General features: G+C 43.7%; 2 protein-coding genes and 1 long non-coding RNA gene across 6 annotated transcripts; all 3 read left to right on the forward strand.

The window, feature by feature from the left end:
• The first annotated feature begins 4,720 nt into the window (after window positions 1-4,720).
• Window positions 4,721-11,512, forward strand: LOC112230307 (CCN family member 1). Of its 2 annotated transcripts, XM_024396543.2 has the most exons (5): window positions 4,721-5,078; window positions 6,115-6,328; window positions 7,334-7,705; window positions 7,985-8,163; window positions 9,183-11,512. In XM_024396543.2, exons 1-5 carry the CDS (start codon window positions 5,028-5,030, stop codon window positions 9,486-9,488), a joined length of 1,122 nt encoding a protein of 373 aa, XP_024252311.1. In that variant the 5' UTR covers window positions 4,721-5,027; the 3' UTR covers window positions 9,489-11,512. The 2 variants fall into 2 exon arrangements, with proteins under 2 accessions (XP_024252311.1, XP_024252312.1); XM_024396544.2 differs by lacking the exons at window positions 4,721-5,078; window positions 6,115-6,328 and adding an exon at window positions 6,372-6,899.
• rab11fip4a (RAB11 family interacting protein 4 (class II) a) lies at window positions 11,223-98,565 on the forward strand. 3 transcript variants are annotated; one of them, XM_024396540.2, is made up of 16 exons: window positions 11,223-12,598; window positions 16,525-16,612; window positions 18,718-18,803; window positions 82,241-82,482; window positions 82,775-82,960; window positions 84,549-84,683; window positions 86,680-86,715; window positions 88,836-88,935; window positions 89,260-89,363; window positions 89,603-89,743; window positions 90,208-90,289; window positions 91,600-91,737; window positions 92,040-92,198; window positions 93,431-93,517; window positions 94,039-94,182; window positions 94,393-98,565. In XM_024396540.2, exons 1-16 carry the CDS (start codon window positions 12,389-12,391, stop codon window positions 94,510-94,512), a joined length of 2,058 nt encoding a protein of 685 aa, XP_024252308.1. In that variant the 5' UTR covers window positions 11,223-12,388; the 3' UTR covers window positions 94,513-98,565. The 3 variants fall into 3 exon arrangements, with proteins under 3 accessions (XP_024252308.1, XP_024252309.1, XP_024252310.1); XM_024396541.2 differs by lacking the exon at window positions 93,431-93,517 and having other exon boundaries at window positions 11,234-12,598; XM_024396542.2 differs by lacking the exons at window positions 11,223-12,598; window positions 16,525-16,612; window positions 18,718-18,803 and adding an exon at window positions 61,471-61,890.
• Window positions 98,566-100,500: 1,935 nt separating this feature from the next.
• LOC112230305 lies at window positions 100,501-103,991 on the forward strand. The gene is made up of 3 exons (XR_006080606.1): window positions 100,501-101,463; window positions 101,924-102,071; window positions 103,163-103,991. It is a non-coding gene; the product is annotated as an uncharacterized LOC112230305 (long non-coding RNA).
• The last annotated feature ends 40,188 nt before the right edge of the window (window positions 103,992-144,179 follow it).

The raw sequence follows: 144,179 nt of genomic DNA on the forward strand, positions 1-144,179 counted from the left end.
GATGCTCTGGATCGACGTGTACAACAGACCGTTCCAGTTCCTACCAATATACAGCAACTTTACACAGCCATTGAGAAGTAGGACAAGATTCCACAATCAACAGCCTGATAAGCTCTATGCGAAGGAGATGTGTTGCACCACACGAGGCAAATGTTGGTCACATCAGATACTGACTGGTTTTCTGATCCACGCCATTCCCTTCTTTTTACCTTATCTGTGACCAGCAGACGCATATCTGTATTCCCAGTCATGTGAAATCCATAGATTAGGGCCTAATGAATTTATTTCAATTAACTGATCCCCTTTTATGAACTGTAACTCAGTAAAATCTTTGAAATTGTTGCACGTTGGATTTATATTTTTGGTCAGTGTATAATAACTAGGAGGAACTCCAAATTCCTCTTTCTCTATTTTCTCCTCTTTCTCTGCCCCTTCTCTCTTCCTTCTCCCCCCTCCCTTCTCTTCACATTCATACAAACTTATTTTATTTTCTGTTTCAGAATACAACTACTAAATTTTCTCTCCTCAGTCTACCTATTTCCGACTGTTATTTAGATAATTAGTGGAATTAAGTTATGTAACATATATTTAGCCCTCTACATTTAAATCTTAATATCTAAAGGTTATAATATATGCTGGGTACGGCCAGGCCAAGTTGCCTATAGATGCTGATCTTGGGTCAGTTTTGCACTTTCCCCGTAATGGTTAGGATTTGGGGGGTTGAAGCTGATTCTAGGTCTGTCCCTAGGGGAAACTTCACCCCAGAGTTTGTTTTTGTGTGAAATACTGTACCTTACGCCATGCTGTCAGTAGCACCACATATAGGGGTGGAGCAGGATATGTGGAGTATGCTACCTCCTCCCCTTGAAAAAACAAACTTACTTACCACAGAACACCTGTCCTCCCTTTCTCCTCTTCTCCCTCTCTATCCCTGTACTCCTCCTTTCTCTCCATTTCTTCTCCCTCTCAGGCAAGTCTTCTCCCACAGTCTTCTTCTCAGCCCAGTTCTTTGTCCATTGCTTCTTTTGGTCTCCTTGTTCTCCCTGTTCTGCTCTCAGCCACTCACTCATTCTCTCCTGCACTGTCTTATCTGTATCCAGTTCCATGCTTTGTGTTCACCCTGTGTAACTGGCCTTAGAAACACAATATCAGCTGTTTCTTTCTTCCGTTGTGTCATAAGCACACTCTATTCCCTACACAGTGGACTACTTTTGACCAAAGCCCATAGAGCTCTGGTCAAAACTACTGCACTACATAGGGAATAGGGAGACATTTTGGATGCAACCATAGTATGGTGATCCTCAATCTCTAATGTACTGTCTATCTGTATTGTGTTCAACCTGTGTGACTAGCCTTAGAAACACAATATCAGCTATTTCTTTCTTCCGTTGTGTCATAAGATGAATCCCAAATGGGGATACATAGGGCATAGGGTGCCATTTGGGACAGCCATAGTATTGTGCTCCGGTGGTCTATTTATCATAGGGCTTCTGACAGTCACCTCAACAATTGTCAGACCAGGAATAACCTCCAACTTGACTTGTTCTCAAATGGGCTGGTGCCTTAGTCTTTGAAAAAGCATGTTTAAAAAAAAACATGTCCCAGTCTGTCTCGTCCAGCTCAGTGATGTGGCGAAAACCTGTGGTCGTTGGTTAAATAGGTCTCTCAAATCCTGTACCCCTGGATTAAAATAGAAGGGCCATGACTTCCGTCTCCAGTGGTCAGATCATTACCACTGGTGACAGACAGATCGTCTACATCCCAAATGGTACCCTATTCCCTTTACAGTGTAATACTTTTTATCTGGGCCTACAGGGCTCTGATCAAAAGTAGTGCACTATATAGGGAATAGCGTTGCATTTGGGATGCAGAGAGCTTCTACGCCCTACAGCAGTGTTTCCCGAATGGTGTGTCAGGACTAGCTGGTAAGTTGTGACTAGTCTCTTCCGGATCGCTGATAATGTAATCAATCAAATTCAAACATCAGCAGTTGTCACAAAGTGCCTTACAGATACCCAGCCTAAAACCCCAAAGAGCAAAAGCCCAGTGGCTAGGAAAACTCCCTAGAAGGAAGGAACTTAGGAAGAAAACTCTAGAGGAACCAGGTTCATTCAAAAGGCTTTCGGTGGATCACAACTCAAATAAGGAACCACTGCCCCTCAAAGAGTAAAAATGAAACACCTGCCAGTTCAAAGAGGCCATTCTATTTACATATGAGCTCTGTGGACTACAACGCTCTATTGAGTAGTAACTGTTGCAAAACATCTTTGCTATCAATAGCAATGCTGCTATAGGCAGTCTATAGGACACCAATATGACTGCTAACCATTCAAATTGTTCTCACCTGCACATTCTCCCTATCATATTTCATACATTCTTTCATCAAATAAGGGTTGTGTGTTTGAGGTGTGTCAGGAATGGAAAGAGCACACTGGAGGAGCTAACCACAAAGAAAGAGAACTTGATGGGAGAAATGGGAATGTAGTATTGAGTGGGAGTCTGGGAGAAGACGCACAATGGCCTCAAATGGGCTTTTAGTAATAAACAGGGTTAACCGTTAACTTTACAATACACACCAACGTCTATCCTCATGGCTGTGTCAGCACAGACCACCCCAATTCAAGACTGAAAGCTAGGCAGACATGGGGGTCGTTTTAAACAATCAAGACCCAGACAGTACCCGTTCTTTCGTGGACATAGACACTTCATAGGAATTAAAGAAACACATCTGTGCAGTCCATAAAATGGACAAGGTTTTATTAAGCCACAAGTAGGCAGACAAGGTCTCACTTCCCTGAAATTGTGTAATACCTATACTATTAATATAACTTTAATGTTTTGCATTTCACCTTGACCTCTTAAATTTGTTGGTACTGTTACACTAGTATCCGTTTTGAGAATGACACAAATATTCATTTCCACAAAGTTTGCTGCTTCATTGTCTTTAGATGTTTTTGTCAGATGTTACTATGGAATACTGACGTATAATTACAAGCATTTCATAAGTGCCAAAGGCTTTTATTGACAATTACATGATGTTGATGCAAAGAGTCAATATTTGCAGTGTTGACCCTTCTTTTTCAAGACCTCTGCAATCTGCCCTGGCATGCTGTCAATTAACTTCTGGGCCACATCCTGACTGATGGCAGCCCATTCTTGCATAATCAATGCTTGGAGTTTGTCAGAATTTGTGTGTTTTTGTTTGTCCACCCGCCTCTTGAGGATTGACCACAAGTTCTCAATGGGATTAAGGTCTGGGGAGTTTCCTGGCCATGGACCAAAAATATCAATGTTTTGTTCCCCGAGCCACTTAGTTATGACTTTTGCCTTATGGCAAGGTGCTCCATCATACTGGAAAAGGCATTGTTCGTCACCAAACTGTTCCTGGATGGTTGGGAGAAGTTGTTCTCGTAGGATGTGTTGGTACCATTCTTTATTCATGGCTGTGTTCTTAGGCAAAATTGTGAGTGAGCCCACGCATTTGGCTGAGAAGCAACACCACACATGAATGGTCTCAGGATGCTTTACTGTTGGCATGACACAGGACTGATGGTAGCGCTCACCTTGTCTTCTCCGGACAAGCTTTTTTCCGGATGCCCCAAACAATCGTAAAGGGGACACATCAGAGAAAATGATCCTCAGCAGTCCAATCCCTGGACCTTTTGCAGAATATCAGTCTGTCCCTGATGTTTTTCCTGGAAAGAAGTGGCTTCTTTGCTGCCCTTCTTGACACCAGTCCATCCTCCAAAAGTCTTTGCCTCACTGTGCGTGCAGATGCACTCACATCTGCCTGCTGCCATTCCTGAGCAAGCTCTGTACTGGTGGTGCTCCGATCCCGCAGCTGAATCAACTTTAGGAGACGGTCCTGGTGCTTGCTGGACTTTCTTGGGCGCCCTGAAGCCTTCTTCACAACAATTGAACCGCTCTCCTTGAAGTTCTTGATGATCCGATAAATGGTTGATTTAAGTGCAATCTTACTGGCAGCAATATCCTTGCCTGTGAAGCCCTTTTTGTGCAAAGCAATGATGATGGCACGTGTTTCCTTGCAGGTAACCATGACTGACAGAGGAAGAACAATGATTCTAAGCACCCCCCTCCTTTTGAAGCTTCCAGTCTGTTATTTGAACTCAACCAGCATGACAGAGTGATCTCCAGCCTTGTCCTCGTCAACACTCACACCTGTGTTAACGAGAGAATCACTGACATGATGTCAGCTGGTCCTTTTGTGGTAGGGCTGAGATGCAGTGGAAAGGTTTTTTGGGGATTCAGTTCATTTGCATGGCAAAGAGGGACTTTGCAATTAATTGCAATTCATCTGATTACTCTTCATAACATTCTGGAGTATATGGAAATTGCCGTCATACAAGCTGAGGCAGCAGACTTTGTGAAAATTAATATTTGTGTAATTCTCAAAACTTTTGGCCACGACTGTAAGTATTATTATGTACGGGGAGTGTCTGCAGCGCTCACCAGCAAGCCGGGTGTATTTATCTTGGTTTTAGCAGAGCGGTGGCTACAAAGGTGGAATGTCAGTAAAACTAAATGTGACTTAAAAGCACCGGTTACATTTTCGTCCAGCCAATAAAATAAACACGGACTACCTCTACAGATTTTATGAATGATGGTATTCATCCCCAAGCACGCCCCCTAATTAATTTGTAGCCCTCTCCTTAACTCCACCCATTTGGAATGTCTGGCCCGCTGCCCGAATGATAATTGGCTGGACATATGGCGACGCATGGGCAGAGTTTCTGCGGAGCTCACGAGTTGGTATATAGTAGATCAGGATACTCTCTCTGTTGAATTATTTTTTTTAGAGTGCTGTGACGATCTCGAGGAAGGGATAAAAAGAACTGTTCTCTACACTTCAACTACTTCTTTTCATCTAACGCAACTGTGCGATTGTAGTCTATTCTTGAAAGAGGTTTTAAAAGTTCAGAACTCTCTTAAAGCGGACTAATAACAAGATCAGAGCTTGTTTTTTTTGTTGACAACTGTCTAACGTTTCATTGGAATTTTCAATAATTATGGCAAAACGTATCATCTTTGTTTTCTTGACAATGGCAGTCACCAGTCGGGTAAGTTGTATCACCTTGGCAGCTGTCAAATTGGTATGATTTCGATCATGTGCAAATCATGCAACAAAATAGCAACGGATGAGTGGAGCACTTAGGCTGTTTGCAATGACCAGTTGGAGGTGGTTTGACATACACAAGTAATTGTATTTTAGAGAGACACAAGTGAGAACTTTGTCTACCGTGTTTTTTCTGTTGCCTGAAGATATATATTTTCAAACTGCTGTAGCCTACAGACTATTTGGTAACACTTTTACAAGACAGTCCTACTGTGTAACTGCTCGTGTAATTACAGTGTAACAGTTTTGTAATTACTCATTGTTACAATTAGTTACAATGTACTTATCAGTAGTAATCCTTACCCCTAACCCAGTGTACTAATGAGTAATTACAATACTTGTTACACTGTGATTACAGGAATAATCACAGTTATAAGTGCACTGTAATGTAAAATGTAACCGACTAATTTTGTAGCCTACCAGTTCTACCTTGAATTGTTTCTTTTTTATATATAGGCATGTTTGTGCTTGTCAAATAACTTTGCCTGACTGTCTGAGGGTGGGACTTTTTACATACTGTAGATTTTTTTCTAGAAGAAGTTGGCAAGGAAGAGTGATGTACTGTGACTCGAATCATGAGTTGGCAGGGGATTGGGTACAACACTTAAACAGCTGCCTAGACAAACAAAACATCCACAAGGGTGAAGGGGTAGAAATAATATGGGCAAATTAAATTGGTACTTCATATTGAAGTTAAAGTATATAAATTCACTGTAAACAGTGTTCAAAACCACTCTAAATGGGACACAATAATCATGTTAAATAATCAGTTGACATCTCACAATGAACATAAAATGATCGAAATAGACTCCTAGAGCATATTTATCACTAGTAGTGTTTTACCCATGAAGGCAGACCACAGCAAGAAATGACATTACAAAAATGATCTCTTTGCTTTCCTATGCTTCTCTCTGTTTATGCCTATGAACCTAAACCTCTCCTCTACCCCCCCCCTTTCCTCTCTCCTCCTCCTCCTCCAGGTGGGTGCCAGCTGCCCGGCGGTGTGTGAGTGTCCAGCCATGCCCTTCTCGTGCCTCCCCGGGGTGAGTGCGGTGGCCGACGGCTGCGGGTGCTGCAAGGTGTGTGCCTCCCAGCTGAACCAGGACTGCAGTCCCACGATGCCCTGCGACCACCACAAGGGACTGGAGTGCAACTACGGCAATGACGTGACCCTGGCCCAGGGCATCTGCAGGGGTAAGGCTGTGATAGGGGGAGGAAGTGGGGGCGTTTGGAAGTGTGTGTTGTAGAAGTGTTAGGATTCAAAGTGTGTAATGTAGGTTGTAGGTGTTCAGTGTTGGAACTATGGTGAGGTATAAATGGTGTATGTGTATCTTGTCAAGTGTGATGTGTCGTAGTTAGTTGATGCTGAGTTTTTATTTTATAGCATCTTAGGGTGCATGTATGAGAAACATTACCGTAGGACTCAACCATGTGTTGAACGTCACCACAGCCCCAGGACTTAACACGTTGTATCCCAGTGGGGGAGGACATTTGGATGTTAAGTAGATTCCTTATGGAGCTCAATCTCACAGACTAAAATGGAACTAGTTCTATCTACATCAAACCAAGATTCCAATCCTTCATAGACTAAGAATGGAGGCTCCGCCGTGTCCGTGATATGGAGACAGAGACTCTTCTGGATTCTTACTCACAAGTCTTCCTTTCTCTGACCCTCTGACCTCCCTCTAGGTCTGAATGTTCTCTCTGGGTTACAGTCTGTGTGCCATGTCAGTGTCGGTTATTGCCCCTCTCGTGCCTCCCCGGGGTGAGTGCAGTGGCCGACGGCTGGTTGTTAAGGGGAGGATTGCGTAAAGGGGGTTTCAGCTAGTGTAACCGGAGTATATGGCAAATTCCTCCCGGTCATACCTGGGATTGTCAGTGGAGGTTCTTGTACTTTGACTTTAAAACACATCCTCATATTTAGACTCTCCAGAGACATGGAAATAGGGTTCCCAAAATACCCCCTCGTTACATGATAGCACATTGCATACTGTACATCGTAAACATATATGTGTATACTGTATGTATGTGTATATATATGTTACTACCTCAAAGTGGTCTTAGTATCCATCTAAATTGCCCCTAAAGGAATTATGAAGTTGAATTGAGTTGTACTGAACTGTACCTAACTGTACTGTACTGTGCTGAGCTAAATTCAATGGAATTCAATGCATTCTCCTCATTTCCCTCTCTTAACAGCGAGAAAGGAGGGTCGTACGTGTGAGTACAACGGGAGGATCTACCAGAATGGCGAGAATTTCCGTGCCGGCTGTAAACACCAATGTACCTGCATCGACGGCGTCGTAGGCTGTTCCCTGCTCTGTGCCAACCGTCTGCCCCCCGCCACCCCCTCCTGCCCCTACCCCCGGCTGGTCAGGGTGCCAGGGCAGTGCTGCTTCACCGTGGACTGCCACAAGGGTACCTGGCGCCTTCCCCCCACCAAGCAACATCGCCAACCAACACAACCCAAACCTCAGCCAGACCAGTACCAGCCGGATAACACACTGGGCAATGAGCTGGTGGAGAGAGGCAAGGGCTGGGAAAATGAACAAGGCTACAAGCACCTGCCTGGTGAGGAACTGTTGCACTCTTGACATTGACCAAATGCATTGTTATTGATCATGATTGATACTTGGCTGTAGCTTATCATGTACACTGAGCGATTATCGCTAGCACTATTAGCATTTTTGGTATAATAGTTGATGCCTATTGGTCGATAGTTACTCATGTTTGTCTGTACATCAGCCAGTCCTATATCCTGATTTCTTCCCTCTGTGGTATATTCTCCCTATAACCCCCTTCCTTCCTCCCCTTTGTCTCCCGCGCTCCTCTTCCTCCCACCCTTCCCAGTATGGAAGCATTCGTTGGAGAAGTGTGTTGTCCAGACAACGGACTGGTCCCAGTGCTCACGAAGCTGTGGGATGGGAGTGTCCTCACGCATCACCAACGACAACGCCCAGTGTAAGCTGGATAGAGAGACGCGCCTCTGCACCATCCGGCCCTGCGGTGACGTAGCCATCCCGCCCAAGGTAAATTCTATATTTAGACAACGCAATAGGCAACTGTGTAGTGTGTGTATATGTGTGTGTGTGTGTGTGTGTGTGCGTGTGCGTGTGCATGTGTCTCTGCCCATCAGTATGAGCACAAGCATGCAGTACAAGAGAAGAGAGTGTGACTGCACATATCTTCATCATCATCATCATCATCATCATCCCAGGCAATAAAAATATCTCCCTTATCATCTACTGATCTGGTATCACTTTGATAACAAACCCACAACCCCCTAGACTGTTTCCTCTGCGGAGCACGTCCCGGTGGGAACAGACTAGCGTTGATTTACTCACACTGGCGGTGGTGCCCTTTTAAATATAGTCCCCTCCACCCCACCCACGGCATTCCTGCCAAGCAACTGTCCATAGCTAGGCGCCTGGGCCCTGTGCACTCAGCCAGGGAGATGGTGTGTCTATATTAATCCTCTGTTTCTCTGGCTCAGTGCTTACGTCCCAAATGCCACCCTATTCCCTATTTAGTGCACCACTTTTGACCAGGGACGATAGGGCTCTGGACAGTGCCCATAAGGCTCTGGTCGAAAGTAGTGTACTATGTAGGGAACCGGGTACAATTTGGGACGAACGACTGTGGGCTGGGAGATTATAGCTGATTTACCACAGACTAATAAGGTCTCTGTCTGTCTGAGTGCAAGATTAATGCGTTTCAATGAGTTTGATTTAAAACGTTGTTTTGTCACTGTGTGTGTTCAGTTAATTTCATAACTTTACCATAATTGAATTAACTTTTTGTTTTGTTTTCAGTACTGACACTTTGTTAGTGATAAGTGATAAATTCATGATGATTTGGTTGCATAGGCCTTCTGGACATTTATTCAAAGTTATTTTAAAGATGTCTGTAAAAGTTTGTCATTTTATTGAAACAATACAGGTGCCCCGACAGTACAGCATGAAACTTTTACTTTCTTCTGCTCTCTCTGATTATCTCCCTCTTTCTCTCTCATCCTCTCATCCCCCTCCTCCTTCTCTTCCCTTTACAGAAGGGCAAGAAGTGCTCCCCGACTCCAAAAGCCCCAGAACCCAAGGGTCTGTCGTATGGCGAGTGTCAGAGTGTCCGCCTCTACCGGCCCAATTACTGCGGCGCTTGTACGGATGGCCGCTGCTGCTCGCCGCATCGTACGCGCACCGTTCCTGTGACTTTTGTGTGCCCGGATGGCGAGCGTTTCCAGAGAGACTCTATGTTCATCCAGTCGTGTAAGTGTAGCAAGGAATGCGGCCATCTCAACGAAGTGGCCTTGCCACCACAGCACTGGATGTATGGAGACACACATACGTTCATTGACTAGCTTGATCGTGTTGGAACAGAATCCTCAAACTTGACTGAGAACATTGACAAGGGAAGGGTGACATTTTTTAAATAAATACCATGGGCCTTGAGGGTGTTTTTCTCTGCAGGCCTCAAATAACAGAACTGAGCTTCACAATGGGCTCTCAGTGAAAACCTGGCACTATAATAGCAAACCCCCAAATAGTAAAGTACTTACTGTATGTTTGAATGGAGTGGTTTTGATTGACAGGTGATCCATCCACTCCTGAATGTTCCTCCGACATGGGTCTGAACTGAGGCCTACAGTCCCACCTGCCATTTTTGTTTAGTTACGGTATGACATAATGAACAGGACCCAGCCATGAGTTGCTAAGGCCTCCACAGCAGCGACAGAGAGAAACAGACGACAACACAGCATTGTGTTGTAGAATAGAAACACATGAACTTGAAGGAACTGTACAGATATTTGCTGTATGAAGTGATATGATGCTTTGCCCACACTAACCAGGGTCATATTCACTAGGCACCAAATGGAAGAAAGAAGTCTGACACAGGGAGGGACAAGCTGAAGTTGTTCAATAGGATATACTTGTTTTGGTTATCCGTTGCAAAACATTTTGCTAGGGTGTGCACTAAGTCTACAACCCAGCTCTATGAGGGTTGGAGTGATACCGAGGCATCCCACAATGCACTGAGAACCGTGACTTTAGAAGATAAGTGACATCAAGCCTGGATGGGCTGAAACGTCTTGACGAAGAGACTGATAAAATGGAGCATTTAGCTCAACGCAGGGTACTCGCGATATTAACATTATTTATTTGTATTCTTATCCAAAGAACTTGACACTAACTCTTCCGCAATAGAGAGTGACGTTCAGTTTAGTTGGGATGATGAGCCATCTAAAAACAGAGGTTTATGTGAGAGGTGGTAATGAAAGAAATGTGTGTCTCAAATGGCACACTATTCCCTATAGAGTGCACAAAGTAGTTCTCTATGCAGGGAATGGTAATCATAGATAGCCTGTCTCCACTGACTGCAGTACTAAAAGGAGCACTGTCTGTAAATGAGACGTGTTCAGAAATGACTGGACCAATACCAATTGACTTCAAATGACCTCTAATCTCTTACCATATTCAGTTACGTTTTATTAGCATGAACGACAAAGCCACTGTTGCTAAAGCGAAGTGAGATAATGTGATCAACAACAGTAAAAAAAAATAATGAATACATAATAATGATAATAATAATAATAGAGAATAATCGATAATGAATAACATTGGCGAATAATCTTCAATATTATGTACGTTTGGGATTCATTCATGTATTGTATGCTGTTCGTGAAATCCGAAAAACTATTGCTTATACATCTTTAATGATGATTCGTTACTCCAAAACTGTAATATGAAATGTTTTACTATAAAACTGTAAAATACAGTACAACGTCTACTTCAAATGTATGTTTGTCATAACTGAGAATATGTAGCCAAGCTATTAATGGCACTAGTGATTGTTGTTGGTGACATGATACAAAGCTGACCTGCCTGCTATAGAGTTTCAGTTACTTGTGATGTTTTATTTTAACTTGGCTTGTATCGTTTCAAATTCTTTCATTTGGCAGTCATTTTATTAGCCCCTAGCAAGAGGTTGATAAACTTAAAGGGATAGTTTGCAAAACACACCAACTTGGCTGCTGACATTTTTGGGAATGTGTTAAAGGGATATTTCACCCAAATTACAAAATTACATATTGGTTTCCTTACCCTGTTAGCAATCTATGGGCAAGGTAAGACAGTAATCACTGCTTTGGTTTTGTTTACGTGGTCACTGTTTCCACTATTGGCACAAATCCAATGCAAGTCAATGGTACCGATATAAGCATTTTTCACGCTTCATGTCCAGATCATCTATAATAACTTCCCTGAGCTACACAATCAATTTGAGATACTTTAGGGTGATTTGGTCAGTAAGCACAAAAAAATGCTAATATCAGTACCTTTGTGCCACACATGAAAAAAAAAAAAAGGATTTGGAGACAGTGACTAGGTAAACAAAAAACCAAGCATGGATTGCTGTCATACCTTGTCTGTAGACTTGTACGCCATTTTGTAATTTGGGTGAGCTATCACTAACAGTGGACTAATGAACAAAATACTAAACTATTCCTTTACGTCTATACCTTTAAGGCTGAGTCAGGGTGAAAAGGATGTTAAAAAGCCACTCTGTTATTTTTATCACTGAACAGGAACTCCAGTATTGATGCCATCAACACAAACAGACAGGGTACGGATGGATGCTGGGGGGTGCACGGACTCGACCAGTCAGTATGGGCAGAATGTATGGAGAGACCCATTGGGGACCATAGCCATTGAGGTTTAGGTGGTTTAGACCTACTATTAAATGTATTGAATAGCATCTGGTTTATAGTGTACTGTACACAGAGATATCACAGGTCAACACTGACATTCTCACAGAATCATATGCAGACATTTACAATAAAAAGCATGTTACGTGGACATGAAAAACCCAAACTGAAACGTGCTCATTCAGGACAAAAAAAAATGTCCTGAACGACTTTGCCCTCTGGTGGTGATTTTTTAACAGTAGCCAACGTGTCATCAGTGCCAGGTTTATCAAAAAATTATCTGTCTGGATTTCGCATATAGGGATAGGATTAAACGCATGAAAATATAATGACTAGGACGGGTGTCCTCATTCAAGTCAGTGATTCTACCGTTCTATTCATTATATGTTTATCCATTTAATCCTGGCTGCTGTTTATAGGTTTTTCCCGCTTGTGTATCTATGTCAACCTCTTCCAACTCGCAGCATCCAGTGGTCCTCGCGCTCTACTGATTGTGTGAAGTCACGCACGCACTGCTCTCGAGCGCGCTCAGCGCAGCGGCGGTTCCCGCCTCGGGGATGGCGCCCTCTGCTTCAGTGTTCAAGTCGGGTTTTCAACCTCAGGACAACAAACCTCCGATGGAAAGTGTACTTCCCGACCCGGAGCAGCTATTGTTGTTCCTCAGAAAACTCAAAGAGGTGTTCGACGTGTGCGACGAGGATTCGGATGGTTTCATTCGCGTGGAGCATTTCGTAGACCTCGGTTCACAGTTCGGCCAAGGAGACGAGGTAATATACGTTCCAAGCAAGCGTCACCTGGTGTTTCATGGAGTACGCCACAGTAGCGTTTGTTTATACGTTTTGAAGGCTTTGTTTCTATGTTTCTTGTTGTGTTTTGTGTCGTGTAAACTGTTATTACACATGCATAGACATTTACTTACAAATTCATTTTTGTTTGGCTATCATAAAGTGGAACAGGCTCTTGCTAAATCATTTTGGTAGATATGTGCTTTATTTTATTGTTCTTACAGCGTTGACTGCAATTAAACGTAGTTCAATGTGTACCAAAAGCTGAACAAAGTGTCTTACACCTGTAAAGGTATATTTACTTGGATGCTAAAAAACAAGAGACGTGAGATTTTATTTTCAAGTAACGTTAGAACTAGTTTTCAGTGTGTCTGTGGAGGAGAGTTCAGTAACCCTTTCCAGTGAGATAATCTGATTCAGCCTTTCACTCTCATTCCGTGTATTCGGGCTCTAATTTTGGCCCAAAAAGTGAAACTCATTTTCGTCCAAATGTGTTATTTTGTGGTAGAGAAATTAGGTCAACTACTGAGAGAGACTGGAAAATAGGCTAATTGTGTTCTTCTGACAGTATTAATGAACTATAGCCAATAGCTCTCAATTGCATCAGCCTTTTGATATTTAATATAACGTGTCAGTCTCAACACAGTAATTAACATAGACAGACAGGTTTGTTTTAGTAAAGGAGGTTTCTCTGTTATAAATTAGGCCTTAACACAAGCCTTCTGCCATTTGTCGTGGCATGGCTGTGCTCTGCTGAACTTGGCTGAGGGATTGTGTGAGCAGACCTGCCTGTGTAGATTCAGAAACAGATATATATAGCCTAGAATAGAAACAGCGCAAAGCACACAAGAGACGTTATCTTATCCTAACCCCTCTCTGACCTGCTCTGTCTGAATAATAATTGTGTGCAATGAATTGGCACTCCCTGTATGTGAACAATTAACCATTTTAATTGGTGCTCTGTATCTTTGTAAATATAATTAGGTTGGTAATAGACCACTTTGCCTGTCTCCACACAGGCTTTTTCCAGTAAGAATGAGTCATAGGCTGTGTCTGAAATGACACCCTATTCCCTATATAGTGCACTACTTTTGACCAGAGCCCTATGGGTCCTGGTCCCCCTGGTCAAAATAGGGTGCCATAGTATGCATACACAGGCAGATCTGCATAGCTCTACAGGAGTCCACTGTCCTGCAGTGTGTCCTACTGTTCTGAGTGTGAGTTGGGGATGGATGCACTCGACTTCCCACAGGTTGATAAGCATAAACTGACCTCTGACCAGTTTTAACGGGACAACCCATATACTCCCGATGTTGATGTTTTTAACTGTTGTTGATAATAAACAATGATACTGAAGTAAGGCCCATCCAAAAATAGGTTGTTGTTCATCTGAACATAAGTCCCTTGTGTTCCACTGTATGTCACAGGGCAGGAACATTAGTGTTGACTGGCTCCCCCGTGTTCTGTTGCTTATCACTTCTCTGGAACATTAGCTCTGATTGGTTCCTTTGGGATGCTTTGCATGGACTGTGGGCACATGGATTGAATCAAATCAAATCAAATTTTATTTGTCACATGCGCCAAATACAACAGGTGTAGTAGACATTACCGTGAAATACTTACTTACAAGCCCTTAACAGTTCAAGAAATAGTTAAGAAAATATTTACTAAATAAAATAAAGTAAAAATAAAAAGTAACAGTAGAATTACATAACAATAACGAGGCTATATACAGGGGGTCCAGTACTGAGTAAATGTGCAGGGGTACAGGTTAGTCGAGGTAATTTGTACATGTAGGTACTGGTGACTATGCACAGATGATAAACAGCGAGTAGTAGCAGTGTAAAAACAAAGTCTGGGTGTTCATTTGATTAATTGTTCAGCAGTCTTATGGCTTGGGGGAGCCTTTTGGACCTAGATTTGGTGCTCTGGTACCGCTTGATGATGTGGATAGGTGTTAAAAAGGGGTGAAATTAATAGTAGGTAGTGTGGGTGTTCAACTATGCATGTAGCATCAACACTCCCCTCAGCAGATGTAGTGAATAGGTCAATATGGACCCTGAATTCTAATGTTTGAACTACCTTAGTTCAAAATTAAATGAGTATTTGAGAAAGAGGCAGCTCGATGAAGCTAAATCTTTTCATCTTAACAATTTCCCCAAAGCTTCCCTCAATAGTTTTATTAGACCACATATGGGCCACTATATTATTTGACACTGATGGTCATCTATGAACGTTTGAAGCATCTTGAAGAACAATTTGGCCTTAATGGCCATGTACTCTTATAATCTCCATCCGGCACAGCCAGAAGAGAACTGGCCACCCCTCAGAGCCTGGTTCCTCTCTAGGTTTCTTCCTAGGTTCCTGCCTTTCTAGGGAGTTTTTCCTAGCCACTGTGCTTCTACATCTGTATTGCTTGATGTTTGGGGTTTTTGGCTGGGTTTCTGTATAAACACTTTGTGACAACTGCTGATGTAAAAAAGGCTTTATGAATACATTTGATTTGAGTTACGCACACAGAACATGATGCAGATGAGATTAAACCTGTCTGGACCTCTCAGTGTCCCACTGGCCTCACATAACCTCAACATCATCCTTTCACTGCTCCCATATTCTGACCTATCCTGTTCACTCCCTCTATCCACGCACTCACAGTCACACTGACCCCCTCCTCCTCCTAATCCAGCAGAACTGAGTTTAATCTACTAAAAACTCAGACTCACTGGTCCAAATTATCCAACGCAATGACCTTAATTTCACTGAGTATTTTCCTGTTGACCCAGTTGCCGTGCCGACAGTATCTAGGGTGTTGGAGCCGTGACCGTCCAGTGTGTGTTTTGACTGACAGCTGGCTTACACGGTGAGGGATGGTGATGCACAGCTGTATAGCAGAGGTTGGACAGATGGGAGAGAGGACCCATCGTATGTGTGTGGTCTGTCGAAGAACTGTCTTCCACCACATTCTCAGACACACTCACACAAATGTATAGACACACGCGTACACACATACACACACACACACACACACACACACACACACACACACACACACACACACACACACACACACACACACACACACACACACACACACACACACACACACACACACACACACACACACACACACACACACACACACACACAATCTCTCTGGTATTCACACGGTCATTCTCAGTCACTAGCAGGTCTCTATCTCCAGCATTTACAATTTCATGACACCGTTGTACCAGCCCCAGTCTAAAAGTAGGAGTTGAAAGAGCTGCAGGCAGCATCTAAAGTGCATTAAATGCATAATTCAGGAGCACAGTACAGTACCTCTGGGTATCTGCCCCAGCCCACATGAAAGATGTGGATGTGGGTTGATGGTGGGAGCGACATGTATTGGTTGGTTGCAGCGGTGTTGTACAACATGCATATGCCTGTATATACTATATATATATATACACACACACACACACACACAGTCTTATGCATTCTATAATGTGGGCTCTATATGAGTGAGATCCTCTGTCTAAAGAGCCATACTTTTGCTCTAGGTCATAACAACATGAGGTGTGGTGTAGTGACTCAGTAGTGATTCAGAGAGGGACTGTTAGAACAGGTGGTGGTGGGAGGCTCACAGCTACAGGTCACACACACACACACACACACACACACACACACACACACACACACACACACACACACACACACACACACACACACACACACACACACACATACACACTCACTGACAGACAGATAGAGCTGTCAGCAACTTAACATGGAGAATCTGAGTCAGACATTAAAAGATTGTTGACAATTTCATCTGTAGGTTTGCATAGATTCTCTTTGTATTGTATGAAGCCGAACCCATGACTCATTATTTTGTTCAACCCTTTTGTTGCCTGTCCCATGGTCTCCAGGTGAAGAAGTTGGCCAAATGCTTGGACCCCAATGCTCAGGGCAGGATCAACTTCAAGGAATTCTGCCATGGAGTGCTGGCTATCAAAGGTAGGACTGAGAGGCATGCACAGGGAGCCAACCATCGGCAACTGCATAATTCAGTTTTACTGGTGTGTGTATGTGCGTGTGTCTGCTTGCGTGTGTCGTGCATACATGCATGTGGTGTCTTCCCACTGAGGCAGAAGAGCATCATTCAGCAACACTATTCTGCCGTTACCCTCCTACTCAGGTTATAGATGCTGGGACTGAAGAGGCTGGGTAACTCCTACTGCCTAGTTACCATATAGTTACCATGGAGGAGAGTCGAGTCACATGTTCATACATACGCAGCCTACCTACAAAATGGTCAAACAATATTGTACTCTTTTTCATAAGAAAGTAGTCTAGCTCAACCCCCCAGAATATTATTTTTTTCTGAGAGAGCCAATCAAAGCTCGGCTTGAATATTGCATTTACAACAGCCTCCTGTCCAGTCAGTGTGTCAGCTCTCCCTCACTGACTACGTGAGTCTCGTCAGCCAGGCTAAAGAAAGAGTGCATCAGCATCAGAAAGTGAAGGTGGAGAGACATAAAGGATGCTGGAGAGTTAGTGTCAATCAAAAGTGAAGCCCTACAATTTAGAGAATAAAAAGTCTGCTTTGGGCTATGTGAGTCATTCATTGACATTATGATAATCCTGCCCATGATTGAATCTTAACATCTTCACTATGGTCAGTTTGTTTTTCCCTGCTACACACTCAAGGCTGGTTTCTGCCAACTCATCATAACTGCTCTAACTGACCGGCCGGCCTCCTCTTTGGCCTGTCTAGAGAGAGAGAGTCCCTGTAAACCAGGTCAGTTTGTTTTTCCCTGCTACACACTCAAGACTTGTTTCTGCCAACCAGTACACATGAGTGGACACCAGCCAACCAGGACACATGAATGGACACCAACCAACCAGTACACATGAGTGGGCACCAGCCAACCAGGACACATGAGTGGACACCAGCCAACCAGTACACATGTGTGGGGAACTAGCCAACCAGGACACACGAGTGGACACCTTCAACCAGGACACATGAGTGGGGAACTAGCCAACCAGGACACATGAGTGGGGAACTAGCCAACCAGGACACATGAGTGGACACCAGCCAACCAGGACACATGAGTGGGGAACCAACCAACCAGGACACATGAGGACCAGCCATGAGTGGGGAACCAACCAACCAGGACACATGAGTGGGGCACCAGCCAACCAGGACACATGAGTGGGGAACCAACCCCGCCAGGACACATGAGTGGGGAACCAACCAACCAGGACACATGAGTGGGGCACCAGCCAACCAGGACACATGAGTGGGGAACCAACCAACCAGGACACATGAGTGGGGCACCAGCCAACCAGGACATTGTTGTGTATTGCTGGGGCCAGACACGTTAACGGCTAACATCTAACACTCATAGAGCTCCATTGTAATTGATTGACAGCAGGTGTGCATGCTTAGCAGTGACCTGCCTCTACTCTGGTCCCAGCCCAGCAGCCAGGGGCTAAATCCACAACCTACAGATGGTGCAGTGATGCTAAGGCAGGGTATGGGCACAGGGAGTTTGCCTTGTTAATACGGTGCATGCGTGGTGTCATGTCAGGTGCAGATTAACCACAGATGATGGACTGAAGGCTCTGTTTTAGTCAGATTAAGCTGCTACTAGTCTACTCCCACTCTAAGTTAAAGCTGAGCCCTCATGTCTCACTCTTACAAAGCCGAAGACTGCATTTCTAACCTACTCCCAACCAATTATTAATTCATACCAACGCACTCCTTCATCCCCCCGTGTCACTATTGGCTCGCTGTCTGTGTGAATATGTGTGTGTTGAATTATAGGTAGGAGAAAAGTAAATACACGTGCAGAAGTGCACGTTTCCTAAATACTTACAGGGAATGGATTGTGAGCTCAACTAGTCTACCTCATGTAACTGTGGCAGTTGTTTTCTGTCTTGATGTCTCATTACTTTATGTTAATATAATGGCTAACAAGAACAACAAGGTCTCACATCAAGGATTTCATTTGATGGAAAGAAAAGCGACCCAGGGATGGAGAGACAGTGGGAGTTAAAGAATGCCATGTTATTCTGTACAGTATGTAAAGAACACCTTCTCCCCCTCTCTCTTTCAGGCTGTGAGGGGGTCCTGAAGACCACACTGGGAGCTCGCAGTATCACACGGCGTCCCTATGAGACTGACAACGGTTACTACTACCAGGTACATAATGTGTGTGTGTGTGCCCTTCGCCAGGCCAGCCTCTATAGTTGTACACCCCTCTTTTCATTACCAAGTCGAAAGTCATGTGAAACCCTCAAACTATATTGTTTTCTTGTAACATGGGAGCGTTGACTTTCTAAGCCCTTCATCCCAAATCAGACCCATAATGTGGTTACATTTTTACAGTCTTTTCTCTCTGCGCGGTGGATAAACCTAGATTAATGTCAGCACGTGAATCCGGACATAAACTCAAGGCTCAACTAAAGTCAAGGCTAACTCTCACACAATGGATTAACAGGGGATGTCTGCTTCACAAATGCCATCCTATTCCTTAGTGCAGTACTTTTGAGCAGAGCTCTATGGGCCTTGGTCAAAACTAGTGCTCTATAAAGGGAGTAGGGTATCATTTGGGACACTGTCAAGGTTTATACACTGAGTATACAAAACAATCCAGGTGAAAGCTCTGATCCCTTATTGATGCCACTTGTTAAATCCCCTTCAATCAGTGTAGAAGGATTTTTAAGCCTTGAGACATTTGAGATGTGGATTGTGTATGTGTGCCATTCAGAAGGCAAGACAAAAAATTTAAGTGCCTTTGAATTGGGTATGGTAGTGGGTGCCAGGCACACTGGTTTAAGTGTGTCAAGAACTGCAACGCTGCTGGGTTTTTCACACTCAACAGTTTCCCCTGTGTATCAAGAATGGATCCACCACCCAAAGGACATCCAACCAACTTGTCAGCTTGAGTGTCTTCTCTTTTTCATCCACAAGGAGGCAGTGGTCAACAGCAAAAGCTAATACAAAAGAACTGGAATTTTCACACAGTGAAAATACAGTCAGTGCTTCTTAGGCATCACATCAAATATAGTTGCACCATACCTTTACAAATGTATGTCTTTGCCAACATTACTTATTTCGATTTTATTGTAGGCCTAGTAGTTTACTTCAAAGTTAAATTTCAGTACAGTTTTTCAGCGTAAGTACCTCATGTGACCAGAGGGTGGCGTACTTTATCCATTCCATTGCCAAAGAGTAGTCACAGTAGCTGGCCCAGATTCTCCCCAGCCCAGCCCCATTCTGTAGACATGGCCTTTGTTTCACAGCTTCTCTCTCATTTAAGGTCAGTAAACTAAGATAATTGGCTTATTATGTCATGAGTGGTGTACAGTCTATAACATTGTTTCCAAGAGATGCCCCCAAAGGTTTCACCACACTGGAGCAGACCTGGGTTCAAATATTATTTAAAATAATTTCCATCTGGCACTCTAGGCAGGCTAGAGCAAATGCTCAATGTATTTGAACCCAGGTCTCCACTGGAGAGGTGTTACAGTATGTGTCATTGTAATGTCCCACTCTCCCGGTCATCTCTGGGGAAACAAGATATAGTGTGGTAACGCTTTCTACCACAACACTAGGCCAGGGGTCTCTCTTTTTATGAAAGCAATGTTAATGCCCATGGTTTAATGTCAGTAGGTATTAACTAATGAATGTTTTGCTTTTCTGTTTTCTCACATCTTGATATGGCATCAGTGTGACACAGTTACAGAGTAGTACTTTCACTCCATTTCTGAGAGTTACAGGATAAAGGATAGGATAAAGACATACATCTTTTGTATTTTATGTCTGTGTATCCTTTTATGTCAGCCCTCTCTGTGAGTACCCAGATTGAGAGCGTTTTTCTTCCAAGGCTTCCTTTGCAAATGCCATGTCATTATCCACATGGAGAAATATACAGTATATATATATATGCTCTTGAAATATATACAAAGCGGGTAATTTAATACATTTCCGTCTCCTGCCATCAATAGCTTTTGTAAAGTGACTCTGACATTACAAAATGCCTCTCTCTCCTTCACTGGAAATGTCATTGAACAAAGGTAGTCTCATTCACAAGGCAATGGAACTGTATGACCCTGGTGGTATATGTAGTAGTTCAACTGAAGTTGACTGAATTCTCCCAAACAGTTGAAGCTATAAATCCATCACACACAAACAAACACACGCTCACACAGAGGCTATAGTGTCTGGTTGATTTACAGCTGACCTGATACATGTGAATAGTTTGTTGTTCGTACCATGTTCCAAAGAGAAAATGTCATCACCATGGTCATGGGTGGAATGGTTACGGGGCCCAACTTATAGAGTTCCCTTACTACCCTACACTCAATGTAGGTGTGTATGTGTGTGTAAATGTGTGTATGTGTGAGTTGGCCTGGTCCTAGATAAAGATGGTTCCAGTTCCAGGGGCTGACTTGCGTCCAACTGTCAGATGGTCATGTATAATTTGATCACGTTCACGTCTCCCTCCTCTAGTGTCTACTCAATCTGTTACACTAGATGCTGGGAGATGTTTGGTGTCTCATACCTGGTATAGGCACAGGTAGTTGTGGTGAACAGGGACTCTACCTGTAGCTGAACGTATATACATTCGCAGGACAAGTTTGGAACTATTTGTAAGTACATTGTGAATAGCTTTTCTCTTGACGAGCAAGATAGTGTACATTGTTTTTGTATTGATGTTTTGGGGGTTAGTTTGGGTGGGAGAGAGTAGTTTCCTGGGACAGTGGGGTTGTTATCCAGTGTTCCAGCTGAGCTCTGGACTAAAGAGGTTTGTGGAGGGAAAACTTGGTTGCCATTGTGAGGAGACAGAATCCCAGAATCCCTGTGCTCCAGTGCCGCCTCTAGAGAGAAACTAAGAGAGAGAGAGATAGGAGGAGGAGGAGAAGTGTGTCATCCACCTCATTAGTGTAAGAGGAGGTACACAGGATTTATTAGCCTGTTCACTCAAACGGATACTGTGCTGAGCAAGTGCACACTGTGCTGAGCGAATGCACACACACACACACACACACACACACACACACACACACACACACACACACACACACACACACACACACACACACAGAGGGGAAGGCTGGGGGAATTTGTTTTGGCAGGTAACAGAGACAGATGAAGCTGGTGCGCTGAGCATTGCAGGGGAGGAGAGAGTGATAAAGACTGTGTGTGTGTGTGTGTGTGTGTAAAGACTGTGTGTGTGTGTGTGTGTGTGTGTGTGTGTGTGTGATGAGAGCTTGGTCTAGATGTGCAGCAGGGAGGTAGGGGTAGAGAGATAGCAGATCAGGGGGAAAGCAGGCTCCTGTAATTGACAAGCCTGGTTTACACAATCAGGTCAGAGCAAAAAGAGTGGGACCCCCTACACAGTGGCACTAGCAGGGTAACAACAACAGAGTCATATCTACCACCACTCCTGTTGAAGTTTAAAACTGCCACTGGTATATAGGAGCAATGTTGTAGTACATTGTAGTACAATGTTGCGTATCATACCCACATAGCATCGCATATCAGACATTTCTACACTATTAGACGTCAGAGTTTATGATGTAGCTCTATATGTCTGGTCGTTCCGGGTCATCCGTGTCAGTATGGATTGCACATGTCATTGTCTCTTTGCAATAGCTCAAAATAAGCCAATCTAATTGCCGAAAATGGCTAATAAAGTGAACAGAGTTCAAGGAACCGTAAACTTTTCTGACGCATAGGGAGTAGGGACTGAGCTTGTTGGTGTTTTAAAGAGTCAACTGTGTTCTGAGGGCATGATTGGTTCTTAAAACATGGACAAACTGGAAACTTAGACCCCCCCAGAGACCCACTTCAGCCCCCCAAAAGAATCCCCTCCACACCCCTCTTACTGGTACTGATTCTGAGCCACACTGAGCTGAGATATCCCTCTCTGCCTTAAGACGCTTGTCCTCATTAGGACTGCATGGATTACACAGATATTCCTCCAGTGCAATTAGCATGCCAAAAGATTAGCAATGAATTCCACTTTGGAATTATCATGCTAGCAGATTAGCATGCAACTCAATGGATTGAGTATTTTTACTTGAATAGGTATGCAAGGATATGTGGTGGTTGCAGGGTTGGTTAGACTACTTTCTAAATGTAATCCTTTACAGTTGCTAGTTACTTGTCCAACATTATAATCAGTAATGTGAATTGGATTACCCTAACTCAGTAATGTAATCTGATTATTTTCGGTTACTTTTAGATTACTTTCCCATTACAGTTTTCAATTGCTAAAACACAATTTCTGAAACCTTGCTCCATTTCCTGAAAACATTAAACACAAAACCTCATCTCTTCAAGCACTATTTACATAACCTCTGACTCCTCTCGCAAAATGAAACATTCGCCTCAATAGTTTTACCTGTGTTCAAAATCAAACACTGCTCTCAAATCATAAACAAAGTGATCAAAATGATATACACTCTCAAGCAGTCAGTAAACAATACACCGAAAAATAGATAACACATTGTTCAAAACATACAATTCTCAGGAAGAAGTAAATTTTTTATCTAAAATAAATATTCATATTTTTCCGGCATAGTTTTTGATGAACGAAAACTCCTCAATTGGATTCAGAGTATGGAGGGAGGTACAAGTTCATAAACTGCCCATTGATGCTAAACCATTCCCTTACCTGAGCAGCTCGGTGGAAACTGACATTGTCCCACACTATCACATAGGTGGGAATGGGATTCTCATTTGGCTCTTGACCCTGCTGCTCTTGAACCTGCTGCTCAAATAAAATATCTCTTAGATTGGCAATAAATCTTAGAAGGTGATGGGTGTTATATGGCCCGAGTGTAACATGGTGATGTAGAACACCATGGTTGCTGATAGCAGCACAGATTGTGACATTGCCACCTCGTTGACCAGGGACTTCAACAATGGCCCGCTGTCCAATCATGTTTCGGTCTCTCCTTCTCCTCTTTGTTAGATTGAAGCCTGCTTCATCGACAAAGATGAACTCATGGGGTCTGTCCAAGAATTCCAAGTCAAATATTGTCTGTGTAGAAATACATTATACTGTATGTAGGATTTTGTAAGTCGTACAGAGACAGTGCTATACTGTAGAGTACAATTAGGCTTCTGATTCACATACATTGTATGTACTGAAGAGTAATGTCATTCACATAGTATGTGTTAGTGCTGTAGACAATCTGGATTACAGTAAATGTTTCTGAATGTACACTTAATTGCACATACTGAGCTCGCAGTTCTTTCACCCTTGGTGAGTTGCGCTCAAAAGGTACTCTGTATACTTGTTTCATTCGCATCCTGTTACGATGGAGGACACGGTCAATGGTGGAAATGCTCACACTGTCGATTCCCTGGAAGTGTGTGTTGTCTTGTATCACTCGTTCCTGGATTTCTCTGAGTCGTATTGCATTATCTTGAAGGACCATGCCAACTATAACGGCCTCTTGCTCCCGAGTGAATATAGCTGTCCTTCCACCTGCATGTGGCAGCCTTGCAATTCTACAAAAAGTAGTTGTGCAGTTAAAAAACATATTCATGCAGTACAATACATACAGTGATTAACTTTACAAATGTCTATTGAAACAGCTGCATATAGTGTAGTACAGTACATTTGCAATTACAAAAATACAGTAGTATACTGTACCTGTTCTCTTCTCTGAATGTCCTTACTATGGTGGACACAGAAAATCGGCTCAAATTGGGTTGCACTCTAAGTCCTGCTTCCCTCATTGTCAGTCTATGGACAAGAACATGGTCTTTAACTGTTGCTCGAATTTCATCAGATATTTCCACTCTTTGTCTTCCTCTTCGTCCTCCTCTTTCTTGCCCTCCTCCTCCTCTTCCGCCTCGTCGCCCAGCTCGCATACGCACTCGTCCTCATCCTCTCACATTGTTTCTTCTATCCATTCTCAGACTTTCTCCTCCCCACCTTCAACAACCTGTTTGATCTCTGAACTGGCTTATAATGGTTGTGTCGCATCATTTGAAACAGGTTAAATCAATTTTGAGTGGTTCTGTTCAATCAATGACATGTGTTCTCTATTTGTATTTGATTGTTGCCACTTGTGTTTACCAGTATGGATGACATGTGCATTAGAGTGCAGAATGTGTTTTGAGAATGTGTTTAGAGTTTTGCTGAAAAGTCTTAAGTGAGATCTGCAAATTGTGTTTTACCATGTGAAATGGTTTAAGGTATTGACAACAGACTGCATAATTAGCTAAATGAGTCCAGGCAACTGAGAACATTGTTCAGCCAATGGGTTTTTAGTGTTTTAGCAATTGAGAAAAACTGTAAGAGGTGAAGGTTAGTACCTGGCACAGCCACAAAGTAATACAACCCTAACCTTAAACACACTGCTAACCCTAATGCCTAGCTCTAACCTTAAATAAGACCAAAAAGCTCATTTATGTTTTCATACATTTTTATCATATAGACAATTTTGACTTTGCATCTGGCCCATCTAGCAGAAATCGCACAGTTCTACCTCAAGGACAAAACTAATCCCAATAGATGTCTACCTGCTTAAGAGGCATTAGAACAATGTATATTACCATTTGAAAGACATATATTGCAGGATAAATCTATGTTAGAGTTGACATACTTTTATATATATAGTGTATGTGGACACCCCTTAAAATTAGTGGATTTGGCTATTTCAGCCACACTCGTTGCTGACAGGTGCATAAAATCGAGCACACAGCCATGTAATCTCCATAGACAAACATTGGCAGTAGTATGGCCTTACTGAAGAGCTCAGTGACTTTCAATGTTTGTCGGGAGCTTCATGAAATGGGTTTCCATGGCCGAGCAGCTGCACACAAGCCTACAATCACCTTCCGCAATGCCAAGCATCGGCTGGAGTGGTGTAAAGCTCGTTGCCATTGGACTCTGAAGCAATAGAAACGCATTCTTTGGAGTATTGAATCACGCCTCACCATCTGGCAGTCCGATGGACAAATCTGGGTTTGGTGGATGCCCGGAACATTTTGGTGGAGGAGGAATAATGGTCTGGGGCTGTTTTTCATGGTTCAGGCTAGGACCCTTAGTTCCAGACAATAGCCCCTTGCACTAAAGGAGGTCCATATAGACATGGTTAGTTGAGATCAGTGTGGAAGAACAATAATCTATCTTTTCAATTAAAACAACAATGGAGTCTGTCAGATTTCCAGTCATTCCAATTAATGTAATACCCCTTGATCTTCAGGAATAGGGCTTGGAAATAGTGAAATATAGATAAGCCAAATTGTTTTACCTGAGCACAACCCAGAAACCAAGGACTAATTAGCCTAATTGGTTTTTGATATTTTTTGTCAAAAAGGAGTTAAAAAATAAATGTTGCTCTCGGAATGGCATGCTTTGAGCACTACCGAATAATTGTCCATGAAGAAAATAAAAACCCCACTCGTGGTCTTCTTAAATCAAACTCCTTTTTCACAGTATTGAGCACAACCTTTTATTCCATAGGCTGGGATCCGCACCATGCAGCTGTTGCAAAAGCGCACTTTTCACTGGCTGTCCACTGGGTCTTATTCATTACTCTTAAACAGAAGGAAACAGAATGAAATAGGGAGGACCTACCAGAATTTGTTCAATAGAAACTCTCTTTTTGCTTCCAGTTGGTTCTCAATCGCTAAACAGTTTCCGTAACGAATACACCCCTGGCTGCAAAAACAATGATTGATAGGCAGCTTAAACTGCTGTTGTCATTACCTCCAAGAGTTTATTCAAATTTGCTGATCTTTGGATGCCGACAGCAGTCGCACCATTGGTAGACATATCTTGGACTGTAGCCTTCAAAAGCCTATTTCTGCTATTTTCCCGGGATCCTTCAAATGCGTTTGGTGTGTCATCATAGGGGTCTCTGATTTGTGATCGAACTCGCTCAGGCGGAACAAACTAAAACTTTTTTCAATGCTGATTTGAATGCCATTGAGAAAGCAGAAAGGTGTCAAAAAAGGTTTCGCAAGCATCCTAGAAATAATCATCTAGTTTTTCAAAAGTATCTGTAATCGGGTTACAATATTTTTGCTGGTAACGTAATGGATTACAGTCACAGTTTGTTTGTAATCCGTTACTCCCCAACCCTGGGTGGCTGTAGGCTCACTAAAACAGTGACTATTGACTCAATTGGCGGCTCGTAAATCTTCAATGTAGCTTGTACTGCAAGACTCTGCCACATACAATATGAGTTACCACAGACTTATATTGTAGGCTACATTCATTGTGTTGGTTCACAGAGAAGTTTAAGAGACATGTTAGTTAACTTTTCTTGTTCTGGTGCCGACAGGCCAGGCAATTCACCAGGGTTTACTCATCTTAATCTCCTGTCCCTGTCAAACTCATCTAGTCTCTCTATTCTCTTAATTTAGTTCAAATCTTTTTCATAACTTTACGTATTATCTCTCCATTCCCGGAGCACCAGGCAAGCTTCGTGATTCAATATCAGAGCAGAACAGTGTGTGAGGGAGCTCCCAAAACCAGCTCTGAAATTCACTGTGTAATCTCGCCCCCCTCCTCGCTCTTTCCTCTCTCCCGCTCTCTGTTCTTTCATTCTCTTGCACCATCTCTCTCGTGTGCTTTTACATCCACTCTCAGTTGGTTGGTTGGTCGGTCTGCCTCTCTCTCTCTCTCTCTTTCTCTTTCTCTTTCTCTCTCGCTCTCCTTGCTTCGTGCTTTCTCTCTCACCCTTTTCCTCTCTCTTTCTATCTCTCTCTCTCTAGCTCTCTCATGCTCTCGCCTCTCTCTCTTTTTCTCATCCCTCTATCCACATTAGCATTTCAAATTAGAATCGAGGGAGGACTGTGCCCCATCAGCCACTGCATTCATTTCATGCTCGGATTTAAGAAGACAGAGAGAGAGACAGAGAGAGAGGATAAATAAAGCGTTATGGAGAGAAAGAGCAGTAGAAATAGAGAGAGAGAGACATACAGAGAGAGAGAAAAAGACAGAGAAAAGGGAGAGAGAGAGAGAAGGGATATTTACTGTGTGGGCACTGCTGGAGCATACTGTGAAGGAGGCGTGGGGAGGTGGAACCGCATTGAGAATACTGTGCTGCAGACTTATGGCTTGTCATAATAGCCGTAGAGATCCTATTAGTCATCTCAATGATAATAGCTTTTATGGGTCCATAGTTCTTCAGAATTGTGCAGTCCATGGAATAACTCAAGCAATGGTCTTCTTCTGTCTGTATATAGATGGTTAGAGGTAACCTTTAACAAGGTTGATGTTAAGTCACTGTAACCATATGCAGTACCAGTTATTGCCTAAGCTAGTTTGGACTGGACTGACTAGCAGCACACATCACTCACCCTGCTATCACAGCCCACACATACCATGTCACTCACCCTGCTATCACAGCCCACACATACCATGTCACTCACCCTGCTATCACAGCCCACACATACCACATCACTCACCCTGCTATCACAGCCCACACATACCACATCACTCACCCTGCTATCACAGCACACACATACCACATCACTCACCCTGCTATCACAGCCCACACATACCATATCACTCATACTGCTATCACAGCCCACACATACCACATCACTCATACTGCTATCACAGCCCACACATTCCACATCACTCACCCTGCTATCACAGCCCACACATACCACATCACTGACACTGCTATCATAGCCCACACATACCACATCACTCACCCTGCTATCACAGCCCACACATACCCCATCACTCACACTGTTATCACAGCCCATACATACTGATGATCAGCAAAGGTAGTGCACTTTATAGAGAATAGGATGCAATTTGGGACTGAACCATAGTGCATTATTATAGGAATAGGATGCCATTTGGGACTGAACCATAGTGCATTATATAGGAGTAGGGTGGCATTTGGGACTTACCCTGAAATCGTTCTCTGATGGATGGAGAGGTAATTGCTAGTCAAAGGTATTGATCCACGATGTCTGGCTGGCATGCAGCCTAATGGAAGGTGAAGGGACATGGCATGGCTTGTAGTGTTGTGATTTATCTAATGAGGGGTGTGTAGCATTAGGCTAGCTGAAGGAAATGGGCTGGTATCTGTTGACACTTTTATTTTATTACATGCTACATTAAAGCCTTCTTTTAAGAGAGGAATTCTATTATATTCAAGGCAGCCATATAATATTGAAATATTCTCCCACATATTGTCTTTGAGTTTGTCTTTTACTGTGAGAGATGGATTCAATTCAGCGATACATTTCTTCACAGCACTTCACTATACTTGCTCCCAGTAGTTTTAACCTTGTGTGTGTTAATCCAAAACAGATGTTACCACACCATACCTTAATTCTCTACTTGGGAGGGATACTGTAAGAGGATCTCATTGGGGTTTTGGTGGGGTTAGGGTTAGTGTATTACAATTTATAAGCAGAGTGCAATACACTGTCCCAACAAAATACCACACACCGCTGTCACTATGGGTTTTTAAATGGTGGCTTGCATCTTTTGAGCTGTAACTCATTACACTTGAAAACCATAAGTTCCTAGATGACAGACATCCTCCACTATTCTAATGTGATGTGATAAAACATTATGACAAGCTGTGGTTTAAAGTGAAGATTCACTGTTTGTGACAACCAAGACTGTGTCGTTCCTGTGACATGGTAATTACACGGTGCGCTCTGTCATGATAGATGTCTGAATGAAATACTGTATATTCCAAAGGGAGAACTGTAGTGAGTTTTCGATGATTCACAAACGCTAACACAATGCAATGGAATTGGACTGCCAACAGAAGACAAAGGAGTCAATCAACAATGTCCAATACCATATACACTCTTAGAAAAAAGCGATTCCAAGAGGGTTCCCATAGGATAACCCTTTTTGGTTCTAGGTAGGTTCTACATGGAACCCAAAAGTATTCTACCTGAAACAAAAAGGACCGAAACCTGGACCAAAAGGGTTCTACCTAGATCCAAAAAAGGGTTCTTCAAAGGCTTCTCCTATAGTAACAGCTGAAGAACCCTTTTTTTGTGTACTATAACTAGGGCCAAGAGTTTTCCTTGAAAAGATTACTTGGTCAGGAATAACTCCTGGCCCATACAGTATAACCCTTCTTTATCTGACTATACAATCACTGTACTGTATTGTACTTGGTCATATGATAACACCACCCTATATGTTAACTAATTGATCCATAAGTGCCTTTACTTTATTTCCTCAACGGGGATTTCAAGATGACTCTCCTTTGATAAATCGCCGGCCACATGCCCTTGGTGTGATGTATGGAGCATTGTTAAACATTTAAATCCTCTACCAGTACCACAGCCTGCAGTATGTACATATCATTCATACTGAAGGGGACTAGCTATTTGTGTTCTGTGCATTCTGTGAGGGAGATTGAGAGATAGGCAGAGGCAGAGGGAGAGAGAGATAAGCAGTAGCTCTCTGTAACTAATATATTAATGGGAGCAGCGTCTTGCCTCTGGCCCTCATAGGAACCCATTAATATACACTAAGTGATGGTATGAGAAAACACCTTTCTATCAGTCTGTCACTGTTTCTGTACAGAATACAAGAGGCTGTATGTATTAAGTGTTGAAGTGCTAATTTAGGATCCATTTAGCCTTTTAAATCACAATGAGTAAGGTTACATGAACAGGGGGGACCTGATCCTAGATCAGCACTGACCAGGATCAAAGATAAGCGCTCAAAACCATTGTGGAGGCATTTTAGACAGCTTAAAGTTTGAAAGTTGAAAATCAAAATGAGGATGGAGAGAATATGGGGGTGAGACAGAGAGAGAGAGCGAGAGAGAGAGATGAAGTGATGACCAGCTTGAAAAGCAGATGGATGGATGGAATAACAATTCTCAGTTGAAGAGATTGAAGAGGAGGTAGACTGCTTATCCTCCACTGGCTTTGGCATGATGATGTTGTGACTGGTTATGGTCCATAGACATCCAGCTGAGAGCAGCAGTCACCAGTCTGGATGGTGGTACTGTAGACAGCCCAGCTCAGCCAATTATTTATAAATACACTAGAGGACTGATAAGGGGGCGCTGTGTTGAAGCCACTGTGCCTCCGTTTTGGCACACGCTTCCACAGCGCCCTCACCATTGTAAACAATATTTTGGAAGCTATAGAAATGCCACGTTTATTCTATTACACACAGCTTCAGGCAAACTTTTAAAATAAATGTTTTATTTTTTAAATCCTTCAAGTATAGTTTTTTAGCGATGACTAATGTTACTGACCCCACTTCAACAACAAAAATACTTAAATACATGTAATTTTGTCATTGTCCTTAAGTGTTGGACTCCCAAGAGGCGCAGCGGTCGAAGGAACTGCTAGCTGTATTACTACAGATCCTGGTTCGATACCGGTGCTGTGTCGCAGCCGGCCATGACCGGGAGACCCATGAGGTGATGCATAATTGGCCCAGCATCGTCCGGGTTAGGGGAGGGCTTGTCTGGCCGGGATGTCCTTGCCCCATCGCGCTCTAGTGACTCCTGTTTCGGGCCGGGCGCATGCACGCTGACACGGTCACCAGGTGTACAGTTTCCTCCGACACATTGTTGGCTTCCGGGTTAAGCGTGCATTGTTTTAAGAAGCAGTGCTGCTTGGCGGGTTTGTTGTTTCGGAGGACGCACGGCTCTCGACCTTCGCCTTTCCCGAGTCCGTACGGGAGTTGTAGTGATGTGACAAGACTGTAACTACCAATTGGAAATGACGAAATTGGGGAGAAAAAGGGGAGAACATTTTGAAAGAAATAAAATACATTTAAGAGAAATACTTTAGAATTCCATTCATGCCTATTGAGGACTGCTCCTACTGGGAGTCCCAATATTGCCGACCGGTGGCTTCAAAGACTCTCAATGGCCAATACATAACATCAGCAATCCAGGGTTTATATACATCATTGGCCTCAGCAGTCCCCTCAATAACACCCAAGGACAGAGCAGGCGTCATTAAACAGTACAGTCAGTGGTTAACAAGGAGGACTGCAAATGACCATCGACAGCTCCCTCCTCTTCCTGTCTTTGTTTCTCTCACTAATTCTCTTACGCATTATTCTTACACAATATTATATTTTCTCAATTTCTCTTTCTATCTCTTTCTCCATTTTTCACATGCAATACTGTTTCTCCATTTCTCTCCCGGACTCTTTCTCTCTCTCCTCTATCTCATACACACAGATTAAAGAGTATATACAGATTGCATCTTTGATCTCATTATGTGTGATGATGGTACTGTAATAAGGTTTTACATTCTGCTGTGTTGCCTGATATACAGGGCTCAACATTGGCTTAAAATTACTTCCCCACCTCAGCTAATGTCATTGTGTGTGTGCGTGTGTGTGCAGGTGTGTATGTGTGTGTGTGCGTGTGTGTGCGATATATGTGTTTGATTTATATGTCCTGGGGTAAAGTTTCAATATCTATTCAGAACAGAACAACTGCACTTTAAAAGTATTGTTTTTATGCAGCATAACTGAGGAGATGCATTGAGTTCTTCAGGCAACACTTACAGTACTATCATCATATAGTAAGTATTACAGTGTTACCATGTTACAGCCTTGAGAATGGAGATGCTGAGTTATACAGGTTGAAATATACATTGGATTTAAAATAAGCAATGGAATGATTCAGGGGAAAATGTGGACACCTCTTCAAATTCAGCTATTCAGCCACACCCGTTGCTGATTGATGTATAACACTGAGCACACAGTCATGCAATCTCCTTAGAGAAACACTGGCAATAGAATGGCCTGTACTGAAGAGCTCAATGACTTTCAACGTGGCACCGTCATGGAATGCCACCTTTCCAACAAGTCAGTTCCTAAAATTCCTGCCATGCTAGAGCTGCCCCGGTCAACTGTAAGTGCTGTTATTATGAAGTGGAAACATCTAGGAGCAACAATGGCTCAGCCGCGAAGCCACACAAGCTCACAGAACGAGACCGCTGAGTGCTGAAGCGCATACAAATTCTCTGTCCTCGGTTGCAACACTCACTACCGAGTTCCAAACTGCCTCTGGAAGCAATGTCAGCATAAGAATTGTTCGTCAGGAGCTTCATGAAATGGGTTTCCATGGCCAAGCAGCCGCACACAAGCCTAAGATCACCATGCAAAATGCCAAGCGTCGGCTGGAATGGTGGACTCTGGAGTGATGAATCATGCTTCACCATCTGGCAGTCCGACAGACAAATCTGGGTTTGGCGGATGCCTGGAGAACAGTACCTGCCCGATTGCATAGTGCCAAATGTAAAGTTTGGTGAAGGAGGAATAATGGTCTGGGGCTGTTTTTCATGGTTCGGGCCCCTTAGTTCCAGTGAAAGGAAATTAACGCTGCAACATACAATGACTTTCTAGACGATTCTGTGCTTCCAACATTGTGACAACAGTTTGGGGAAGGCCATTTCCTGTTTCAGCATGACAATCTCTTGTACATACTCTTGTGTAGCTCCTCTTTCACTAGCTGTTTGGGAAGTTTAAATGCCCTCTAGTCAGTATATGATTTTGGCATGCTGGTGCATGTGTGTTTTGGAAGTTTGTGTGCCCTTCACTGGCGTGTGTGTGTGTTTGTGTGTTTTTGCCACAGGGCCAGACTGTCTGACTGGCAGAGCTGAGGTCACCCCTTGCCACGAGCATCTGGACAGATACTCTGAAGCATGGACTCTCTCTGACACACACTGGGCCACACATATGTACTGTACACACACACAAACTGGCGTGCACCGCACATACACACACACACACTGCCACATGCCAAAGCATCGTCACCGTTCCAAACTCTCCTTTTAATTTATTTACAAATGCAACCTCCCTCACCCAACTACTACCTGTGGCAAATATAGTAAACAACACACACACACAGACACACACACACACACACACCCTTCTATGCTGTTCTTGTTTGGTGATGTTCTATAGGAACTGTATCTCTATTCTTTCTGCTGTTTGGCTAGAGGGAGAGAATGTGGCCGCTTATTGGGACTGCTGCCAACCTTTTCTCTCTCTCTGTCTCTTTCTTTCTCTCTCTCTCTCTCTCTCTCTTTCACTCACTCACACACACACACACACACACACACACACACACACACACACACACACACACACACACACACACACACACACACACACACACACACACACACACACACACACACGAGGGAAGGATGGAATGTAAGTGTGTGTGTTTCCTTGTGTCTACGTGCATTGATTTGTGTGTGGGTGTTTCTACCCCCCAACCCTTTGCTTTGCCATCACTTTCTACTGTTTGTTTCCTGGCAGACTTTCACTGTGTTCTCTCTCAGTTCCCTATGGATCCTAGTACTGTACACTTGAACTCAGCTAAAGGCACATCACAGACTGTCCTGGAATTAATATAAGACTGTGAGATAGGTGGTCAGCAAAAGGACAAAATGCTTAGACACATGCACGCACACATACACACACAAACACACGCACATGCGCACACACACACATTGCTGAACTGAAATATTACAGTTTTTTCCAATTGCTAACACACTAAAATGACATGCACAGCACAATTATTTAAACTGACACACAGAGAGCAAAAACTCTTCTCAAGTCTCCAAAAGTCTAAACACATTTTCTGCTTTACACACATTTTGCAATTCAAAATGGCACTTTTTAAATGCACTTCACACAACAATCTGACATAAAGTCACATGTTTGCCATTTCAAAACACAGCCATTCAAAATGACACCACATGAGCTAATTGGCCAATACATGTGCCACCTGGCCAAACACCTCAATGGTTAAATGTTACCACTTCAATCAGGAAGTAAGCACTATGAAAAGACCACAGGTGAGCACCTTTTGTTTTACAACAAAAATGGAAGCCGTTACAGAGAGAGGAAGAGGAAGAGGGAGGTTGAGAATGAGAGGGGGAGGAAGAGTGAGAGGTAGGGGTAGAGTTGGTAAAGGAATTCATGGCCAAAGAAGACAACAACTTTCAAATGAAATCAGAGCAACCTTAGTTGATCATGTCATCAACCATGGGCTGACAATGCGAGAGGCTGGACAGAGAGTGCAGCCCAACTTGAGCCGTTTTACTGTTGCCTGTGTCAACCGGACATTTAGACTGGAGTACAGGTATGTAACCTAAATTTCTCACACTATGTATGTAGTACACCCCATGTCATAGTGTATCAGTTGGGTGACACCTGTTTACTTCATGAATGGCTGATGTCATACACTAACTGCACAAATGTCCTGTAGAATTTACTCTACTGTGGGTGAAATATCTTTAGGCTGCATTGCCCAAGCCCTATATTTTTGTTTTTTTGTTTTTCTAAAGGACTGAGAGATGTAACCATGGTGAAGGAAGGGGCCAAATGTTCACCGGGGTACAGGAAGCTGCCATTGTAAACCTGGTTTGGGAAAATAATGAAATCAGATTACGAGAAATTCAAAGCCACATCATCCAAGACAACACCATATTCAACAACATTCAACGAGTCAGTCTGTCCACATTGGCTCGCATTCTCAAGTGAAACCAAATCCGAATGAAACAACTTTATAAGGTGCCGTTTGAGAGAAACTCTCAAAGAAACAAAGAGGTCAGACGAGCATATGTGGATGTAAGTACAATATTGACTGCAGTACACTACACGCAACATTGTTTCCCAGTGTACTGGATAACACCATATTGACTGCTTTTGTTCTTTGTTTTCAGGGAGTACTGGAAATGGATGCTCATGCAATCCCACATGAGCTCATCTTTATAGATGAGGCTGGGTTCAACCTAGCAAAGAGCAGAAGAAGGGGGAGAAACGTCATTGGCCACAGAGCCATTATAGATGTTCCTGGCCAACGTGGTGGGAACATCACAATGTGCGCTGCCATCTCCAATACGCATTGTGTCCTCCACCGTCATGCCAACCTTGGACCATGCAACACAGCCCATATTCTCACATTTCTGGACAGACTCCACAACATTCTCATACCACCAGAGCGTATGAATGATGCAGACCATCAAAGAACCCGGTACGTTGTAGTATGGGACAACGTGAGCTTTCATCGTGCAGCCCCAGTCCAAAACTGGTTTGCTGACCTCCCACCATTTCTCGTGCAATACCTCCCACCATACTCACCATTTCTGAACCCCATAGAAGAGTTATTTTCGGCATGGCGGTGGAAGGTATACGACCAGCAGCCCTTTGTGCGCAGGCCTCTTGTGCAGGCTATGGAAGAGGCATGTGATGAGATTGATGTGGGCGTGATTCAGGGATGGATAAGGCACTCAAGGTGCTTCTTCCCTCGATGTCTGGCAAGGGAAGATATTGCCTGTGATGTGGATGAGGCATTGTGGCCAGAACTAGCTGTGCGGCAAGTTGCTGCCTAATTATTTTTCTTGCCTTTTCTTTTTTAGTTTACTGATTTTTTGTGATCATATTTTGGTTCAGTCCAATGTAAATATATCTGCTGTGCATATGTTGCACTGACTTGTTTGGTGAAAAATAAAAAATAAAATGTTTCAACAGCATGTGTGTGTATCTGCAAATATTTCTGTGCATCTGAAGAATTTTCTATAATTTGAACTATTTTAGTATTATGGCAAAGCATACTAAAGAGGAGATTGCTTTTCATTATGCCCAACAGTGTGTAGTTGGTTAGACAAAAATCTGGTTATATGAATGAAGTGTGTGCCATTTCGTGCGAACGTTTGATTTTGATAATGCTGTATGTAGTTTTGGTTGCAGTGCTTCATTTTGCAGGATATATGAGGTATTTTGCAGTTTGGGTGTGTGGTTTTGTGAATTGTGTTAAGTATTTTGATAAAACCAGCCTAGTTTTCAAAATGGTGTTTTTTGCAATTGGGAGAAACTGTAACCACTAGTTTGGCTGATTCTGTCCACCTTAGCTTAAAGGGTGTTAAGTCTATAAATGTAATTTGCTTAGCTCTACCACTCAATGGTCGAGACTAGACCCTGGCTATGAAGAGTTGATCCTAAAGAGAAGTGTGACTGATAGGATTCATTCTGTCATTGACCCTCACTGTAGCAGCATGCTGAGTCCACTCATCTAGAACTCATCTATGAGTCCACTCATCTAGAATGGCTTTACTTGTCATGCCTATAGCTTGAGTGAATAGTTATCCAGACTTCTCTCTCTCTATCACTCTCTGACTTTCTCCTGCTGTCGATTTCTCCCTCACCTGACTCTCTCCCATTCTCTCTCTCTCTCTCTCTCTTTGTCTTCCTCCATCTCCCCCTTTCTCTATCTCTTTTATCTCCTTAGTACAGCAGTGTAGGTCTGTGAATGCCTATGCCCTGCTATGTTATAAGTCTATAAGGGGTACATTCTAAGGGATAAAGTGCTTGCGGCAGCATTCTTGCCTCTCTCCAACTCTCCCCAAATCTGAGCCAGCATATCTGATATAGCCCAAGGCCAAGGTTTTAACTCCCTCCCTCCCTCTAACCCTACCCATTTTCCCAATAGCCTCCCTCCTTCCCTCTGTTCTAATCTATCGTTCTCTTTCACACTGTAGCTTCTTTAGCTACACTTGCATGTTGTTCTTTTTGCCATCTGCTCATTGATTTTCTCGCTCCTTTCTGTTACTGCCCTTTTTTCTGTTGTCTTCCAACCCCTTTCTATCTCCATTACACGAACAACAGGTGTACGCCAATCAAAAAGGTTCTTTATTATAAACCAAACTATTAACTTTAAACACAAAAAAAGAACGAGGTGTGAAAGTATCATAATGTAAGGTGTATGTAAAGTGCAGGGATGCGTGAATCTTTGTGTGTGAATGACTGAGTGAAAACTATGCAAAAATACAAAGGAACAAACAAAACAGGATCATACCTGGAGGAGCAGAGAGAGAGAGAGACAAGAGTGATTAGTGAAGCCGTTCAAATACCCTGAGCCCAGGTCACTCCAATCACTAACGACCCTCCTCTGCCTGCAGGAGGAACCGCCCCTGCACTGCAGAGGGGCCGTGACAATGGGAATATATGGGAATTAACGGAAATAATTGCAAATTAATATTAATACCATTTAAATGTTGTAACAATCTTCTTCATCTGATTAGGAGTAGGAAAGATCGGACCAAAACGCAGCGTGGTAATTGTCCATTTTAATGAAAGATAACTGAACACTGAATACAAAATAACCAAAGTGAAACAACGAAAATCGAAGTGGGAACAAACTACCTAAGTATGGTTCTCTATCAGAGAAAAAGAATGACAGCTGCCTCTGATTGGGAACCATACCAGGCCAAACACAGAAATACAGAACATAGAACAAAACAGAATGCCCACCTCAACTCACGCCCTGACCAAACCAAAATAGAGACATAAAAAAGGAACTAAGGTCAGGATGTGACAAATGTAGGTGTTTTTTTGCATTGGATATATTTACCATATCATATGTAGACAGAAACATAAACCTTTTACCGTATCATAAGTAGAGATAATTGCAAATGATTAAATCCTTCCAATAGAAAAAAAAATATATATATATACGAATTGAACTTTAATTGAGTTGACTCTTCACATGGGATGATTTCAATGAACAACAAAAGAAAGGGAATATTGAATGATCCCCAATGATCCATCGCATCTCCCAAAAACGTTTTCAACATACATCTGTAAAATGATAGTCTAGAAACTAAAGCTTTGTTTGTCTTCCTCTCAGGCTTCCATGCCTTCTCCTTGGACCTCTTCAATGTCCACCTCTTGAACTTCATACTCTGAGGCCTCATCTTAACTGTCAATTTCCAACCTTGTTGAGGCTCAAAAAGCCACAAATTTGCCCGGATGGTCACCAATTTTTCAACCCTTTTATTGGTCAGCCTGCTGCGTGCTTTGGTGTGTGTGTTCCCAAACAAGGACCAGTCACACTCTGAGGCAGCTGATGTTGGTGGAGGCAACAGGGGAAAGAGCCTCAGATCCACAAAGTCCCTTCCACCAAGTCGCTGATGAGATATGTTGGCACGACTGCCATATTGCATCTCCATTCCAAAGCCCTTGCTTAGAAGTGTACTTCGCCAGACTGCCAAGAACCTTGCCCTCATCCAGGCCAAGGTGGCAAGACATGGTAGTGATGACACCATAGGCCTTGTTGACCTCTGCACCAGACAGGATGCTCTTGCCAGCATACTTGGTGTCCAATATGTATGCTGCGGCGTGTATGGGCTTCAGGCAGAAGTCTTCATGCTTTTTGATGTATTTCAAAACTGCAGTTTCCTTTGCTTGGAGCAACAGTGAAGTGCAGTACAGGGCAGTACAGATTTATTCTCTTACATCTGCAAGCAGAGTCTGAACATCAGACAGAATGGCATTGTCTCCCTCAATCCATGCAATGGCTACTGCTATAGGTTTCAGGAGTTTCAGGCTGCTTACCACTTTCATGACGTGGGCCTGGGGGTAGGTTTATGATAGTCATAAATACCTCTTCCCCCCTTTTTTCTCTCTCTACCCTACTGATGTGACATTTGAAAATCCCTTGGTTAACATAGACATTCTGGGAACATCAGAAGGTGGGGGGAAATTAACTATCTTCTGGTAATCCGACCAATTGAACATATGCGGTGGTACTTAATGAATATGATGCCATCTGAGACATTCTCATCAATGATAGGATGACATAAACTCTACAGTGGAATGTCTGCACATTGTAGTTATCGGATTCACATGGAATTGTTGTTCAATTTAAATGTTTGAATATACAATTATTGGTGAAGAGATTAAATGTAATTTTAGCTTCCAAATGAGAGATTTGGGTTTTCATACGGTTAGGGCTCTGCTCAATCAGTGGCTCGCCCCTGTGAAGAGACATGGGTTATAAAACTTTTCAAACACACCCTTCTCGCTCCACTATATAAAGCCTTGACGAAAATGTAACCTCCTGTTCCGAGGATGTGAGGACGATGGTCCATACGTTAAAAGGACTAACATGTCAACTACAGAACTAAGCCAACCTCCGTGTAAGCTTAGGTTGCGAATGGTATGAACTTTGAACTCTTATTCACTACAGAAGTGATACCTCCTAGCCGTTGAGTTAGCAACAGCAGCTGCAAACGTGGGCTAGGAAAGGACAGATAGAGTATTCTGTCTACCACACAACAACGTTACTACAACGTATCCAATTTACTACCAGAGACATTCTTCAAAGGACAAAGGACTCGGTTGAGCAACACTGCCTTCCATCTACCACCAACCTACTAAAGCGCAGCTCAGAGTAAATATTTATTGCATTTTCCTTTTCCAAATGGACGGTAATTTAGAATGCATAAGAGACTGTATTTACGATAGAGACATCGCTTCTCCCTTTGTTCCTCAGTCTTCTCGCTCTTTCACTCAAACCCAGGCCCTTTTCTTTGTGTAACTAACTGTCATATTTGTTCCGCCCGCTAGGGACGTTTTCTTTTATGACGTAATTTGTAATCAAGGTTTGATTTTTTAAATTTGATTTATTTTACTAGGCAAGTCAGTTAAGAACAAATTCTTATTTTCAATGACGGCCTAGGAACAGTGGGTTAACTGCCTGTTCAGGGGCAGAACGACAGATTTGTACCTTGTCAGCTCGGGGGTTTGAACTTGCAACCTTCCGGTTACTAGTCCAACGCTCTAACCACTAGGCTACCCTGCCGCCTCCGTGTATATGTAATTCTGTGTGATTAGTTAGGTATTTAGTAAATAAATAATTAAACCCAATTTTGTATTGCTGATTCAACTTGTTAGCCAGGGTTCGTGAAGATAACCAAGAATTTTCAACTTTCAGATGAGACTGAAATAAGGTGATGATTAATATTGACTGCTATTGATGTAAAATATTACTTGGTCTTTAAGAGTTTATTTGGAAGATAAAAGCTCTATAAATATTATTTTGTGGTTCCCCGACTTTCTAGTTGATTACATTTACATGATTAGCTCAATCAGGTAATATTAATTGCAGAGAAAGGGTTTTATAGAATAGCACATCATATCACTTAATCCGGCATAGCCAAAGACACGACACCACTCTCTCCCAAAATACATCATCCAGGAGGATCCTCTTGATGGGACTGTCCATATCGGCAGACTGTGATATGGCCATTTCTTGGAGAGACTCCCTCCCCTCCAGGAGACTGTCAAACATGATGACAACCCCACCCCAACGGGTATTGCTGGGCAGCTTCAATGTGGTGCTCTTATTCTCCTCGCTTTGCTTGGTGAGGTAGATTGCTGATATAACTTAATGACCCTTTACATACCTAACCATTTCCTTGCCTCTCTTGTAGAGTGTATCCATTGTTTTCAGTGCCATGATGTCCTTGAGGAGCAGATTCGATGCATGAGGTGCACAGCCAATGTGTGTGATGTGAGGGTAGGACTCCTCCACTTTAGACCAAGCAGCCTTCATGTTTGCAGCATTGTCTGTCACCAGTGCAAATACCTTCTGTGGTCCAAGGTCATTGACTGGCTTCAGCTCATTTGCAATGTAGAGACCGGTGTGTCTGTTGTCCCTTGTGTCTGTGCTCTTGTAGAATGCTGGTTGAGGGGTGGAGATGATGTAGTTAATTATTCCTTGCCCACGAACATTCGACCACCATCAGAGATGATTGCAATACAGTCTGCTTTCTCTATGATTTGCTTGACCTTTACTTGAACTCTGTTGAACTCTGCATCCAGCAAATGAGTAGATAAAGCATGTCTGGTTGGAGGGGTGTATGCTGGGTGAAGAACATTCAGAAATCTCTTCCAATACACATTGCCTGTGAGCATCAGAGGTGAACAAGTTGCATACACAGCTCGAGCAAGACATTTGTCAGCATTTCTCTGACTACGTTCCTCCATTGAGTCAAAAAAACTTCAGATTCCAGGAGGACCATGAGCTGTTGCTATCGATAAGGTGTCTGATTCATCATTTTCACCTCGACTAGAAGTAGAGGAACTTTTATCAGAGGTTGCTTGTTGTGAGCACTGAGGGAACTTTATGCACTTGGCCAGATGATTCTGTATCTTTGTTGCATTCTTCACATATGATTTGGCACAGTATTTGCAAATGTACACAGCTTTTCCTTCTACATTAGCTGCAGTGAAATGTCTCCACACATCAGATAGTGCCCATGGCATTTTCATGTAAAGATGGTAAAGATGAGAATTTTTTAGATTAAACAACTCCTTTGTAAGATAAATGTTTTAAAATGAAACATATGGAAACAGGTGAATTAACACTCCTCAGTTAACAGGCTCAAGCAAGCTAAAACCCACATGGTAGAAAAAACTAACTAGCAGAAATTGTTAACAAGTTAGAAATGATTAAAACACACTTTGCTGTAAGCTACTATTTACTAGTTAACAGAAAATCATGTATGTCATATAAAATATATTCACCCCACCCAGTATTGTAATCAAAACTTGTATGTAGCATGTAGTCCTTGGCTCAGACAGAGTAGTAGTGTGGGCTCAATAACATCTCATTAGTGTGCAAGATCTTGAGAATCAGCTGTACATGTGATGGAAGAATGCACTGTGCATGCAGAGGGTTGCAGTTCAATTGAATTGGGGAAAGTTTAACCAAAATATGCCACAAGACCTAGAATTACCTTATGTGTATCCCACAAAAAAGTCTCACTGTTATACGCTAACTTTTTTGATGAATATAGAGCAAAACTTACATTTCCAGAAATTTACCAGAAGGTTTCCGACCCTTTGCAACCCTACTCTCCATCTATCCATACCCTGTCTGTTCCATCCTTTCTCACTGTCTCTCCCTCCCTCTCTCTTTAATTAGGTCGCTGATTTTCCTGTGATGTGGGGGCTGAATAGAGGAGCTGTCACAGGAGCTCAGTTCTGGCCGGCTGCCTTCCTCCGCTCACGTTCACACACACACACACACACACACACACACACACACACACACACACACACACACACACACTGTAAACCTTTCCGACATACTGCAAACTTCACATTCTCCCACTGTGCAATGGTCAGACCAACAAACACACGTCCTGTCTCACAGACTCACTCTAAACCTCACACAGTGTTTCTCTTTCTCACACCCACACTGTGTTCCTCCTTTGAGACACAATTTAGGAATAACAGAAGAGATGTTAGAGGGTTGGAAAACATAGCCTTTACCAGCACAATGTTGTATGGAATACACAATCCATTTGGTATCATCATTCCCTGCAGCAATAGAGGACGTTTATTCTGTAGAGGAAATTCCAATATATCTGGCAGACTATTTCAGCACAGAGTTTTCTCCTCAACACGGTACCCCAGCCAGAACTGTAGTCACAATATGCAGTGGTCTTAACATAACACACTTGAAATTGAGGAAGGTCAGACGGTGTTATAACAGACATATTGCTCCTATGGTCTGTGTGCTTTCTGCTTCCAGTTTAGTGACTTCCTCAAATATTTGTGTCAACATACAGTGACCCAACTGGAGCCTCATTTGCCCCTTCCAGCTACTGGGTTGTATTCACTAAGAGGAAGTAGAGAAAACGCTGTGTGTGTGTGTGCGTGTGTGCGTGGTCCTGTGTGCACATACGCGTGTGTGTGTGCGTGTGAAGGGTTATATAGGTTAGCTGTGCGTTTGCGCATGTGCATATACAGTTGAAGTCGGAAGTTTACATACACTTAGGTTGGAGTCATTAAAACTTGTTTTTCAACCACTCCACAAATGTCTTGTTAACGAACTATAGTTTTGGCAAGTCGGTTAGAACATCTACTTTGTGCATGACACAAGTCATTTTTCCAACAATTGTTTACAGACAGATTATTTCACTTATAATTCATTGTATCACAATTCCAGTGGGTCAGAAGTTTACATACACTAAGTTGACTGTGCCTTTAAACAGCTTGGAAAATTCCAGAAAATGGTGTCATGGCTTTAGAAGCTTCTGATAGGCTAATTGACATCATTTGAGTCAATTGGAGGTGTACCTGTGGATGAATGTCAAGGCCTACCTTCGAACTCAGTGCCTCTTTGCTTGACATCATGGGAAAATCTAAAGAAATCAGCCAAGACCTCAGAAAAATAATGGTAGACCTCCACAGGTCTGGTTCACCCTTGGGAGCAATTTCCAAATGCCTGAAGGTACCACGTTCATCTGTACAAACAATAGTACGCAAATATAAACACCAAGGGACCACGCAGCCATCATACCGCGCAGGAAGGAGATGCATTCTGTCTCCTAGAGATAAACATACTTTGGTACGAAAAGTGCAAATCAATCCCAGAACAACAGCAAAGGACCTTGTGAAGATGCTAGAGGAAACAGGTACAAAAGTATCTATATCCACAGTAAAACGATTCCTATATCAACATAACCTGAAAGGCCGCTCAGCAAGGAAGAAGCCACTGCTCCCAAACCGCCATAAAAAAGCCAGACTACGGTTTGCAACTGCACACTCTGGTCTGATGAAACAAAAATAGAACTGTTTGGCCATAATGACCATCGTTATGTTTGGAGGAAAAAGGGGGAGGCTTGCAAGCCGAAGAACACCATCCCAACCATGAAGCATGGGAGTGGCAGCGTCATGTTGTGGGGGGTACTTTGCTGCAGGAGGGACTGGTGCACTTCATAAAATAGATGGCATCATGAGGGAGGACAATTATGTGGATATATTGAAGCAACGTCTCAAGACATCAGTCAGGAAGTTAAAGCTTGGTTGCAAATTAGTCTTCCAAATGGACAATGAACCAAAGCATACTTCCAAAGTTGTGGCAAAATGGCTTAAGGACAACAAAGTCAAGGTGTTGGAGTGGCCATCACAAAGCCCTGACCTCAATCCCATAGAACATTTGTGTCACGCCCTGGTCTTAGTATTTTGTGTTTTCTATATTTATTTGGTCAGGCCAGGGTGTGACATGGGTTTATTTTGTTGTGTGTTTTTGTATTGGGGTTTTAGTAGGTATTGGGATTGTGGCTGAGTAGGGTTGTCTAGGAAAGTCTATGGCTGCCTGAGGCGGTTCTCAATCAGAGTCAGGTGATTATCGTTGTCTCTGATTGGGAACCATATTTAGGTAGCCCGGGTTTCACTGTGTGTTTGTGGGTGATTGTTCCTGTCTCTGTGTTTGTTGTCACAAGATAGGCTGTATAGGTTTTCACGTTCCGTTTGTTGTTTTGTATATTTAAGTTATTTCATGTTTGTTCATTTTCATTAAATCATTCCGGCGCCGACAGAGATGGCCGCCTCGCTTCGCGTTCCTAGGAAACTATGCAGTTTTTTGTTTTTTTACGTGTTATTTCTTACACTAGTACCCCAGGTCATCTTAGGTTTCTTTACATACAGCCGAGAAGAACTACTGAATATAAGATCAGCGTCAACTCACCATCAGTACGACCAAGAATATGTTTTTCGCAATGCGGATCCTGTGTTCTGCCTTACAACCAGTGTAACGGAGTGGATCACATGCAGCGACCAAAAAAAAAAACGACTCAGAAAAAGAGGGAAACGAAGCGGTCTTCTGGTCAGACTCCGGAGACGGGCACATCGTGCACCACTCCCTAGCATTCTTCTTGCCAATGTCCAGTCTCTTGACAACAAGGTTGATGAAATCCGAGCAAGGGTAGCATTCCAGAGGGACATCAGAGACTGTAACGTTCTCTGCTTCACGGAAACATGGCTAACTGGAGAGACGCAATCCGAAGCGGTGCAGCCAGCGGGTTTCTCCACGCATCGCGCCGACAGAAACAAACATCTTTCTGGTAAGAAGAGGGGCGGGGGCGTATGCCTTATGGCCAACGTGACATGGTGTGATGAAAGAAACATACAGGAACTCAAATCCTTCTGTTCACCTGATTTAGAATTCCTCACAATCAAATGTAGACCGCATTATCTACCAAGAGAATTCTCTTCGATTATAATCACAGCCGTATATATCCCCCAAGCAGACACATCGATGGCTCTGAACGAACTTTATCTAACTCTCTGCAAACTGGAAACGATTTATCCGGAGGCTGCATTCATTGTAGCTGGGGATTTTAACAAGGCTAATCTGAAAACAAGACTCCCTAAATTTTATCAGCATATCGATTGCGCAACCAGGGGTGGAAAGACCCTGGATCATTGTTACTCTAACTTCCGCGACGCATATAAGGCCCTGCCCCGCCCCCTTTCGGAAAAGCTGACCACGACTCCATTTTGTTGATCCCTGCCTACAGACAGAAACTAAAACAAGAAGCTCCCACGCTGAGGTCTGTCCAACGCTGGTCCGACCAAGCTGACTCCACACTCCAAGACTGCTTCCATCACGTGGACTGGGAGATGTTTCGTATTGCATCAGACAACAACATTGACGAATACGCTGATACGGTGTGCGAGTTCATTAGAACGTGCGTTGAAGATGTCGTTCCCATAGCAACGATTAAAACATTCCCTAACCAGAAACCGTGGATTGATGGCAGCATTCGTGTGAAACTGAAGGCACGAACCACTGCTTTTAATCAGGGCAAGGTGTCTGGTAACATGACTGAATACAAACAGTGCAGCTATTCCCTCCGCAAGGCTATCAAACAAGCTAAGCGCCAGTACAGAGACAAAGTAGAATCTCAATTCAACAGCTCAGACACAAGAGGTATGTGGCAGGGTCTACAGTCAATCACGGACTACAGGAAGAAACCCAGCCCAGTCACGGACCAGGATGTCTTGCTCCCAGGCAGACTAAATAACTTTTTTGCCCGCTTTGAGGACAATACAGTGCCACTGACACGGCCTGCAACGGAAACATGCGGTCTCTCCTTCACTGCAGCCGAAGTGAGTAAGACATTTAAACGTGTTAACCCTCGCAAGGCTGCAGGCCCAGACGGCATCCCCAGCCGCGCCCTCAGAGCATGCGCAGACCAGCTGGCCGGTGTGTTTACGGACATATTCAATCAATCCCTATACCAGTCTGCTGTTCCCACATGCTTCAAGAGGGCCACCATTGTTCCTGTTCCCAAGAAAGCTAAGGTAACTGAGCTAAACGACTACCGCCCGTAGCACTCACATCCGTCATCATGAAGTGCTTTGAGAGACTAGTCAAGGACCATATCACCTCCACCCTACCTGACACCCTTGACCCACTCCAATTTGCTTACCGCCCAAATAGGTCCACAGACGATGCAATCTCAACCACACTGCACACTGCCCTAACCCATCTGGACAAGAGGAATACCTATGTGAGAATGCTGTTCATCGACTACAGCTCGGCATTCAACACCATAGTACCCTCCAAGCTCGTCATCAAGCTCGAGACCCTGGGTCTCGACCCCGCCCTGTGCAACTGGGTACTGGACTTCCTGACGGGCCGCCCCCAGGTGGTGAGGGTAGGCAACAACATCTCCTCCCCGCTGATCCTCAACACTGGGGCCCCACAAGGGTGCGTTCTGAGCCCTCTCCTGTACTCCCTGTTCACCCACGACTGCGTGGCCATGCACGCCTCCAACTCAATCATCAAGTTTGCGGACGACACAACAGTGGTAGGCTTGATTACCAACAACGACGAGACGGCCTACAGGGAGGAGGTGAGGGCCCTCGGAGTGTGGTGTCAGGAAAATAACCTCACACTCAACGTCAACAAAACTAAGGAGATGATTGTGGACTTCAAGGAAACAGCAGAGGGAACACCCCCCATCCACATCGATGGAACAGTAGTGGAGAGGGTAGCAAGTTTTAAGTTCCTCGGCATACACATCACAGACAAACTGAATTGGTCCACTCACACAGACAGCATCGTGAGGAAGGCGCAGCAGCGCCTCTTCAACCTCAGGAGGCTGAAGAAATTCGGCTTGTCACCAAAAGCACTCACAAACTTCTACAGATGCACAATCGAGAGCATCCTGGCGGGCTGTATCACCGCCTGGTATGGCAACTGCACCGCCCTCAACCGTAAGGCTCTCCAGAGAGTAGTGAGGTCTGCACAACGCATCACCGGGGGCAAACTACCTGCCCTCCAGGACACCTACACCACCCGATGCTACAGGAAGGCCATAAAGATCATCAAGGACATCAACCACCCGAGCCACTGCCTGTTCACCCCGCTGTCATCCAGAAGGCGAGGTCAGTACAGGTGCATCAAAGCTGGGACCGAGAGACTGAAAAACAGCTTCTATCTCAAGGCCATCAGACTGTTAAACAGCCACCACTAACATTGAGTGGCTACTGCCAACACACTGTCAATGACACTGACTCTACTCCAGCCACTTTAATCATGGGAATTGATGGGAAATTATGTAAATATATCACTAGCCACTTTAAACAATGCTACCTTATATAATGTTACTTACCCTACATTGTTCATCTCATATGCATACGTTGATACTGTACTCTATATCATCGACTGCATCCTTATGTAATACATGTATCACTAGCCACTTTAACTATGCCACTTGGTTTACATACTTATCTCATATGTATATACTGTACTCGATATCATCTACTGTATCTTGCCTATGCTGCTCTGTACCATCACTCATTCATATATCCTTATGTACATATTCTTTATCCCCTTACACTGTGTATAAGACAGTAGTTTTTTTTGGAATTGTTAGTTAGATTACTTGCTTTTTATTACTGCATTGTCGGAACTAGAAGCACAAGCATTTCGCTACACTCGCATTAACATCTGCTAACCATGTGTATGTGACAAATAAAATTTGATTTGATTTAACCACCACGCTGCATTTTGGTCCGACTCTCCTTCGACGGAAGAAAGCCGCTACAATTTGTGGGCAGAACTGAACAAGCATGTGTGAGCAAGGAGGCCTACAAACCTGACTCAGTTAGACCAGCTCTGTCAGGAGGAATGGGCCAAAATTCACCCAACTTATTGTGGGAAGCTTGTGGAAGGCTACCCAAAACGTTTGACCCAAGTTAAACAATTAAAGGCAATGCTACCAAATACTAATTGAGTAAACTTCTGACTCACTGGGAATGTGATGAAAGAAATAAAAGCTGAAATAAATCATTCTCTCTACTATTATTCTGACATTTCACATTCTTAAAATAAAGTGGTGATCCTAACTGACCTAAGACAGGGATTTTTTACTAAGATTAAATGTCAGGAAATGTGTAAAACTGAGTTTAAATGTATTTGACTAAGGTGTATGTAAACTTCCGACTTCAACTGTATGTGTGTATGTGCTCATATACTTTGTGGTTGCTGTCTGTCTGTCTGTCTGTCTGTCTGTCTGTCTGTCTGTCTGTCTGTCTGTCTGTCTGTCTGTCTGTCTGTCTGTCTGTCTGTCTAATTGACCGCCATGGTGTGATGCGTATCATGTGTTTGGTTCTGCTGGTCTCAGTTCAGTTCACACTGGTCTTACTCAGGGCTACTGACTGCTGTCTGAAATGGAGACCCTAAGCCCTATCAAGTGCACTATAAGTAGTGTATTATATAGGGTATAGGGTGCTATTTTGGACATAGAAAGTGCCTGCTGTCCACAACAACCCCCAGTAATAGGGGAAGTGATCTATCTAGTCTTCAACATCCTTTCTAACACTTCCCCTTCAGCAGTGATGTGCAACCTGTCCTCATATGTCTAGTAGTTTGACAAGCAGTACTCTCTCCATTCTATCTTTTCATTTGGATTTCTCTCTCTCATACATTTTACATTTTAGTCATTTAGCAGATGCTCTTATCCAGAGCGACTTACAGTAGTGAGTGCATACATTTTCATACTTTTTTCATACTGGTCCCCCGTGGGAAGCAAACCCACAACCCTGGCAAACACCATGCTCTACCAACTGAACCACACGGGACCCGGACTCATACTTACTCCGAGCGATCACACATACACACACACACACACACACACAATTTTTCCATTTCCATTGAAGCCCGAGAGTCAGCCCCAAAAATGTATTGGGGTTGGCACATGGGGAGTGTGGCGAAGCCAGGTAGGAGACCTGCGCCAACTCCCCGTGCTTACCGGAGAGCGAGAGGGACCGGGCAGGCACCGTGTTATGCTGTGGAGCGCACGGTGTCCCCGGTGCGGGTGCATAGCCCGGTGCGGTACATTCCAGCTCCTCGTATCGGCCGGGCTAGAGTGGGCATCGAGCCAGGTGCCATGAAGCCGGCTCTACGCATCTGGTCTCCAGTGCGTCTCCTTGGGCCGGCGTACATGGCACCAGCCTTACGCATGGTGTCCCCGATTCGCCAGCACAGCCCAGTGCGGGCTATTCCACCTCACCGCACTGGCTTGGCTACCGGGAGCATGCTACCAGGTAAGGTTGGGCAGGCTCGGTGCTCAAGAGCTCCAGTGCGCCTGCACGGTCCGGTCTATCCAGTGCCACCTCCACGCACCAGCCCTCCGGTGGCAGCCCCCCGCACCAGGCTGTCTCTCAGTCTTCTGCCTACAGGTCTCCTCTCCAGAGTCTCCCGTCTGTCCTGAGCCGCCAGAGTCTCCCGTCTGTCCTGAGCCGCCAGAGTCTCCCGTCTGTCCTGAGCCGCCAGAGTCTCCCGTCTGTCCTGAGCCGCCAGAGTCTCCCGTCTGTCCTGAGCCGCCAGTGTCTCCCGTCTGTCCAGAGCCGCTAGAGTCTCCCGTCTGTCCTGAGCCGCCAGAGTCTTCCGTCTGTCCTGAGCCGCCAGAGTCTCCCGTCTGTCCTGAGCCGCCAGAGTCTCCCGTCTGTCCTGAGCCGCCAGAGTCTCCCGTCTGTCCAGAGCTACTAGAGTCTTCCGTCTGTCCTGAGCTGCCAGAGCCGCCAGTCTGTCCTGAGCCGCCAGAGCCGCCAGTCTGTCCTGAGCCGCCAGTCTGATCTGAGCCGCCAGACAAGCCAGTCTGTCCTGAGCCGCCAGAGCCGCCAGTCTGTCCTGAGCCGCCAGAGCCGCCAGTCTGTCCTGAGCCGCCAGAGCCGCAGAGCCGCCAGAGCCGCCAGTCTGTCCTGAGCCGCCAGAGCCGCCAGTCTGTCCTGAGCCGCCAGAGCCGCCAGTCTGTCCTGGCCGCCAGAGCCGCCAGTCAGCCAGGAGCCGCCAGTCAGCCAGGAGCCGCCAGCCAGCCAGAAGCCGCCAGAGCCGTCAGCCAGCCAGGAGCCACCAGAGCCGTCAACCAGCCAGGAGCTGCCAGAGCCGTCAACCAGCTAGGAGCTGCCAGAGCTGCCAGCCAGCCAGGAGCTACCATAGCCGTCAGTCAGGTCGGAGCTGCCCTTCAATCTGGAGTTGCCTTTCAGTCCGGAGCTGCCCTTCAGTCCGGAGCTGCCCTTCAGTCCGGAGCTACCCCTCAGTCCGGAGCTGCCCCTCAGTCCGGAGCTGCCCCTCAGTCCGGAGCTGCCCCTCAGTCCGGAGCTGCCCCTCACGCCTGAGCTGCCCCTCAGTCCAGTGGGGTCCTTTAGCAGGGTTGCCAGTCCTAGGTCGGCGGTGAGCGTCGCTGTTCAAAGGACGCTACTAAAGTGGACTAAGACTATGGTGGAGTGGGGTCCAGCGCCAGGGCCGCCACCGCGGACAGATGCCCACCCAGACCCTCCCCTATAGGTTCAGGGGTATTGTCACGCCCTGACCATAGTTTGCTTTGTATGTTTCTATGTTTTGTTTGGTCAGGGTGTGATCTGAGTGGGCATTCTATGTTGGATGTCTAGTTTGTCTGTTTCTGTGTTTGGCCTGATATGGTTCTCAATCAGAAGCAGGTGTTAGTCGTTGTCTCTGATTGGGAACCATATTTAGGTAGCCTGTTTTGTCATTGTGGGTGATTGTCTATGTTATGTTGCTTGTTAGCACAGTGTTTGATTAGCGTCACGGTTGTCACTTTGTTGTTTTGTAGTGTTCAGTTTTTTCTATTAAAATGACGAACACTTACCACGCCGCAATTTGGTCCTCCTCTCTATCTCCAGACGACATCTGTGACAAAAACAAAGTGTTGGAGAAGAAAGTAATATGTGCCATGTAAAATATGTGCCATGTAAAAAAGCTAACGTTTAAGTTCCTTGCTCAGAACATGAGAACATATGAAAGTTGGTGGTTCCTTTTAACATGAGACTTCAATATTCCAAGGTAAGAGGTTTTAGGTTGTAGTTAATATAGTATTTATAGGACTATTTCTCTCTATACCATTTGTATTTAATATACCTTTGACTATTGGATGTTCTTATAGGCACTATAGTATTGCCAGTGTAACAGTATAGCTTCCATCCCCCTCCTCGCCCCTACATGGGCTCGAACCAGGAACACATCGACAACAGCCACACTCGAAGCATCGTTACCCATCGCTCCACAAAAGCCACGGCCCTTGCAGCGCAAGGGGAATAACTACTCCAAATCTAAAAGCGAGTGACGTTTGAAACAGTATTGGCGCACACCCAGCTTAACTAGCTAGCCATTTTACATTGGTTACACCAGCCATTAGGCTGATAGGCTTGAAGTCATAAACAGCGCTATGCTTGCGAAGAGCTGCTGGCAAAATGCACGAATGTGCTGTTTGAATGAATGATTACGGGCCTGCTGCTGCTCAGTCAGACTGCTCTATCAAATCTGACTTAATATGAAAACAAAACATTTATTATTTCAGTGAAATACGGAACCGTTCGGTATTTTATCTAACGGGTGGCATCCCTAAGTCTAAATATTCTTGTTACATTGCACAACCTTCAATGTATGTCATAATTACGTAAAATTCTGGCAAATTAGTTCGCAATGAGCCAGGCAAACTGTTGCATATACCCTGACTCTGTGTGCAATGAACGCAAGAGAAATGACACAATTTCACCTGGTTAATATTGCCTGCTAAACTGGAATAGTAGTTATAACTAGTGATTATGATTGATTGTTTTTTATAAGATAAGTTTAATGCTAGCTAGCAATTTACCTTGGCTTCTACTGCATTCGCGTAACAGGCAGGCTACTCGTGGAGTGCAATGGTTAGAGCGTTGGACTTGGTAACTGTGCGGTTGCAAGATTGGAACCCCTGAGCTGACAAGGTGAAAATCTGTCGTTCTACCCCTGAACAAGGCAGTTAACCCACAGTTCCTAGGCAGTCATTGAAAATAATAATGTGTTCTTAACTGACTTGCCTAGTTAAATAAAAAGGTATAAAAAAAAATTATTACAAAAATAATAATAATCGGAAATCGGCGCCCAAAAATACCGATTTCCGATTGTTATGAAAACTTGAAATCGGCCCTAATTAATCGGCCATTCCGATTAATCGGTCGACCTCTACTTCATACCAACAGCTATGGTGTCCCACGACTAGATCATAGCAAGTCAAGGGAAAGTGAATGTTTGTCCCCTTGGCCTTGCACTATTATGGCCAATATCGTACACCCCATTGGAACATATTGTGGACTGGAGTACAGGGTCAGACAGTATACAGTTTTTTGTGTTATTTTTTATTGCTTGTGTCTGTTCCCATTCTACATGATATACTGTAATAAAGAGATCCTAACCTTTCCAACAAAGGCAGAAGAACATGTAGTGGTTATCAATACCTCCACATAACTCTTTTAATTGTGCCCTGAGGGCGCCACTAACCCAGTGGCCTGGTTTCACCATAACATAGCTGTGTACTGGGGCACTCTGGAAGTGCTGGTATCAGTCACACAGACAGAATGGGACTGGGTAACTTATCCTGTTAGCGCTAGAGAGGGGCACTGTTTTCTAGCCTAGGACTATATATCACCTATAACATCTTGCGCTGTACAGTCACAGTGGCATGGCAGTTAATAGTGATTTTACCATAGCTTTGATTTTGGGCCAAGATCCTGGTTTTTGCAGCCAACCATGTCTTCAAGCTCCGCTTGTATAGACGCTGCAGCTATTGCAGTTGTATGTTATAAGGAGGGCTGTGTGTGTGTGCTGTCGTTCTGTTGTGGGTAGAGAACAGCTGAATATTTCATGGCGAGCGGCAGCAACGGGATCTGATCGCTAATGTGTGTGTACGACTGTGCGTGCGTCTCTCCGTTTCATTCCTCCGTAGTGTCTGCAGATAATTCCCTGAGAGAGAGATAGGCAGGGCAAATAGGACTGTGTGGAGGCTTGATTCTGCCTGCCCTGAAAACGAGAGGCACTTAACTGCTCTGAAATGCCACTTACCTTGGGCGAGGGAGGAGGTATGCAGTCTGGCCATGCAATATACATTCTAGACCATACTATAGCAATTTGGAGAGAGAGTGCAAATGTATAGGTAAATATCAAGTCAGTCGGTCACACACAATAGAGGAATATCAACTCTGTCTCTGTCTTTCTGTCCTTCTCTCCCTTTCTCCTTATTCTCTCTTCTATCTCTCTCTGTCTCTTTCTTTCTATCCCTCTCTCCCTTTCTCCTTATTCTCTCTCTTCTATCTCTCTCCCTGTCTCTCTTTATCCTATTTCTCCCCCTCCCCCTCTCTCTCTTCTCTCCCTGTCTCTCTCTGCCTCTTTCTCTCTGTCTCTACCTGCCTACGTTGTCATTTTGTCACTGTGTAAAGTGGTGCAGTAGGTGTTTGCTAATTCTCTCCATGTACTGTAGCAGATGGTGGCTTCAAAATGCTGAAAATGTTCCAGATAAGCAAATTATATACCCTGCTTTAACATTTATAGCAGCCTATTTCTCTGCTTCCATCCCAAATGGCACCCTATTCTATATGTAGCGCACTAGTTGTAAAACCCTTGTAAAACCCTTGTAAAACTGACCATCCTACCAATCCTCGACTTTGGCGATGTAATTTACAAAATAGCCTCCAATACCCTACTCAACAAATTGGATGCAGTCTATCACAGTGCAATCCGTTTTGTCACCAAAGCCCCATATACTACCCACCATTGCGACCTGTACGCTCTCGTTGGCTGGCCCTTGCTTCATACTCGTCGCCAAACCCACTGGCTCCATGTCATCTACAAGACCCTGCTAGGTAAAGTCCCCCCTTATCTCAGCTCGCTGGTCACCATAGCATCTCCCACCTGTAGCACACGCTCCAGCAGGTATATCTCTCTAGTCACCCCCAAAACCAATTCTTTCTTTGGCCGCCTCTCCTTCCAGTTCTCTGCTGCCAATGACTGGAACGAACTACAAAAATCTCTGAAACTGGAAACACTTATCTCCCTCACTAGCTTTAAGCACCAACCATGCATCCCACTGCTGGCTTGCCGGGTTGGTCCTGTTCAGTCCCTGGATGGGAGACCATATGCTGCTGGTGTTGTAGGGCCAGTAAGAGGCACTTTCCTCTGGTCTAAAAAAACATCCCAATGCCCCAGGGCAGTGATTGGGGACATTGCCCTGTGTACGGTGCCGTCTTTCTGATGGGACGTTAAACGGGTGTTCTGACCATCTGTGGTCACTAAAGATCCCATAGCACTTATTGTAAGATTAGGGGTGTTAACCCCGGTGTCCTGGCTAAATTCCCAAGCTGGCCCTCATACAGTGCCTTGCAAAACTATTCATCTCCCTTGGCGTTTTTCATATTTTGTTGCATTACAGCCTGTCATTTAAATGGATTTTTATTTGGATTTCATGTAATGGACATACACAAAATAGTCCAAATTGGCAAAGTGAATTGAAAAAAATTACTGAAATGAAAAAAAAAAAAACGGAAAAGGGTTGCATGCATATGTATTCACCCCCTTTACTAATTACCTTTAGAAGTCACATAATTAGTTAAATGAAGTCCACCTGTGTGCAATCTTAGTGTCACATGATCTGTCACATGATCTCAGTATGTATACACCTGTTCTGAAAAGCCCCAGAGTCTGCAACACCACTAAGCAAGGGGCACCACCAAGCAAGCGTCACCATGAAGACCAAGGAGTTCTCCAAGTACAGATCAGGGTTGGGTTATAAAAAAATATCAGAAACTTTGAACATCCCACGTATCACCATTAAATCCATTATTAAAAAATGGAAAGAACAGGCCCGGTAATCTGGAATTTAATTATTTTTGGGGGAGGGGGGTGTATCATTTGATTCCTATCACTTTGAAGATGCAAAATATTTTTTATTGTGAAACAAACAAGAAATAAGACAAAAAAACTGAAAACTTGAGCATGCAACTATTCACCCCCAAATACTGCACACCAGCAGAACCCCCAAATGCAAAACTTTGTAGAGCCACCTTTTGCAGCAATTACAGCTGCAAGTCTCTTGGGGTATGTCTCTATAAGCTTGGCACATCTAGCCACTGGGATTTTTGCCCATTGTTCAAGGAAAAACTCCAGCTCCTACAAGTTGGATGGGTTCTGATTGTGTGAAGTAATCTTTAAGTCATACACACAGATTCTCAATTGGATTGAGGTCTAGGCTTTGACTAGGCCATTCCAAGACATTTACAGTGGGGCAAAAAAGTATTTAGTCAGCCACCAATTGTGCAAGTTCTCCCACTTAAAAAGATGAGAGAGGCCTGTAATTTTCACCATATGTACACTTCAACTATGACAGACAAAATGAGAAAAAGAAATCCAGAGAATCACATTGTAGGATTTTTTATTAATTTATTTGCAAATTATGGTGGAAAATAAGTATTTGGTCAATAACAAAAGTTTATCTCAATACTTTGTTATATACCCTTTGTTGGCAATGACAGAGGTGAAACGTTTTCTGTAAATCTTCACAAGGTTTTCACACACTGTTGCTGGTATTTTGGCCCATTCCTCCATGCAGATCTCCTCTAGAACAGTGATGTTTTGGGGCTGTTGCTGGGCAACACGGACTTTCAACTCCCTCCAAAGATTTTCTATGGGGTTGAGATCTGGAGACTGGCTAGGCCTCTCCAGGACCTTGAAATGCTTCTTATGAAGCCACTCCTTCATTGCCCGGGCGGTGTGTTTGTCATGCTGAAAGACCCAGCCACGTTTCATCTTCAATGCCCTTGCTGATGGAAGGAGATTTTCACTCAAAATCTCACGATACATGGCCCCATTCATTCTTTCCTTTACATGGATCAGTCGTCCTGGTCCCTTTGCAGAAAAACAGCCCCAAAGCATGATGTTTCCACCCCCATGCTTCACAGTAGGTATGGTGTTCTTTGGATGCAACTCAGCATTCTTTGTCCTCCAAACACGACGAGTTGAGTTTTTACCAAAAAGTTATATTTTGGTTTCATCTGACCATATGATATTCTCCCAATCTTCTTCGGATCATCCAAATGCTCTCTAGCAAACTTCAGACGGGCCTGGACATGTCTGAAGCAGGGGGACACGTCTGGCACTGCAGGATTTGAGTCCCTGGCGACGTAGTGTGTTACTGATGGTAGGCTTTGTTACTTTGGTCCCAGCTCTCTGCAGGTCATTCACTAGGTCCCCCTGTGTGGTTCTGGGATTTTTGCTCACCGTTCTTGTGATCATTTTGACCCCACGGGGTGAGATCTTGCGTGGAGCCCCAGATCGAGGGAGATTATCAGTTGTCTTGTATGTCTTCCATTTCCTAATAATTGCTCCCACAGTTGATTTCTTCAAACCAAGCTGCTTACCTATTGCAGATTCAGTCTTCCCAGCCTGGTGCAGGTCTACAATTTTGTTTCTGGTGTCCTTTGACAGCTCTTTGGTCTTGGCCATAGTGGAGTTTGGAGTGTGACTGTTTGAGGTTGTGGACAGGTGTCTTTTACACTGATAACAAGTTCAAACAGGTGCCATTAATACAGGTAACGAGTGGAGGACAGAGGAGCCTCTTAAAGAAGAAGTTACAGGTCTGTGAGAGCCAGAAATCTTGCTTGTTTGTAGGTGACCAAATACTTATTTTCCACCATAATTTGCAAATAAATTCATGAAAAATCCTACAATGTGATTTTCTGGATTTGTTCCTTCTAATTTTGTCTGTCATAGTTGAAGTGTACCTATGATGAAAATTACAGGCCTCTCTCATCTTTTTAAGCGGGAGAACTTGCACAATTGGTGGCTGACTAAGTACTTTTTTGCCCCACTGTACACAGATCGCATGAGAGAGGAAAGTACACAACACAATGAAGAGTGAGATGGATAGAGACAGTTCATGAAAGTATGCCTTATCTACTTTGAAGAACTAGTCAAATGATTTAGTCAGACAGCTCTGCAGCATACGTTAGGCAGGCTAGTTTAGCTAAATAGGATGACAGTACAGTATGGGGAGCACAGATAATGTTGTTTGGCTGCTACTACCTGAGCAGAGATGAGAAATATGATTTTTAAAGAATGAAAAATTACGAAGTCATCAAATCAAAACAAAGGAAGATACACAACTGAAATATTCTATCATTTCATAGTAATTTCCTATGTTCTATTTGATGTCTACCCAATGTGGACCTGACGGAGACAATGGAATATTTTTTATATTTTGCCAATTGAATGTCCACTGTTTTAGGTTTTGGAATTTCAATTAAAAAGATCTAATATCATATTAATCTCATTCTTTCGTAATGCATGTGATGTTGATTTTTTTTTGTTAACTGTGATTATTTTTAAATAATTGTACCGAAACCGAACTGACTTCATAAACCACTAATCGCTCATCACTAACGGATACAGGTTTTTATAAACTTATAATTTAAAATGGATAATGTACCTGTAACCACCCCAACAAAAAAATAACAAAACAAATGCACATTTGGTCACCATTTTGTTTAAAGTCCACTTGGGTAAATGTGTTGGTTTTGTGTTCAATTCTGCATGCCCCTGCATATGAAGTAGAATAGGTCTACAGGAAAATGGTTTGCCCACTTTGGTAGAGCAGAAACATCGGACTGTGTGTGTGTGCATGTGTGTGGCCGTGGTTGTGTTTGAATTCCCCCAGTCCTGCGTCTTGGCAGTAGGAGAGTAGCACTGTTGTTGGCATTCACGTCAGCCACTCCACAACAGCTACCACAACAGCTACTCCGTGCCTGGTACCCCTCACTGTATCCCTGTCTTTTCTTCCACTTAAGACCCCTCTCACTCTCTCTCTATTCCTCTCTCTCTCGCTCTTGCTCTCACACCCACTCTCTCTCTCTCTCTCTCTCTTCCCCCCTCTCTCTCTCTCTCCCCCTCCCTCTCTCTCTCTCTCTTTCTCTCACCCCCCCTCTCTCTCTTTCTCTCTCACACACACACACACACACACACACACACACACACACACACTCTCACTCTCTCCCCCCCCTCTCCCTCCTCTGTCTTGATGCTGCATAGTGAATGCTGGCAGCCTCTCAAGTCCCCACAGAACTCTGCAACATACACTATTTGTATTTCTTTTTCTTTTGGAGGAATGTGTGTGTGTGTCAGCGAGACGGAGGGAGTTTGTGTGGTTGAAAAGCATGTGTGTACTGTATGTGTGTGTGATGTGATGTGCGTGTGTGATTGGAGTCACAGCATAATGCAGTACAATAATTTGCAACAAATCTCCTCTCACTTCATTCTTCCCTCTTGATTCATATTTCACCTCACTATTCCTCCGATACACAGTTCCATTCCCCTTGAGAATTGTTTAATCACTCTACTCTTCTCTCTGTGAATAACATCAAGAAATCACAATAATGCTGGATCTGAAAGTATTACCCTCAAAGTATTACTACATGTCGCCAACTGAAATACAATACGCCAGTCTCACCCAGGTAGACCTGAATAGAATGTGAAAGGAGAAGGCCAGCCCTCTAACAAATTGCATATAAACAAATAGCTGTGGGCCAATTGGTTGACCTGTAGCCAAAGTCTTTGATTGTAAGTGAGCAAGAGAGAGAAAGAGAGAGAGAGAGCCGGGAGGGGAGCATTCCTTGCCACATAATTAGCTTTCATTTGGGTCCCCTGTCCTGGATTACCCTCTCTATCCCTCCTTCTCTTACCCCTTCCCTTCATCCCTCTTCCCACTCTCTCCATATATGCATGTCAAGCACTTGGTGATCTAGTGTCTGTGAGGTGAGGATCTGATACATGTGTCAGTTACCCCCGGAGACAGTCTTGAGTCAAAAAGACAAAGGGAGCAAAAAAGCATATATGATGAGAGGATGTCAGGAAGAAAGGGGGAGGTAGAGGCTGAGAAGTAGAGGGAGAGTGAGAGATGGAGTAAGCTGAGAAACAAAAAGAGAGAGAAGGTGAGAGCTAGGAAGAGGTGATAGAGGGAGAAATATATAGAGGAGGAGACAGAGAGAAGAGAAGTCTTCTCCACCCTGAAATGCTGCAGGGTTTGGCTTGGCACGCCAGGCACGGTCACCATTGTTTGGAGCAAGATTGTCACAAAGAAACTAGGTTGGCACAGTACAGAGGGACAAGGTGTATTGTGAGTGAACATCCCCGGGGATCAGCTTGGTTGACAGGAGAGTACCTTGTTTATGACTGTCCTGTATGGGAGACACCTCTCTGATTGGTTGGGCTAAAAGAGGAAGACAAATTTTGGTTGAATGCATTCAGTTGTGCAACTGACTAGATACCCCCCTTCCCTTTCCTTTCCTCCATTAACACCACAGTAATGACAACAGGCAGGTAGATACACAAGACACCATAGTGACAACAGCATTACCACAGACAGGTGGCTAGTGCTACCACAGTGAGATGCTATCTTTGGTTGAATTTTGCAACAGAAAGGCTGCTGTATAGGTAAAAGAGTCCTACGAAGTGTACCGCACTCTAAATGATAACTCTGATTCATCAAATTCCACATGCTGACCGCAAGGCACGCAGAGGGTAGTACGCACAGCCGAACACACCATTGGGTGCACACAGTCTGCCCTCCAGGACATCTACAACACCAGGTGTTGCAGGAAGGCCAAGAAGATCATCAGGGACCTGAGCCACGGCCTGTTCTCCCCGCTTCCATCACTCTGACGCGGGCAGTACTGGAGCATCATGGTGAAAACTGACTGGCCAATAGCTTCTACCCCCCTGGGACACAGCCTGACTCTATCCTTCTACTACCCCTGCCAAAGTCAACTTACATGTTGTGAGACAGTTGGGCTCAGCAGGCTCAGACTGTGTGGGTTTAACATTAAGATGCTGGGCCCTGGGAGAGGGAGAGGTGGGGGAAGAAGTACACAGAGGAGGGGAGCTGGGGAGGAGAGGAATAGGGGAGATTGGGGAGGTGATAATGCAAGAGGGAGGTGTTAAGGATGTAGCTGTGTTGTGGTGTTGGCCTTTTGGGATCCGCTGTTGTTGACTTAAATATACTCAAATATTAATTTATTTTCTTTATTTAACTGGGCAAGTCAGTTAAGAACAAATTCTTGTTTACAATGACGGCCTAAACTGGCCAAACCAAGACGACGCTAGGCCAATTGTGCACCACCCAAGGGACTCCCAATCACCGCCGGTTGTGATACAGCCTGGAATCGAACCAGGGTCTGTAGGGATGCCTCAAGTATTGAGATGCAGTGCCTTAGACCACTGCACCACTCGGGAGCCCCAGGCTATCAGGAAGGGAAGGAAGGAGGAGAGAAGCCTCAGCCTTCCCCTCTCTTAGGGGGTAGGGGATCTGGGGAGGTTGGTGGGGTGGAGAGTTCATCACCAGATCTCAAAGTCCATTGTTCCAGTGGAGTGTGTGAGTGACGGAGAGTGTGTGTGTCACTCTGTCTTTTTTAGACGTTAGTTTCTTTTGCTCTTCCACTGACAGTCTGTAGCCTACCGTCTATCTCCCTCGGTCTGAAATACAATTTCTCGCCATTCACTCTTCCTCTCTCTCTCTCTCTCTCTCTCTCTCGCTCTCTCTCTCTCTCTCTCATATACCCACACAGAAGCTCAAATATGCAAACAACTTATTATACACCTGATTGGGACACCTGACACTCTCAAATCATCAAACCCACACAGAACTCCATCGCTCCACTTTTCAGGTTTTGAACCTGTAGATAAATGTGCCGTGTCATTGGATGAGACTGTTTGAGTGGAGATAGCATGTCACTTCCCCCCTCTCGTAAAGCCGCTCTGTTCTATGGAAGAGAGGCAGGGCAGGGCAGGGCTCTCTCTCTCTCTCTGTCTCTCTCTGTCTCTCTCTCTCTCTCTCTCTCTCTCTCGGCCAGCTCAGCTGAAGCCAGTTGCTCAGCAACAACCCAGGGAGGAGGGGGGAGTGGCCTAATCTCAACAACTGTTGCCAGAACTGAGCTCCCTCTGTGTGAATGTGAGCCAGCCGGAGAGCGAACAACCAAATGAGTGTGTGTGAGAGAGTTGCTGCATCTCTGCATGTGTGTGAGAGAGTGAGGTAGTTGCAGTGTGTGTGAGTTGTGCTCTCACAGAGGAGCTAAGCCAGCCAGCACAGTTTTAGAGGCTCTGAAAGAGCACTCTCTCCTCTCCTCCTTTTCTCTCCCTCTTTTTCTGGACAACACTGATCCAAAAGACTGCCATTTGGACTATCTAAACCCCTGCCACTTTCTGTACTGATCTGGCTTCACCTGTGTGTGTAAGAAGAAAGGCAGAGGACTTAGCCCTTGGTTTGAGGGGCGAGTTGGATGACTTCTGCAGATGAGGGCTTGGCCGGTGGAGTGTTGGGCCAGGGGGACCACCATGGCTCCCCTCAAATAATGGATGGGGTAAGAGACAGAGCCTCTTTGCTACGGGACGGGGGTAGGGAGACAGAGGGGTAGAAGGATAAGAGAGAAGGATCTGGGGCGGAGGTTAGAGGTTGGGGGATCTGGGAGTGTGGAGAGTTCAGCACCAGAGCTCAAAGTCCATTGTTCCAGTGTGAGGGACGGAGAGTGTGTGTTTTGTGTGTGTGTCTGCGTATGACCCTTTCTCTCTCTCACTCTCTTTCTGTCACTCTGTCTTTTTCAGACATTAGTTTCTTTTGCTCTTTCTTCCACTGACAGTCTGTAGGCTACCGTCTATCTCTTTTAACAAAATACAATTAATCACCATTCACTCTTCATCTCTCGCCTCCCTCTCTGACCAGCTAGCCCCGGATTTCAATAATCCCATTACAATCAGAGGAGGGGTGAACCGAGACAGCACCCCGCAACCGGCTGTACACACACACACACACACACACACACACACACACACACACACACACACACACACACACACACAGAGAGAGAAGAGAGAGAGAGTTTTTAAGTGTACAATATGGGCTGAGGCTTAATGTTGTCCACTCCAGCTGTGTAACTTAGCCTATGGTTCAGTGAGAAAGGAGAAGTTTATCCCACACAACAATGTGTCAAAAAAGGAAGTCTTACATTCAAGCTGTCGGAATGGATGATAGGGTTTCACAATGTTTGAGTTTCCTTGATCAGTGCCTGTGACTTTGTCAATATAATTACCGACATGTTGTAATTGTGGTCTCAGTTCCACAGAAAAGAGGAAAGGTGTCTGTTTATCATACGGTAGATAGCTAGTTTCTCTCACAGTGACATGTGACATGGCTAGCCGTATCTGTTTGAATAAGACGGCTCATGTTCTGTAACAAAACATTACGTAATGAGATGTGTCCTCTTCTTCTGATAGCTGATAGGCCTAAGCTATATCGTTTTGGTCCAAACCAGATCTACCTGTCTAACACTGTATTTTGATCTGGGCAGGAATAACTACACTAAACAAAAATATAAACGCAACATGTAAAGTGTTGGTCCCATGTTTCAAGAGCTGAAATAAAAGATCCCAGAAATGTTCCATATGCACAAAAAGCTTATTTCTCCCAAATGTTGTGAACAAATTTGTTTACCTCCCTGTTAGTGAGCATTTCTCCTTTGCCAAGATAATTCATCCACCTGACAGGTGTGTCATATCAAGAAGCTGATTAAACGGCATGATTATTACACAGGTGCACCTTGTGCTGGGGACAATAAAAGGCCACTCTAAAATGTGCAGTTTTGTCACATAACACAATACCACAGATGTCTCAAGTTGAGGGAGCGTGCAATTGGCATGCTGACTGCAGGAATGTCCACCAGAGCTGTTGCCAGAGAATTAAATGTTCTCTACCATAAGCCGCCTCCAACGTCATTTTTAGAGAATTTGGCAGTAAGTCCAACCGTAGACCACGTGTGGGCGAGCAGTTTGCTGATGTCAACATTGTGAACAGATTGCCCCATGGTGGCAGTAGGGTTATGGTATGGGTATGCATAAGCTACAGACAATAAGCACAATTGCATTTAATCGATGGCAATTTGAATGCACAAAGATACCGTGACGAGATCCTGAGGCCCATTGTCATGCCATTCATCCGCTGCCATCACCTCATGTTTCAGCATGATAATGCACGGCCCCATGTCGCAAGGATCTGTACACAATTCCTGGAAGGTAAAAATGTCCCAGTTCTTCCATGGCCTGCAAACTCACCAGACATGTCACCCATTGAGCATTTTTTGGGTGTTCTGTATCGACGTGTATGACAGCATGTTCCAGTTCCTGCCAACATCCAGCAACTTTACACAGCCATTGAAGAGGAGTGGGACAACATTCCACAGGCCACAATCAACAGCCTGATCAACTCTATACAAAGGAGATGTGTCGAACTGCATGAGACAAACGGTGGTCACACCAGATACCGACCGGTTTTCTGATCCATGCCCCTACCTTTTTTTAACGTATACGTGACCAACAGATGCATATCTGTATTCCCAGTCATGTGAAATCCATAGATTAGTGTCAAATAAATGTATTCAAATTGACTGATTTCCTTATATGAACTATAACTCAGTAAAATCTTTTAAATTGTTGCATGTTGCGTTTATATTTTTGATCAGTATAGATAATAGTCACGGTCATTATAGACACTGACCCAGGATGAATGGTCTATAATCCACTCAAAACAATAATTCCTCTTGAACTTTAAACAGTTCATGTGTGTATGTGTGTGTGCTTGCATGCGTTTTTGTGTCCGTAAGTGTGTCTACTGGTGGGGGTCGTTCTAACGGCTGAGAGCTGAATGTGTTACCAGGCTGATAGAAGGGAGCTGAGAGGGGCTGGGTCAGTGATACCTGCTGTGTGTTAGTGCTGTCCTATTAAATACTATTAAATGATGTAAGCCACACTTCCCTTAGATGTAGAGGAGAGTCTGGATAGTATGGAGAACTAGCCAATACTGACAGAAGGTAACACACTCTCTCCACAGAAAAACAATGGACTTTATTATCTAAAGTTCATGGCACCAAAGTAATATTATATTAAAGACATGGCACCTCTCTATCACTTTCCACTCTCCATTCCAAGGGCATTTTTAGCACGGCTTTTCTGAACCCTGATATGGCCTGTCTCCATTATGGCGTCTATATCAGGGCTTTATTCTGGTAGTCGGGGTTGGTTTTGTTTTGATATGAAACAACTGCCTCTAACTGGTTTGTTTGAACATGACCAGGGCCCAGTTGCTCAACACTTGTTGCTCAATGTCAACAGGTTTAACACCATGAGGACAAATGGATGGCCAGCATGTTGATGACACTGTAATATGACTCCTAGGGCACTGATACCGATACTAGGGAATATTACACAGACTACATTGGCTCTCTCACCCTCTCTTTATCTGTCTTGAGTATGCGTTCCTGAAATACTCTGTCAGATAGTCAGGATGACCGACCCATACCAAGGATACCTTTTATCTATCTGACACGCATGCACGCACGCACGCACGCACGCACACACACACACACACACACACACACACATACAGTACACACACAAAATAAAACACACACACATACACATACCCTACTCAACATAACCCCTGATACTCCCCAGTATAAAACTTGAAATCTCACACCCCAGCCTAATCCTAGTCCTGCCTTGAGGAAAGAAAAAACAGCTGAGGGAAATGTCACCACAGGGCCGTCCAGCCCGTGTGGCACAGAGACACAAACACATGTTTGTTCCCACCTGGCTCTTCAGGGAACAGGTAGCTGATTAGGTTACTAGGAATGTTCTCCAGGACAAAGGAATGGAGAACATTTTTTACTGGGAAACCCAATACAGCCAATTGGGTTGATACAGGGATACAGGGACACTCTGGAAAACACAGGACAGGAAACACTCTGGGGTGGGTGTGGGTGTGTGAAATGGGTCCTTCCTATCGTCGAAGATAAAGCGTGTGTTTGTTTGAAACACACACGCTGAAAACGTGACAGATCAATGGCACATAATGAATGGTGGTTTGGAGAAGCTGAGTCCACAGAGAGACTCGAGGACCTACTACTGTACAGGTGTCCTAGAACAAGTATACAGGAGCAGCTGTCAGTTATGAGGTTGTGTGTATGAGGGTGTGTGTCCATTTCTAAGTGTTTGTGTTTGTGTGTGTCTATAGTTTGTGTCAGCACGTGCCTCACACATTTCTGTTTGTGTCTGTGTGTCTCAGTAGCCGAAAGCTGAAGTGCTTATAGAGACTTCTAGTGATTACTTTACAGAATGCTGCTGGATTATGAGTCATCAGTTCCTGTTCTCTTCTGACTCTCAGGTTTTTTTTACTCCGTCTGTGACTGTGTGGGCTGAGAGTCTCTCCATTGCTGCAAGAGGTTGAATCATAAAGATCCAAAACACACACATAGGAAACACTGGAAATAACCTCAGCTGTACTCAGAGAAGGAAACATACTGACTAAACAGTTAACACATAGGCCTACTGGTAAAGGACAGTAAAATAGACTTAAAAAGCAATATTGTTTAGTTACTGCACAGGTAGACTCCATTGTGTTGGAGAGAGCACTTGAATCAAATGCCGGCTGCTGAGTTAGAGTGTAAGACAGAGATAAAGAGACTGAAAAGCGCTCTGCATTGCGTCAACAGTATGAGATTTGGTTCTTATCTTCGCAAGCACAGTCAAGAGAAACACCAGCAAAGCCAAAGTATGCCTCTCTCTCTCTCTCTCTTTCCTTCACTGTCTCTCACTCACCCAGTCTATCTTTTTTTCCTCCCTCTTGGTCTCTCTCCCTCTCCCCCACTCCTGTATCTGCTGACACACACAATTGAATTTCGCCAGTCAATGTCTGTCCCAGTGGGTGGCTGCTCATACCTGCTGCTCTCTCTCGCTCTCTTTCTCTCGCTCGCTTTCTCGCTCGCTTTCTCGCTCGCTTTCTCACTCGCTTTCTCTCGCTTTCGCTCTCTCCGTCCCTCATCTCGCCAACATACCCAATATCCATAAAAGATCATCCAGACTTTAATCCAAGGAATAATTATCCAGACTATCTGAATATTTCCCATCTCTGGACCACGGGAGAGAGAGATGCAGATGGTGGGAAAATGATAGGAGCCAGGCTAGAATACATGGTATAGCTAAATTATCCTTTCAGATTTCCCATGTGGAAGTTGAAAGGAGGTAATACGACGCATGTCTCGTTCTGTCTCGTTCTCTTAGGCTAAGTAGAAGGAGAAGAGAGAGTGGAAACATTGCCAGTGGAAAACTTGTCCTTAGGCGTTAAGTATAGTATAGTATAGTATAGCATATATACCTTGTTGTTATGGTGAGATGTTGGCCTGCATCATGCTCACTGTTCAGTCCTGATGAAGCAGCTTCTTAAACCATCTCCCATCCTCTTCCTTCTTCCTCAGTCAATAGTAGTGTGAACTGCATGGTTATCCAGATGATTGCCTACTGGACCTGGGCTGCAGATCAATGACATGTCCAGCGCTCAAATGTTATTGACCTTCAGCACCACATAGGATCAGAGAGGGAGTAGTCCATTTTATTCATTAGTCTTAGGAACAGTGTTGTCTCCACTTAAAAGGAACTTAGTCCTGGGAAAGAGGTAGTTGTCGATCAGAGGTGTTTTAAGGCTTTTACAATATTGTTAATGTTACATGACATTTGCGAGAGAATTAGAGTGAGAGAGAAAGATGTGTGAAAGTGGAGGCTACAACTTTCTGTTTGAGCAGGATAAATGTAGCCCAAATTCATCCCATGTGTGTGTTAACATATTCATGTTATCTCGCCATACTCTGAACAGATGGTGCTTTAAAATGGAAATGTCTCTTTTCCACTAACTTGCTGAATTTTTCCAAACTATTATCAATGTTTTTTCCAAGGTTTGTATGCCAACATGCTGTAAATATCTTGGACATGTTTGACTACGTATTTGCATGAATATCATTGAATATCATGCTGCATTATACTGGGAACTAAAGTTGAGATGATTCAGAAGTGTTATAAAGGTGTACTTTACTGTTGTATAACACATACATATACAGTGCAGGTGTACTATCTTAATTGATCACTGTTGTGAGAGCGGGAAATGCAAGTTGTAGTGTATTCAAGTTTTAAGAAGGCGTCTAAAGTTAGTCATTTTCACTTTAACATGTCAGACTTGACTTATCCAAACAAAAAAATGTGTCAACCTCTAAACACATGTCCATTAATTGTAACCATCGGGTTCTTGGTCACTCCCCAATTGCTCAGTTTTGCCGGACGGCCAGCTCTAGGAATTGTCTTGGTGGTTCTAAACTTCTTCCATTTAAGAATGATGGAGTCCACTGTGTTCTTGGGGACCTTCAATGCTGCAGACATTTTTGGTACCCTTCCCCAGATCTGTGCCCCGACACAAACCTGTCTCAGAGATCTATGGACAATTCCTTCGACCTCATGGCTTGGTTTTTGCTCGGACATGCACTGTCAACTGTGGGACATTACATAGACAGGTGTGTGCCTTTCCAAGTCCAATCAATTGAATTTACCACAGGTGGTCTCCAATCAACTTGTCGAAACATATCAAGGATGATCTATGGAAACAGGATGCAACTGAACTCAATTTTGAGTCTCATATGAAAAAGGGTCTGAATACTTATGTAAATAAGGTATTTCTGTTTTTTATTTTTAATGTATTTGCTAACATTTCTAATAACCTGTTTTCGCTTTGTCATTATGGGGTATTGGGTTTAGATTGATGAGGATTTGTATTTATGCCATCTGTTTTAGAATAAGGCTGTAACGTAACGAAATGTGTGAAAAAGTCAAGGGGTCTGAATATTTCTGAATGCACTCTACGTATAAAATTTGTAAAACAGTATGTAAACATTATTAAAGTGACTACTGTTCCATTATTAAAGTGACCAGTGATTCCGTGTCTATGTTCATAGGGCAGCAGCCTCTAAGGTGCAGGGTTGAGTAACCGGGTGGTAGCCGGCTAGTGATGGCTATTTAACAATCTGATGGCCTTGAGATAGAAGCTATTTTTCAGTCTCTTGGTCCCAGCTTTCATGCACCTGTACTGACCTCACATTCTGGATGATAGCGGGATGAACAGGCCGTGGCTCGGGTGGTTGTTGTCCTTGATGATCTTTTTGGTCTCCCTATGACATCAAGTGCTGTTGGAGTCCTTGAGGGCAGGCGGTATGTTGGGCACACCGCACCACCCTCTGGAGAGCCCTGCGGTGCAGTTTCCGTACCAGGCGGTACAGGATGCTCTCAATTGTGCATAATGTGCTCCAGCAACTTAGACTATCCCTAGTGACCTTTATTGTTCAAACTAGAACCCATAACAAATGTATGATGAATGTTTTGTCTTTTTACATTTCACCATGTCCAACACCAAACATTACCCAAGAGCTAGTATGGCATCCATAGTCATACTGTAGTAAGAGGAGCGTCAACACGACAGGAAACTTGTCTTCAGATTCCCCTCCCTCTAAGTTTCTGTTGGCCAGATGGAACTTAGGGAATCGTGAGTCTTAGTCATTCCCATGGTTGGTGAAGCTGGTGTCAAGCCTCATGCCTCAATTATAAATTTAATCTTTCATTCTCCCACTCTATCTCAGTTTTTCCCCCTTCTCTCTCTCTATTTCTTTCTACGTCCTCCCACTCTATCTCAGTTTTTCCCCCTTCTCTCTCTCTATTTCTTTCTACGTCCTCCCACTCTATCTCAGTTTTTTCCCCTTCTCTTTCTCTCTCTCTCTCTCTCTCTTTCTCTCACTCTCTATTCCTTTCTTTTCTTTCTCCACGTTGGTTCAACGTCATTTCATTGTGTGGGCCCAGTGGGATATCATGTGTGAAAGTAGTCGCTACATCTGCCCAAGTCTGTTTGAGCCAGATTAATCTAGTCTCGATTCATCCCATATGTGTATTAATATATTCATGTTATCTCAAAATACTCTGAACAGATGGTGCTTTAAAATGTAAATGTAATTTTCCCACTAACATCAACTTGCTGACGTGACCAAACTATATTCATCAGTGTTTTTCCAAGAAAAACTCTGGAGGTTTGTGTGACAACATGTTGGAAATAGCATAGAAGTGTTTGCATGTATTTGCATGAGTATAATTTGACTGTGGGTCCAGCTAAGAATATGTGGATGCTAATGCTCTTGCGTAACTGATGAACTGATATTAGTACAGGAACTAATATCATACATTAAGTTAGTTGAGATGGATTCCGTAATGTTTTACAGACATACTGTTGAATATCACAAACACACCTTGTACATGCACTGTAGATGCTTGTTGCTTAGTGGTAATTGTTGTTAAGGTGCTCCAGCAAGTGTGTCTGCCCAGCAACTTTATTGTTCAAACTTGAAGCCATAACAAATTAATGATGTATGTTTTTTGTTTTGCATTTCACCATGCCCGATACCACCCACAGCATTACCCAAGAGCTATGGTATGACACACCATATTACCACACAGTGTAGGTTAAACATCCCACGGTCATTAGACTGACACCCTATTTCCCCTTCCTCCCTCCCTCTAAGTTTCTGTTCATTGTCTAAGTCAATCCCATGGCTAGTGAAGCTGGTGTCAAGCCTCATGCCTCTATCTCAGTTTCTCCCCCCTTCTCTCTGACTCGCTCTCCCTCTTTCTCTCATCCCTCTCTGTGATCTCTCCACTCTGTTCTCCCTCAGTGGGTGTGTGACTGGAGGGGAAGAGCAGTTCCTTTCTTTCTCTCCTCTTCCTTTCTTTCTCCCTGTCTTTTCCCTCTCTCATGTCCTCTCCTCTAGTGCGCTGGATGTGAATAATAGATGGCTCTACTGATCCTCCTCTCAGAGATCCATGCTGTTCTCTCTCTCTCTCTCTCTCTCTCTCTCTCTCTCGCAGCACACAAACCCAATGTCTGCAGGAGCACCTTCTGGTTAATAGTAATGATTTGTCATGACTGTATCTAGCGCTTCTTTGCTGTCCAAAGCACTTTATATTGTAACTCAGTGCTTGCACCACCGATGTGGAGCCATTTCTCATTCTCTCTTTTTGTGCAGTGCTATTGTTACGCCCCTGAAAACAGGGGAGAAATAATCACGAGAGTGATACGGTGTTGTATTCTCAATTCAACGTTTAGTGTAATCATTTCACAAAAGTAACACATTACAAAACAACAGAAAACCCATTATACAAATAACACAGCAAAATATCTTATTAACAACGTACATGTTCATTCACAATCGACATAAAATGGCAGCTACTCTCAGTACGATGCTATTCTTCACTTCAACCGAGCAGGGCTAATATTACTCTCTTCAAACTTAACTCTAACTTCCTTAAGACGTTACTAAGACAGACCTTAAACACTCTTGACATGTTAGTGAGTTATAACATTTAAATTACTATTTTTATCATCAACAAAGTACCTGAAAACAGGGGAGAAATTATCACGAGAGTGATACGGTGTTGTATTCTCAATTCAACGTTTAGTGTAATGAGAAAAGACCGCGATTTTCCCCAGGAATATGGGTGGAGACAAGAGCAATCGATCTCCGGATCATAGATTAAGAGCATTTCGTAGATCACAGATTAACACTTTTAGGCACCACAAAATAAAGTAATCAATATAACATTTACACATTACTCTCACAATTTGTACCCTTTGACAGATTTGAACTTTAACACAATTATATGAATGTTATCAATCTCTATCAACTAATACTGAATGCATCTTTTTAACCTTAGATGTTTTAAGATCCTCACATACTATGAACTTACTAATACTTTTTAATGTATAACAGGCTATGAATATTTCCTTTAACCTGTCACACTCTCCCCGACAAAATAAATGTTGTCCCAACATTACCAACATTGTCTTCTTCAACAGTCCGTATGCACTGGACCTAGAAAATCCTCTTCTGTAAGGTAGTACTTGAGCAGAGGTCAAGGGTCACAGTTCAAATATAACTAACAAGTTATATTCACAGTCCTTATCTGTTGACCAGCTATATAACATAAGCAGTCTTTGCTCATACTATTGATCAACAGTCCATCAATTTTAATGATCTATATGCATAGTCTGCAAATTGTCTCTTTTGACAGTCTGTGAAATCAGACAGTAGTCCATGGTCAAACATGTCAACTCTGTAGCCTCATGTTTGCTGAAGCCCATACATGTAAGGTGGCTGAAAGTAACATTGCTGTAGTGATGGCAGCCATGGAACCAGTCCTGGTGCAGAGTAGACAGGGAACAACTGTGGCTGTGGCTGTATACTGTAGCAGGAAGGGATACCAAGCTGATCATAAGTGATACATCTTGGAGGGTGTCTCTCTCTTTGTGGCAGCTGGTAGGCTGGTTCCTCAGGTTCAGCAGCATCAGTATATGAAGGAAAGGCACTTGGTGGATGATCATCAGGCAAATTTTCAGCAGCCAAGTCTTTAACTGTTGTTGTCTCCTCCAGCTGCTTTTCAACAAGAGGCTGTGCTGGTAGCGTATCAGGGACTGGCACTGCAACTGTCTGTTTCACTGTTGGGGGCCTGTGTTCCCACTCTCTCACTGGTTCAGCATTCCTCTCCTCAGGTACTGTAGGAGATGTGGGAACCTGTAGCGGCTCATGATGAAGGTCATATTCATCCCCACTGTCTTCATCATAATCTAGAGTCTGTGATGCAGGCTGGTGTCTCCTTGTTTTCTGACTTTTGTCCACTTTGGTCATTTCTGGTTGTGTCTCAAAAGGTAAGTGGTCACAGGACATGAGCAGATTTCTGTGCAGGACCCTGGAGCGTCCCCTACCCTTTTCTGGTCTCAATTCATAAATCGGCAGGTCTGAACCCATTTGTCTCACCACTGTGTGAATTGTATCTTCCCAATAGTTACGGCGTTTTCCTGGTCCTCCTCTTGGTGTCAGGTTTTTAATCAGAACTCGCTAGCCAGGCTGTAGCACTGAACTCCTAACTTTAGTGTCATAGTACTTCTTACTTCTTTCAGCGGCTTTCTGAGCATTTTCATTTGCAATGGCATATGCTTCTTCCATCCCTCGTTTCCAGTTCTCCACATATTCTCGCTGGTCACTGGAACCTGCCTCTGTGCACAATCCAAAGAGCATATCAACTGGAAGCCTGGGTGATCTCCCAAACAGAAGATAAAATGGTGAATAGCCAGCCACTTCGCAACGGGTGCAGTTATAGGCATAAACCAGTTTGTTTAGAGACTCCTTCCAATTTGACTTTTGTGTCTCAGTTAGTGTCTTTAACATTTGCAACAATGTTCTGTTCATGCGTTCCGCTTGACCGTTTCCCATCGGGTGATAGGGTGTTGTCCTGGACCCCGCCATGCCACTGAGTTTCTTTAACTGATGGAACAACTGATTTTCAAATTCTCCCCCTTGGTCATGGTGGATGCGGGACAGGAACCCAAACTTCAGGGCAAAGTCATTGAAGATGAGATTTGCAGCAGTTTTACCTGACTTTGATGTGGTGGCGTAGGCTTGAGTGTAACGTGTAAAATGATCAACAATCACGAGGATGTACTCATATCCCCCTTTGCATCTGTCGAGATGAAGGAAGTCAATACATACCAGTTCAAATGGCTGTGTTGTCACAATGTTTGTCAGAGGAGCTCTTGTTGCATGGGCTGGCTTTTTCTGCTTGACACAGCTACAAGTTTTAGTCACATAGTGCTCGATGTCAGATTGCATATATGGCCAGAAGAAGCGGTCACGTACTAGTGATACAGTGCGGTCAGTACCTTGGTGTCCCATGTTATTGTGCAACTCTTCCATCACTTTACCTTTGTACTGCTCTGGTAGAACTAACTGCTTGCGGGCTGTAGTGATTCTGTACAGAATGCCATCACTGTCTATTGTCAATTTGTCCCATTCTCTGAATAGGCATTTTGTCTTTGGACTGAATTTCTTTTGCTCTTTAACTGGCAGTTTGGAACCCGACAGTTTGAAATTGAGCACAGGACGGATGACCAGAACAGATTCTTGTGCTTCTCTTATCCCATCTTTTGGGATCGAGCTGGTTGTTGCAGTGGTTGTCTCACCTTCAGCTGATACTGACATCGATGCAGCTGAAAATGACCAAGGTACAACAGCCTCTTTCTGTACCTCAACTGCTTGTATCGTGGCGGCGATGGTGTCTGGTGGAAGCTCCTCAGAACATTCTCTCATCAGTGACTCTACATCCAGTGGCATCCTTGACAAAGCATCTGCATCACCGTTCTCTCTGCCTGGCCTGTACTTTATTGTAAAGTGGAAATCAGCCAAGTCTGCAACCCACCTGGAAGTGGTTGCGTTCAGTTTTGCAGTAGACAGAATGTAGCAGAGCGGGTTGTTATCGCTGTATACAGTGAAGGTCGGAGCATAGTACAAATAGTCATGGAACTTATCAGTGATTGCCCATTTTAGAGCTAGAAATTCTAGCTTGCTCGAGTGGTAGTGATAGTTCTTCTCAGCTGCTGTTAAGGTTCGAGAGCCATAAGCAATGACCCTAAGCTTCCCCTCTTGCTTTTGGTAAAGAACTGCTCCCAAGCCTTGGTGTGACGCATCAGTGTGTACAACAAATGGCTGAGTGAAATCAGGGAAACCTAAAACTGGTGGGTGAAGCAAACACTCAATCAGCTGTTCAAGTGCCTGTTGATGCTGGTCAGTCCACAGGATTGGCTTGTTTGAGGGCACCACATGACTTACTTTCTTTGTTTTTGTTTTCCGTGGGTGGTCAGGTAATTTCTCTGAATCTGCTTTCAGGAGGTCATAAAGGCAGCTGGCACTCCTAGAAAAGTCTTTGATGTACTGTCTGTAGTAAGTGAGTAAACCAAGCATTTTTCTGAGCTGGCCCACAGTCTCTGGTCTGATTTCTTTCAATGCTCTTACTGCTTCAAAATCGGCTGGGTCAACTTGGCTGCCCTCTGCAGACACTATTCTGCCCAAATAACGGACCTGGGGTTTAAAGAGATAACACTTACTTGGTTTGAGTGTAATGCCATACTCTCTGAGACGCTGCAAAACTTTTCGCACATCATTCACATGGCTGTTGAATGTTTTACTGAAAACTAGCGTGTCGTCCAGATAAGGAATGCAGATGTTATCCCGGAGCCCTTCCAAACACTCCTCCATACACCGCTGAAAAGCTGCAGGAGCGTTCATGAGGCCGAATGGCATACGTATCCACTCATAGAGTCCCCACGGTGTCACAAATGCTGTCAGTGGTCTGCTCTCTTCAGAGATGAACCCCTGGTGATACGCTTTCCCCTGATCTAAGAGGGAGAACCAGGAATTACCACCTAAACTGTCCATGATGTCTTGGACCCGAGGGATGGGCTGGCGGTCGGGATGTGTCTTTCTGTTCAGGTCTCTGTAATCTATACACAACCGGAGGGTCCCGTCCTTCTTACGAACGCACACGACAGGTGAAGAATATGAAGAGTTTGACTTCCTAACCCAGCCCTGGACTATGAGGTCATAAATGTAACCCTTCATCTCCTGATACAGTGGCCTGGGCACTGACATGTATGTGCGCTTTACTGGAGTCTTTTAGAGAAATAGTCATTTTCAATCGTTCAATGCAGCCAATGTCATTGTCTGATCTGGAGAAGGAGTGACACTCTTCTCTAAGCATTTGCCTAACAACCTCTCTCTGTTCTTCGGTTAGGTGAGTTAAATCTACTGGTGGATCCCACTGTTCAGTAGCAGTACATGGGGTTCGAACGCTGGTGTGATTCACTGTGGCTGGGGTGACAGTTTTTTCAAAGACTTGGGCAGGTAACACAGTCATAATGGTTTGTACTGTACCGATTATTGTGCGTCCTAGCAGGGCAATGTCGTGGTCAGTGGGGTTCTCCCCCCTTCTCTCTGACTCGCTCTCCCTCTTTCTCTCATCCCTCTCTGTGATCTCTCCACTCTGTTCTCCCTCAGTGGGTGTGTGACTGGAGGGGAAGAGCAGTTCCTTTCTTTCTCTCCTCTTCCTTTCTTTCTCCCTGTCTTTTCCCTCTCTCATGTCCTCTCCTCTAGTGCGCTGGATGTGAATAATAGATGGCTCTACTGATCCTCCTCTCAGAGATCCATGCTGTTCTCTCTCTCTCTCTCTCTCTCTCTCTCTCGCAGCACACAAACCCAATGTCTGCAGGAGCACCTTCTGGTTAATAGTAATGATTTGTCATGACTGTATCTAGCGCTTCTCTGCTGTCCAAAGCACTTTATATTGTAACTCAGTGCTTGCACCACCGATGTGGAGCCATTTCTCATTCTCTCTTTTTGTGCAGTGCTATCACCCACCTGGCAATCATCTCTCAGTAACTCTCATTCTCCTCTACCTGTGATAAGACAGCTAACTGACACTGACCTCACTTTAGTACCTATTGTCCCTGTGACACACAATCCCACGTCTGTAGGAGCCTCTAGTGTTTTTATATTAGTGTAGATAAAGAAAAGGGAAGGAGGAGAGGAAGACATCTTTAGACTATTGATATGCATCCCTTGAAATATAATTGCTTTCATGTTTGTAGTGTAGATAGAGGTGAGGAGACGAGGACAGGAAGACAGCGTAGACTATTGAGAAGCGTCCTTCTGAATTATCCTCTCTTTAGTCTTTAGACACAAACACAGCATTGCATCGCCCAGAGCTGGAGCCGCTCTACTCTACTGTGTGTAGCAGAGCATCAATAACAGTGATTTTACTGATGGGCTTTTCCCTCTCCAATGAGTGAGCAGGCCATGATGAGCCTAATAAAGACGTCTGGCAGGCTGGGTCGGCCGATGACTGAGGGTGTGAGGAGAGTAGAAATGGGAGAGAGAGGAGAGATGGGATAGAGGAGATGGGATAGAGGAGAGGAGAGATGGGAGAGGAGAGATGGTAGAGAGGAGAGATGGAAGACTTACAGTGGGGCAAAAAAGTATTTAGTCAGCCACCAATTGTGCAAGTTCTCCCACTTAAAAAGATGAGAGAGGCCTGTAATTTTCATCATAGGTACACTTCAACTATGGCAGACAAAATTAGAAAACAAAATCCAGAAAATCACATTGTAGGATTTTTTATTTATTTATTTGCAAATTATGGTGGAAAATAAGTATTATGCCTGGTGGCATACCAAGGACTCTTTGGTAATAGAAAAGCCTTCTTCTACTCCATCACCTCTCCCCTTTCCCTCTCTTCACACCTTCCAGACCCTGATCTCACTTGGGATGTGTGGAGGAAGAGAGAGAGGGAGAGGGTGGAATGAGTGATGGCCTGGATATAAGGAAACCAGGCCAGAACCCCTGGGTCTTGGGTCTCTCTCAGGTGGTTGGGGGCTTCCCATCTCCCACCTAATCGTTGATTGTAAGTTAGAGAGAGAGAAAGAGATTGAGAAAGAGTGAGAAAGAGACCAGAGAGAGAGAAAGACTGAGCGAGAGAGATTGAGAGAGAGGGAGAGAGATGGAGAGGGAGAGGACTCTAGTTGGAGGAGGCAAAAGAGGCATATAGCAGGAGACAGTGATCAAGTGTACACTACCCCCAGCTCATAAAGCCTGTGCTAACATGGCATCATAAAGAAGAGTGCAACCCCCTCTGGCATTCAAGGCAACACCCAGTGGCTGCTCTGCGGCCATTTGGCAACCTCCACAGACATCTATATATAAGGCTCTGACAGCATCCTGGTGCACTTTTGGGAACACAACAAGAACATAGAGATGTGTACTGTAGGTATCCTAGGGATATGTGCCAAATGACTCCCATATAGTGTACTACATAGGGAACAAGGTGCCATTTGAGACGCAGCCTAGATATTCAGTTGTTATGGCCGCCAGGCTTTCCAGGATCAGTTTGTTTGTTGCGCGAGGATCAGGTAAAGAAGCTGTTATTGCCCTTCCTTGACCTGCCCGCTTCCCACACGCACACACTTCTGCACGCACACAAACACACACTCGCTTACGCACACACACGTACGCACACACACGCAGACACACATGCCAACACAACTTAATTGGTGGCATTAGGACATAGTTAGGGAATAGAAAAGAAGCCTTTTTACACTCCATTACCTCATCCCCTCTACATCTCCTCACACCCTCCAGCCCCTGACGTCACCTGGGATGTGTGGAAGCGTGTTGGCCTGGATATAAGAAAATCAGACCAGAGCCCCTGGGTCTCGGTCTCTCCTGGGTCTTGATCTCTCAGGTTGTTGGGGGCTTCCCATCCCTCACTTGATTTTGAATGGGAAACCAGAGAGAGAGAGCGAGAGGGAGAGTTATAGAGAGAAAGAGGGAGAGAGTTAGAGAGACAGAGAACTCCAGTAAGTGATCCAGAGCTATCAATGTTAGAGAAGAGCAAGAATGGGCATATCCTGGGAGGTGGTAATCAACTGTACACTCTCTGATGCTCATAAATCTTGTACTAACATGGCACATGGCATTATTAAAGCAGAGTGCAACACCCTCTGGCATTCAAGTAACACCCACTGGCTGCTGTGAGGTCATTTGGCAACCTCCACAGACTGTATATATATGGCTCTGACAGCATCCTGGTGCACTTTTGGGAACACAGTGATGTGTTAGCCCGAGGTAGCCTAGGTATTCAGCTGTTATGGCCGGCAGGCTTTTCACAGGAGTAGTTTGTTGTGCAAGGATCCGGTAGAGAAGCCGGTCTCCATACACACACTGCCACACACACACACAACAACTCCACCCCCTCGGCCCCTCCCATTGATCACCCTGTTCCCACTGTTGTCAGAAAGGCTAAGGAGTGACTGGAGGAGTGCCAGCTGAACCCTGTCCAAAACAAACCACTACCCCATCCTTTTCTACCCTGTCTCTTCTGACCTAAGCTACCAACTGCTTACTGGCATAAAGGCATTCACCCACCCTGACCAAACTGTCCCAGTCTCTATTGTACTGGACTACCAGTGCTGGGGTGGCGCTGTCGGTGTTTGTGTGTGTGTGCGTGCGTGTTTGTGTGAGTGAGAGTATATGTGTGTGTGAGTGCGTGTGTGCAGAAGGGGTGTGTGTGTGCCTTCATTTTGTTTGTCTGTCTTTCTGTCCGTCCATCTGCCCTCAACTGAACTTTAATTCAGACTTAATGGAGGCCCTGTCTGAGTCTCATGTCTTGAGGGAGAAGACCTTTGGAAGTCGCTCAACTTCTGCACACTGAACTGTACTTTAACCAGATCCTACGCTGTACACTGGCTATGCAAAACGGCTTCGTCACGCCCAAATAGTTCTTCAGCCACAGGTGTCAATTCGGGTTAATCAACACCATTCACCTAAAATCGTACCAATTCTTTCTACTGTGTGTTTTTCTTTGTGCGTTTCCTGTAAGGAATTTACACTCTTCACTCTGCCTCCACTACTGCTACTTTTTTCTTGCAGTGTAATATTTCCATCCCGAGAGGTGCGATGGGGCCTAGGTTATTGCCTCTACCCCATGCTGGGTGGCATTCCATGGGGCATGGAGATGTGAAGACCCCCTCCTGGTCCTCTATGGAATACTAAACAGGCTCTTTCTCCTTGTATTGTCCCTGGCCCTCCCTGCCTCAGGGTCCCTGCTGCTGTCCCTTAATCCTACAGACAGAGTGTGTGTGTGTGTGTGTGTGTGTGTGTGTGTGTGTGTGTGTGTGTGTGTGTGTGTGTGTGTGTGCGCACGAGTGTGCACGATCAAAGGGCGGGTATGTGTGTTTGTGTGTTTATGTGCGATCAAGGGTTGGGTGTGTGTTCTGGGAGGCAGACATGCTCCAACAGCGCTTTAGTGAATTTAGGAATAGTGCTTTTGGCTTCCAGCCCTGAGTTTTTGTCCGTTAGCAGTTCAACCAGTATTGAGAGAGAGAGAGAGATCAGTTAGAGGTGACAGCCCTTGAGTGATATTGCCTTTACTATTCTCTAAACCGGTCTAATGCTCTGTGTAGGATGTACCTGTGTGTAATTGGGCTGCCCTCTGTACATCCCTCTTTCTCATCTCTCTCTCACTCTTTCTCATCTCTCTCACTCCCTCGTCTCTCTCACTTTCTCTCTCTCCCTCCCTCCCTCCTACTTCTCAGGCATGTAGAGATAAAGTAAGGTTCTTCTATTAGCATTAGACTGGATTAGAGCTGTTGGAGCGACACTGAATGAATGACAAGTGTCTCATGATCTTTAACCCCCCCCACCCCACCTCAATACCGCCCGTGACCTCTGGGTCTTCTCACAGTGACGGGTTCCACTAGCCTAATTGAAATTCCTTTAGTGTTTCACTTACGACCTTGTTTGAGTTAAGACCACGTTTGAGCACTTGTTCTAGCCCTTGCATTTTAGGTTTTGTGCTCACTGATCACCCAACATGTTTTGACCTTTACTGAAAGCCTAAGAATGTATCTGTCAGTGTTTCACGCTATCAATGTTTTGACTGGTGATGTTAATAAGGCTGACAGTACTATTTGCGTTGTCCTGTAGTCTGCACAAAGATGTGTGTGCGCTTTCCAGATAGTGAGTGTGTACGTGCGTGTGTGTGTGTTCTGGGAGGCAGACAGGCTCCAACAGAGCTCTAGTGATGTTAGGAATTAAATAAATATAACCTTTATTTAAGTAGGCAAGTCAGTTAAGAACAAATTCTTATTTACAATGACGGCCTACCCCGACCAAACCCTATGGGACTCCCAATCACAGCTGGATGTGATGCAGCCTGGATTTGAACCAGGAACACCTCTTTCACTGAGATTCAGTGCCTTAGACGGCTGCACCACTCAGGAGCCCAACAGGGAGAGAGAGAGAATTATGCCTTTATTAGCCTCTAATGCTCAGTGTGGGATGATATACATGTGTGTTATTGGTCTGCCCTCTGTACCTCTCTCTCTATCTCCCTCTCCCCCTCTCGTTCTCTCTCCCCCTCGTTCTCCCATTCTCTCTCTCTCTCCCCCTCTTTCTCCCTCCCTCTTCCTACCCAACCTCTCTCTCACCCCCCCTCTCTCCCTCCCTCCCTCTCCCTACCCTCCTCTCTCTCCCTCTCTCTCCCTCCCTCCCTCCCTCTCCCTACCCAACCTCTCTCTCACCCCCCTCTCTTTCTCTCTCCCTCCCTCCTACTTCTCAGGAATGTAGAAATAAAGTAATGTTCCTCTATTATAGAGAACGATTGATACCAATTTTTTTTAGGGCCGATATTGATTTTTTTGGAGTCAAGGAGTCCGGCTGATATTTTAGACCGATATTCAATCAAATTACATTTAAAAATGTTGTTGACAAAATGTCCCAGAGACAGCCGTGTATGCAGTAATGCATACATTTTAAAGTCAAACAATACATTTGAATTTGTTTTTAGCAATGTAACTACATAACAGCATAATGGTAATAATTGTATTCAAATGGTAAATCTCTTGATAAACTGGGCACATTAAGAAGGCATTGGCCTACTCACAATACCGGTGAATGCATATTCAATAGGATTGTGTGCATGCATTGAGTTATTGAGCTTGTTTTGGCTGATCAGTGTAGTCTATGGTGCTACAGATGACAATCTGTTTGTCTTCCATTTGGGACTTATATTAGCATACTGATCAACAACATTTGCGTTGAAGCATCACTCGATTGCGGCTGGTCAGATCAGCACACCTGTAAATAGCTAACGTTACGCTTCGAACACATAGAGTGGATGCGCAAAATAGCACGCATAATTAGCTGGATATGCATGCAACAAAAGTTCAACATTCACCTTCTGCTACCATTTCTGTCAAGCCGTTTATGCACACAGTTTGACGCATACGTTCGATAAATCCAATGTATGCATCACACCGAACGCACTGCAAAGCAATGCTGCAAGGCAAACGCAGCGTTTCATTGGAAATGAATGTAATTCTGGTGTACCAAAATGCAAAACACTGTCGGTGTGGTCAAAGCGTTACTCCGCAAGTCAGATATGGCTCGTTGCAGAAAAAGGGTGCATGTTCAAAATGATACCCAGCTAACGTTAGCTAGCTACGTTGGCTATTAGCTCCTATCTGATATCTTACCAACTTGTTTATCTAGCCAGCTAGCTAGCATAGTAGCTAATATAACAACACAGATGAAATGGTTAGTTTTCGTAATATTTGCTAAAAGGTCACATAGCTATCTACTTAGCTTATTACATGCATGTCGAGGTACGTCGACAGAAGCCATGTTATTAGTGAATTAACTAAACTAATATTTGCAACAGAAGTTTGATTTTGGTCACTGTGTCAATTCATCCATTTCTCAATACTGAACCTTTCTGTTGGGAGAATGAGCTAGCTTGCTGCTGCTGATTTTTCCCAGCTAGACATTCCTCTGCATTGTGCAGTGCTCAGGCAGTGTGTGGCGGCTGGCATAGCAGCAGCTTTGCTATGTAGAGGGACTATCGATAAACTAGAAAAGGCCAATATTGGTCCGATATATCTGCTCGGCTGATTATACCCTCCATGACCTCCTGTGACCCCCAGAGTGAAGGAATCCACAAGCCTGATTTAAATCCCTTTAATGTTTTACTTAGCACCTTGAATGAGTTAAGACCTCATTTGAGCACTTGTTGTAGCACTTGGATTTTTAGGTCTGAGCTCACTGTTCACTGATAACCAACATGGTATGACCTTTGCTGAAACTCTAAAAACGTGTCTATCAGTGTTAGACGCTATCAATATTTTGACTGAAAGTCTGAGAGTACTATTTGCATAGTCCTGTAGTTCTGTTGACTGCACAAAGGTGTGTCTGTGTGTGTGTGTCTCCCCTGCTTACCTCTCTCTCTCTCTGTATGTAAATGTTAAAGTATTTTGTTTGTCGTGTATTTTTCGTTATTTGTTTCGGACCCAGGTAAGACTAGCCGGCACCATTGGTGTCGGCTAATGGGGATCCTAATAAATCAAATCTCTCTCTCTCTCTACAGCGTGGTGACAAAGCGCTTGCACAGCCGGTCATCATGTGCACGCGGGTGTCCGTTAACCCCGAGCCTGGGTGCCATCTATTCCCAGAGGGAGAGGAGGAAGGAGAGGTGGAGGGCAGAGAGAGGGCAGAGTTAGACATGGACAGTGCTGTGGAGAGCAACCCGGGATCAGATGTCTCTGAAGGGGAGAGGAGCGGAGTAGACAAAGAGGATGGACCGGGGGGACTTTTCTTTCCTGGAGACAAGTGAGTACCTCTTTTAGTTGTTAATCTTTGTGTGGTGTTGAACATATGGTGTCTTCATAAGTGAACTCTCTTTATAAAAAACTGTAGAGGTTAGAGTTGTTAATGTACATGTAATGTAACTCATCTACCTCGTGAAATATATAATTTGCAATCTTATTAAAACATCTGCACTGTCAGAATCTGAATAGTCACCCGTATAATTGAAAATGTATGTACAATTTGTCTTTTTTCACTACGACACTTTATACTTATTGAATGTTACTTCCTGAAAGTCTACTTCCTATTTTTGCAGGTGCAGTCAGCTAAACCCATCGGTGACCTCTGACCTGTCGACGCGTTCCTCTGCCTCTCTGAACGAGGAGCAGTTTGAGGACTACGGAGAGGGAGAGGACGTGGACTACACTCCCAGCAGCCCCTGCCCCGAGGACGAGACGCGCACCAACGGCTACTCTGACCTGGGCTCCTCTGTACCCTCCAGGTAAGAGGAGACCCTGACACACTAATACACAGACACACTACTACATAGAGTATCATTACAACATCCACAGAAAGTTGGGGAACACCATATGCAACGAGAAATACAAACGTATACGTGAAATGATATGAGACAGAAACACAAACACGAAGATGATGAATTACCTGTCAAACATCATGTGACCCAGAAAGGCAAACTGATAAACTAGAGAAATCTGCATAACACTGTGCAAAAAAAAGATGACAAATACATGCACAGCATCACCCAACCCAGAAATACGAACACACAGAGCTAAGAGTTTGAACGATTTCAGATCCAAGTGGTGATGACTTACTGAGCCCCACAGAGCATAATGTTATATTTTCACAAAACACCCACTGTCTAGTCTCATACCTCCTGTCCTATAAGTCTGTTACCCTCTTAATCCCCCAGTGTGTGTATGTGTAACCGATGTGAAATGGCTAGCTAATTAGCGGGGTGCGCGCTAATAGCGTTTCAATCGGTGACGTCACTCGCTCTGAGACCTTGAAGTAGTTGTTCCCCTTGCTCTGCAAGGGCCGCGGCTTTTGTGGAGCGATGGGTAACGATGCTTCGAGGGTGGCTGTTGTCGATATGTGCAGAGGGTCCCTGGTTCAAGCCCAGGTAGGGGCGAGGAGAGGGACGGAAGCTATACTGTTACATTTGTATGTGTGCATGTTAATATGCATTTGCATGCATTTTTTTGTGTGTGTGTGTAACCACTTCAGTCTGCTTCTTTCCTCTCAGAGCTTCTCGTACCAAACTCATTAGTTTTTACTCTTGACTGGAACTGAGTATGATGGTGTCCCAATGTACCCTATTACCTACATATTGCACTACTTTTGATCAGAGACCTATTGGCCCTGGTCAGAATTAGTGCACCATACAGGGAATAGGGTGCCTTTGGAGACCTATGCCTATGTGGCCCCCAGGGCCTTTCTTGATTAATTTTCATCTATAGAGCTGTTTTGAAGGAGGATTTACTCCCAACACTATCCAGCTTTCTTGGTCCTGCTCCGAATATCAAGTACCTAAACTCATTACTATGGACTTTTCTTTTGTTTGTCCTACTTCTAAGTTGTGTTTAGATTAGTGCTCCATGATATGTGTAGACCCAGGCAGCAATGTGTGTGTGTGTGGGGGGGGGAATACAGTGAACTGTGTGTTTGCACGTGCATGTAATGTGTTTTGTGAGTGTGGTCAGGCGGGCGGGCGGGCGGGGGGGGATGGGTGTAGTGTGAATACAATGTACTGTGTGTTTGCACCTGCATGTGTTTGTGTGTCTACTGTATTTTGTATTTATGATGATCCCAGTAATTCATGCTAAGGCAGATGCTACTCTTCCTGGGGTACAGAAATATTAAGGCAGTTATACACAATTTATATTACATTTCACAACAGATTTCACAACACATTAAGCATATTCACTCAGGCCACTACTCTACTACCACATATTTACAGCACAAAATTGTGTATGTGTGTGCCTGTTTTTTAAAGTCTGATTTTACTGCTTACTGTGTGTGTGTGTGTGTGTATTCTGTCTTTAACGCGTTATCTTTATCTGTGTGTGTAGTGCTGGCCAGACCCCAAGGAAGACACGTCACCTGTACAACAATGAGATGATGGACGTGTACTGTTCCCAGTGCTGTAAGAAGGTCAACCTACTCAACGACCTGGAGGCCAGGCTGAAGAACCTCAAAGCCAACAGGTAACACAGGACAGGACACCCTGTCCTGTATGCTATTGACCATTTCACATACGGGCCTAGAGCCCGGCTGACTGAGTGGGTCTAGAACTGGAGCAGGATTTTGGTCATGTCAGATCACGTGGACAGGAAAACTCCTGGCTCTGAGAATGAGATGTGTTCTCACAGAAAATGAAGCTGGTCATTACTTCAGGGAAATGACACACTTCTATTGTCCACTATGTTTACCATGACTGACTATTGTACTGTAGGTAAGATAGGTTAGATAATACTGTCATAGTGACCTGCTGTTTATTTTGGTGATGTCACAAAGGGCTTAAACATCTTGTCCCCGCCCATACACGCACACACAACCTGTTACGTAAATCCCCAATTGTCAGAATGGGTGGCCACCATTCATTGACCCACATCATCAGCGTGTGTACAGCGAGAGGTGTAGACGGTCTATTTTCAGACATGTTATCCTTTGTGATCTTTATGGATTTAACACACACCTGCTTTGATGGACACACACTGTCTGACACACTCACATCTCACATAGAACTTACTTGTACACAGACACACACACACATACACACCTGCAGCCCTATCATATGTAAGCTATAGCAGTAGTGGCCCTAGGCTGGAGAACTCGGTAATGAATGTAATAAAGTGGTGAGGACTCTGGAATCGTTTTGTCTTCCCTTCAACTGCTGCTCTGTCTCTGCTGACTCTGCAGTTCTTCTGCCTGAAAAGATTATTCTCTACTAAGATGAATACCTGGGCTTACAGTAATTAGTCAGACCCCTACCTTCTGCAGGAGAGCAAGTAAAGACAGGGGGGGTAGTAAAGGGAGGATGGGGAGGAGAGAGGGGGAATGAGAGTGGGAGAGAGAAAGTGAGAAGTGAGAGAGGGAAAGGAGGGAGGCGAGAGAACATGGGATGATAAATAGTTGAATGGGCATGCAGAGAAGGAAAAAGCGACAAAGAGAGGGATTGTAGGAGAAGGATATATTAAAGCGAAGATGGATGATGCAGAGTCGCTGAGAGTGAAGTGTTGCTGGCAGAGTGATGGAAGACTTCACAAGATCAATCCTTGAAGGAGGGACAGGAGGAGACAGAAAAAGAGGGATGGAGAGATGGATGATTGAAGGCGTCTTGTCAGCATGCAGTCAGTCTGGGGAGATGCTTGAAATTGCATAAATGTGTGTGTGTATGTGTGTGTGTGTGTGTGTGTGTGTGTGTGTGTGTGTGTGTGTGTGTGCACACGTGAATTTGTGTGTGTGCATACTCTCACACCTGTGTGTGTGAGAGAGATTTCTCTCTTTGGTTTAATGGTGAAGCAGACACAAAGCTTTGAGACAGAACTATTGCTGAGCCCGCAAAACTACTGTTCCCATAGGCATCCTCAAGGGAACATTATTTCATTAACATTGACATCCCCTTCATGCTCTACTCTCTGGTTGTGTCGTAAAAGGCACCCGTTTCCCTTTATAGGGTTCTACTATTGACCAGGGTCTATAGGGCTCTACAATTGACCAGGGTCTATAGGGCTCTACAATTGACCAGGGTCTATAGGGCTCTACTATTGACCAGGCTCTATAGGGCTCTACTATTGACCAGGGTCTATAGGGCTCTACAATTGACCAGGGTCTATAGGGCTCTACAATTGACCAGGGTCTATAGGGCTCTACAATTGACCAGGGTCTATAGGGCTCTACAATTGACCAGGGTCTATAGGGCTCTACTATTGACCAGGCTCTATAGGGCTCTACTATTGACCAGGGTCTATAGGGCTCTGGTCAAAAGTAGTGCACTATAAAGGGAACTTGGTGCCATTTGGAACACACTCTCTTTCTCCTCTTGTGAAAAATACTGATTAACAATACTACCTTAATACCAATCAAACAGCAATTAACTGTTCTATCTATAATTCATTGTTATAACTAATAAACTCATATATCCATGACATCTGACAAGGGTAAGACTAACTGGGATGTTTTCTGACTCTTTTTCTCCAGCCCCAATAGGAAAATCTCCAGCACAGCCTTTGGCAGGTCGGTCATATCTCCATATGTATGTGTGTTAGTTTTTGTATGTTGGCCACTTCCTTGTTGATCTTGTCCGTTAGTCATGTGATCATTATGTCAGCCAGTGTATTAGACAACTATCTAGGTAATTCTTCCTAAGTAATACGGTAATGGTTTTAGCATACTGAACCTCTCTACCTCTTCTGTGTTCACTTTACTACTACAGTTACTACTGTGTACAGATATGAATTTGACCAGTTTCTCACAGCAGGGAAATAAACCTGCAGCAACGGGAAATATGGGCAAATGAAGGAAATTGATGAACAGGGTGATCAAATTAAGATGCTCGTTTGTACTGTACATACAGTGTACCTGTATACAATGCAGTGGAGGCATTATTATAGATTATTTTACAATACTCATACCAATGACAACATCACACAAACATCAACTACATCACACCTGCCAGACCCACATGCTGACACCCCCCATCTCAAGTGCCCGCATCACTCTCCGCCGTATGGCCTCAAACTGCACCATCGTGTTTCTCTCCATCGCCCACACACTTTCAACATTTAGATAATAAAGCTTTTGAGTTTTCCATTGTGTTAACAATGGAGGATTGGTTGATTTTCAAGGTTTTGTATAGCTTGCCTATCATATGAATATCCTTTCATTGTGGTCTGTGTCTATAGGGCTTTTTCCTACTTCCCTCCTCTAGCCTGTGAATTAAACTGACAAAGAGAGATTGGCCTGCCAGCGCTGATCTATGTGTAGTGTTTTCCCCAACCTCTCCACTCTTTTCCTTTCTCTTGTCCTCTACTCTCTCCCTCTCTTCTACTCTCTCCCCTCCTCTACTCTCTTTTACTCTCTCCTCTCTTCTACTCTCTCCCTCTCTTCTACTCTCTCCTCGTCTCTCTCCCTATCTTCTACTCTCTCCTCTCTTCTCTCTCCCTCTCTTCTACTCTCTCCCCTCCTCTACTCTCTTCTACTCTCTCCTCTCTTCTACTCTCTCCCTCTCTTCTACTCTCTCCTCGTCTCTCTTCCCTATCTTCTCCTCTCTACTCTCTCCTCTCTTCTACTCTCTACTCTCCTCTCTTCTACTCTCTCCTTTCTTCTACTCTCTCCTCTTCTCCCTTTCTATCTTCTACTCTCTCCTCTCTTCTCTCTCCCTATCTTCTACTCTCTCCCTCTCTACTCTCTCCCTATCTTCTACTCTTCCCTCTCTCCCTCTCTACTACTCTCCTCTACTCTACTCTCTCCCTATCTTCTACTCTTCTCTCGCTCCCTCTCTACTACTCTCTCCCTATCTTCTACTTTCTCCTCTACTCTCCCCCTATCTTCTACTCTTCTCTCTCTCCCTCTCTACTACTCTCTCCCTATCTTCTACTCTTCTCTCTCTCCCTCTACTACTCTCTCCCTATCTTCTACTCTCTCTACTCTCTCCCTATCTTCTACTCTTCTCTCTCTCCCTCTCTACTACTCTCCTTTTCTACTCTCCTCTCTACTCTCTCCTCTCTTCTACTCTACCCTCTCTTCTACTCTACCCCTCCTCCTCTCTCCCTTTTCTTTCCTCTCTCCCTTTCCTCCCTACCTCTCCTCTCCTTTCTCCCTTTCCTTTCCTTTCCTCCTCTCCCCTCTCCCTTTCCTTCCCTACTCCCTACCTCTCCTCCCCTACTCTTTCCCTCCCTTTCTCCTCCTCCTCTTATTAATGAATAGTCTCTGTAATGGAGGCTGGTGTGAAGCCATTCCATTAGTTAGAGTGGGGCTAGCTGTTGTGGCGGCAGTTTGAATGTCTGTGTGTGTGTGTGTGTGTGTGTACATATGGGCATGCATGCCTGTGTGTCTTTGTAGTGTAATAGTGTGTGATGTGTGTGTGTCTGCACTCTATGCAATATGATCAGCTCCCCCACTGGCACAGCCCCTTTGCTTATAGTCCCTTTTACATCCTATCCTGCGGCATTCTCTCTGCAAGAGTGGACACACAGCGGAATTATGGTTCAGCAGTAAAGCTCAGATTGATGCCCTATGGGGTGAAGCTAAAAAGGGATAGATCTAGGACTACCACAGTTGGAAGAGATTTTATTGTGTTTTCTTAGTCTTGTATAACAGCCTCTTCCTCTCTCTTCCTCTCTCTCTGTCTGCAGGCAGCTCCTCCACACCAGTAACTTCAGCAGCAGCAACGGCAGCACGGAGGACCTGTTCCGAGACAGCATTGACTCCTGTGACATCGACATCACTGAGAAGGTACCGTATAGATACATTGTGTTCTGTTTAATTCTATGGAAGGGACTGCCATTTATCGTGTCTGTCTCTGTCTGTGACCGTTCCACTACCTGCACTCCATTCTATTAAGGTGAAAGTTGATAGGATACCAATTGGGAAATTGATTGCATTGGCTGCTACTGTCAACCTGTGTTCTGCTGTGAATGGAGATAAATGGCTCTGGCACAGCTTGTTGCTGATTGTGCTGGCTGATGTAAGGACATTGGATGAACAAATTATATAACATCTTTTAACCTCTCGCTCTCTCTCCCCCTCCTCCTCTCTCTGTCTCTCTCCCACACACAGGTGAGTTACCTAGAGAAGAAGGTAGCAGAGTTGGAGAATGATACGCTGATGAACGGAGATCTCAAGTCCAAGCTGAAGCAGGAGAACACACAGCTGGTTCACAGGTAGGAGGTTTACACACACACATGCATGCCCACCCACGCACACACACACACACACATACACACGTAGATATACACATACACACAAACAAATACATGCACGAATGCACGCACACACACATTTATTCTTAAATATATATATATGTGTGTGTGAGCATGTTTTTGCATATCTCATTGATGCTTATGTTTGTTTATGTGCGTGTGTGCTGGCTTGTGTGTGTGCGTGTGTGTGTCGCTCACAGGGTCCACGAGTTGGAGGAGCAGTTGAAGGACCAGGAGGCGCGGGCAGAGCAGAACACAGAGGAGGAGCAGAGACGACACCGTGAGGCCTACAGCAAGATGGAGAGAGACAAGAACACTGAGCTAGAGCTGCTACACAACCGGTAACACACACACTTACTTCAGTCATTTATACACTGCATCGTTAGATACTCATATTTACTTACGTCTATAAGTGTACACAAAGGTGCTGTCTAGAACTTGAAAGGGTTCTTTGGCTGTCCACATAGGAGAACCCTTTGAAGAACCCTTTTGGGTTGCAAGTAAAATCCATTTGGGTTCCATGTAGAATCATTTTCACAGGGGGGTTTTACATGGAACCCAAAGGGGTTCTACCTGGAATCAAAAAGGGTTCTACTATTTGGAACCCTTTCTTCTAAGAGTGTAGTCCATAGAGCTAGGTAGATAGCATAGATTAGGCCTTGAGCTAGATACCAAATCCAGACCTTGAGGTCCGCAGTACTGCTAATTTCCATTTCTCTTTGTTAGTGGCCTTGTTTTGAATAACCCGGACATATGTTAAACATGGATGAATTATCATAATGTGTTTCCTCTTCTTCCCCTACAGAGTCCAACAGCTAGAGGAGGAGAACGGGGATATATCGGTGAACATGTGCAGACTGAAGTCTCAGACAGAGAAACTGGACGAGGTATGTGCTTGCTTGTATATCATCCTCAGAGACACAGTAGGCTCCAGTACTACTAGCTCTACACAGACAGAGACCTCGATAACTGGTTACAAAAACATCAACACCCACCCATCAACAGCACGTGACCAATTGCTACAGCCACACACACACACACACACACACACACACACGTTTGGAGGTGTGAAGGCTACAGCTGGGCTCATATCAACACCTCTATTTCCAGCCTGCCCTGGTGAAAACATCCAAGGGAGTTGGCATGATCATTCGATTGTGTGATTGTGTGAACTCCTAACAGAGTCACACTAACTAACTAATTGCTAGGCTATACACGTCAGCCTGATGACTCAAACTGAATTATTTCACTACATACTTCAGTCTGAGACTGCCATCGTTGAAGTTGTTTGTGGTGACATCAAAATGAGGGGTGTTGTAAAGTCATCAGCGATTTGATTGTATCAAAGCCAATGACAGATGTTCAAACCGCGCCTTTACCCACGTGTATTCTGTCTCTGGCCCAACCTATTGGTTTCCGGGCCCAACCTATTGGTTTCCGGAACCAATCATAATGGCTAGAATGTTGCTCCATTCTAAAAATCGTTGGGGAGGGACTCAGATCCAGACTCATTGCGGAGAAGAAACTAATGTCAGTGGGCGTGACATATCCTTTGGAGGGAGCAAGGAGTTTGGGTAGCCAGCTGTAGAGAATATTTGTATGAATAGCTGTGTTTTGCAGTATTTTTTTGTTGTTGCAGTATTTGCACTATGCATAGTACTGTAAATTCATTAAAAGTATAGTTAATTTTAAGGTATGTGTCCTAATGCTTCTTCTTACAGGACTATTCACTGTGCATTATTAGACTGACTGTGTTCTTGCTTACCGCATACATCCTAACAACCTAATGCCTTATTCATACTGTGGGACCTTTATTGTGTGAACACCATGTGACTTTAATTTTTGATGAGCTACTCTGGAGGTTGGGGGTAGAGCCGAGGTTATTGGGTAATCGGGGTCAGTTTTGAGATTGAGTGACTGCGCCCTCTCTAGCTTGCTGTATTATTTTGCCTCTCCCTAAGCTGTTGTACATGGCTTATAGGGCCGCCCCAAACTGCACTGTGCTGGCTTGGGTCTTTTCTATTCACACTGTCCTTCCCAGCACGGTTCCAGAAACTATAACCAGTCCAGCCCAGAACAGATTGCCTTGGCTTTGGCCTGTAATGTGAATCGGGCATACGTTTGAAAAACTATCCGTGCTTTATTCTCTGTGAATCATCACATGTATTGGAATGTGTCTGTACGTGTGTGTTGTCAGGAGAAGCAGCGTATGACAGACAAGCTGGAGGACACCAGTCTGAGGCTAAAGGATGAGATGGACCTCTACAGGAAGATGATGGACAAGCTGAGGCAGAACAGACACGAGTTCCAGAAGGAGAGGGAGGCCATGCAGGAGGTGGGAGGAGGGATAGCACACACACACAGGGACACACGCGTACACACACACAAACAAACACACACGCGTACACACACTTATACACACTTTTACATGTAGTGTGAAACGAAAGCTCATGATGCCGCTCCCACTCCTCTGAAGTCTCTAGTAGTTGAGTGTTTGTATAGAATACGTTTGCACATAAACCAGTACTGCCCACTGCATCAGACTAGTCTACGTGGCTACCCCAGGTACTCTTTATACTAAACAGTCTTCACGACAGCTACCGCATATCGTCCCTGGTTGTCTCCCTCCTCCTGCAGTTGATTGAGGACCTTCGTCGGGAGCTGGAGCACCTGCAGCTGTTCAAACTGGAGACAGAGAAGCCTGGCCGCGGCCGCAGCTCCTCATCTGGGCTGACGGAGTTCAACGCCAAGACCAGAGAGATGGAGCTGGAGCACGAGGTCAAGAGACTCAAACAGGTGGGCTTGAGAGCTAGTGGCCAATGCTAACTCTATATGAATGCATTGTTACTTCCTCTTTTGGGGTATTTGCTAGGATTTAATTGGGCAAGCGACTTGAGCAGGCGGGGCTCAAAAACAATCTTTTGCGCAGTGTTTAAAAAAGCTTTTTTTTTTACACACGTCCCCCCTCAATTCCACCTTTAAGTATACTGTATGTGATTGTATATGCCAACACTATTTGCTTGTGTGCGAGTGAACAGTGTTTTGTGTGATAGTCAAATGCTGTGAATACACTCTCAATATAGAGAGTGGCATACACTAGTCATATCTATCTACAGTGCGTCTTATCTACTGTAAGTGTTGTCCTTTCGACTTCTTAGATAGTGTGCCATTTCTAGGCAGTGAAAACCAGTGATATCTGTCTGTCAAGGGCAGTGAAATTACATTGTTATTGTTCCCCAACCCTGTTAGGAGCATCGGACCGAGTATAAACATGAGATAAGAGATCAAGATGAAAGTGTTTCTAAGATGTCCTCTCAGACAAGGCAGACGTTATGATACTAAACCACAAAGCCTCGAGGCAAACGCAGGCAAGAGGCTCTAATGCTGGGGACATGCAGTGTTGCGGTATCTTCATGTGTAAAGATTTGATATTCTACTGTAGGCATCTTTCTTGCCTTCGGTCAGTACACACTGTCAAACTGACAGTAACGCTAGGAGAGTAATCACAATGCCTCGCCTTGCCTGCAGCTTTCATCTGGATCTGTCTTGCTCTCTCTCTCTCTCTCTTTTTTCTCTCGCTCTCACACTAGCCTGGTTGCCGTCTCTGCTCAGCTGTTACATTTGGCAAATGACAGGAGTGGCAAGGGGTGGAATGTTAGCTAAAAAGACTGGTACCCAGACTATTTTCTGCAGTCACAGGCTTTGATTCAAAGTTTAAACTACAGGGCTGGAAGAGAAACATTACTTCTGTCTCTAATTGGTGTCAGGCAGATATGTGATGCCCTTTTTCTCTTTTCTCAACACTTTTAGATTAAATGGTGTTTATCTGAAACTCCTTATTTAAAACACTCATCGGTTACTATTTAAAATCTGTTATTTTATAATGGCACTGTTTCATATTTGAGAAAGGGTTCAAAAGAGAATGCAGATCAGCTAGCTGATGTGATAGTATTCCAAACAGGGATGAATGAGTCTCTTCCCTCTCATGTCTCCCTGTGCTCCTCTTTGCTCCTGCTCTGTGTGTCCAGCGGTTTGTCTCGCAGGACTTTCCTCTGACCTCTGACCTCCGCCACCTCGTAGTATCCGCTGGGGCACGCCTCCGTCACGGTCAGACGGTAAACAAACCCACTGTTGTTTCTTGTGAGCATTAACCTTTGACCCTTCCCATTAACCACAGCTATTATCACCACTATACAGCGCCTATAGAGCTTCACCCCGTCGACACAGGGCGCAGTTTGTGCCATAACACCTTGATAAACATAATAACCCGTGTCCTGTCCTGTAGGTGTTACCGTAGATGTAGTGTGCTGTGTCGGCTGCTGTTAAAATCGAGAGATGGTTTGTCGTGGGTGTAGTTGTGTGAGGCTTCAGTAGTCTAATCTAACAGGCCTTGCCTACTGAAACAGTGTGGATGAAGTGGGGCGCTTGGAGAATTGAGATGAATCTCATCAAGATGTGGACCCCCTCTAAACCCATCGCTTCAGTCTGCCAAATCAAACTATGACCCTCATCGCTCTCTCTCTCTTTCCTTCCCTCCTCTCTCCCTCTACTTCCCCCTCCCACTTCTCTCTCCCAAACTCCCACCCTCCCCTCTTTGTCCCTTCCTCCCTCCTTCACTCCCCACACCACCCAACAGGAGAACCTGAAACTGAGGGAACAGAACGACGACCTGAATGGTCAGATCCTCAGTCTGAGTCTGTATGAGGCTAAGAACCTGTTTGCTACCCAGACCAAGGCCCAGTCGCTGGCTGCCGAGATAGACAATGCCTCACGAGACGACGTGAGTTTTTCATTCATAATGCTAATCATTTGATGAGTTGATCATTTCGGAGTAACCCTGCAAGAGTAACCCCATTGATTAAGGTCATAGTACACATAGCATTTAGACAGTAGTTGCATTCTGCATGACATCAGGGTTAGCTGGTATAACCAGATAATGGCACCACCATATCTGATGGTAACATAACATTAATTTGATATTTCTCCACAGTTGATGGAGGCCCTCAAGGAGCAGGAGGAGATCAACTTCCGTTTGCGGCAGTACATGGACAAGATAATTTTGTCTATCCTGGACCACAACCCCTCCATCTTGGAGATCAAGACCAACTAGAACCCCCCAACTAGAAACCCACAACTAGAACCCCCTCCGGGAATGGGAAAGGAAGACTAGCCACAGTGGGGTCTGGGACAGCTGGACATCATTGCCCCCTGCTGCCCCAGGAGTGGAACTGTGAACTTGGGTGTATTCATTAGGCACAAAACAGAAGAAAACAGACAAATTGGGAGGTATTACCTGGACTTGTCCAATTAGAAACACTAGTTTTTGTGTTCTGTTTCTAAACGTTTTGCTACGGTGTGGCCTAGTGAATATGCGACTGGAGCTATAGGGGAATTTCTGTGTTGACTACTAAAGTTTTGGTACTTCGCCATCATACTTCTGTTCTATTCTGTGACTCATCAACAGATGTTGGTATCTCCCTCATGTCTCCTTCATGCACTTTCTTCTATGTTCTCTATTTTTTTCTCACAGCCTCATCTTTAGTCTTAAACACAATCGAGATTAATTATTACTGGGAAAAATTATTATACTGGGCAGGTGCTTTGAATATGTAGGGCATTACTGGTTGTTGAACACTGGATGTACGTACTCTAGTGGTGTGTGTTGAAACAATGTGAACACAAATCTATTGATCTTCAATAGCGTGCGTTGTAGCCATAGGGGAAGATAGGAACAGAGAGAGACTGGCAGATAGACAAACAGAGATCTTTAGCTTCCAGACAACCCTATCCCCACTGCTTCCTTAAAGTTGATCTGTGTTTGATCGCTGAAGACCGGTATGTGGATAGAGGCATGTTGATGAAGAAAGTAAAGCAGCACGTGTTTCTGTGCATAAGAAGAGTGACAGAAAGAGATGAGAGGAGAGAGAAAGTATTGTACAAGCATCTCCATGTCAAAAGATATTGGCTTTGACTCAAGAAGATATCAGTCATGTGAAGTGATAATGAGAGGCAGCAGAACTTGGTGTGATGGAATGGCTTTGTGAAGTCAAGAAGGAACAGGTGAAGTGTATCAGTCAGTACAGTACAGAGGAAGATAAGAGAAGAATGCCTTCCTATGGAACTCTGAGATGACGGTACAGTATGATCTGTGTAGAGTAATAGTGTATGATAAATCCATATAGTAAATCCTTAACTCACACAGTGAGTTGTTAATTGGCTGATTGAGAATTTCCGGATGCCAATTCCTCTTAATCATCATTATTTTCTACTCAGACATTCTGTGGTAAGTCTGTCTAAATAAGTTGGTTAGACCTGGGATATCTGCTATGAAGGATGTCCCATTGCATAGAGCTGCTATAGCTACCCACATGAAAAACTATAGTATACTATGGTATATATACTATAGTATTCACTGTAGTGTTTTGTTGACTTTTTTTCTGACTTACAGAGTCCGCAAAAACACTGCAGTGAATATTGTAGTATTTATTGTAGTGTTTACTGTAGTATTCTGTATTATACTGTAGTATTTATTGTAGTAACTGTATTATACTGTAGTATTTACAGTTAACTATAGTATAAATACTGTAACAATCGAAAACTGTAGTATATACTATAGTAATAATGTATTGTTTTTGTGGATTGTAGTATTTACTGTAGTGTTTATGCAGACATTACTGTAGTATTTACTACATTGTTTTTGTTTTATTAGCTTTGACATAGAAATGGAGGCTTTCTCCTTCAGGAAACCTACTGGAGAAATAGATTGTTGTTCAGAGCTTCTGCTCTTTTCTATAACCTGTAGGGAACACACAACATGGTCCATACTTGGCATGTAGTTTTCTGACTTATGGGTGGTACAAATTGCGATATGGGGGAGGGGAATGGGCAGGGTATATGCAGTTAAGAAACTAGTATTTACTACAGTATTTTTTTTGTGGCTAATACTATAGTATTTACTATAGTTTCTACAGTATACTATAACATTCTATAGTACGTACTACTGTACTCATGATCAAGGAATACTACAGTGTGTAGTATAGTATACTACAGTTTACTATAGAATTCTATAGTAGGTACTTTAGTATTTTATAGTATACTGTAGTATTTTTGTATGTGGGTATTAGCCCATTAGCCTATATGCTTTATATTTCTGTGTCGGACACTGCCACTCCACTCTCCCTATATCCACACTGAACAAGAGACAAACCCTCCCAGCATACAGGGCTGTCAAGTCAACAGCATAACAATGTACAAGCACACGAATGTAACCCTATGGATGTGAATGTACAGAATGCTTAATGCATTCTGCATAGAGATAGATACAGTATTTATCTCTATGTTATTCCACATCTCAATGTGTTTTATGAATTTCCTCTGGGTGTTAAGCCATGTCAGTCTGGCTCATTGAATCATCCCTGTCATCTCTATATAAGATACTGTAGTATACTGTAGTATATTCATCAGAAGTTAACTTACTGTAGACTAGAGTTTGGTACTAATAAGACTGGAATAGCAATCATACTGGAGTCTATACAGAGTATATGGGTAGTGTTTGCCCTTTGGCTAGTATACTGTAAATATCATGAAGGTCTCACGTAGCTAACATTCTCTCTCTTAAAACCTAATGGGTTTTTGTGTACAAATCTACATTTTGTTGAGACAGTTTTCAAATGTCATACAGTAGGCCTTTGCTGTACTACTGTATTCGAGGGGACGTTGATAGGCAAAGGGGATAACCTGCTGTAAATGAAATTGCTCTAAACGTATGTTTTGCTTCCTTGCACAAAAATATGTTGTTTTTTCTTATTTTTGCATGTTTTCACCTTTTCTGGTATTCGTGCCTTTAAAACACTTATCTATTTTTCTTTTTCTTAATATTGCTATGCTGTTTAGACAACTTAATAATGAATATTTTTACTGTTGCTTTAAAAACAATTGTCTGAATGATGTTCATGACTTGTAAATGTTGTACAGAGATACTTTAGTTAGGATTTATATTGTGCCACTCACCACACTTTTACAGATGAGACTACAAAAATACAATTTTATACAGTTCTATCAGGAAATGGCCAGGTAATCAACTCTAGTTTATAAAACTGTTACATCACAAGTTTATTTTGTATTTTTTTCTCCCCAATTGCGTGGTATCCAATTGGTAGTTACAGTCTTGTCCCATTGCTGTAACTCCCGTACGGACTCGGGAGAGGTCAAGGTTGACAGCCAGTCCTCCAAAAAATGACCCTACCAAACCTCACTGCTTCTTGACACACTGCTTGCTTAACCCAGAAGCCAACCGCACCAATGTGTTACAAGAAACATGGTACAACTGGTGACTGGGATGGAACCCGGGTCTATAGTGATGCCTTAGACTGCTGCGCCACTTGGGAGGCACAGCACAAGGTTTTTTATTTAAAAACAGATGAGCATTGGGGCAATATATATATATTTTTCTGTTTCTGCGGTAACCTATCTATGAATGCGGCGTCCATTGCTTTTAAGATCGCTTTGGTTTCTGCATCCTTTCAAAGTATGTTGATATGGTTTCCCCCTGTCTTCCTATACACTAAATAAACTTCTGAGAAATATGACTTTTCTCTATACCATACCAACCTGGCACTACAAAGTTTACTTCTACAACCTTAAAAGATTCACTTCACACAAATTGAAATGAAGTTGAGATACATTGAGAAATGTCTTCAAATTGAGCGTTGACCTCGTCCTCATGTAGAAGCCCTCCTATCGTTTGAGGTGATGTTGACCAATGGCATCCCATTTCATCCCAATCACCTGTTGAGCACTGTCACAAAGTTTCACTTGCAACATTTTAAATAAACTCAAACGTTTCCCATTTGTGTGCTCCTAAATACTTCCCAACACAATGAAATATGTAGTCTCCTACTCTTCAAGATATTGAGAGGTTGGATTTTAAGTGCACAAGGTGTGGCATTGTGGCAATAAGAATGGCTTGGGCTTGTGATATCTTGTGATTTTCTGTTACCTTGTTTCTGTTGTCCTATTTCTCTACCACATACCATTGTTACTGATACATTGAAGCACTGTACTGTATGTGGCTGTAAGTAGGCTACTACTTATGGTATGAGGTCTTATCTGCAATTGTGATGTACAAACAACTTTAAGCTGTAAATAAAGAGATTTGCCCTGGCATGATTACAACCTGATGAATGCTAATTTCAGAAATTTAAATGTCAACTTCTTACAGTATGATGAAAGGAATACTCGGTCCTGTTTTAGGAATAATAATGTTTGCCATTGATTCAGAAATGCAGTAAAACAGGTTTGCTACAATTGATCAAATGTGGTCCTAATGTGGGATTTCCTGTATAGACATAACTCTATCTGCAGTGTGCCTGATGTAGATCCGCTATCTATGCTGACCTAAATCTCAGCTCTGAGAAATGACTTGTGGGACCCAGAGAATTCTCAAAGAGATGGAAATGATCTAGATCAGTGTACTTCAACACGTACATTAAACCCCTGATTCATACTGTGTCAATTGATTCAAGATTATGATGGGGGAATGGGGCACTAAATTATATTATATGCATGTTTCAATAAGTTGTCCTACAGAGAATACATAGTGTTGGACTGAAGAAAAAAAACGAATCGGTACAAAATAACAAACCAAGCAGTAACCCACGTGGATGTCAGAACAGGGGAGACTCCACCGTGCGCTTGACGTTTAACACTGCATTCGAAGCCCACGGGAGGTACGTGTACGAGGATTTGGTTAATTAGCTAGCAATTTACTTTACCTTGATTTTCTTTTTAGAATTGCCCTTTCTGAAACCCAAGTTTATGTAGTTACATTGAGCTGTTGAGTGTACATGAAAGGGGAAAAATGTATATGTTAATTGATGCTGGAATAAAGTGAGTTTGCTAGCAAGCGACGTTGGCTAACTATCGAACAATCAATACCGGAAGACTTCATTTAGCATCGCACGCAGTATTTTGTCAAATGTAGCCTATAATCCATGTCGGTTTAATTATTAGTGAAGGAGAACGTGCCTCGTCAAAATGTGTAGCAGCAAGGTGATATCGATAGTGCAACTTTCTCTGTCTAACGGCTGGAATTTTGTAGAATGATGCTGTGAACCAAAAATGAATGAATCTCTCGTTTTTATTGTTGAAATTGGAATTTTATCATATTCTAAGTAAATAAATGTTCAACGGCCGACGCCAATCAGTCATTTTTTTTGGAGGGAGATGACATTACAGTGACAACTTCCACAGCATATACTACTTAAATGTGTTGCTATCGATAGCCTTGCTCACTGTTTGATGAGCATTTTCCTTTTGCAAAAGTTTCAAACGTTATTAGTAGTGCTTGACTTGGACCGAAATTGGTTCCGGAACTGTTTATATTTAGGTGCTCAACAATCATTTTGAACATATATTCTATAAGAGGTACAGGGGCTCAAACAATAGAACATTTGAGGTGCAGGTACGCGGCTCTGGCGAGTTCTCGCCCAAGTCAAACACTGCTTATCAGCTGATATGACAACATTTCTATGTGTTCATGCTTTTCTCTGCAGGCCTACAGTAAACTCTTGAGGGTGACCTGTGACAGTGGACCATGCCCCAGACAACGAGTAACCCCCCAGGCTTGTGCATTGGTGCCAAAACCATTCCAGAGAGAAAGCAGATATATTCATGCAATGGTATACTGGACCCTTCTCCAGGGCGTAGGTACAAGCAGGCCTATCCTTTCAGGTATAGGTGGAAATGGAGGAAGAAGTCCAAAAAAAAACCGCCACCAGCCCCACCTCTGCCATCATATGAGGAAGAAAACTGGGAGGAGGAGATAGGAAGCTTTGAGACATATGGATTTGCTCCATATGGTAAGGAGGGGGAGAGATACAGTGGGGTCTGGAATTATTGGACCCCTTGATAAAAATTAGCAAAAAATACGGTTTAATTTTATTATTTTTTAAAATACAAATACTGAGCTATATTGTATGAAAGTATTATTTTATACTAATATACAATTGCTCAGAATGGGGGGGATGGGGGGTCAAATGTATTGTATCTGCTGTTTAATACTCCTACAACCTCCCCTTTCGAGGATAAGGAAACTGAGAATTTTTCCAAAAGTGTTTTATGAGATTGGAGAACAAATTGGGAGGGAACTTAGAACATTCCTCTATACAGAATATTTCCAGATATTTGAAATCCTTTGTCTGTGCCTATGGATTTCCCTCTTCAATTCACACCACAGGTTTTCAATGAGGTTCAAGTCCAGAGACTGAGATGGCCATTGCAAAATGATGATTTTGTGGTCAATTAACCATGGATTTTTATGTGTGCTAGAGGTTATTGTGTTGATGGAAGATCCACTTGCTGGCAAGTTTCAGCAACTAGGTTTTTGGCTGAAATGTCATGATATTTGGTAAGAGATCCCCAGGACCAGTGAAAGCAAAATAGTCCCATAACATCAAAAATCCACCACCATTATTTTACAGTAGAGATTAGGTATTTTTTGCATATACATTATTCTTTCTATGGCCAAACCCACCACTGTTGTGCGTTTCCTCATTTGCCTATTTATATAGTACATCAAGGACTACCGTCTAGGACAGTGGTCACCAACCGGTCGATCCCGATCTCCAAGAAATTACTAATCGATCGCCTTGCGTTCCTGTTTTTGTTTGTTTTATTAGTTTCACGCGGTTTGTAGTAGGTGCACTTAATTCAGGTGCCCTCGCGCCGGGAAGTCGACGTATTCCCTTTTTGAACCATTTCATGTGTCTGAAGGTACAAACTCCGCCTACTCAGCGACCCCAATCAAGTGCACATATATCGGCCAACAGCAGGCCATTCAGAACTCGGATCACCGTGCATCTTCCATGAGACGATAGAGAAGCCTGAGCAGCGTTTCTTTCTGGTTCTGACGAGAAAAATATAATACTGTCTGGGGAGGTTCTCTTCTGCACAACTAATCCAGTAAATGTGGAGGAGGATTTAAAATGCGGTGTTGCCTTGTGAACATCCAAAAGCAGAAGTTGCGTCTTATTTGTAGCACTGGTGCTCCTAACTTCAAAAAGTAAGAAGAACCAGACAAATGGCTGTCCTATCATTCTTAATTGTCATCCGTTGTTACCTTGATGTGGAACGCATCACGAGAGTGGGAAAGACATTACAATTTTAAAAAACGACTTTTAATAATTTTATTCAAAAGTGCAACAGCAAACCTATTTACATATGTAATTTTGTTTTGGACAAACAAATGTAACGTACAAAACATAATTGTTGTTATCAACAGTGCGATAGCAAACACACACACACACATATATATATAAATGTGTGTGTGTGTGTGACTTGACATTACCTGTATTGTATTTAAAAGTGCAAATAAAAATGTAATTTCTAGCTCCGTTAGCTCTGCCTGTGACCGGATTTCTGTCTCTGCGGCAGCTCTTTCCTCGATGTGTTTTACCCAGCAATTGATGTGCTTTTGGCTGAAGGTATGTTTTAGCAACGACTCGTGTTTTATTTTGCTACAGGGTCCAGCAACCTAAGTCTTCCCTGCTTTCATTACTCCACACTTTCGTCAGTACTCACAAAACGCGCTTCTCCCTATCCTCCCATGAATTGGTGGATGAGGCAGAAAGAATGAAGTGAGACTCGAGTTACGCCATCGGCTGGAAGACGGTAATATTATGCAGGCACCATCAGTCCAGTAAAATATATATTTTTTAAAGTGAATTATTTCAATTTATGCTCACTCAGCGGTGCTGTGCATAACAAGTAACACATACAATTATCTAATATTACCAGTGTGATCATATACCTAAAGTTTTGAAACATAATACAATTGTCTGAGAAGAACAACATTGTAATGCCATTGGCAGGGCAATTCAAGCATAGCCAATATGCTGTGATAATGTATTGGGCTATAGCCTACTGCACAAACCTCATAGGTTAATGTAGCATAGGCTTACGTTTATTAAGTCATGTTTTAAAAAAAATATCTGAGCAGTAGATCTCCACCTGCATATTGACTCAAAGTGATCTCAACTCTGAAAAGGTTAGTGACCAGTGGTCTAGGACAAGTTAGATTCAAATATTGGACTCTATACTGTATGTAACTTACTGCCATTACTCCCAGGTCAATAACAATGTATCCATATTACTAGACAATTGGTAGTGCAAGGAAGGAACCATTATTTATTCCAGACCTAATATCATATCAAGTCTTGTCTTGTTCTCTTGGTTTGTATAGAAATGTTGACACATTAAAGTTTTGGCAGCACTAACAGTGCAACTTATATATATATTTCTCTACTTGGGACTTTTTCATGTAGGGTGGTGCTCAGTAATGCCAAACTGGAGAACTCATTTTTCTGAAACAGGTGCTAGAGGACTTCTTCAGTAAGACATTTTGTTTTGTTTTCCATTTTGCTATATCTTGAACTACTGAAGATTTTCAATGGGCTGCTCGCTACAGAACATTTAGATATCAATGTTATAGAACAGACATGCTTTTCTGCCCTGCTGAATAGGGAATAATGTCTGCTCGAATGCAACACATTTATATCTGCAGCATTCAGAGTTTTGCTCCTCCAGAACATGACCCAGGACTGTGTTCAGTAGGGAGAAATTGTTTTTGAGCTGAATGAAACTGGGAGGGAATACCTCAATGAGGACACAGATTTCCGTTGTCCGTTTCAATATGTTTTGCTACAGTTTGCCCAACTGAATACGAGCCAGAATTGCCATGAATCTTCTGTTCCTCTTTTCAGGCCCAGAGGATGTGGATAGAGTGGCCCTACAGGGGTTGACCCTGAACCAGACTCCCTGCCCTCCCCACCCCCAGACAGCAACCGACTACAGCCCTGCGACCCACCACCAAGCCCCCGTCAAATGGGTTCGCCACATCATCCGCAGCGTGGAGGAGCAGTTTGTCGACGCAGAGGATTGAGGTCCGGTGTGTCCTGATACACTTTTTATTAGTTAACTCTTTAATCGTAAGCTCTTAGGAATGATATTTTAGTTGGTTTCTCAGGTGTCAGGGTTAGGGTTAGTATTACTTGTTCCTTGGTTTGTTAATGAATTAGGATGTCATATTTGTAGCCTCGTTGACAGTTGGGTTACATGTTAACAATTCATTATTTTTTTTGTGAATCATTTCAATAGATGTGTAGTCTAACTCTTAACTAAAAGAGAAATTGTAGTTTTTATCTTATTTTTTAAATACTTTTGTTTTAAAAGCAATCACCTGATATAGGCCCATGTGTTCAAGTGTCACTCCCTTTAAAATCATATGTGTTAAAATGGAGAGGGCACAGTGCAAGAATAAGTATGTTTGGATATATTCTCAAATGGATTTTCCTGATTGATTCTGAGCCCATGGAGAGCAAGAGGTCAGGTTGCCATGACTACAGCACCCTGTAAGACACCACCCACTGGGCACAGATGTCAATTCAACGTCTATTCCAAGTTGGTTCAATGTAATTTCATTGAAATGGTGTGGAAACAATGTTGATTCAACCAGTGTGCGCTCAGTGGAAATGAAATTCAGCTTTTGAGATCCAAGATATCTTTAATGCAAATAAACCATGCATTTTAACAACAAAACTCTACACTGATGCATCATTCCCACAGTGTTTTGGTTGTAGTGGTAGTAGTTCAGAAGAGAAAATTGTAGCATTAGATGCCCACTAGGTGGCAGTGTTGGTTAAATATTACATTTACCTCCATTGCGCTGAATTCTTTCCATGCAGCTCTGGGTTTATATAGTGAGTTCATTCAGTTCATAGGCCCTGTTCAAATACAAAAAAAAATGCATCCATCCTCCCTTCCTTCCTACCTTTCTTGAAAGTAAATCACAGATCTGAATTGGTGAAAACAAGAAGGAGCTAACTTTGCTGTGGGCCCGGTTTCCCTAAACCATCTTAAGGTTAAGTTCATCGTTAGTACCTTCGTAGGAGCATCTTTAAATATCTGAGCTGTTCACCACAACTCTTGTTATTAACGTTGCATTTGAAAACGCTTGTAATCGTAACGCCTGCCTCAGACCACTCATAAAACACTTAAATGTATTGTTAGTGTGGAGCCCAAACTGTTCGGACGCTACAGACAGAAGTTGGCTGATAGGCTCTACCGACTTCAGACGAGTCCCAATACGCTTGTGGGGGTCGTAGAGCAAAACGAAGGACACCGTCGTGTTCGTGAGAGTCATCTTTCCACATGGGGCTCATAACAGTCTGTAGGCCAAACCGTTCAGACACTACAGACGGGATTTTCGGGATGTCCCATGGCCTGACACACAGCTCTTAGCTCTGGCACCTTGGATTGAGAAGCATCCAATACAACAAAAAAAACATCACTAGTTTAAACTGACAGATTTTGATGGGGATTTTGTTATTATGCTAACGTGCGTAACGATGTGACAAATCTGTGTATTTTTTAAATACATTTTTTTCCTATTTATTGGGTAAGCATTGGAATAAGCCGCCTCAATATTGCAGCCGCAGTTGGTAATATCTCTAGGAGCTGAGCCGTCGTCAGCATTGTGAAATAATTATAATGTCAAGGTAAGATTTTAATGGAGAAAGCTGATCCGAGAGCAGGGCTCCCTTTCTTTCGATCCAATCAGTAACGATGCATGCGCCAACGACGCACTTAGAACGTTCTCTTTGCGTGTTGTTTTGGGAAAAGCACGTTACGCATGTTACGTCTTCGGCCGTTTTTTGTAAGAAAGATGCATCGTTAAAACACTTCTAAGCCTAAATTATATTGCTATCGTGGAAACCGGGTCCAGACCTATCCAATAGCAAACCGGGTCCAGCCCTAACCCATTTCTAATAAATCTGTCTTTTACCTCAAGGAAATAAGGAAGGAAGGACGCATTTCTAAAGTAAGAGTACAAGGCCCACACGTTCACTTGCCAATTTACATTACTTTCCCAAGCATCATGCACAAAGACGGTTCTTTTGATGAGCTAACAATTCAATTATTTATTGTAACCAATCTGATTCATGTGATCTATCATGACTTAGTGGTGTGCATTGTCCTCAGATACTAGGTGTTAGAAGATAAAGGGGTGATAAAATGCTTTGGAATTCTCTACTCCATGCCAGTAGCTGCTGTAGATTAATTTATAACGAGGCTCCTCCGTCTTTTTAAAGTCAATTATTTATGATAGGATCAATCGCCATCAAAGCAGACCACTTGCGTTTTGATGTGCTTCTATAATCATCTGTGAGAACTTTGTTGCTCCAAGGGGCCGTGTCAGACAGTCTGTGTGATGCTGCACTGAAGGTCAGTTCATCAACTGCTATATAAAGAGCATAAAGTGTAAAAGGTTTTCAATACCTTATGGGAACATAGCTTTAAAGGAGTTAATTAAGCATGAAAAGGACATTTTCCCCTGGTAGGCTCAATCCAGGTCTGTGCAAGCACCCCCATAGACTAGATCTGGTCTGCTTTCTGTGCGTTGTATTAACAGTAGTGAATGCATTGTTGAGACGCATGTCTACTGTCAGATGTTAGTTCCAATCATGTGGAGAATGATTAATGCCCCTCTGTCCCAGAAGACATCTACCACATCTTACATTGTGAAGGAGTTTCCAATGGTGGGTGGTTGATGAATCCTAGCCACAGATCTAGGATCAGTTTATCCTTCCAAATCCTTTTCTTGACCATTTATGACAGGAAAACACAAAACAGACCCCAGATCAGCTTCTAGTAACAACCTACTCCTACTCATCTGGATCAGACTCCGGCAGATCCATATTTCTCCTCTGACTCAGCAGCCATTGCTTTGTGATCTCCATCCAAAGTGTCCAGTCATTTAGTCCGGTAAGTAATCTGGTTATAACCACAGATCTAGGATTAGTTTACCCACCCCAAACCCAATCCATAACTAGTAGGAGTGGAAAACTTAAAGACTGAGATCAGTGACTAGGTAGGCGCAACATAACCAGCACCAGCTCCACATCATTTCCACTGTGACTCAGCAGCCATAGCCATGTGATCTCCCTGGTGGTTGATCTGGTATTAATAGCCACGTTTAGGCTGTAGCACAGAACAGGAAGAGGCTGTTGTTAGCTAGCTGCAACCAGAGCTGACCAGAACAGACCTACAGCAAACTGCTCCTTCTGTACGCTTATAGCTTAGACACAAAACACCTCTGAACAAAATGTCGGCAGTCAATCTCTTTTGTGTTCACACAGCAAAGACCTTGAAGTCGTCAACCACTCAGCCTTGTTAAAATACTCCAAACCTGGAGGTGGCAGTAGCGTTGTTTGGCAATGCTTGTCGGTGTGTGTTGCTTAGTTTATGGTCTAGATTCCCAATATTGGTTATCTAGCTAGATTGTTGTAGAAAGCCCTTGTTGATACTAGCCAGATGGCCACAGCTAGATGACTACCTAGAAAGATGAAGAAATAACATAATTAATTCTCCATAATCCCATTTGAGTTGGCAAGAAACTACAACCAGTGCCAGTCCATAGCCAAATGTTTACCTAGCTAACGTTAACATATTCGTTAGCTAGCTAAGGACATTGTACTAACACGGGCAGCTGTTTCATGAAAACTAATCCATTGTGATTTAATTATAACGTCCATGTCAGTGGTTAGCTAGCTTGGATGAAGTATTTAGTGTTGTTGTGCATTGCACCTGTGCACTTAGCTAGCTACCATCCCATAGCCTACATTGCATAGCGAGTGTGAGTGGCTCATGACATTTAACTGTGGATGTGTGGAGAAAATGCCCTAATCCCTTTTTGTTGTCACTCCTTTTGGCTTCCCCACTTCGGAGTTTGTGATCTCTGATTGGCTCAAAGTTGTTGACCACTGATGAAATATGCGATTTTACAAGTAGAACAGCGTCGTTACCGGGTCGGCGTGCAGCAGGTAGCGCTTTTGTTCGAGCAAGAGAAGGAACGACCTCCCACTGTGTACTATTGGCAGTGAGATTCTCCGGGTGTTTCATGCTTTACAGGATAGTGTTGATGTGCCCCGTGGATTTATGATACTAGAACATTATGTGGAGGTCCTTAAAATTGTGTTAATTGCTCTTAGCAGGGGTCTCTTAACCAATCAAAGGGCTAGTCTTCCTAGTCTTGTTCAGTGGGGTCTTACTTCATTAGACCTTGTATAGTTTTTCTTGTTTAGTTGCCACATGAGACTAGTATATTCACTAGATACCACTGTCCAAGGCTGTTTACACAGGCAAACCAATTCTAAGCTTTTTTTTCTCCACTAATTGGTATTTTGTTTTAGAGCTGGTCTGATTGGTCAAAAGGCCAATTAATGAAACAAATATCAGAATTGAGCTGCCTAAGAAAGGTTGTAATTCAATGTGACTTGACCCAGTGGGATGCCATCATCCATTCCAGGGTTTGGGGTGACAGACTGACTCTAGGCTTCCATGTCTACTTTGTCTGTGGAAATCCCTGGCAAAGGTCTCCATGCACATTGCTGACCCGATGACCAAACAGACGTTAGATGTTTCCTAACGTCCATGTGGGACAGTGAAATGGTGCAATGCGACAGGACAGACACACTGGCCATGAGGGCTTCCAAGTGGGCCAGCCCTGTTCATTTACAAACCCCTTCGATTTTTCAGGTTTCAAAGCTAATCGCTGTGGTCATTGTGTAAGTAATGTTTTTGTTTATTGGTGTTTCAAAAAACAAACATGTATTGATGAATTAAAAGGTCACCACCACCATCTGGTGAACATGGACATGTTTTGCTGAGTCACTTCCATTGAAATTCTTCTGTGTTTCTGAGTGTTGCCACACTGTGAAACAACAGTCAAGTTCAAAATGGAGTAACTCATAGAGTTAGATATAGCCTTGATTTTAGCAATGCTCCTACAATCAACTAGAAGTTTCCTTCGTTTTTTAGGTGCCTTACATTGCAACGTGTCAGCCTTACCCTGCTAATATGATACTCAAAATGCATGCAAAACCAGTCCCCTCCTCTCTTTGTTCACCTGTTCCCCTGCCTGCAGTACCACCCCTGGCCCAGAAGGGGGCAGTGTAGCTGTGTCAGTCTATCAGTGGTGGTGGTGCCCTCTGGCCTGTTGGGATGCAGTGCTGGTAGGCTGTAGCCTGGCTGGCTGACTGCTATACTGTTGTGTCTGTGCTGTGCACTGTCCTGTGACGCCTCTCTGTCTTTGTCTGCAGCCGTGTGGTGTCTGGGTCAAGGTGCTGCTAAAACAAAGCCCTTGAAGAGTCAACCTCGAGAGGGTGGAGAGAGATATGCTATAGGAAGCACCTAGGAAAAGCAAGTTACTTGCACATGCACTCAGTTGAGCTGTTGGATTAATTTCATATTCATTTAATGCTGTTACATATTGGTACTTTTAGTCCAAAACAGCAGGACTGTGAATCTATGAGGATTGTATCATGATGAATGTCTGATGTTTCTGCCTGTTTTAGCAGCATTCTTACCACATACGAGACTGACTAGTATGAAGCTGATAATCCAGGGTAGATATTTAACAAATGTAGTGCAACCTATTGTTCCCATCCTATTGGACTTTTCCTAATGTGGCTATGGTATCTCTACAATATCTCCACTCCAGAGGAGGCTGGTGGGAAGAGCTATAGGAGAATGGGCTCATTGTAATTGGCTGGAATGGAATAAATGGAACGGTATCAAACACCTCAAACATATGGAAACCACATGTTTGACTCCATTCCAGCCATCACAATGAGCCTGTCCTCATATAGCTCCCCCAACCAGCCTCCTCTGCTCCACTCCTACCCTGTTATCTGCTGTGTCAGCCGTACAGCTCCCTACTCCAAGTTTCATGATCGCACTTTGATCGCAATGCAGAACCCTGCATCCTCATTCTGTGCATTACTCTGAGTGGTGATAAGCATGCCGGCCAGCCCGCCTGACTCCAACACCCTCTCGACATCACAACACCAGGAATGTGCCTTTTACATGAATTACGGTAGTGTTTATCACAGGAACTGATAGACCCTTACCAAGGATTCTCAGGCCATTTTTAAAGAAACTTCCTCCGGTTCTCTCAACCCCCTAGCTCTGTCAGTTTCCTCCCTCATTTGTACTCATCTTTCTTCTCTTGTTCAGGAGTTTGTTTGATCATCCACTGGCTTTGGGTTGGCCGGGGTCGTGTTCATTAGGGCATGCAACAGAAAGTGTTCTGTTGCATGAAAATGCACATTTTGTTATTGGGCAAGTCCAGGCTGTCCCTCCGTGTTTCAATTGGTTTACTTCCGTTTGGTGCCTCATGAACACGGCCCAGTTCTTGTGGTCAGTGGAAACGATGTGTGTAGCTAACTCCTGTACAGCTGCTTACGAATCCATTAGGCCGGCCGACCTCCATAGAGATTTAAACAGCACACAACACTGGTATGTTACATGTCATAGCCCAGTGAGATGTCTGTGGCCACGAGTCTTTGTTAATCATCAGGTCAGCACTGGGCCACTGGCAGGCGGAGGCTCGGCTGTTTCCTCAATCACAACTCAAATCAAATCAAATTTTATTGGTCACATACACATGGTTAGCAGATGTTAATGCGATTTTTGCGAAATGCTTGTGCTTCTAGTTCCGACCATGCAGTAATTTCTAACAAGTAATCTAACAATTTCACAACTACCGTATACACAGAAGTGTAAAGGAATTAATAAGAATATGTACATATTAATATATGGATAAGCGATGGCCGAACGGCATAGGCAAGATGCAGTAGATGGTATAGAGTAGAGGTCGAGCAATTATGATTTTTCAACACCGATACCGATTATTGGATGACCAAAAAAGCCGATACCGATTAATCGGCCATTTTTGTTTAAAAAAATGTGATCTATTTATTTGTAATAATGACAATTACAAACAATACTGAATGAACACTTATTTTAACTTAATATACTACATCAATCAAATCAACTTAGCCTCAAATAAATAATGAAACATGTTCAATTTGGTTTAAATAATGCAAAAACAAAGTGTTGGAGAAGAAAGTAAAAGTGTAATATGTGCCATGTAAAAAAGCTAACGTTTCAGTTCCTTGCTCAGAACATGAGAACATATGAAAGCTGGTGGTTCCTCTTAAAAAGAGTCTTCAATATTCCCAGGTAAGAAGTTTTAGGTTGTAGTTATTACAGGACTATTTCTCTCTATACCATTTTGTATTTCATATACAGTGGGGCAAAAAAGTATTTAGTCAGCCACAAATTGTGCAAGTTTTCCCACTTAAAAAGATGAGAGGCCTGTAATTTTCATCATAGGTACACTTCAACTATGACAGACAAAATGAGAAAAATAAATCCAGAATCACATTGTAGGATTTTTAATTTATTTATTTCCAATTTAGTTTCTGGATTTTACCATATTTATCATTTCGAAAACAAAACGTTTATTCTTTCAGTGAAATACGGAACCGTTCCATATTTTATCTTTATATTGCTGTTACATTGCACAACCTTCAATGTTATGTCATAATTATGTAAAATTTTGGCAAATTAGTTTGCAACAAGCCAGGCGGTTGTATATACCCTGACTGCGTGCAATGAACGCAAGAGAAGTGACACAATTTCCCTAGTTTAATATTGCCTGCTAACCTGGATATCTTAACTAAATATGCAGGTTTAAGAAAATATACTTCTGTGTATTGATTTTAAGAAAGGCATGGATGCTTATGGTTATGTACATTCGTGCAACGATTGTCCTTTTTTTGCAAATTCGCTTTTGTTGAATCATCCCCCGTTTGGCGAAGTTGGCTGTTTTTGTTAGGAACAAATAGTCTTCACACAGTTCGCAACGAGCCAGGCGGCCCAAACTGCTGCATATACCCTGACTCTGTTGCACAGAACGCAAGAGAAGTGACACACAATTTCCTGAGTTAAAAGAAATTCATGTTGCAGGCAATATTAACTAAATATGCAGGTTTAAAAAACATGTACTTGTGTATTGATTTTAAGAAAGCCGTTGATGTTTATGGTTAGGTACACATTGGTGGAACGACAGTGCTTCACCCGTTTGGCGAAGTAGGCTATGATTCAATGATAAATTAACAGGCACCGCATCTATTATACGCAACAGAGGACAAGCTAGATAACTACACATGGTTGACGATATTACTAGTTTAACGAGTGATTATGTTAAGATTGATAGTTTTTTTTATAAGATACGTTTATTGCTAGCTAGCACCTTACCTTGCCTCCTTGCTGCACTCACATAACAGGTAGTCAGCCTGCCATGCAGTCTCCTCATGAAGTGCAATGATCGGTGTCCAAAAATGCCGATTACCGATTGTTATGAAAACTTGAAAATTGGCCCCAATTAATCGGCCATTCTGATTAATCGGTCGACCTCTAGTATAGAGTACAGTATATACATATGAGATGAGTAGTGTAGGGTATGTAAACATTATATAAAGTGGCATTATTTAAAGTGACTAGTAATACATTTATTACATCCAATTTTTAATTATTAAAGTGGCTAGAGATGAGTCAGTATGTTGGCATCAGCCACTCAATGTTAGTGGTGGCTGTTTAACAGTCTGATGGCCTTGAGATAGAAGCTGTTTTTCAGTCTCTCGGTCCCAGCTTTGATGCACCTGTACTGACCTCGCCTTATGGATGATAGTGGGGTGAACAGGCAGTGGCTCGGGTGGTTGTTGTCCTTGATGATCTTTTTGGCCTTCCTGTGACATCGGGTGGTGTAGGTGTCTTGGAGGGCAGGTAGTTTGCCCCGGTGATGCGTTGTGCAGACCTCACTACCCTCTGGAGTAGAGGTCGACCGTTTTATGATTTTTCAACGCCGATACCGATTATTGGAGGACCAAAAAAGCAGATACCGATTAATCAGCCAATTTTTATTTTTTTGTAACAATGACAATTACTACAACTACTGAATTAACACTTATTTTAACTTAATATAAAACATCAATAAAATCAATTTAGCCTCAAATAAAGAATGAAACGTTCAATTTGGTTTAAATAATGCAAAAAGAAAGGAATATGTACCATGTAAAAAAGCTAACGTTTAAGTTCCTTGCTCAGAACATGAGAACATATGAAAGTTGGTGGTTCCTTTTAACATGAGACTTCAATATTCCAAGGTAAGAGGTTTTAGGTTGTAGTTAATATAGTATTTATAGGACTATTTCTCTCTACCATTTGTATTTAATATACCTTTGACTATTGGATGTTCTTATAGGCACTATAGTATTGCCAGTGTAACAGTATAGCTTCCATCCCCCTCCTCGCCCCTACATGGGCTCGAACCAGGAACACATCGACAACAGCCACACTCGAAGCATCGTTACCCATCGCTCCACAAAAGCCGCGGCCCTTGCAGCGCAAGGGGAATAACTACTCCAAATCTAAAAGCGAGTGATGTTTGAAACAGTATTGGCGTACACCCAGCTTAACTAGCTAGCCATTTTACATTGGTTACACCAGCCATTAGGCTGATAGGCTTGAAGTCATAAACAGCGCTATGCTTGCGAAGAGCTGCTGGCAAAACGCACGAATGTGCTGTTTGAATGAATGATTACGGGCCTGCTGCTGCTCAGTCAGACTGCTCTATCAAATCTGACTTAATATGAAAACAAAACATTTATTATTTCAGTGAAATACGGAACCGTTAGGTATTTTATCTAACGGGTGGCATCCCTAAGTCTAAATATGCTTGTTACATAGCACAACCTTCAATGTATGTCATAATTACATAAAATTCTGGCAAATTAGTTCGCAATGAGCCAGGCAAACTGTTGCATATACCCTGACTCTGTGTGCAATGGACGCAAGAGAAATGACACGATTTCACCTGGTTAATATTGCCTGCTAAACTGGATTAGTAGTTATAACTAGTGATTATGATTGATAAGTTTAATGCTAGCTAGCAATTTACCTTGGCTTCTACTGCATTCGCGTAACAGGCAGGCTACTCGTGGAGTGCAATGGTTAGAGCGTTGGACTAGTTAACTGTGCGTTTGCAAGATTGGAACCTCTGAGCTGACAAGGTGAAAATCTGTCGTTCTGCCCCTGAACAAGGCAGTTAACCCACAGTTCCTAGGCTGTCATTGAAAATAAGAATGTGTTCTTAACTGACTTGCCTAGTTAAATGAAAGGTATAAAAAACAAAACAAAATTATTTTAATTTTTTTAATAATCGGAAATCGGCGCCCAAAAATACCGATTTCCGATTATTATGAAAACTTGAAATCGGCCATTCCGATTAATCGGCCGACCTCTACTCTGGAGAACCTTGCGGTTATGGGCGGAGCAGTTGCCGTACCAGGCAGTGATACAGCTCGAAAGGATGCTCTCGATTGTGCATCTGTAAAAGTTTGAGGGTTTTTGGTGACAAGCCAAATTTCTTCAGCCTCCTGAGGTTGAAGAGGCGCTGTTGCGCCTTCTTCACCACTCTGTGTACGCCGAGGAACTTAAAACTTTCCACCTTCTCCACTACTGTCCCGTCAATGTGGATAGGGAGGTGCTCCCTCTGCTGTTTCCGAAAGTCCACAATACTCTCCTTTGTTTTGTTGACATTGAGTGTGAGGTTGATTTCCTGACACCACACTCCGAGGGCCCTCACCTCCTCCCTGTAGGCTGTCTTGCCGTTGTTGGTAATCAAGCCTACCACTGTAGTGTCGTCTGCAAATTTGATGATTGAGTTGGAGGTGTGCATGGCCACGCAGTCATGGGTGAACATGGAGTACAGGAGAGGGCTGTGAACACACCCTTGTGGGGCCCCAGTGTTGAGGATCAGCAGGGTGGAGATTTCCTACCTTCACCACCTGGGGGCGGCCCCTCAAAGTCCAGGACCCAGTTGCACAGGGCGGGGTCGAGACCCAGGGTCTCAAGCTTAATGACGAGTTTGGAAGGTACTATGGTGTTAAATGCTGTAGTCGATGAACAGCATTCTTACATAGGTATTCCTCTTGTCCAGATGGTTTAGGGCAGTGTGATTGCGATTGTGTCGTCTGTGAACCTATTGTGACGGTAAGCCAATTGGAGTGGGTGTCAGGTAGGGTGGAGGTGATATGGTCCTTGACTAGTCTCTCAAAGCACTTCATGACGATGGAAGTGAGTGCTACAGGGCGATAGTCGTTTAGCTCAGGTAGCTTAGCTTTCTTGGGAACAGGAACAATGGTGGCCCTCTTGAAGCATGTGGGAACAGCAGACTAGGATAGGGATTGATTGAATATGTCCGTAAACTCACCATCCAGCTGGTCTGCGCATGCTCTGAGGACGTGGCTAGGGATGCCGTCTGGGCCGGCAGCCTTGTGAGGGTTAACACGTTTAAATGTTTTACTCATGTTGGCTCCGGTGAAGGAGAGTCCGCAGGTTTTGGTGGCACTGTATTGTCCTCAAAGCGAGCGAAGAAGTTTAGTTTGTCTGGGAGCAAGACATCGTGGTCCGTGACGAGGCTAGTTTTCTTTTTGTAGTCTATCGACTGTAGACCCTGCCACCTTCCTCTCGTGTCTGAGCTGTTGAATTGCTACTCTACTTTGTCTCTATACTGACACTTAGCTTGTTTGATTGCCTTGCGGAGGGAATAGCTACACTGTATTCGATTAAAAGCAGTGGTTCACGCTTTCAGTTTTGCGCGAATGCTGCCATCAATCCGCAATTTATTGTTGGTGAAGGTTTTAATAGTTGCTTTTGGTACAACATCACCGATGCAGTTGCTAATAAATTTGCTCACCGAATCAGCGTATACATCAATGTTGTTTTTCAACGCTGTCCGGAACATATCCCAGTCCACGTGATCGAAGCAATCTTGAAGCGTGGAATCAGATTGGTCGGACCAGCGTTGAACAGACCTGAGCACAGGCGTTTCCTGTTTTTAGTTTCTGTCTATAGGCTGGGAGCAACAAAATGGAGTTGTGGTCAGATTTGCCGAAAGGAGGGCGAGGGGTGGCTTTGTATGTATCGTGGAAGTTAGAGTAACAATGATCCAGAGTTTTCCCAGCCCGGGTCGCACATTCGATATGCTGATAAAACTTAGGGAGCCTTGTTTTCAGAATCCCCAGCTACAATAAATGCAGCCTCAGGATATGTGGTTTCCAGTTTACATAGTCCAATGCAGTTCTTTCAGGGACGTTGAGGTGTCTACTTGGGAGGGATGTACACGACTGTGATTATAATCGAAGAGAATTCTCTTGGTAGATAATGTGGTCGGCATTTGATTGTAAGGAATTCTAGGTCAGGTGAACAAAAGGACTTGTATTCCTGTAATGTTGTTATGATCACACCACGACTCGTTAATCATAAGGCATACACCCCCGGCCTTCTTCTTACCAGAGAGATGTTTGTTTCTGTCGGTGCGATGCGTGAAGAAACCAGGTGGCTGTACCGACTCTGATAATGTATCCCGAGTGAGCCATGTTTCTGTGAAACAGAGAATGTTACAATCTCTGATGTCTCTCTGGAAGGCAACCCTTGCTCGAATTTCGTCGACCTTGTTGTCAAGAGACTGGACATTGGCGAGTAGTATACTCGGGAGCGGTGGGCGATGTACCCGACTACAGAGCCTGACCAGAAAACCGCTCCATCTGCCCCTTCTGCGGCACCTTTGTTTTGGGTCGCCTGCTGGGATCCGATCCATTGTCCTGGGTGGTGGACCAGACAGAGGATCCACTTCGGGAAAGTCGTATTCCTGGTCATAATGTTGTTAAGTTGACGTTGCTCTGATATCCAATAGTTCCTCGCGGCTGTATGTAATGAGACTTAAGATTTCCTGGGGTAACAGTGTAAGAAATAATACATTTAAAAAATACTGCATAATTGCCTAAGAACGCGAAGCAGCCATCTCTGTCGGCGCCGGAAGTTTACTGATGGACTGTTGTCAATCGGGGCCCATAGTTTTTCCTGCTTAGGTTGTGTGGTCTGGGAAAAATCCTAGCTTTCACTTTGATATATTCCACTGTAATCAGGGCTAGGAATTTTACCTAGCCTGGTTATGTGACCTGTGCCCGTATTGATTGCTGATCTAGGATCATTTTTGCCCCCTCATTAATAATGAGACCTGAAACGATGAAGGAAATGTACACATACAGGGAGGTCACAACAAAATCACACCACACAACACTCAGATTTATGACCATTGTGTTTGTGATTCTGTGTTTTCTAAATATCGATGACTATTTTTCAGTGTTACTTTTGATCAGCACTCCTATTCTGACACACTGTGACCAGGAAAAATGACTTGCCCTACGTATAGTACAATAACGGGTCAACTATGTTAGTAAAGTCACCTAGTCTATTGAATACCAGTGCTCTAGCAAACATAAACATGGACGTTTCATGTGCCACTGTATCTTCTATCCTGGCCTTTGGCAGGTGGCAGATTTTGGAAGCAAAGGTGGCAGTTGGCACAAGGCAGGCAGAATGGTACCTCTGTGCCGGTAGCGTTGTGATTGTGATTTGGCACACACTGACTGCACGAGCCTGGCATGCACACAGGTGTGTGTCTGATGCTGTAGGCTGTCATTAATGCACGTTAGTTTGCAATTTAGTTATGTAAAAACTGGCACATTAGCATTTTCCAGCCCTAACGCCAGGTTCGGCTATTTACCTGTCTTATATCAGCTCGCTTGCGCTCAGATGGACAGGGTGGAAATATTGGAGGTGTCCTTAAAAACATGATCCAAAGTGCTCATTTCAGGCTGCGCTGATAGGGATATTTAAGACCAACCAAAAGCTAGTTTTAGTGGTAACCCAGCTGGTTATTGAGTCCTAGAGTCGATGTGTCATAATACCCATAAAACCTAGCGGTCAAACAGGGAATTGGTTCCAATCATTTTTCCACCATTCATTTTTCCCATAAGGGATTTTAGAAACACTTAAAATAAGGGCTGTGTTTCGTGTAGGCTTATCCTGGTGTGACGTTTTTTTAAATCTCTCTCGGACAAGGTGACTTTTATAAATTTATATTCAGCTAATGTAAATACAACCAACCCTATTAGAATGATGATGCTTGCAATGCAACCTCTGGAGATGTGTGAATGCGATTTGATCTGTAAGATGGTTCTGATTTTATTGTTCATAAAACATAAGTCTATTTGGGAGCAGTATAAAAGGTGAGTGGACAGTCTCCCTTTCTCTTTATATTGGATCTTTGTCCAGCTACTAGTTAGGATGTGCGTAAAACCCTCCATAGCCTGTGTTGTTTTAATATTATATGCCCGCAGGGAGAAATTAGGGTGAGACGGCTTATATTTAAAACAAGTTTTTGCTTCGTTTTGTTTAGAATTATTCCTTCTCTTTTTAAGCTTTATCAATAATTGAATCTTGATTATTGACAATGTTTGGTATGTCCATGCTCAGCCATAATGTAATTTACAGTAGGCCTAGCCCCTATATCAGTGTAAATGCTGTTGAAGCCACGCAATTACTTGGAGCAATGTGGACTGCAAATGGGTTCAAGTGAACGTATTTAGCAAAGATAGGTCTACATTTTGTTATTTGGTTTCTGTAAAACATTTAACAACTATAACAGACTAACATTGGAATTGGTGTTGATGCCAAGTCTATACATCAGACCATAAATACACAACTTGAAGCAACTACGTATTTCGCCATGGAACACATTCTGATTGGCCAGTGAGTGGCCAAGCCTGGACACACCCACAACTTGTTGATTCATCAAGACCCACCCCTTTCGCGCCAACGCCAGTAAGTGTGCCGATAATTGTAATAGTGAAAATAGCTTGAACCTATGGTGCTACCGCCTATGCTTCAATTTACCATTGCGATAGGTTTGTTAAAATAGAGCCCTGTGTGTGTGGCAGGTAGCCTAGCGGCTAAGAGCGTAACCGAAAGGTCGCTGGTTCGATTCCCTGAGCCGACTAGGTGAAAAATCTGTCGGCGTGCTTTTGAGCAAGGCACTTAACCCTAATTGTTCCTGTAAGTCACTCTGGATACAAGCATCTGCTAAGTGACTAAAATGTAAAGTGTGTGTATATCCGGGACAGGCAAGGTCGCTGGTGGTTGATTGAGTGCTCGTAGGAGTGGGTGACCTCGTTCGCTCGATCTGCAACAAAGGAAAGGCAGGAGACGCAGGGAAGAGCTCAAATCACTGGTGTCTGTCCCAGTTTCTCTCTCCCTCTGGTACACTTACACACACTAGCTCTCTCACACACGCACACACACTTTGTTGGCCTACACACACTACCCCACCCCACCCAGACGCTTCAAGAGATTGGCAGATTTCTCTCCAGTACTGTACCACCTCTGAAAAGAATGGACCATCGCCCCACTGCCCAGCATGAAAGCGACACCCTGTTTATTTATGACTTCCATTTCATCTTGAAGCAGCCATTCAGCCCTCTAGAGTACCTTTGTACATCACTCGCTGCCACACAATGACTGCATTGAGACATAAAACGGAGTCGTTGACAGACCTAAATTGGTTGGAGTCCTTGTGCGTAGCAGCGTGTAAATCTGAGTCGGGATCGCAGTGCTTCTTCTTCCACTGAAATGTACTGCATTTGCCTTTTGCCAGGCAGGCACTTTGGTGTGTGTGTGTGTGTGTGTGTGTGAGAGAGAGAGAGAGAGAGAGAAAAGGACAAGCGTCCTCAATGAAGGCCAGATGGGAGGCTGGTTGGAGGGAAGGATGTTCACTGACTGGGAAGGGATGAAGTTATATGTAGCTCTTTCTCTGTGTATGTCTTCCTTCTCTCCTCTCTCCCTGTCTGCTTGACCAACTGACCCCCACCCCTCTCTCTCTCTACTGTATCATCAGGTCCTGGCACCACCAGTGAAACTCCCACACTCCTCTCCTTCTGGCCTCCGTTACTGGGTGTTTTATCTACACACACAGTGTGTATGTGCTGGTGGCAGTGTACATGAGTTAGTGTTCAGTCTGACACTACTTCACACCATCTGCTCGTAAGGATATCTGAGGAACATTCTAGCCCTTTCTCTCCGCCCTTACATAACTGCCTCCATCTTAATTCTGAGCTATCGAGTCACTAGCGAGATTAAGCTTGGGATACTTGGGTATTCGGAAACACACCGGATGCTTTTCTCTCCCGATGCCCTTTGAGACCCCGCGTATCAATTACATACCTGGGTTCAAATACTATTCGAAATCATTTCAAATAGTTTATTTGTGCTCGTTTGAGCTTGCCTGGCTTAGTGGGCCATATCGATTCTTCCCAGAACAGTCCAGGCTAGAACAAATGCTTAAAGTATGTTAAAGATTTTGAATAGTATTTGAACCCAGGTCTCATGTGTTGCTGTGAGGAATGTGGTCAGTGTGACTGTTTAACGTAGGTTCACCTGAGAGGTTTGGCCTTCACACCTCCCCATCATCCGAGAGGTCAGCGGGGCCACTGGTAACTGATCTCCGTGGGCATGGGCTATGGGTATCTCACCGACTCGTGCTCTGGCTCTCCTTTTTCTGACACTAACACACTCTCGCTCTCTCCTGAATGTCTCTCTCGATATAGATACAGTGCCTTTCTGAAAGTATTCAGACCCCTTGACTTTTTCCAAATTATCTTACATTACAGCCTTATTCTAAAATGTATTAAATAAAACAATTTCCTCAGTAATCTACACACAATACCCCATAATGACAAAGTGAAAACAGGTTTTTAGAAATGTTTGCAAATGTATTAAAAACAATCAAAATACATTTGTCTTTCGTCAGCACCTACACACACAAACACATTTTTCTGGGTGTGTGGCTGCTCATGTTTTTTTATTCTGCAAATGTAATAAAAACAGAAACCTTATTTACAGAAGTATTCAGACCCTTTGCTATGAGACTTATATTGAGCTCAGGTGCATCCTGTTTCCATTGATCATCCTTGAGATGTTTCTACAAATTGATTGGAGTCCCTCTGTGTTAAATTCAATTGATTGGACATGATTTGGAAAGGCACACACCTGTCTATATAAGGTCCCATAGTCCCATAGTTGACAGTCAGAGCAAAAACCAAGCCATGATGTCGAAGGAATTGTCCGTAAAGCTCAGAGACAGAATTGTCGTGGCACAGATCTGGGGAAGGGTACCAAAAGATCCCCAAGAACACAGTGGCCTCTATCATTCTTAAATGGAAGACTCAAGGCTGATATCACTGCCAAAGGTGCTTCAACAAAGTACAGAGTAAAGGGTCTGGATACTTATGTAAATGTGATATTTCATTTTTATTGCGAAACTGACTCAACCTGTTTTTGCTTTAACATAATGGGGTATTGTGTGTAGATTGAGGGGGGGGGGAACAATTTAATACATTTTAAAATAAGGCTGTAACCTTAAAATGTGGGAAAAGTTAAGGGGTCTGAATACTTTCCGAAGGCACTGTATATGGATGGACAGACCAGGCCGGAGGGGGACCTCTTTGCTTTACTGTTTCCAGGAAGCAGGAAACGCAGTCTTGAGTTTCCCCCTACCTCCCACCTCCTTCCCTCCGGCTTCCAGCCAGGTGGAGAAAATAGACAAGTGTCCCCGTCCAAAAATCCCCCCCCACACACATTAAAAAAAAATAAAGAATAGTCAAAATAATAATGTTCCACAAACAGGGTCTCTTACTTCAAAGAGAGGTTCCTACTACAGTATGTCTCACGATTCACTTATCCTGGCTCGTTATCTTTTCCCCCCTGCTTTGACGGAATACCCGAACCAATCCGATGCAGCGAGAAGATAGGTCTGTCATTGTGACTTAAGTTCTCTCTTACATCATGCCCTGCTATACATCATTAAGAGCTCGGCCCCTATAAATCTTCACTCGACGTTGAACTAGAAGAACGCGAATAAGGAGATCCCATCATCCAGATTGGTTTCAATGGAGGGAATAATCATAATTACTGGCTTATGCTTTAACTGGGACACAACGATGCAATTTTCCCCAAACCATCACTTCCGTATCTGACATTTCACAAATGTATTTTGTTATTGATTGTTTTTATTGTCATGTGACCCGGCCCTTCGGCATATCCCCATCCATCTTTTTGAGGTAGCGTACTACCCTCCTGTTGGGAGTACTCACTAGTCACTCACTTACAAACGACTGTTTGTGGTGTTTCAGGAAGTCTTACTTCTTCGGGAGGTCCGGAACAATAGGGTTTGGCTTGCTTAGCTTTGTTGTCGGTTGCAGCTCTTATTTAGTTAGCTTAACTCTGTGTGTGTGTGTGTGTGTGTGTGTGTGTTGTAGCGCTTGTTGAGTTTGCACGTGTGTGAGAGGGAAAGAAATGGAGAGAGCGAGGGGAACTCCAGTCCTCCCCTCCTCTCCTCCCCTTCTCTCTGATGACTCAGAGAAATGTGCTTGCCTCCCGGCCGGCCGTCCTGCCAGAGCACTGGGCAGGATGAAAACACACTGAATTTGATGGGAGAATTCCTTGGTAGAATCTTCTAGGATTATAGGGACTAAAGCTTTCTCAGATAACCAGATCTGATAAGTAATAGCATAAATGTGTAACTGGGTGTACTGAAGCCTCAAAGCTTCCTAATGGGTTTACTTTGCAGCTTTGGTACAGCAAGTGAGTCTGTTCATGTTTTGTGTACTTTGGATGTGAGCCAGTTGGGTGACTTTTTAAATCCAATGCAGTTGCACTTCCATTAAGGATACAGAAGTGGATTGGTTGTCTTGTATGGATTTTTTTTGTCTACATGGTCAAACCACCCACCCCTTCCTCGCTCTCTACTCAGGATTCTCCTGAGTTGCTTTAAGAATCCAGCACCCTTCTTTCTTAGAATACACTCAAGCCTTTTTTGTTTTTCATTAGAAATTTAGACAGAACCATCAAATTTAGGTATAAATCTTGTAACTCAACCGACTGCTTCCACACAGATGGTCTAAATGGGAAGATAACAAGTTTCTTGGCTGTGGGGTTTAATGTATTGGCTGTAGTAGTAGTTGGCTAAATCCCTTAAGATGGTTTTGTTAAGATCCGTCAAGCCTAATATGCTGGCCAACGATGTTCTTGTGGAATTGCATTCTCTTTGTTTTCTGTTCCGAGGTATCATCCCTCATGTCACATCCCTCCCATGGTTATAAACAATAGTCAACACACACCGTGGCCATATCTACAGTGCATTCAGAAAGTATGTTACAGCATTATTCTAAAAATTATTACAATTGTCCCCCCCCCCCAAATCTACATACAATACCCCATAATGACAAAGCAAAAATAGGTTTTTAGAAATATTTTCAAATGTATAAAAAAATTGAAATATACTCTGTGTCTGGGCCACTCAAGGACATTGAGACTTGGCATTCCTGCGTTGTCTTGTGCTACGGGTCTTTGTCCTGTTGGAAGGTGAACCTTTGCCCCAATCTGAGGTCCTGAGCGCTCTGGAGTAGGTTTTCATCAAGGATCTCTTTGTACTTTGCTCTGTTCATCGTTGCCTCGATCCTGACTAGTCCCCCAGTCCCTGGCACTGAAAAACAATGCTTCAATGCTGCAGACATTTTTTGGTACCCTTCCCCAGATCTGTGCCTCGACACAATCCTGTCGAGCTCTACGGACAATTCCTTCGACCTCTTGTCCTTCGACCTCGTGGCTTGGCTTTTGCTCTGACATGCACTGTCTGATGTGGGACCTTATATAGACAGGTGTGTGCCTTTCCAAATCATGTCCAATCAATTAGTATTTACCACAGGTGGACTCCAATCAATGGAAACAGGATGCACCTGAGCTCAATTTCGAGTCTCATAGCAGAGGGTCTGAATACTTATATAAGTAAGGTATCTCTGTTTTCTATTTTTAAAACATTTGCAAATATTTCCAAAAACCTGTTTTTGCTTTGTTATTATGGGGTATTGTGTGTAGATTGAGGAACATTTTTAATTGAATCCATTTTAAAATAAGGCTTTCAAAATGTGGAAGAGGTCAAGGGGTCTGAATCAGTGTTGCAAACCAGTCACCTTTTGTCGAAATTCGCCTTTTTGAATCCAAAATAGGTGACCTACGTGATTCATGTAGATCCGATGAGAAAAGTTTGGGGCCAATCGTTCACATAACAGAATGCAGCACGCGACTGAAGAGAGACGAGACAACCAATTTGCTAGTTACAGTATCAGCGGAGAGTGGAATGGTTGTTTACCAGCTACATCAGCGCGTCCCCTGGACAATAATGAGGAGGTAGGTGAGAAGCCTGACCACAGAGACGGGGGTGAGAAGGTGATGAAGTGTACTTCATGAGCTTTAACCAAAAAACAACTGGCATTTGGAAAGTTTGAGTTGAGGGAGAAGGGTTGGTGGAACAAGTATTGTTAGTATTAAGTATCTTGCTAGCGGGATTGAATTCTCCGTGAGAAATGTTGAGCAACATTAGTCAACTTAACTGATGAAATAATTGAGTTTATGGTGTGAACATTTGCTGGCTAATAAAGTCAGACAGCTACATCAGGTGAGCTAACGTTAGTAACCTAACCAATTCGCTATAGGGGTGGCAGGTGGTTAGAGCTTTGGGCCAGTAACCGAAATGTTGCTAGATCAAATCGCCGAGCTGACAAGGTAAAAAAAAAATCTGTCGTTCTGCCCCTGAACAAGGCAGTTAACCCAATGTTCCTAGGCCGTCATTTTAAATAATAATTTTCTCTTAACGGACTTGCCTAGTTGAATAAATATTAAGTAAAAAAATAAAAATATATTAACTGGTATACGACTCCTTGCCGTTATATAACGAGTTTGTTGCTCACTGACCTTGGCAATCTGTGTGAAATGCTATCTGTGAACTAATGTTTAACCTCTACAGTATGTGGTTACTTTTCAGAATGAGAGCATTAGGTGAAATGAGGTGTTGCTTGTTAAACAAGTGGATTTAGGGATCCAGTGTAGCTGGAGCTGGTTTTGGCTTAAGCTGGATGCCACTGTAGGAACACCACACGCCTTCTCCCTTTATCAAGACGGTGGATGAAAAGGGGTGTGTCAGGTGTACTCTGCCTGAAAGAGATCCATTATGCCAACAAATGGCATCATGTTCTGCTGGCACATTGTAGAACAGATGTCCACAGGCAGAAAGTGTATGTAATACTGTGCAGTGTGGACAAAATATTGTTTTTGTTGTGTTGAACTTGACGGTAACACGTGTGTGAGTAAGGGGGTATTAGTACAAATTTGACTCGGTGAGTGTTATTCTTGCACACGTAGCCTTATGCACCTGATCAACTTCCACTATTGGCAATTATAATAGAGCAAACATAGAATGCCTGTTTTGTTAGATTCTTATTCTACTTCAAAATGTTTTTTTTTCTCAATATTTAGATGTGTGTGTGTGGTCACAGGTGTTCTATAATAAAGGCTGTCATGGCTAACTGCAATATTAGTGTATTGTTTATTTTCTCCAGACTTGAGTGTCATTTACAGTAAAGTCTAGGCAATAAATAACATTGGATTGCTTTCTTAAATTGTTTTAGCTCTGAGTTAGGTTCACATTAACCATTTTTTTAAAAATGTACACACAGAGACTGATCATGTAGATCATATTCTTCGTTGTTTAATTAGTTAAAACCTGCATTTCTCCCGAGCAGGGATTTTTTTGCTTATTTCAGTCACCTTTTTGTGTCCTCACCAGTTTGCATCCCTGGTCTGAATACTTTCTGAATGCACTGTATGTATGGCCTGCATAACAGGGATACATCTTGACAACTGTACTGGGAACGAACAACATCGAGCCAAGTATGTTTTTGTGTGTGTATGTCTGGCAGAGAGCTTTATGTTTGGGCAGGTATCTGCAGCAGGTAGCCTAGTGGTTAGGGAGTTGGGCCAGTAACCAAAAGGTTGCTGGTTTGAATACCTGAGCCGACAAAGTAAAAAAATCTGTCTGTGCCCTTGAGCAAGTCACTTATACCCTAATTTGCTCCAGATCCGCCATACGACTATGGCTGACCTTGTAAAGCCAACACGTTTAACTGCACGTGTCCGGTATATGTAAAATATATTTATTTTGTGTGTCTGTAAATGTTCCAAGGGAAAAGAGAACATGCACAGCACCGTAGACATTGATGTCCATGATGAACTGACTTGGCTCATGTAGTCCTGTATGTCAACCAAGGCCTCCTGTATATTCCATGTCTGTATGTCACTTACTGTGTGTGTGTGTGTGTGTGTGTGTGTGATGTCTTGTGTCTCTCTCTCTCTTTGTGTACATACGTGCAGCGCTGCAGGAATGGATGTGTTTAATATGGCGGCCACACCGCGGCTGGAACTCCCTGTGTGAGAGACAGAGAGCGGGAGAGAGCAACAGCTCGTTTGAAGTCTGCGACTTGAGCCTCTCCTCAAACGGCAGTTCTGCAGCCGTCTCAGCCCGTTCCCTCACACACATACACACACACTCACACACTCACCCCAATTCCTCCTCTCACACTTTGCATCCCACCTAGTTTTGATCCCCTTCATAGTTCATACCACAGATGACACAGTCACCGATAAGCAACATCAAACACTCCCAGATGGTGGCCATTTTGTTTTCTCCCCCATATCACTTTTCGGTCTCACTCCCAAACCTTGTTCACAGTGGGACAGTGAAACCGTCAGAGGGACAGAGACTCCGACTCATGTCTTTGTTACAGATATGTTTATATTGACTACTAAATCCATATGTCCTATGTATGAGCTCCTATATGTCAATCATTCAGGATTTATGTCTATCTATTTAGTCATTAAACTAGACATCTGTATTGTCATTGTATTTAGACAGGCCTAGTTTAAACATCTACTTACTCACAAACTGTCATTGGATGTATATTTGAAGTCGGAAGTTTACATACACTTAGGTTGGTGTCATTAAAACTCGTTTTTCAACCACTCCACAAATTTCTTGTTAACAAACTATAGTTTTGGCAAGTCGGTTAGGGCATCTACTTTGTGCATGACACACGTCATTTTTTCAACAATTGTTTACAGACATATTATTTCACTTATAATTCACTGTGTCACAATTCTATTGGGTCAGAAGTTTACATACAATAAGTTGACTGTGCCTTTAAACAGCTTGGAAAATTCCAGAACATGATGTCATGACTTTAGAAGCTTCTGATAGGCTAATTGACATCAGTTGAGTCAATTGGAGGTGTACCTGTGGATGTATTTCAAGGCCTACCTTCAAATTAGGTGCCTCTTTGCTTGACATCATGGGAAAATCAAAAGAAATCAGCCAAAAAATTGTAGACCAGACAAGTCTGATTCATCCTTGGGAGCAATTTCCAAACGTCTGAAGGTACCACGTTCATCTGTACAACACAGCCATCATACCGCTCAGGAAGGAGATGCGTTCTGTCTCCTAGAGATGGATGTACTTTGGTGCAAATCAATCCCAGAATAACAGCAAAGGACCTTGTGAAGATCATGTAGGAAACAGGTACAAAAGTATCTATATCCACAGTAAAATGAGTCTTATATAAACATAACCTGAAAGGCCGCTCAGCAAGGAAGAAGCCACTGCTCCAAAACCGCCATTAAAAAGCCAGACTACGGTTTGCAACTGCCCATGGGGACAAAGATTGTACTTTTTTGGAGAAATGTCCTCTCGTCTGATGAAACAAAAATAGAACTGTTTGTCCATAATGACCATTGTTGTGTTTGGAGGATTAAGGGGGAGGCTTGCAAGCCGAAGACCACCATCCCAACCGTGAAGCACAGGGATGGCAGCATCATGTTGTGGGGGTGCTTAACTGCAGGAGGGACTGGTGCACTTCACAAAATAGATTGCATCATGAGGGAGGAAAATTATGTGGATATATCGAAGCAACATCTCAAGACATCAGTCAGGAAGTTAAAGCTTGGTCACAAATGGGTCTTGCAAATGGACAATGACCCCAAGCATACTTCCAAAGTTGTGGCAAAATAGCTTAAGGACAACAAAGTCAAGGTATTGGAGTGACCATCACAAAGCCCTGACCTCAATCCTATAGAAAAGTTGTGGTCAGAACTGAAAAAGCGTGTGCGAGCAAGGAGGCCTACAAACCTGACTCAGTTACACCAGCTCTGTCAGGAAGAATGGGCCACAAATCACCCAACTTATTGTGGGAAGATTGTGGAAGGCTACCCGAAACTTTTGACCCAAGTTTAACAATTTAAAGGCAATGCTACGAAATACTAATTGAGTGTATGTAAACTTCGGACCCACTGGGAATGTAATGAAAGAAATAAAAGCTGAAATAAATAATTCTCTCTACTATTATTCTGACATTTCACATTCTTAAAATAAAGTGGTGATCCTAACTAACCTAAAACAGGGAGTTTTTACAAGGATTAAATGTCAGGGATTGTGAAAAACTTGAGTTTAAATGTATTTGGCAAAGGTGTATGTACACTTTCGACTTCAACTGTAGCTAACTGCACGTTGAGGAACATAAGGACTTTGATGTTAGTAGAATAATCAGAGATGCTGGTGAGAGAGGCATGTCTGTTATGGAGGTGAGGAATTGTATGTTCATATGGCTTCGCTCTCTTGATACTAGTCCTGTATGGTGGGTTCGGGCTGGGTACAGTACACACCCTCTCTTCTCCTGGAGGCCTATGTGACAGGTTTCAACTCCACCCTTGCGTCGGGGGTGTGTGTAGTCTGGGTCGTGAGGGTTGAGGGTGAGTCATCCCCTGAGCATCCCTCTCACATCCCCCCCACACACACCCACCGTGCCCCAGACACCTTCAAACAACGCTTACCAAACACAGGCACAGTGTTACATGTCAGTCATTCTAACCCCCATCACATGTATACAGAGAGAGACGGAGCAGTAATCTCCAGCTGAGTAGCAAGAAGACACACCTGAGTCTATTGAAATTGGTAATACAACAAACATCATGATCATCAAACAGCATGATTTGTGTCAAAGTCAGGATGTTGGCCCAAAGGCCTTTATGTACAGTACGTTTAATATTATTTGCATAGTCGGCTACATCTCATTGGCTAGCAGCGTTTACAATAAGACGTGCAGGCTTTTTACCTGTTGGCAGGTAGAACGGGTCGGGTGATAACTGCAAGCATGAATAATTGCTCCCAGATACAAACACACAGAAACCTCACATATTCCCTGGGGTTTCATTCCCACTTGAGCCTCGCTGAGGTTTTCACAGCCAAATGTGTTGAATAATGAAGTCCGATTTGACTGGGAATTGGATTCACACGCTGAGAGGATCCAACTCACGGAGCTCCCACAGGCAACTGGGTTCTAGTAGTCCTGCATCGCTTCCTTTCCTTATCTCCTTTCCTTGACCCATTTCTTTCATGACTTTAGTAACCGTCCTTTCACTGCCTACCTAGGCCTACTTTTTTATATTTATTTATTTATTCAACTTTTTTTTACCTTTTTCTTCCCAATTTCGTGGTATCCAATCAATTTCGTGGTATCCAATTGGTAGTTACAGTCTTGTCCCGTCACTGCAACTCCCGTACGGACTTGGGAGAGGCGAAGGCCGAGAGCCATGCGTCCTCCGAAACACGACCCTGCAAAGCCGCACTGCTTCTTGACACATTGCTCGTTTAACCCGGAAGCCAGCCGCACCAATGTGTCGGAGGAAACACCGTGCACCTGGCAACCGCGTTAGCATGCAGGGTCCGGCCCGCCACAGGGGTCACTAGAGCGTGATGGGACAAGGCCATCCTGGCCGGCCAAACCCTCTCCTAACTCGGACAACGCTGGGCCAATTGTGCGCTGCTCATGGGTCTCCCAGTCGCAGCCGGCTGTGACACAGCCCGGGATCGAACCCGGATCTACGATGCAGTGCCTTAGCCCGTTGTGCCACTCGGAAGGCCCCTCTAGGCATACTTCTAATCATCACAAGAAGGAGCCCTAGACGTTGTGGGTCAAGTGGACTAATGAACTGGCTATCCTGTGGAATTCAACTCTCCTTAGGTATGTTTTGCACTTTCTTTAGATGGAACAAGGGGGAGACAGTCAAGTTGGAGAGACGGTGAGAAGGGAGGACATGGGGATTGAACCCGGGTCTCCGGTGGAAGGAAACATGTGATTAGAGCCGTGAGCATTCCTGCAAGACAACAGGCTCTGCACCTGTCTTTATAGTTAATGCCTATCAACCATAGACACACATGTATTTCAATAAGTGGCGCCTGTAGACGTGTACGTGTTCTGAAGAACATCCTCGTACGTGTCAGTGTTACCAGATGATGTCAATCCTTGTCCAATTTATTGCTATAAACAAACAATACGTCCCAAATGGCACACTATTCCCTATGTACACTACTTTAGGCCAGAGCCCTTTTGTGACGCATCCCTATAAATTCCAGCTGACTGATTTGTCCGGCTACGGTCCAGAACCGTTCAGCCGTCCGTCACCATGGGAAATTGTCAAATGTGGATGGAGCTGGAGCGTGGGCCTGCCTGGGAACCAATAGGAACCCGTTGAGGGCAGCATGCGTGGGACGAGGGTCTAGTTAGTTGGTTAGGAAGGAAGGATTTGGAAGTACCTTCCAACTGGGAGAAATTAAACTGTCAAGACTGCAGTTTGATTGGGTAATGGATCTGGTATGTTTCTCCTCTTTGATCTAGTGCTGATCTAGGATCAGGTCCTCCCTGCCCACACAATCTTACTCAATATGATCTGAGAGGGGAAACTGATCCCAGATTAGAAGATTCAGCAGCATTTGGGTAAGGTATTTGGTATGGTTCTCCTCTCTCTAATGCCAGGACGCCATAACAGAAGTTTCTCTGATGTGGTTCAGGACTCCAGGGGAGGGTTGTCTCCATGGTGGTTTTTAGAAAGAACAGTCAAAATGGTGAGGGCGGAGGGGAGACAGTTACTCAGAGACATCCGGATTGGCTGGGTCTCACCGCAGCCATAGCAGTCTGGTGAGCTGGTTTTGCCTGGAGATAGAGGGAGGGGAGGGGTGGTTTAAGAGTTCTTGGCTAGAGTTGATCTGGTGTTACTGGGTGTTTTGAATGGTTCTTTTTGTTCCGTCTCTACCATGACTCACTCTCTTCTAACTGCTGCCCTGAGGGGAGAGGGAGGGGGAGGGTACTGATGTGGTCAAATCATTAGGAGACTGCATGTTCTCCTGCTACGGTAGGCGTTGGCCTACTTTCTGACCAATCAATAGCCCAACTCAGTCCCTAGGATGATGATGAAGTGAGAGTAGATTTCACCAAACATCTTTCCCCATCAGATCTGTCAGTACTGCCTGGATACTGTCGATTGACTTATCGCAGCGTGAGTTGTAGTTGATATGCACATACTGTAGCTAGTCACGTGATACTCTGCAATTCTCCGAGTATTTTCTCAAACACCGTTGCGTGATGTAGGTCCAGAAGGATCCTTATTTAGAACACCACATTCAGAACACTGCACTTATCTACGGATGTTATCTGCCTGATCTTATCTGTAAGCAGAAATGAAAGGTATTCCACTGTCATCGGACAGGCTAATGAATAATCAGTGAAGCGAATGCCCGCTCCACCTGCCGGCGTCCTCCTCCTCCCCTCCCTCACCACATCCATTTTATCAGACTACCAGCGGCCATGTTGTTTCCACTGGTGGGTCATATATTTAGTCCCGTCGAGGACCTTCGAGTGCTCTCCTCGTGTCTCCTGAGGGAGAAAGCCACAGGTGTTTTCTTAGCCTCTCCTCGAGTCTCCCCTCTCTCGCCTCACTCCTCCCTCCGTCAGCTTATAGAGCCCCCCCCCGTACCTCCCTCTCTCTCTCTGGTCTCTCTATCATTGTCATTGGAGTGCGATACCTCCTCCTTGAGGCCTCGGGACCACTCGAAGCCCTTCACATGTCCTTCCAGCCCCTCCAGCTCCGGCAGCATTTCAAAACCATCTGACCCCGGTGTGCTAACTGGGCTATTTTAAGAGCAGGGATGGCAAAACCGTCTGTCTGCTCTCCGTGTGCAATGCAGTGGCCGTCGGAAAAAACAGGACTGTTGAGTAGGGTGTCATGTTTGTGTGTGTGCGCATGTGATTGGAGAGGAGATGGGTGATTGGAGATTGCGACCCAGTTAAGTCTTGGGGTGAAGTTGTGTGTTTCATTAGGTAATGGGGGCTGGTGTTGGAACTGGAGATCTCCTACTGTAGCAAAACAGTGATGTCCAGAATGATGTCCCTTTCACAGTTGTCTGGGTAAAGGAGCAATATAGTTTATGCCTTGTCACTGTCATCATCATTGACATTAAATATGGCACAATGCCCGAATCTCTCAATTGTAGCCGGGCAGTGAAACAGGTCCTTTCCTTTTCGTCATGATCATAACTACTGCCATCTTTTAAACGTATAGCCTACATAAGATGTAGTTGAGGGTAGAGGGCGACCGATTAATCGGCATGGCCGATTTAATTAGGGCCGATTTCAAGTTATCATAACAATCGGTAATCGTCATATTTGGACGCCGATTTTGGACAATGACATTGCAATCCACAAGGAAACTGAGTGGCAGGCTGACCACCTGTTACGCGTGTGCAGCAAGGAGCCAAGGTAAGTTGCTAGCTAGCATTAAACTTATCTTATAAAAAACAATCAATCTTCACATAATCACTAGTTAACTACACATGGTTGATGATATTACTAGGTTAACGAGCTTGTTCTGCGCTGCATATAATCAATGTGGTGGCTGTTAATTTATCATCGAATCACAGCCTACTTCAACCACACCAAACGGGAGATGATTTAACAAAAGCTCATTGCCGAAAAAAGCACAATCTTTGCACAAATGTACCTAACCATAAGCATCAACGCCTTTCTTAAAATCAATACACAGAAGTATATATTTTAAAACCTGCATATTTAGTTAAAAGAAATTCACGTTAGCAGGCAATATTAACTAGGGAAATTGTGTCACTTCTCTTGCTTTCAGTGCAAGCAGAGTCAGGGTATATGCAACAGTTTGGGCCGCCTGGCTCATTGAGAACTAATTTGCCAGAATTTTACATAATTATGACATAACATTGAAGGTTGTGCAATGTAACAGCAATATTTAGACTTAGGGATGCCACCCGTTAGATAAAATATGGAACGGTTCCGTATTTTACTGAAAGAGTAAACATTTTGTTTTCGAAATGATAGTTTCCGGATTTGACCATATTAATGACCAAAGGCTCGTATTTCGGTGTTTATTATATTATAATTAAGTCTGATTTGATATTTGATAGAGCAGTCTGACTGAGCGATGGTAGGCAGCAGCAGGCTCGTAAGCATTCATTCAAACTTTACTGCGTTTGCCAGCAGCTCTTAGCAATGTTGAAGGCACAGCACTGTTTATGACTTCAATTCTACTCCTGAGATTAGGCTGGCAATACTAAAGGGCCTATTAAAACATCCAATAGTCAAAGGTATATGAAATACAAATGGTATAGAGAGAAATAGTCGACGCGTCATAATTCCTATAATAACTACAACCAAAAACCTCTTACCTGGGAATATTGAAGAACTGGGAATATTGACCCACAGGCTTTCATATGTTCTCATGTTCTGAGCAAGGAACTTAAACGTTAGCTTTTTTACATGACATTATATTGCACTTTTACTTTCTTCTCCAACACTGTGTTTTTGTATTATTTAAACCAAATTGAGCTGGTTTCATTATTTATTTGAGACTAAATAGATTTTATTTATGTATTATATTAAGTTAAAATAAGTGTTCATTGTTCATTCAGTATTGTTGTAATTGTCAATATTACAAATATATTGTCCTCGGTATCAGTCATTAATCAGTCAACCTCTAGTTGAGGGTGTATCACTTTAAATGGCACCATGACAAGTCCTAGATCATCACCCCCACAACTTCACTTCTCAGCTTATTTAGCACCGAGCAGTCGGCACCAACCTCACAAGAACCAATCACATGCATTATCGTTTTCCGGTCTGATTTACAGTCTGCTTTCCTACCAGGTAGACAGAAATGCCATGAAGTGGAGTACAGACTGAGCATGCGTCCCAAATGGCACCCCATTCCCTATATAGTGCACTACTTTTAGCCAGAGACCTATGGGCCCTGGTCAAAAGTAGTGCACTTTATAGGGAATGGGGTGCCATTTGGGATGTACCCTGAGGCCTCCTCTCTCTGTTCCTGATCAACTGGTTCAGCAGTGGAACATGTCAGCTATTAACAGAACATAACAGAATCTCATGTAATATTTATGTGGGATTTGAAAATATTACAATGTTTACTTTGAGGAGGCCTAGATTGATAGTAGGTGGAGGTTTTGTGGGAATAATGTAATAATGATTGGTTTGTTTTCTTATAGTTAATTGGGTTTAGATGACCATTTTTTAAAATATATTTTCATATACTATATAACTAACATCTTAATTTGATCACAATGCAGAACATTTAAAACGTGTGTATTTGAGGTTTAAAAAGGCTTCTGGAGTTTAATTTCCACTTTGAAATGTTTATTTTCTCTCGTGAAAAAATGTATCAATCCCTGCAAACATGTCCATTTAATTATAATCCACATAATAATTCACATTTCCTGTTGCTACAGGGTTATTTCTCTGCTGTAGCAAACCGCCGACCCCTCCCACCCTCTACACCCTCCGTTTGAGAGACTTCCCTCTGGCCGGCGCCCATGGCCAAGAAGAACGTGTTCGAACATTTATTGGTTCCTTGTGCTGTTGGACTACTAAATGCAAAGTCAATTGTGTCAGTATATGTCCTTATTTATCTAGTGCAGTTTGGGACAGCGGTCAGTTGTGAGTGAATGTATCAAATGTCCTCTTGTGTTTTTAGTGTATGCAATGTGATGGACTGACTGGTTTAAATGTGTATGAAATGAGACTGTATGTGATCCTTTTAATGGAAGGTGATGCCGAAGAACAACAACATCCAACCTGGATGGATGGACAAAGTTTTATTCTATTCTAAATCAAGATCCTACATCTGTAGGCCAATCTACATTCTACAGTGCATATCTAACCAAAACATCTGTAGGCCAATCTACATTCTACAGTGCATATCTAACCAAAACATCTGTAGGCCAATCTACATTCTACAGTGCGTTTCTAACCAAAACATCTGTAGGCCAATCTACATTCTACAGTGCGTTTCTAACCAAAACATCTGTAGGCCAATCTACATTCTACAGTGCATATCTAACCAAAACATCTGTAGGCCAATCTACATTCTACAGTGCGTTTCTAACCAAAACATCTGTAGGCCAATCTACATTCTACAGTGCGTTTCTAACCAAAACATCTGTAGGCCAATCTACATTCTACAGTGCGTTTCTAACCAAAACATCTGTAGGCCAATCTACATTCTACAGTGCATATCTAACCAAAACATCTGTAGGCCAATCTACATTCTACAGTGCGTTTCTAACCAAAACATCTGTAGGCCAATCTACATTCTACAGTGCATATCTAACCAAAACATCTGTAGGCCAATCTACATTCTACAGTGCGTTTCTAACCAAAACATCTGTAGGCCAATCTACATTCTACAGTGCGTTTCTAACCAAAACATCTGTAGGCCAATCTACATTCTACAGTGCATATCTAACCAAAACATCTGTAGGCCAATCTACATTCTACAGTGCGTTTCTAACCAAAACATCTGTAGGCCAATCTACATTCTACAGTGCATATCTAACCAAAACATCTGTAGGCCAATCTACATTCTACAGTGCGTTTCTAACCAAAACATCTGTAGGCCAATCTACATTCTACAGTGCGTTTCTAACCAAAACATCTGTAGGCCAATCTACATTCTACAGTGCATATCTAACCAAAACATCTGTAGGCCAATCTACATTCTACAGTGCATATCTAACCAAAACATCTGTAGGCCAATCTACATTCTACAGTGCGTTTCTAACCAAAACATCTGTAGGCCAATCTACATTCTACAGTGCATATCTAACCAAAACATCTGTAGGCCAATCTACATTCTACAGTGCGTTTCTAACCAAAACATCTGTAGGCCAATCTACATTCTACAGTCCATATCTAAACAAAAGGTAGCATTGAGTTGAGCTGGATACACATCATATGACCATTGAATGATTTCTGTGAATCACTTCAACCCTCCGAACACACACACACACACTGTAATGTGGCTTGGACGTCACACACACACACACACTGGTCTGTACATGGAGTAGAGTAGATAGCTAGTGTAGTAGCTCTGAGAATAGGATCTGTAATGTGTCCCCTGCCTGTTGTTGCACATGTGGAGCTGCCAACATTGTTCACTGGACGCTGACAGCTGTATGTACTTATCAAGAATAAACACAGATCCTGGACGCATTCGCATGGGAAGAGGAGAAGAGAAGGCAGCCGGGAGAGACTCAAGCCTGTTGTCCACCTACATGTTAATGTCAATGGAGCAGTGTGTTGTGTCCCAAAGGCTGTGTTTTTAGAATACACGTCGGTTTTAGCCTCCCGATTATCTGCTTTATCTTCCAGCTCTCTGGGGGCCGGCCTGCTCTGTGTCTGGCAGTAGTGCTAGGGGAAGTACAGATGAGGAGTGTCTGCATGGTTGACAATCCTGGGCTGGTCCCACTGGCCTGTGTGCGTGGGCCTTCTGATGCAGCTCCAGGGTGGGGCTGGTGGACTGTCTGAATGGTCCTCCAGGGTGGGGCTGGTGGACTGTCTGAATGGTCCTCCAGGGTGGGGCTGGTGGACTGTCTGAATGGTCCTCCAGGGTGGGGCTGGTGGACTGTCTGAATGGTCCTCCAGGGTGGGGCTGGTGGACTGTCTGAATGGTCCTCCAGGGTGGGGCTGGTGGACTGTCTGAATGGTCCTCCAGGGTGGGGCTGGTGGACTGTCTGAATGGTCCTCCAGGGTGGGGCTGGTGGACTGTCTGAATGGTCCTCCAGGGTGGGGCTGGTGGACTGTCTGAATGGTCCTCCAGGGTGGGGCTGGTGGACTGTCTGAATGGTCCTCCAGGGTGGGGCTGGTGGACTGTCTGAATGGTCCTCCAGGGTGGGGCTGGTGGACTGTCTGAATGGTCCTCCAGGGTGGGGCTTGAGGACTGTCTGAATGGTCCTCCAGGGTGGGGCTGGTGGACTGTCTGAATGGTCCTCCAGGGTGGGGCTGGTGGACTGTCTGAATGGTCCTCCAGGGTGGGGCTGGTGGACTGTCTGAATGGTCCCCCAGGGTGGGGCTGGTGGACTGTCTGAATGGTCCCCCAGGGTGGGGCTTGAGGACTGTCTGAATGGTCCTCCAGGGTGGGGCTGGTGGACTGTCTGAATGGTCCCCCAGGGTGGGGCTTGAGAACTGTCTGAATGGTCCTCCAGGGTGGGGCTGGTGGACTGTCTGAATGGTCCCCCAGGGTGGGGCTTGAGGACTGTCTGAATGGTCCTCCAGGGTGGGGCTCTCATCGCCAGCCTCCCACTCATCTAAGAGTTATTAGTACTGTAGGTTTTATCACAAAATCTGTGAGTCTATAGGACACTCAACATGGCCACATGGTTAATACCAACAGACCACATTGTATCACTGCACTAAGTTAGGCTAAGTCAGCACAGCGAATGAGACTCAATGGATGGTTTGGCCTCTGTGTGAACCAGGAAGATGACTCTGTAAGGTAACAGCTGAAGCGCGTCGCCTGAAATGCATTTAAACATGACTTAATGCACCACTTCAACTCCACTCTGAAGTGTTAGACCTTTTGGTAGTCGGAGAAAGCAGCGTGCTTGTCATGCTTGGTATGCCGGTGACTCATCAGCAGAGTGTGTGTGAAAGGGAAAGGGGGATACTTAGTCAATTGTACAACTGAATGCATTCACCTGAACTGTGTGTAACTTGTGTTTACTGTGTGTGTGTCAGTCCTCTTGTCTGTATAAGTGGGAAGAAGTCACCCAGTCAAAGAGATGGGGAAGTAAACAAGGTTAGAAGATTAGCACATTGCTTTTCCCCTCAGAGCCTAGATGTCTCCCACTCTCTCTCATTTGCTTTGCATGGGAAATGGAGTGTCATTGGTTTTACATAGCAGCTGAAATCTCAGGTTTTGTGTCATTGAAGCAGGTGTCTGAATCCTCACCTAGACGCGATTCTTCACACATCCCCTGTTAAACCTCACAGATCCCCCACGACTGTCATTTTATTCTTACTGTGTGTGCGTGTTGAGGTGCAAGGGGTAACTCGATAAGCTAATCCTACCCCCATTTAATTTGCGCCGCCCAAGGAACCTCATGCAGAGTGGCTAGATGCGTTACCGTGAGAGCAAAGCGTCTGTCCCATAACATAAAACTCAAGTCGTGACACTCGAGGCCATTTACCTTTGTACACACTGGACTCTAACACATCTTTATTCGGTAACTTCATCATGACACGTAGTGCGTCAAAACAACACATTAACACACCCAACAGCTGCTTCTGTCACCTGGCTCGAAGCTACCATAGACAAGTGATTCCACCATGTTAAATACCATTTCGTACAGTTACAACACAGACAATCAGGCCTTTTTCATATCAGTCTGTTGGTGAACCCAGTCCCCTGTACTGCACACAGTTTCTTTAAGTGTTCCTTAAATATAAAAGGGCTCTGGGTGGCTGGCCTGGTGCCAGCTTGGGTTGCCTGCCTGGGGCTTTTCCTCTCAATGACTCTGCCTTGTGATCAACCAGCCAATACTGTATACTTCCCTTCCCCTCAATTTGATTTGACCCTCTTTTCAATTCCTGCTACTACTCCACTAGGTCAATACCAGACACATTCATAAAGACAGTCACGTGTGGAGTTGACTTTTGGGATGGTTACATTTGACATGCATTCGATAATGCGATCATTGTGAATACTCTGATTTTAATATATTAGTTTGATTCAAATGTTGACATGCTTTGCAAGAAGAAAGGTTTCCCTTCTAATTGAGAGAACGGTTCAGAATGTTAGGGATCGATGACAGGAAGCCATCTAAATATATGCACATTCCCCTACATTTCTGCACCAATTGGTAGATTTAAAAAGACTCTGATCTTGTAGATAATTTAGCATTTGTGATTCGTAAAAAAAACTGGTTTGGAGAACATTGACGCACAAAATATACTGTGTAGTTGACTTTTGAGTCCTCTCAATGAGACATGCTGTAGATGTAGGCTATGTCCTCTCATTGAGACATGCTGTAGATGTAGGCTATGTCCTCTCAATGAGACATGCTGTAGATGTAGGCTATGTCCTCTCAATGAGACATGCTGTAGATGTAGGCTATGTCCTCTCATTGAGACATGCTGTAGATGTAGGCTATGTCCTCTCATTGAGACATGCTGTAGATGTAGGCTATGTCCTCTCATTGAGACATGCTGAGATGTAGGCTATGTCCTCTCAATGAGACATGCTGTAGATGTAGGCTATGTCCTCTCATTGAGACATGCTGAGATGTAAGCTATGTCCTCTCATTGAGACATGCTGAGATGTAGGCTATATCCTCTCAATGAGACATGCTGTAGATGTAGGCTATGTCCTCTCATTGAGACATGCTGAGATGTAGGCTATGTCCTCTCAATGAGACATGCTGTAGATGTAGGCTATGTCCTCTCAATGAGACATGCTGTAGATGTAGGCTATGTCCTCTCATTGAGACATGCTGAGATGTAAGCTATGTCCTCTCATTGAGACATGCTGAGATGTAGGCTATATCCTCTCATTGAGACATGCTGAGATGTAGGCTATGTCCTCTCATTGAGACATGCTGAGATGTAGGCTATGTCCTCTCAATGAGACATGCTGTAGATGTAGGCTATGTCCTCTCATTGAGACATGCTGAGATGTAAGCTATGTCCTCTCATTGAGACATGCTGAGATGTAGGCTATGTCCTCTCATTGAGACATGCTGTAGATGTAGGCTATGTCCTCTCATTGAGACATGCTGAGATGTAGGCTATGTCCTCTCATTGAGACATGCTGAGATGTAGGCTATGTCCTCTCAATGAGACATGCTGTAGATGTAGGCTATGTCCTCTCATTGAGACATGCTGAGATGTAAGCTATGTCCTCTCATTGAGACATGCTGAGATGTAGGCTATATCCTCTCAATGAGACATGCTGTAGATGTAGGCTATGTCCTCTCATTGAGACATGCTGAGATGTAGGCTATGTCCTCTCAATGAGACATGCTGTAGATGTAGGCTATGTCCTCTCAATGAGACATGCTGTAGATGTAGGCTATGTCCTCTCATTGAGACATGCTGAGATGTAAGCTATGTCCTCTCATTGAGACATGCTGAGATGTAGGCTATATCCTCTCAATGAGACATGCTGTAGATGTAGGCTATGTCCTCTCATTGAGACATGCTGAGATGTAGGCTATGTCATCTCAATGAGACATGCTGAGATGTAGGCTAGGTCCTCTCATTGAGACATGCTGAGATGTAGGCTATGTCCTCTCATTGAGACATGCTGAGATGTAGGCTATGTCCTCTCATTGAGACATGCTGAGATGTAGGCTATGTCCTCTCATTGAGACATGCTGTAGATGTAGGCTATGTCCTCTCATTGAGACATGCTGAGATGTAGGCTATGTCCTCTCATTGAGACATGCTGAGATGTAGGCTATGTCCTCTCATTGAGACATGCTGAGATGTAGGCTATGTCCTCTCATTGAGACATGATGTAGGCTTTAGATGCTTTAGGCTATGTCCTCTCATTGAGACATGCTGAGATGTAGGCTATGTCCTCTCATTGAGACATGCTGTAGATGTAGGCTATGTCCTCTCATTGAGACATGCTGAGATGTAGGCTATGTCCTCTCATTGAGACATGCTGTAGATGTAGGCTATGTCCTCTCATTGAGACATGCTGAGATGTAGGCTATATCCTCTCATTGAGACATGCTGTAGATGTAGGCTATGTCCTCTCATTGAGACATGCTGTAGATGTAGGCTATGTCCTCTCATTGAGACATGCTGAGATGTAGGCTATGTCCTCTCATTGAGACATGCTGAGATGTAGGCTATGTCCTCTCATTGAGACATGCTGAGATGTAGGCTATGTCCTCTCATTGAGACATGCTGAGATGTAGGCTATGTCCTCTCATTGAGTCATCTCAATGAGATGTAGGCTATGTCCTCTCATTGAGACATGCTGAGATGTAGGCTATGTCCTCTCATTGAGACATGCTGTAGATGTAGGCTATGTCCTCTCATTGAGACATGCTGAGATGTAGGCTATGTCCTCTCATTGAGACATGCTGTAGATGTAGGCTATGTCCTCTCATTGAGACATGCTGAGATGTAGGCTATGTCCTCTCATTGAGACATGCTGAGATGTAGGCTATGTCCTCTCATTGAGACATGCTGTAGATGTAGGCTATGTCCTCTCATTGAGACATGCTGTAGATGTAGGCTATGTCCTCTCATTGAGACATGCTGAGATGTAGGCTATGTCCTCTCATTGAGTCATCTCAATGAGATGTAGGCTATGTCCTCTCATTGAGTCATCTCAATGAGATGTAGGCTATGTCCTCTCATTGGGTACATTTTACATTTATTTTGATAATATGATCGTTGTGAATACTCTGATTTAATAATAGTTTGATTCAAATGTTTACATGCTTTGCAAGAAGACTGATTTCTCTTAGAATCTGGTTGACATGGACAGCTGATACTCCCATCAGGCTACCTGCAGAAAAACGCCATTCAAAACAAACGTTCCATCACAGCGATCATATATATTCTGAGTTCAGATACACAAACTTTGTGTATCTTCAAAATGGTTCATTCTTAACGATTTCCCCGAACTCACTTCACTAGCGCCAAAGAGGGAGGCTCACGCTGGTCACGCACAGCTAAAATGTCCTAATAATTAGAAACATTGGTCAAAAATCGAGGTGTTTTAGTCAGTTTATCCTATCCGACCCGATAAAAGGCCCAGTGCCGCCAAAAACGTGATTTTCCTGTGTTATATATATTTCCACATTATGCGGTTGGAATAATACTGTAATGAAGTTTGCTTGACCACCTGAGAGAGGGAGCAAGTACTGGATTGAGCAGAGCAGCCTGGAGGTGTGTTGGGTCATTGTCCTGTTGAAAAACAAATGATAGTCCCACTAAGCGCAAACCAGATGGGAAGGCGTATCGCTGCAGAATGCTGTGGTAGCCATACTGGTTAAGTGTACCTTGAATTCTAAATAAAATCACATACTGTGTCAGCAGCAAAGTACCATCATACCACCTCCCCCATGCTTCACGGTGGGAACCACACATGCGGAGACCATCCGTTCACCTGCGTCTCACAAAAACACAGCGGTTGGAACCAAAAATCTCAAATCCAAAAATCTCAAACCAAAGAACTGATTTTCTTGGGTCTAAATGTCCATTGCTCGCATTTCTTGGCCCAAACAAGTCTCTTCTTATTATTGGTGTCCTTTAGTAGTGGTTTCTTTGCAGCAATTCGACCATGGGGCGGCAGGGGAGCCTAGTGATTAGAGCGTTGGACTAGTAACCGGAAGGTTGCAAGTTCAAACCCCTGAGCTGACAAGGTACAAATCTGTCATTCTGCCCGTGAACAGGCCTAAGCTGTCATTGAAAATAAGAATTTGTTCTTAACTGACTTGCCTAGTTAAATAAAGGTTTTTAAAAAAATGAAGGCCTGATTCACACAGTCTCCTCTGAACAGTTGATTTTGAGATGTTGTCTGTTACTTGAACTTTGAAGCATTTATTTGGGATGTAATTTCTGAGGCTGGTAACTCTAATGAACTTATCCCCTGCAGCAGAGGTCACTCTGGGTCTTCCTTTCCTGTGGTGGTCCTCATGAGAGCCAATTTCATCATAGCGCTTGGTTTTTGCGACCACACTTGAAGAAAAGTTCAAAGTTCTTAATGTTCCGTATTGACTGACCTTCATGCCTTAAAGTAATGATGGACTGTCATTTCTCTTTGCTTATTTGAGCTATTCTTGCCATAATATGGACTTGGTCTTTTACCAAATAGGCCTATCTTCTGTATACCACCCCTACCTTGTCACAACACAACTGACTGGCTCAAACACATTAAGAAGGAAAGAAATTCCACAAATGTACTTTTAACAAGACACACCTGTTAATTGAAATGCATTCCAGGTGACTACCTCATGAAGCTGATTGAGAGAATGCCAATAGTGTGCAAAGCTGTCATCAAGGCAAAGGGTGGCTATTTGAAGAATCTCATATTAAGTATATTTTGATTTAATCAACACTTTTTTGTGTAAATATTTGTATAAACATAACAAGATTCAACAACTGAGACATAAACTGAAAAGTTCCACAGACATGTGACCAACAGAAATGGAATAATGTGTCCCTGAACAAAGGGGGGTCAAAATCAAAAGTAACAGTCAGTATCTGGTGTGGCCATCAGCTGCATTAAGTACTGCAGTGCATCTCCTCCTTGTGGACTGCACCAGATTTGGCAGTTCTTGCTGTGAGATGTTACCCCACTCTTCCAACAAGGCACTTGCAAGTTCCCGGACATTTCTGGGGGGAATGGCCCCAGCCCTCACCCTCCGATCCAACAGGCCTCAGACGTGCTCAATGGGATTGAGATCCGGGCTGTTCCCTGGCCATGGCAGAACACTATCATTCCTGTGTTGCAGGAAATCCCGCACAGAACGAGCAGTATGGCTTTTGGCATTGTCATGCTGGAGGGTCATGTCAGGATGAGCCTGCAGGAAGGGTACCACATGAGGGAGGAGGATGTCTTCCCTGTAACACACAGCATAGAGATTTCCTGCTATGACAACAAGTTCAGTCCGATGATGCTGTGACACACCGCTCCAGACCATGATGGACCCTCCACCTCCAAATCGATCCCGCTCCAGAGTACAGGCCTCGGTGTAACGCTCATTTCTTCGACGATAAACGCAAATCCAACCATCACCATTTACTAGTCAAAATAAAGAAAAACCCTGGAATGAGTTGGTGTGTCCAAACTTTTGACTGGTACTGCACATTTAAGGAGAACTGAAGTATCTACTACTACTTCACTGCAAACTGGGCTTAGCCCAATGAAAAGCTTAATTGTACAAACATGCAATTCACTGCAGGGGCATAATAGCCTACACACTGTCCAGAGACCCACAGGTGATAATAGAGACATAGAACCCCCCCCCCACCCCCACACTGAGCTACAGTCTGCAATCCACCCACATTCATCAAAGCACAGCTCCCCTGCCAAGACCAGCCTGCGCTCTCGACTCTGCCTTAAAATTTTCTCAGCGTCCCGGGCAGAGTCTTGCAAGCAAGCACAAGTGTGAGCAATTAGTTCATGTTTAAGTGACGTCCTCCCTCACCACAATACTGTGAAAATTACAGTGCAGTTTAGTGTCAGAGCTGTTTGAAAAGACCGCCTGAAATGTCAGCCTGTTTTGGTGGGGGAGTTTTGGCCTGCCTCGTGACATCTCTAGGTGGTAAATTAGTTAATAGACCAATAAAAAGAGAGTTCCAAACTGCTCTGCCAATAACAGCTAGTTCAGTCCCCTGCCCACTCCCAAAAATTGCTCTTTGCTAAGGAGCTATTTTTGTTTCTTTTGGACTATTTTAATTGAAAACAATCACAGTAAGGTACTTCATTGTTACTCAGAAATGATTTGATGTGGAGAAAAACATCTGCTTTAGGCTTAAGATAATCAGAGTAACCTATGCCAAACTGAGTTTTGCCATAATTAGCTTAAAGGTAGACTCCGCGATACGAAGTAGATGCAGAAAGTAAACAGCATAGCGGGTCAGTTTCCACAACCAAGAGCTTTGAAGCGCAAGGCTCAACTTCGGTAAGAGCGTGAAGCGAACCCATGATCATGCGCAGATACCGTGTGAGAGCGAAGTCTTGCATCTCTACCTTTTTTAATATCGAATTACTGTGCATGTAAACACATTCACGGAGACACACCTAGAAAAAGGTTGACACACAGGATAAGAGATTTAGAGTTTAGCTCTGTTAGAAAAAGGGCCTGGTTCAGATTTTATATGGCTTTCCTATGCATTTTCATTTAAGCACTTC

The sequence above is a fragment of the Oncorhynchus tshawytscha genome, linkage group LG32 (assembly GCF_018296145.1).
Source record: "Oncorhynchus tshawytscha isolate Ot180627B linkage group LG32, Otsh_v2.0, whole genome shotgun sequence".
Lineage (NCBI taxonomy): Eukaryota > Metazoa > Chordata > Actinopteri > Salmoniformes > Salmonidae > Oncorhynchus > Oncorhynchus tshawytscha.

What these genes read in the sequence shown, in the direction of transcription:
- LOC112230307 (XM_024396543.2), top strand. Translation starts at nt 5,028, where the DNA reads ATGGCAAAACGTATCATCTTTGTTTTCTTGACAATGGCAGTCACCAGT. An exon ending in GGCCCAGGGCATCTGCAGGG is followed by an intron (nt 6,329 to 7,333) that starts GTAAGGCTGTGA and finishes CTCTCTTAACAG; the next exon opens with CGAGAAAGGAGGGTCGTACG. An exon ending in AGGCTACAAGCACCTGCCTG is followed by an intron (nt 7,706 to 7,984) that starts GTGAGGAACTGT and finishes CACCCTTCCCAG; the next exon opens with TATGGAAGCATTCGTTGGAG.
- rab11fip4a (XM_024396540.2), top strand. Translation starts at nt 12,389, where the DNA reads ATGGCGCCCTCTGCTTCAGTGTTCAAGTCGGGTTTTCAACCTCAGGAC. An exon ending in AACACACAGCTGGTTCACAG is followed by an intron (nt 89,364 to 89,602) that starts GTAGGAGGTTTA and finishes TGTCGCTCACAG; the next exon opens with GGTCCACGAGTTGGAGGAGC. An exon ending in CTAGAGCTGCTACACAACCG is followed by an intron (nt 89,744 to 90,207) that starts GTAACACACACA and finishes CTTCCCCTACAG; the next exon opens with AGTCCAACAGCTAGAGGAGG.